General features: G+C 44.8%; 1 protein-coding gene across 4 annotated transcripts; it reads left to right on the forward strand.

Annotated features, from left to right (window-relative positions):
* Nucleotides 1–26,501: 26,501 nt before the first annotated feature.
* Nucleotides 26,502–95,551, forward strand: LOC122932183 (glycoprotein-N-acetylgalactosamine 3-beta-galactosyltransferase 1-like). 4 transcript variants are annotated; one of them, XM_044286456.1, is made up of 5 exons: nucleotides 26,502–26,520; nucleotides 68,683–68,816; nucleotides 89,194–89,388; nucleotides 91,967–92,628; nucleotides 95,154–95,551. In XM_044286456.1, exons 3-5 carry the CDS (start codon nucleotides 89,196–89,198, stop codon nucleotides 95,373–95,375), a joined length of 1,077 nt encoding a protein of 358 aa, XP_044142391.1. In that variant the 5' UTR covers nucleotides 26,502–26,520; nucleotides 68,683–68,816; nucleotides 89,194–89,195; the 3' UTR covers nucleotides 95,376–95,551. The 4 variants fall into 4 exon arrangements, with proteins under 4 accessions (XP_044142391.1, XP_044142388.1, XP_044142390.1 ...); XM_044286453.1 differs by lacking the exon at nucleotides 26,502–26,520 and adding an exon at nucleotides 35,776–35,860; XM_044286455.1 differs by lacking the exon at nucleotides 26,502–26,520 and adding an exon at nucleotides 61,438–61,457.
* The last annotated feature ends 39,049 nt before the right edge of the window (nucleotides 95,552–134,600 follow it).

Here is a 134,600-nt window from a genome sequence, read left to right on the forward strand (position 1 = left end):
GACGTGGCCGTTCTGCCACATCCACACGTCCTAGTGTACCAACTACCTCAGGTCCCAGTAGCCGCCAGAATTTACAGCGATATATGGTGGGGCCCAATGCCGTTCTAAGGATGGTAAGGCCTGAGCAGGTACAGGCATTAGTCAATTGGGTGGCCGACAGTGGATCCAGCACGTTCACATTATCTCCCACCCAGTCTTCTGCAGAAAGCGCACAGATGGCGCCTGAAAACCAACCCCATCAGTCTGTCACATCACCCCCATGCATACCAGGGAAACTGTCTCAGCCTCAAGTTATGCAGCAGTCTCTTATGCTGTTTGAAGACTCCGCTGGCAGGGTTTCCCAAGGGCATCCACCTAGCCCTTCCCCAGCGGTGAAAGACATAGAATGCACTGACGCACAACCACTTATGTTTCCTGATGATGAGGACATGGGAATACCACCTCAGCATGTCTCTGATGATGATGAAACACAGGTGCCAACTGCTGCGTCTTTCTGCAGTGTGCAGACTGAACAGGAGGTCAGGGATCAAGACTGGGTGGAAGACGATGCAGGGGACGATGAGGTCCTAGACCCCACATGGAATGAAGGTCGTGCCACTGACTTTCACAGTTCGGAGGAAGAGGCAGTGGTGAGACCGAGCCAACAGCGTAGCAAAAGAGGGAGCAGTGGGCAAAAGCAGAACACCCGCCGCCAAGAGACTCCGCCTGCTACTGACCGCCGCCATCTGGGACCGAGCACCCCAAAGGCAGCTTCAAGGAGTTCCCTGGCATGGCACTTCTTCAAACAATGTGCTGACGACAAGACCCGAGTGGTTTGCACGCTGTGCCATCAGAGCCTGAAGCGAGGCATTAACGTTCTGAACCTGAGCACAACCTGCATGACCAGGCACCTGCATGCAAAGCATGAACTGCAGTGGAGTAAACACCTTAAAACCAAGGAAGTCACTCAGGCTCCCCCTGCTACCTCTTCTGCTGCTGCCGCCTCGGCCTATTCTGCTGCTGCCGCCTCGGCCTCTTCCTCCGCCTCTGGAGGAACGTTGGCACCTGCCGCCCAGCAAACAGGGGATGTACCACCAACACCACCACCACCACCTCCGTCACCAAGCGTCTCAACCATGTCACACGCCAGCGTTCAGCTCTCCATCTCACAAACATTTGATAGAAAGCGTAAATTCCCACCTAGCCACCCTCGATCCCTGGCCCTGAATGCCAGCATTTCTAAACTACTGGCCTATGAAATGCTGTCATTTAGGCTGGTGGACACAGACAGCTTCAAACAGCTCATGTCGCTTGCTGTCCCACAGTATGTTGTTCCCAGCCGGCACTACTTCTCCAAGAGAGCCGTGCCTTCCCTGCACAACCAAGTATCCGATAAAATCAAGTGTGCACTGCGCAACGCCATCTGTAGCAAGGTCCACCTAACCACAGATACGTGGACCAGTAAGCACGGCCAGGGACGCTATATCTCCCTAACTGCACACTGGGTAAATGTAGTGGCAGCTGGGCCCCAGGCGGAGAGCTGTTTGGCGCACGTCCTTCCGCCGCCAAGGATCGCAGGGCAACATTCTTTGCCTCCTGTTGCCACCTCCTCCTTCTCGGCTTCCTCCTCCTCTTCTTCCACCTGCTCATCCAGTCAGCCACACACCTTCACCACCAACTTCAGCACAGCCCGGGGTAAACGTCAGCAGGCCATTCTGAAACTCATATGTTTGGGGGACAGGCCCCACACCGCACAGGAGTTGTGGCGGGGTATTGAACAACAGACCGACGAGTGGTTGCTGCCGGTGAGCCTCAAGCCCGGCCTGGTGGTGTGTGATAATGGGCGAAATCTCGTTGCAGCTCTGGGACTAGCCAATTTGACGCACATCCCTTGCTTGGCGCATGTGCTGAATTTGGTGGTGCAGAAGTTCATTCACAACTACCCCGACATGTCAGAGCTGCTGCATAAAGTGCGGGCCGTCTGTTCGCGCTTCCGGCGTTCACATCCTGCTGCTGCTCGCCTGTCTGCGCTACAGCGTAACTTCGGCCTTCCCGCTCACCGCCTCATATGCGACGTGCCCACCAGGTGGAACTCCACCTTGCACATGCTGGACAGACTGTGCGAGCAGCAGCAGGCCATAGTGGAGTTTCAGCTGCAGCACGCACGGGTCAGTCGCACTACAGAACAGCACCACTTCACCACCAATGACTGGGCCTCCATGCGAGACCTGTGTGCCCTGTTGCGCTGTTTCGAGTACTCCACCAACATGGCCAGTGGCGATGACACCGTTATCAGCGTTACAATACCACTTCTATGTCTCCTTGAGAAAACACTTAGGGCGATGATGGAAGAGGAGGTGGCCCAGGAGGAGGAGGAGGAGGAGGAAGAGGGGTCATTTTTAGCACTTTCAGGCCAGTCTCTTCGAAGTGACTCAGAGGGAGGTTTTTGGCAACAGCAGAGGCCAGGTACAAATGTGGCCAGCCAGGGCCCACTACTGGAGGACGAGGAGGACGAGGATGAGGAGGAGGTGGAGGAGGATGAGGATGAAGCATGGTCACAGCGGGGTGGCACCCAACGCAGCTCGGGTCCATCACTGGTGCGTGGCTGGGGGGAAAGGCAGGACGATGACGATACGCCTCCCACAGAGGACAGCTTGTCCTTACCCCTGGGCAGCCTGGCACACATGAGCGACTACATGCTGCAGTGCCTGCGCAACGACAGCAGAGTTGCCCACATTTTAACCTGTGCGGACTACTGGGTTGCCACCCTGCTGGATCCACGCTACAAAGACAATGTGCCCACCTTACTTCCTGCACTGGAGCGTGATAGGAAGATGCGCGAGTACAAGCGCACGTTGGTAGACGCGCTACTGAGAGCATTCCCAAATGTCACAGGGGAACAAGTGGAAGCCCAAGGCCAAGGCAGAGGAGGAGCAAGAGGTCGCCAAGGCAGCTGTGTCACGGCCAGCTCCTCTGAGGGCAGGGTTAGCATGGCAGAGATGTGGAAAACTTTTGTCAACACGCCACAGCTAACTGCACCACCACCTGATACGCAACGTGTTAGCAGGAGGCAACATTTCACTAACATGGTGGAACAGTACGTGTGCACACCCCTCCACGTACTGACTGATGGTTCGGCCCCATTCAACTTCTGGGTCTCTAAATTGTCCACGTGGCCAGAGCTAGCCTTTTATGCCTTGGAGGTGCTGGCCTGCCCGGCAGCCAGCGTTTTGTCTGAACGTGTATTCAGCACGGCAGGGGGCGTCATTACAGACAAACGCAGCCGCCTGTCTACAGCCAATGTGGACAAGCTGACGTTCATAAAAATGAACCAGGCATGGATCCCACAGGACCTGTCCGTCCCTTGTCCAGATTAGACATTAACTACCTCCCCATAACCATATATTATTGGACTCCAGGGCACTTCCTCATTCAATCCTATTTTTATTTTCATTTTACCATTATATTGCGAGGCTACCCAAAGTTGAATGAACCTCTCCTCTGCCTGTGTGCTAGGCCTAAATATATGCCAATGGACTGTTGCAGTGGTGGCTGACATGAAGCCTGATTCTCTGCTATGACATGCAGACTAATTCTCTGCTGACATGAAGCCAGATTGTCTGTTACGGGACCTCTCTCCTCTGCCTGGGTGCTGGGCCTAAATTTATGACAATGGACTGTTGCAGTGGTGGCTGACGTGAAGCCTGATTCTCTGCTATGACATGCAGACTGATTCTCTGCTGACATGAAGCCAGATTGTCTGTTACGGGACCTCTCTGCTCTGCCTGTGTGCTAGGCCTAAATATATGCCAATGGACTGTTGCAGTGGTGGGTGACGTGAAGCCTCATTCTCTGCTATGACATGCAGACTGATTCTCTGCTGACATGAAGCCAGATCGTCTGTTACGGGACCTCTCTGCTCTGCCTGTGTGCTAGGCCTAAATATATGCCAATGGACTGTTGCAGTGGTGGGTGACGTGAAGCCTCATTCTCTGCTATGACATGCAGACTGATTCTCTGCTGACATGAAGCCAGATTGTCTGTTACGGGACCTCTCTCCTCTGCCTGTGTGCTAGGCCTAAATATATGCCAATGGACTGTTGCAGTGGTGGCTGACGTGAAGCCTCATTCTCTGCTATGACATGCAGACTGATTCTCTGCTGACATGAAGCCAGATTGTCTGTTACGGGACCTCTCTGCTCTGCCTGTGTGCTAGGCCTAAATATATGCCAATGGACTGTTGCAGTGGTGGGTGACGTGAAGCCTCATTCTCTGCTATGACATGCAGACTGATTCTCTGCTGTCATGAAGCCAGATTGTCTGTTACGGGACCTCTCTGCTCTGCCTGTGTGCTAGGCCTAAATATATGCCAATGGACTGTTGCAGTGGTGGGTGACGTGAAGCCTGATTCTCTGCTATGACATGCAGACTGATTCTCTGCTGACATGAAGCCAGATCCTCTGTTACGGGACCTCTCTCCTCTGCCTGGGTGCTGGGCCTAAATTTATGACAATGGACTGTTGCAGTGGTGGCTGACGTGAAGCCTGATTCTCTGCTATGACATGCAGACTGATTCTCTGCTGTCATGAAGCCAGATTGTCTGTTACGGGACCTCTCTGCTCTGCCTGTGTGCTAGGCCTAAATATATGCCAATGGACTGTTGCAGTGGTGGGTGACGTGAAGCCTCATTCTCTGCTATGACATGCAGACTGATTCTCTGCTGACATGAAGCCAGATTGTCTGTTACGGGACCTCTCTCCTCTGCCTGTGTGCTAGGCCTAAATATATGCCAATGGACTGTTGCAGTGGTGGCTGACGTGAAGCCTCATTCTCTGCTATGACATGCAGACTAATTCTCTGCTGACATGAAGCCAGATTGTCTGTTACGGGACCTCTCTCCTCTGCCTGGGTGCTGGGCCTAAATTTATGACAATGGACTGTTGCAGTGGTGGCTGACGTGAAGCCTGATTCTCTGCTATGACATGCAGACTGATTCTCTGCTGACATGAAGCCAGATCCTCTGTTACGGGACCTCTCTCCTCTGCCTGTGTGTGTGCTGGGCCTAAATATATGCCAATGGACTGTTGCAGTGGTGGCTGACGTGAAGCCTCATTCTCTGCTATGACATGCAGACTGATTCTCTGCTGACATGAAGCCAGATTCTCTGTTACGGGACCTCTCTCCTCTGCCTGTGTGTGTGCTGGGCCTAAATATATGCCAATGGACTGTTGCAGTGGTGGCTGACGTGAAGCCTCATTCTCTGCTATGACATGCAGACTAATTCTCTGCTGACATGAAGACAGATTCTCTGTTACGGGACCTCCCTCCTCTGCCTGGGTGCTGGGCCTAAATATATGCCAATGGACTGTTGCAGTGGTGGCTGACGTGAAGCCTCATTCTCTGCTATGACATGCAGACTAATTCTCTGCTGACATGAAGACAGATTCTCTGTTACGGGACCTCCCTCCTCTGCCTGGGTGCTGGGCCTAAATATATGCCAATGGACTGTTGCAGTGGTGGCTGACGTGAAGCCTCATTCTCTGCTATGACATGCAGACTGATTCTCTGCTGACATGAAGACAGATTCTCTGTTACGGGACCTCTCTCCTCTGCCTGTGTGTGTGCTGGGCCTAAATATATGCCAATGGACTGTTGCAGTGGTGGCTGACGTGAAGCCTCATTCTCTGCTATGACATGCAGACTGATTCTCTGCTGACATGAAGCCAGATTCTCTGTTACGGGACCTCTCTCCTCTGCCTGTGTGTGTGCTGGGCCTAAATATATGCCAATGGACTGTTGCAGTGGTGGCTGACGTGAAGCCTCATTCTCTGCTATGACATGCAGACTGATTCTCTGCTGACATGAAGCCAGATTCTCTGTTACGGGACCTCTCTCCTCTGCCTGTGTGTGTGCTGGGCCTAAATATATGCCAATGGACTGTTGCAGTGGTGGCTGACGTGAAGCCTCATTCTCTGCTATGACATGCAGACTAATTCTCTGCTGACATGAAGACAGATTCTCTGTTACGGGACCTCTCTCCTCTGCCTGTGTGTGTGCTGGGCCTAAATATATGCCAATGGACTGTTGCAGTGGTGGCTGACGTGAAGCCTCATTCTCTGCTATGACATGCAGACTGATTCTCTGCTGACATGAAGCCAGATTCTCTGTTACGGGACCTCTCTCCTCTGCCTGTGTGTGTGCTGGGCCTAAATATATGCCAATGGACTGTTGCAGTGGTGGCTGACGTGAAGCCTCATTCTCTGCTATGACATGCAGACTGATTCTCTGCTGACATGAAGCCAGATTCTCTGTTACGGGACCTCTCTCCTCTGCCTGTGTGTGTGCTGGGCCTAAATATATGCCAATGGACTGTTGCAGTGGTGGCTGACGTGAAGCCTCATTCTCTGCTATGACATGCAGACTAATTCTCTGCTGACATGAAGACAGATTCTCTGTTACGGGACCTCCCTCCTCTGCCTGTGTGTGTGCTGGGCCTAAATATATGCCAATGGACTGTTGCAGTGGTGGCTGACGTGAAGCCTCATTCTCTGCTATGACATGCAGACTAATTCTCTGCTGACATGAAGACAGATTCTCTGTTACGGGACCTCTCTCCTCTGCCTGGGTGCCGGGGCCTAAATATCTGAGAATGGACTGTTCCAGTGGTGGGTGACGGGAAGCCAGATTCTCTGCTATGGAACCTCTCTCCAATTGATTTTGGTTAATTTTTATTTATTTAATTTTTATTTTAATTCATTTCCCTATCCACATTTGTTTGCAGGGGATTTACCTACATGTTGCTGCCTTTTGCAGCCCTCTAGCTCTTTCCTGGGCTGTTTTACAGCCTTTTTAGTGCCGAAAAGTTCGGGTCCCCATTGACTTCAATGGGGTTCGGGTTCGGGACGAAGTTCGGATCGGGTTCGGGATGTTCGGCCGAACTTCTCGAACCCGAACATCCAGGTGTTCGCTCAACTCTAACCAGGACCTATCAGGATCTGACAAGAATCCACAGCAGAAATTTGACACTGAGCCATGGATTTCTGCCCTGGATTTGAACATAACAATTGCAATGGGGATAATCCATGAGTGGCCACCTGCCGTAGATTCTGAGCTAAGACTCAGATTTCCCATTGACACAAATTATCAACAAAAAATAAGAGACAGATTTTAAAGTAAAGCTGTGTGTAGAATTCATCATGTGAACATGCCCTAACACTTAGGGTACTTTCACACTTGTGGCAGAGGATTCCGGCAGGCAGTACCGTCGCAGGATCCGGCAATCTGGACGCAAACGGATGCGGTTGTCATCCGGAAAAACTGATCCGGTATTTATTTTTTTCACAGATTTAAAGGTCTGCGCATGTGTGGACAAGAACGGATCCGTCAATACGGAAATTTTAATGCCGGCACTAATACATTTCAATGGAAATTAATGCCGGATCCGGCATTCCGTCAAGTGTTAAGGATTTTTGGCCAGAAAACTGCAGCATGCAAAAAACGTAAGAGGGACTGAACTGATGCATCCTGATCGGATTGCTCTCCATTCAGAATTAGGCCTAGGCTACTTTCACACTGGCGTTTCTGGGTCCGCTTGTGAGATCCGTTTCAGGGCTCTCACAAGCGGCCCAAAACGGATCAGTTCAGCCCCAATGCATTCTGAATAGATAATGATCCGTTCAGAATGCATCAGTTGGCTGCGTTTGGTCTCCGTTGCGCTTCTGAGGTGGACACCGTTTTGGTGTCCGTCTGATAATGCGGAGCCAAATGGATCCGTCCTGACTTACAATGTAAGTCAATGGGGACGGATCCATTTTTACTGACACAATATGGTGCAATTGAAAAGGGATTTATCCCCCATTGACTTTCATTGCAAATCAAGATGGATCCGTTTTGACTTAGAATTTTTTTCGAGAGAATAATGCAAACGGATCCGTTTTGAACGGATACAAGCATATGCATTATCGGTGCGCATCCGTCTGTGCAGATACAAGACGGATCCTCACCGAACGCAAGTGTGAAAGTAGCCTTAAACTGATCCGTTTTTTTTTCCGGTATTGAGCCCCTGTGACGGAACTCAATACCAGAAAAGAAAAACGCTAGTGGGAAAGTACCCTTACTGGCATAATACACTGCATAACAAAAGTTTTTCAGTGTATAACTGAAGTGATTAAGTGGTCAATTCCCCTGGTGGAACTAAAAATGTTAAAATAATTAAAATCCAAAGTTAAAGAAAAAGATCCATTTTCCTCTGCACAATAATTTATTGAACAAAATAAAAAAGACTATAAAAAAAATACACATACCATATTTTTCATACGATAAGACACACCTAGGTTTTAGCTAGAAGAAAATAAGAAAAACATATATTTTGATCCAAATGATGTCCAGTCCTGGGAGTCTGAATACTCCACTTTCCCTGACAGCGCTTATGCCCGACAGCCGGCTGTCAGTCACAGGAAAGGGGCAGGGAAGGGGGCGCGGTTACCTTGACTTCAAGCCTGACTGGAAAATAGCGCGGACGGAGGATAAAAGAACGTTTTTTATACTTCTGTCTCATCTGAATGCAGTAAGAAAATCATTATGCGAAGCTCACTGCTGGGTACTTGAAGGTACTGCTGGCGGTTTGGGATGGGTTTTGCCGCTGACGGGTTCCCCTTAAGGCACCTGATTTAAATATAGTAAAATTATATTTACTTGCGACAAAAACTGTGAACTTTTCAGGGGGGGTTTTAAATTTTTTATAAGACTATTAGAGGGTTAAACTATTTAAAGCACTGATGAACTTGGAACAAGTAGAAAGTACGTTTGTAGAACCTTTCATCTAGAGTGACTCATGTTTGCCCGGCCATTGTGTCATTGCACAATATTTATGACATGAAGTGACCTTTCAACTGCAAGATTTTACTATGCAACTGGCCTGTGCAGGCAATCTGTCTACACTACAACTCACGAGAGGTACTTTTGTTTTATAAGCAAAGTCTGTGGTCACGGATCAGAATGACAGTGCTCAAAACCCAATGTCTAGAGATACCAGAATGTGACAAATGCATTTTAAGCATGAGGCCATTAAATTGGTAGCGTTTTGGTGAAAATGTTGTGTTAGATTTCCAAGGTCGGGAATCTCTAAGTAGAGAAAAGGGGGAACCTGGCCCCTAGGAAGTTCACAGTTTAACCAGATACAATGGAAAGTTCCTGCATAGTCACTTTACCTGGACCTGTCATTGAAGGGGAAGGAGGGGCTGGCAGCAGAAGCAGGAGGAGCAAGAGTTTGCTGAGCAGCTTAGCCCCGCCCTCAGTGCACTCAACTGCTCATCTGCATATGGTTTAAAAGTACTTTTTCTCCAGAATGAAGCAACGGATCGATTAAATGAAAGGCCTCATTACATTCTGATGAGCTAGGCCTATCATTCATTGTACCTGGATTATCAGTGAATTTCCTGGTGACAGACTCCCTTTGTAGTGATAGTGCAGAAATAAGAAAACATGGCTGCTAATTCCAAAAACGGTGTCACACCTGTTTACGGGTTGTGTGTGGTATTGCACCTCAGCACCAGTCACATGACATTATTTTCCTGAGATCAACCACCCATTATGGCCAATGGTCATATGATTTTACTGGTAAAGCCGAGGTCTGACTTTCAAACTCATGAGGCCATTGGCCATGGGTGGGCAGTGTTTTGTTTTCATGCAGCAGTCACGCTGTGTAAAACCACCCTCAATAACTCTGTCAAGACTTGATTGGCAAAAGGTCTTTCAGTTGAAAGGGCGGTGCCACCATTGAATGTTATTTCAATATTATTCATCATGAAAAAAAGATTACTTTTGAAATCTACTTAGTTACAAAATGGCTCCATTTTCTTGGTTTTCAATTTACTATAATAATGGTGTTTATTTATAATAGTGTTAATTCTGTAAAGTGATGTGCACGTCCATCTACTGAGGTGGTCACAAAAGCTCAGTTCCATCCTTCAACTCCCACCATCTGGATCTACTGTCAGAAGCTGTGACAGTACAGGGCTGGTTCTGACATTGATAGAAAGGTATTGTCATGTACTATATGATGCCAAATTTTTATTTTCATCAATCATAGGATAACCTTATTAAGAAAATGAGACTGAAGTGTGGGTTTCACAGGTGCTATACCCTTTAAATAGAGGCACACAAAGCCTGATTACTGAGAAATATGTCTGTGAAGGTTCTCATTTATCCAGGCCATGGTATATCTGTAAAGAATAAATCAAGGCAACTGGACGTACTGTAGATTACTGTTTGATAAGGAGGCCAATTGGTACAAACGAGGTGTGAAGGAGGTCATCTATGTAAAAATGGAGAAGCCAAGCTTGAATAGAGGCGGGGGGGGGGGGGGGGGGGGGTTAGACATCTATTGTCTGCCACATACAATGCTGTCTTGACACCTTTTTTGGGGAGGTCATTATCACCTACTGACTCCAATTAGGATAATGGAATCAACACATTTGACCCCATGCTGGGTATAATAACCTCTGACCCCATGCTGGGTATAATTACCAGATGTTGATTCAGTTACATATTTATTCCCAGAGGATTCTTGTACAGTCACTCAGAATTGAGAAAGCTCATTAGAAGAACGAGTGAAACGTTTTCAAGAAATCTACAGTACGTCCAGTTGCCTTGATTTATTCTTTACAGATATACTGAGAAATATGTTCTTCTGAAGAAAGATTAGTTAGGGTGATTTATGCCTTTATGCAGAAGAGCTCAAAAGATGTGTTATATAGATGTAAGAAGGTGGAAAAGTTACAAAAACATTGGTAAAGAAGTGGATGCACTGTTCAATCTATGGTTAGACAAATTACTGTATCTACAAATGCAAAAGAACCAGAACTATTGCCACTCTTCCTAGGAGAGGGCACCCTGTTAGGATCACTCTAAGAGCATGGTGAAAGAGAAGAGAAAGCCAAAGGTAACAGAAAAGGGCCAATAGAAGACTCCACAAACTGCAAAAAAACTACTATTAGAAAAACACTGAACAAGAATGGTGTTCAGGGAAGGAAGCCACTGTTGTTAGTGAAGGAGACTGCAGCATTTACATGCAGCGATCTCCTCCATGGTATGCAAAGGAGTGATCACTAATGCAATTGCTTGTCCCCATACAGAATTATTGTTTGCCGGCAGCAGAGCGAGCTTAGACGGCGCGATCTGCTGCTGGTAAAAGATAATTTAGGTGACCGCACAAACGATCTTTACACTGGCAGATAAGCACTAACAGGTGTTTGTACGAGTGCTTGTTAGTGATGCTCGGCCAGTGTAAAGAGGCCTTAAATGAGCATTGTTTTTGAGTTCTCATAAATGAACTACATAAAAGATAAAATAACTTTGAGTCCATTACACCACCTCTGCCCCAGATAAATGATCACACAAGGTCCACACTTATACGAGGACTGAGTCTTTTGTTCATTGTCTAATGCAGCTCTTAATCAGAAAAGCCATTGTTCCATTAGTGTCATTGTGACCCTTTTGTGTGTGAGAGCGATCACTGCAGCTGCCTGAGTTATTGTGCTTATCCCCAGAAAAAATTGAAATACTGCAAACATGCCCAATGCTTGATGCAGTATTTCTTTGTCCATAGTAAGAATATATCCTGAATTTCTGGGATGCTAATGCAGTTGTGAAGTGTAGGACGCGTTCGGGAAATTGGAAGCGGTTTTTCCTTAAGATAGGATTTTACTGTAAAACTTGCAGTAATTAACAAATAACACTTAGAACAGAGGAAAGTAATATTGGACAAATAACTCTGGATTTACCCTGTCTTCAGCTGCACGCCTGTGTGAGGAGAGTCTCCCTCTCCCTTAGGCCTCATGCACACGGCAGTTATTTTATTCCGTGTCCGTTGCGCTGTTTTTCATGATTTTCTGCGGACCCATTGATTTTCAATGGGTCAGTTGAAAACTCGGCTAATGCGCCGTTTGCAATCCGCGTCCGTGATCCGTGGTTCCAGTCCGTCAAAAAAATATAACCTGTCCTATTTTTTTCGCAGAAAACGTTTTGTGGCCTCATTCAAGTCAATGGGACCGCTAAAAAATGCGGAGGCACACAAGATTGTCATCCGCGTCCGCGCGTCCAGCATCCGTTTTTGTTCCTGTCATTTGCATGGCAAACCTGTCTTTTTTTTACATTCCTTTATTGTCTGGTGGTCCTCCAAAAATAAAGGAAGACACACGGAAACAAAAACAGAAACGGATCACGGAACAACGGAACCCCGTTTTGCGGACTGCTAAAAAATACTGTCGTGTGCATGAGGCCTTACACTTAGTCTCTCAGGATATAGCAATGAACTATGTCTGGTAAACAACTAAGAGACTGGGAGCTGATTCTGAAAGGACAGTGTGCCTAACAAACTTAAAGGGGTTGTCTCATCATGGACAATTGGGGCATATCGCTAGGATATGCCCCCATGGTCCACTGCAGGGACCCGCAAGAAAGGAGCCCTGCAAGGTGGTGGCTGGAGGACTCTGGTCCGGCCACCACCAAGCCGGCTCCCCATAGAAGTGAATGGGAACGTACCACGCATGCGAGGCCCCAGTTCCCATTCATTTCTATGGGGCCTACGGAAATAGCCAAGCCAGCGCTCGGCTATTTTCGCCGGCCCTATACAAAATGAATGAAGGGCGGCCGTGCGCCCTCCTTCACTTGCAAGGCTCCGTTCTCGATATAGATGCGGGACCTGCACCTATAAGACAATGGGGCATATTCTACTAATATGCCCCCATTGTCCATGATGAGACAACCCCTTTAAATAACATATATTCCCTGTCCTGGGGAATGCTGCGCTCACCGTTGCTGCCGACATGTGTGTCTCACTATGGCCGATGGCCCTCACTAGGCCTTCTCAGGACTTCCTGGTAATCTGCTGTGTGCACTGCACGGTTCACCTGCCGGCCTCTGTCCCTGTCGGTAACCCAGCCTCGGAATCTCCTATTCCGGCTTTCAGCCGACAGTTCAGTAGTAAATTACACGGTAGTGCTCTTCCCAATGGCTGTGTATAGGCTGTGACAAAGATGATGGTAATACTCCCTGAGTCTCTCTCTCTAAATATGCTTCTTAATCCTCCTGAATAATCATAGGTGTGCAACACAATTCTCATTAACTTCCTCTACAATGATCAGTCTGAGGGGTGAAGGTGCTAGATCGTCTCTGAAGTATGGATTGTAGTATAATCTCTTATACGTGCAGTTAAGTCTCCATTACATAAACAAGCGGTACCTTTCTGTCTCTCCAAAGCACGACCTTACATTCCTCAACTATCAATTGAATTTGGTGTCTTTTTATCAGGAGTATTATCTCGGTGTTCAGTAGCTTTACTGGCTGTACAGCCTCAGCGATAAATCTTCCCTGGATCAGGCCTAGTTCTGTGTCGCTTTGGATCAGGCCTAGTTCTGTGTAGCTCTGGATCAGGCCTAGTTCTGTGTAGCTCTGGATCAGGCCTAGTTCTGTGTAGCTTTGGATCAGGCCTAGTTCTGTGTAGCTCTGGATCAGGCCTAGTTCTGTGTAGCTCTGGATCAGGCCTAGTTCTGTGTAGCTCTGGATCAGGCCTAGTTCTGTGTAGCTCTCACAGACACGTCCTCTCTCCCGGCTGGAAACTCTGAACTCTGTGCAACTAGATAAGACTGCCAGGCGTAACTCTATGCTCCCCATAATCAACCATCAAGAATACATAGTGCGTAGGTAAATACTGTGTTTTAACAAGTCACAACAATAGCATTACATTAACCCTTTGCAGTGATCCTCTGAGGCACTCCACTTCCAATGTCTTCTTTTACTGCTTTTTGCTACAGTTTGCACGGCCATATGAACTGGTCTTACGTAATGATTTAAAGGGATTGTCTCACATGAATAACCTCTGTCACTCTGAACTGTTAGCTCATGCAGGCCCTTCCCCCGCTTAAGAACCCCCCCATTATTTTGAGCCACTACCTGACTTGCCAACAGCAATTTCTTCACCATAGACAAGACCCCAAATCCTAGCGCAACTCAGTCTCATGTATTGAGATCCAACTTTGTGTATTGAGGTTTAGCTTTCTGTGTTTAGTACCATTTGTAGGATAATACATTTATGATGCTATATGAGTTGTTCGGTCAGATTCCATATCTGCAGAGTTTTTCCCCCCAATGTCTGTAGGGGATAATATCTCCATACTTAACATGACCAAGGAAGTCAGTACAACCTGTAAGGACACTATGCATCCTCTGTACACGGATCATGTTCCTGGTGATACTTTTGTTAGTCAAGGCTTTTATCTATAGATCATACCAGGATATTACGCGGCACAGCTGTTACCAAGGGCACCATGCCAACTGTGCCTCAGGGATTGGAAATAATGTCCTTGAATATCACCTCATTACACTTTTGTTATTTCACAACTCCCAATATTTGATATAGTCAAAGACAGATAAGTACTAACTCAACAAAGCACCAACATCTATCCATATACACACCTTGTTAGGGTTCGGCTACATGGCGACATGTGTGATGCACCAAAAAATATATGTGACTTGCCTGCAACTTGTTATTGCATGTCTATTTTAGAACTGTGATTTTGCTGTCAAAATAGCCAAAGTCAAAGGAGCAAAGGTTGCGCATGATGTGCGACACAAAATCTGACATGTCTGGACTTTTTGCATCTGTGGCATGTCAAGCGTGTTGTGTGTCACATTACGGCACCATTGACAAACATAACATGAAATGTCGTAAGGCTTTCTTGCTGTGTAGCTGAACCCTAAATAGTGATAAAACTCTTCTTAAACTGTACCTAAAGCGGCTCCTATGCCTAAAGCTGGATTCTACTAACCACATTCTGACCAATCACTATCTAATGCTAGATCCACACATTTGTATTCCAGGAGTTCCATATTCTGTATATCTTGGACCAACCATCATCATATATCCATACTGTATGATACTGTGCATCGAGGTTTAGCAGATGGCGGTTGGGACAAATGTGCAGAATGCGTGCGAGTGAATCCAGCTCCAGAATGTGATCAATCAATCATCGTTGGGATCGTTCACATGAAGGATCCCGGTCCGACCATCAACTGCCAGACTCAACTGGTTGAGATCGGAGACAATAGTGTTGTCTTGTGTTGCAAACTCGCCCACATCACAGAAATGTTATATGCCCCACACGGCAACCCCATTGATGGTCATTAGATACAATGTGACACAATATTCATGTTGAGTAATACATTGCTGTGTAATCCCAGCCGTACTGTATTCATGGATTTTTATTTTATTTTTTACTATGGAGGCACAGGTTAGCAGTGAGCACATTTTCTATGTGTCCCCTGCTGTCTCCCTATACAAACCACTGATAACAGTCATCGCCACCACGGCCAGTCATTGGCTGTAGTAGTGCACATGAACCCAACAATACTTCCTGAATGGATAAGACAGGTCAGGACCCACAGGGCTGGAACTCGGCAGTGTGTAGCAGGTATGTATACTTCCCTTCACAGGTTCAGTAAGGTAGGGCGACATTTATTTATTTTTAAAGTCAACGCTCTTTAAATGTTCCAGTTTTCACCCTGGCTACAAGAGCACACCAAAGAGGCTTGCATTTTCTGTTTACTGTGACTGTGTCCACTTTTTGGTATTCATTTTGGGACAGGATAAGCAAAATCGTCTCATCATTAGAATGTGGGGAAGTTAGTGACAGGGCTGTGTACTGCTGGTGGCCTTGGTAAGGCAGGATTGTAAAGGTGCCCATACAGATTAAATACAAATCAGGCTGCTAATCTTATCTAACGTGTATGCTCACCGACGTGTATGCTCACGTGTAGACTTCACCGCTTCCCGGTCCTCCTGTACTAATGAGCGCTTCCATAATGGAAGCGCTAATTAGTATTCGCTTTATAAGAGTCTATTTTTGAGGGCCATTTATAATAGTCCATTTTTCAGGGCCATTTTTCCCCCACTTTTTTTTTTTGGGGGGGGGGGGGTGGGTCTTATAAAGCAAAAAATACGGTAGTTTTTTAATTTATACATAAAAATCTCTTCTTTATTTGAGCTCAGCAGCCAAGTGTTCATTCTTATCAGTCCCCGGCAGCCTTCTCTGTGTCCATACCCCTTAAAGGGGTTTCCCAGGAGTAAAATATTGATGACATAATATTGATAGGTCATCAATATGAGATCAGTGGGGGTCTGACACCTCACTGATCAGCTGTTCGAAGAGGCTGCGGTACTCCGTTGAGCGCTACGGCCTCTTCTCAGCATACCAAGCACAGTGCCGTACATTGTATAGTGGCTGTGCTTGGTATCGCAGCCTGAGGCCCATCGAATTGAATGGGACTAAGCTGCACATAGGTCATGTGACATCATGGGCCTAGGAAGAGGCGGTCACAGGAGAGCTATGGCCTTTTCAAACAGCTGATCAGTGGAAGTGCTGGAAGCTGGACCGACCAGACATTAGTGACCTATCCTGTGGTTAGAAAAAAAAAGGGGGGGGTTAGTCAGAACATCCCAGTGCGCAGGTGCACGTTGCTATGGCTGAAAACACAACAAAAAACAAAACATACAATGCAACAGCACTCTGCAAACCAAATAAAGTACAAAAATGTATTATATTGCTAATGCTATGCTTATAAATTAGAGATGCTTGGCAAATACATTTTGTACAAAATTATTTGAGCCTGTCTGCCACACGTCAAGGTAAGACGGGAACCTAACACTCCTTTGGTTTTTATCATTTTTGGTGCGAAATAGCCTCCATTGAATCCAGGGACTACAAGTACCAACATGCATGCAGAGCAAACTAAGCTTTATACTCATGCTAATTTAAATCAGCCTATGAGGCAAACAGGCTGATCAGGAGTGCACGACCCAATGTAGGCAACCACACCTCCAATACAAACTGAAAATATTTATTGGAGGTGTGGCTGCCTCCATTGTGTCGTGCACTCCTGATCAGCCTGTTTGCCTCATAGGCTGATTTTAATTAGTATGAGTATAAACCTTAGTGTGCTTGGCATGCATGTTGACACTTGTAATCCCTGGATTCAATGGAGGCCATTTGGCACCAAAAATAATAAAAACCAAAGGGGGTCCAGCATGCATGCGGAACCTACACCCCCTGAACTTCATGGTCGCTCTAATGGCACATAACAGGTGAACTTAGTGTTAGGTTCCCGTCTTACAGAGATCGCCTTGACGTGTGGCAGATGGGCTCAAATAATTTTGTACAAAATGTATTTGCCAAGCATCTCTAATTTATAAGCATAGCATTAGCAATATAATACATTTTTGTACTTTATTTGGTTTGCAGAGTGCTGGTGCATTGTATGTTTTGTTTTATCCTGTGGTTAGATCATCAATATTCTACTCCGCAAAAAAATTCCTTCAATTTATTTTATTTTTTACTTTTTAATTATATGTATTTCAAAATCTAAATGGAGATGACAGCAGAAGGGGAAAATTACAAAAACGTTTTGACACCGGTTACTGGGAAAAAAAACTCTGATCTTATACAGTTTCCAGTTACCCTCACAAGCACCTCTCTATCAACAGTATCTGATACACGTAACTTGTAAGTGTGATTGCAACATATTGCAACCTACGTGAGTGGAAAATAAAATAGAAGCTCTGATTATTTTGCAGTGGCCTCAGTGACTCTCTTTATTTAGTGGGTTGGCATTGCTTATGCAACTATGATACACTTTTGTGAGAAAGGCAGATCCTGGATCTTTAAGGTAAACACACATGGCTGATTCATTCATCTCCATCAGAGGACAACTGCAAACTTCTTTATATATGAGCACTTCCAGAAATTTAGTAGTTTAAGCAAGGCAGAAATCTGTGCTATATTCCAAATCAGAATGTCTCTACATTTAAAACTGTGCTGATAGACTAATAAACTGAACCATTTTCCATTTTGTATGCAAAATGTAATATTTTATGGGTACGACCACACTGTCAGCTTTTCTGATGCCGTTCTAGAAGCTAAAATTTGAAATGGATCATAAAAGGAGAGAAAGTATAAAGGACATAAACAACTTTTTAAAATTCACTCGTGGTTTTGGCTTCCAAAACTGCATGCAGAAATCTTACTTTGTGGCCATACCTTTTCATTAAGTAAGATATTAAGATACACTTGTACTCCCTGATAAATTTGGTTCATCTGCTGGCAGTCTGTGCATCAGATTTTGATTTAAATTATAATAAATGATGTAGAATTTGATGTGAATTTTGCACCATACATCCACTGTAATTATGCCACATGAGAACCAAGCCAGTGCACATAAAAGACCTTTACAGACAGGATATGACATAATGTCTAGAAGGTGGGGTTCAACCACTGAGACCGCCAAATATGAGGAGAACAAGGGCTCCTGAGGGCCTCACCAAGCAAGGGTGAAATGAAAAGATGGCTGTGGATGTCGGGATTCTAGTCTACAGTTGTTACAGAACAGCCCAGCCAGCTTTGTTCCATCTTCAGCTGGATTTGGTGGCCAGCTCACTAGGTAGATCAGGGGATCAGAGTACCCACATTCTCCAGATATCTCCCTGGGTGAAATGTTTTTAATTGTCAGATGCACTTCATAGCCATGTGGAAATAGTGAGTTATACATCGATGACTCATAAAATTAAAACCAAAGACCAATAAGGTGAAAAACATTGATTATTTCATTACAATGGATATACACTCACCTAAAGAATTATTAGGAACACCATACTAATACGGTGTTGGACCCCCTTTTGCCTTCAGATCTGCCTTAATTCTACGTGGCATTGATTCAAAAAGGTGCTGATAGCATTCTTTAGAAATGTTGGCCCCCTTGCAGTTGATGGAGATTTGAGGGATGCACATCCAGGGCACGAAGCTCCCGTCCCACCACATCCCAAAGATGCTCTATTGGGTTGAGATCTGGTGACTGTGGGGCCATTTTAGTACAGTGAACTCATTGTCATGTTCAAGAAACCAATTTGAAATGATTCGAGCTTTGTGACATGGTGCATTATCCTGCTGAAAGTAGCCATCAGAGGATGGGTACATGGTGGTCATGAAGGGATGGACATGGTCAGAAACAATGCTCAGGTAGCCCGTGGCATTTAAACGATGGCCAATTGGCACTAAGGGGCCTAAAGTGTGCCCAGAAAACATCCCCCACACCATCACACCAGCCTGCACAGTGGTAACAAGGCATGATGGATACATGTTCTCATTCTGTTTATGCCAAATTCGGACTCTACCATTTGAATGTCTCAACAGAAATCGAGACTCATCAGACCAGGCAACATTTTTCCAGTCTTCAACAGTACAATTTTGGTGAGCTCGTGCAAATTGTAGCCTCTTTTTCCTATTTGTAGTGGAGATATGTGTTATATCTGGTGGGGTCTTCTGCTGTTGTAGCCCACCTTTCATTCCCATTCTGACATTCAGTTTGGAGTTCAGGAGACTGTCTTGACCAGGACCACAACCCTACATGCATTGAAGCAACTGCCATGTGATTGGTTGACTAGATAATCGCATTAATGAGAAATAGAACAGGTGTTCCTAATAATTCTTTAGGTAAGTGTATTAGGAAGCAAGTAAACAGTCAGTTCTTGAAGTTGATGTGTTGGGAACAGAAAAAATGGGCAAGTGTTAGGATCTGATCTTCCTTGACAAAGACCAAATTTACATGGGTAGATGATTGGATCAGAGCATCTCCAATCCAAAGGCTTTGTGTGGTATTCTCGGTATTGAGGGGTTAGTACCTACCAAAAGTGTCTTAAGGAAGGACAACCAGTGAACTGAGACTTGGGTCATGAGCACCAAAACTTACTAAGGTGCATGGGCTGTATAATCTCATTCCACAGAAGAGCTACTGTTACAGGGAATTATGGTTTCCATTCAGACCCTCTGTCCTATGACCACACCAAATATTATACTATAATAATTGGATATAGAAAGTACAATATGATTCATGGATATTCACTCATTGATCTATCTATATTTCTATCTATAAACAATACTTACCTCAAGATTATTACCTCAGGTAAATTACATGTGTGCTTTCTGTGTATTTATACAAGTATAATATCACAGTAGACTTTATATATGTATATGTAGATATTTGTAGCCTGCAGCTGTTCACCATATACATGTTAGTCTCATTTTTCTGTGGCCTGTATGTGTTTATGGATGTATAGATTTTATATATATATATATATATATATATATATATATATATATGGACATTAGACCAGGGGAAATCTGTGCTTTGGTCTGATGAGTCCAAATTTGAAATCTTTGGTTCCAACCACCGTGTCTTTGTGCGACGTAGAAAAGGTGAACGGATGAACTCTACATGCCTGGTTCCCACCGTGAAGCATGGAGGAGGAGGTGTGATGGTGTGGTGGTGCTTTGCTGGTGACACTGTTGGGGATTTATTCAAAATTGAAGGCATACTGAACCAGCATGGCTACCACAGCATCTTGCAGCGGCATGCTATTCCATCCGGTTTGCGTTTAGTTGGACCATCATTTATTTTTCAACAGGACAATGACCCCAAACACACTTCCAGGCTGTGTAAGGGCTATTTGACCATGAAGGAGAGTGATGGGGTGCTGCGCCAGATGACCTGGCCTCCACAGTCACCGAACCTGAACCCAATCGAGATAGTTTGGGGTGAGCTGGACCGCAGAGTGAAGGCAAAAGGGCCAACAAGTCTCTGGGAACTCCTTCAAGACTGTTGGAAGACCATTTCAGGTGACTACCTCTTGAAGCTCATCAAGAGAATGCCAAGAGTGTGCAAAGCGAACCTATGACATATTTTCAGTTGTTTCACACTTTTTTGTTTTGTATATAATTCCACATGTAATTCATAGTTTTGATGCCTTCAGTGTGAATCTACAATTTTCATAGTCGTGAAAATAAAGAAAACTCTTTGAATGAGAAGGTGTGTCCAAACTTTTGGTCTGTACTGTATATATATATATATACAGACGTGGACAAAATTGTTGGTACCCTTTGGTCAATGAAAGAAAAAGTCACAATGGTCACAGAAATAACTTTAATCTGACAAAAGTAATAATAAATTAAAATTCTATAAATGTTAACCAATGAAAGTCAGACATTGTTTTTCAACCATGCTTCAACAGAATTATGTAAAAAAATAAACTCATGAAACAGGCATGGACAAAAATGATGGTACCCCTAACTTAATATTTTGTTGCGCAACCTTTTGAGGCAATCACTGCAATCAAACGCTTCCTGTAACTGTCAATGAGACATCTGCACCTCTCAGCAGGTATTTTGGCCCACTCCTCATGAGCAAACTGCTCCAGTTGTGTCCGGTTTGAAGGGTGCCTTTTCCAGACTGCATGTTTCAGCTCCTTCCAAAGATGCTCAATAGGATTGAGGTCAGGGCTCATAGAAGGCCACTTTAGAATAGTCCAATTTTTTCCTCTTAGCCATTCTTGGGTGTTTTTAGCGGTGTGTTTTGGGTCATTGTCCTGTTGCAAGACCCATGACCTGCGACTGAGACCAAGCTTTCTGACACTGGCTAGTACATTTCTCTCTAGAATTCCTTGATAGTCTTGAGATTTCATTGTACCCTGCACAGATTCAAGACACCCTGTGCCAGACGCAGCAAAGCAGCCCCAGAACATAACAGAGCCTCCTCCATGTTTCACAGTAGGGACAGTGTTCTTTTCTTGATATGCTTCATTTTTTCGTCTGTGAACATACAGCTGATGTGCCTTGGCAAAAACTTCGATTTTTGTCTCATCTGTCCACAGGACATTCTCCCAGAAGCTTTGTGGCTTGTCAACATGTAGTTTGGCATATTCCAGTCTTGCTTTTTTATGATTCGTTTTCAACAATGGTGTCCTCCTTGGTCGTCTCCCATGTAGTCCACTTTGGCTCAAACAACGACGGATGGTGCGATCTGACACTGATGTTCCTTGAGCATGAAGTTCACCTTGAATCTCTTTAGAAGTCTTTCTAGGCTCTTTTGTTACCATTCGGATTATCCGTCTCTTAGATTTGTCATCAATTTTCCTCCTGCGGCCACGTCCAGGGAGGTTGGCTACAGTCCCATGGATCTTAAACTTATGAATAATATGTGCAACTGTACTCACAGGAACATCTAGTTGCTTGGAGATGGTCTTATAGCCTTTACCTTTAACATGCTTGTCTATAATTTTCTTTCTGATCTCTTGAGACAGCTCTTTCCTTTGCTTCCTCTGGTCCATGTCGAGTGTGGTACACACCATATCACCAAACAACACAGTGATTACCTGGAGCCATATATATAGGCCCAATGGCTGATTACAAGGTTGTAGACACCTGTGATGCTAATTAGTGGACACACCTTGAATTAACATGTCCCTTTGGTCACATTATGTTCTGTGTTTTCTAGGGGTACCATCATTTTTGTCCATGCCTGTTTCATGAGTTTATTTTTTTACATAATTCTGTTGAAGCATGGTTGAAAAACAATGTCTGACTTTCATTGGTTAACATTTATAGAATTTTAATTTATTATTACTTTTGTCAGATTAAAGTTATTTCTGTGACCATTGTGACTTTTTCTTTCATTGACCAAAGGGTACCAACAATTTTGTCCACGTCTGTATATATATATATCTTATGAAAATGTACTCATTGAAATTATTATGGGGAGGGAAAGCTGTGCTGCCTATGGACTACAGGAGACAAATTTCGGTGAGTAAATTTCATTTTCCTGGTCGTCCTACAGCAGCACAATACAAATGGGATTGGAAAAGCAGTTAGGGGGGAAGAGGATAATGGTTTTAGAACCACAAGATTGAGGATTCTGACTGCCCTGAAAAAAAATAATGCATGATTGGAGAAGACACCCTGAAGCTGAGCAGTAAAGTGCACTTTTTTAGAGTGTTGAACCTTTGTGAAGACCTTTGTTCAGACCCTCTTGGGGGAACTGGAGGATAGCTGAGACTACATTAAAAAGATGCATTATTTCTTTTGCACCAGGATTTGAATAATGTCCAAATTCTTTTATATGACCTTATCGTAGCTGGTCTTCTGGCAGACCGAATGGTAGATAATACCTTAGAAGAAAGTCCCATATTAGTTAGACTTTGCCACTCAGGCTCCATGCCGCTAGTTGGCGTAGACGGGGATTTGGATGAAGAACCTCGCCCTGTGTTAGGAGATCTGATCTGAGAGGGAGCTTCAAATAGTTCTCCTTGAAGAGGGACCATGCCAGAGAAAAACACGCCCTACGTGGCTAAAATGGGAGAATTGCAATTACTTCCACCTCCTCTTCCACGATTTTCCTTAATACCCTTAGAATCCGCGGGATAAGGGAAAACACATATACTAGACACCCCTTCCAACCGATTGACAGGCGGTCCAAGGCTAGTGCTTGATCCGAGTAGTAAAGGGAGCAGAACTTCACATTCCTGTTTGCCACAGAGGCAATTGCATCCAGGCCTGATTGACCCATTCTCTTCACCACCAACTGAAAAATGTCTTGGTTCAGGCATCATTCTGATGCCTGAATCTAATTTCTGCTGAGAAAATCCGCTTGCTGATTGAAGACTGAAGGGCTGAAATACTGCAAGTGTTTTGCTCTGCCCACTTCATCAGGTGTCTGCATTCCACTTGGTATCCCCTTGCTTGTTGATGTAAAACACCGTAGGCAAATTGTCTGGCTGAACCAGAATGGAGCAATTCTTTAGAAGAGTTTGGAAATGAATTAAGGCCAACCTGACTGCTCTCAATTCCCTCATATTGAAAGATAGCAACCTGTCTTTGCGTGATGATTGCCTTTGCACCCATTGGTTGTCTACATGGGCATCCCAACCCCAAGAGGAGACATCTGTTGTGATGAGCTTCTGGGGACGTGGAAAAAGACTTCACCACCTCTGGAGACAAGAAGGGACTGATCACCACTGGACATCTTGTTATGTTGTTGGAAAGATCCTGAGAGTTTTGTCCAGATGTAGCTGAGACCTGTTCCATGAAAACAGAATGTTCTGCTGGAGAGAACGAATATGAGCTTTCACCCAGGGAACACTGTTTATAGCTGATGTCAGAAGGCCCAGGATTTTCATAGCAAAACGGACTGTTACTTATCTTTGAGAAATTATGAGAGGCCATCCTTTGTGGATTTTTTATCTCCTTTCTTTGGATAAGGTTATTGTCATCTGAACAGAATCTATGATAAAACCCAGGAATTGTAATTTTTGAGTTGCAGTGAGATAGAACTTCTAGTAGTTGATTAGGTGGTGTTGTAATAGAGGAAGAGTTGTCTGAAGATCCTGAGAAAGTTGAAAATAAGACGCTTTTACCAGCCAGTCATCTAAGTATGGGACTACACAGATTCCTTTTAGTCTTAGAGTCACTGCCAGAACTGCTGAACGGGAGACATTTGAACTGTCATTAAAGAATAGCTGATGGAGTTTGGAGGGCTACTCGAAGAAATTTACGGTGTTTAGGAAGAATTGGGATGTGTAGGTAGGCTTCTTTCAGATCTATTTTTGCTATAAAATCTTCCCTGTTCATCAGGCTTATTACTGACTGGATTGTTTCCATTTTGAATTTCCATTTGACGAGAAATCTAATCGGAAAAGCGAGATTTATAATTAATCTCCATTTCCCTCCAGGTTTAGGAAGAAGAAAGACCTTTCAGTACACTCCTTTCCCCTCTTCCAGATGAGGAACAAGTTCTAGTGCTCATTTCTGCACAAATTCTTGAAGAAGTTGAAGAATGACAAAAATTTTGGAACTCCAAGGCGTGCCTGTCATGGTGCGGTCTAGGAGGCGGGCACGTCCAGAGTGCGCACGCATTCTCAGCGCGTCCAGCGTCGTCCCGCGCTCCTGATAATACTATGCGCGGCCCCCGCGTGTCTATGCGCATTCATGAGAATGGTTTTAGGGCTGTGCACCGAGCTGATCACTCGACGCTCGGCTGTGTAGTCTGTGTGGAGTCATGTGACGCTGGCCACGTCACATGACCCCTCTGGCTCCCTATTTAAACAGGCAGTCTGCTGGCCACAGATTGCCTGTTATTTAGGTTCCACCTGCGACTTTGTCTTTCCTGGCGTACTGACCTCCTGCTGAATTCCTGACGATCCTCTGCCTGCTCCTTGTGTACTTCACGACTCTCCTGGTATTTATGACCCTGGCTTCTCCTGACTATTCTCTGCTTGCTCCATTTGTACTTCGTAGCTTTCCTGGTATAGACTCGGTCCGTTCACATTCTGTTGTTTGTCTGGTCTGTCCTCCCTGCACTTATTCCAAGCTAGGGATTGCCGTCTAGTTTTCCCCTGTCATTAGGACTTGCGAGGCAAGTAGGCAGGGCCAGGGGTGAGGGTGGAGCGCAGTAGTCACTTCCCTCCCCCTGTGTGTACGCGACCATTACAGTACTCTTATTTTATTAGGGAGGTTACCCAGGCGTCTGATGATGTTAGAGACCATTGTTCTGAGAATAGAAGTCTGGCTCCCACTCTTTGTTGGCCTGGAGTCATAGGTCCAACTGTTTTCCTTTTTAAAAGGCGTGTTCTCATTCTTGGATTTAAATATTCTTTGATGTTCAGATCTGAAGTCTCGCTTGAACTTGGAGATCATCTTCCTTGAAAACGAAAGGACCAAATATTGTGGCCTTCTCTTAGTTTCTGGGAAAAAAAATTCCCTTTACTTCACTTAGGGATTCCAATTTTTTTTCTAATTGAAGACCAAAAAGGAAATCTGGCTGGAACGGGGGGCTGAAATCCCATAGAACGTCTGAAGAAGTTTTTAGGAGAGGCAAGTTGGAGAGAATTTATTTTCTAGGAACTCAATCTTGTAAATCCTGTGTGAGCTGACTTAACCAGATACGCAGAGCTCTGGCCACTGGAAGAGTAGAACATGCTGCCTTACAGGATGTAGCAGCGGCCACATAGGATATTTTAAGGAGGGTTTCCGCTTTTCTGTCCATTGGATCCTTTAACATGGATAAATCTTCTGTTGGAAAGTCTGGCTACTGCTAGATCAACTTTGGGTGAAGCTTCCCAATCTTGCACAAAGCTTTTGTCTATTTTTATAGGTGGCTTTAAATCTTGCCCCCAGTTATGTCTTTTCTCGGATTTTTCCCAATCATGCTTCGACCAATCTTTACAGCAGTGGATAACCGAGAAAGACCTTTTCCTTTGTATGGGGAAAAAAAAGTTTTAGATTTCTCCTGTGTGTTCTTCTCTGACTCTGTTTTACTGCTTTCTGCAGAGGTTGTAGTTTTTCTTTCTGCAGTAGAAAATAGTCATCTGTTTCATCAGTCAGAATCTTCCGAAATGATTCGCCCCTCAGAAGAAAAGGACTCATCATAGGATGATACCAGCTGTCGAGGTGAGGACGCAGATTCCATTCTAGATTTCTTTGACTTTTGTCTTCAGGCTTCCTTTGCACAGGGTGAGGAGGAGACACACACTGAGAACAGACATCAATATGGCTGCTGACATTGATTACACATTCTGTGCCTAGATTTGTTGTTCCTTTTTGTGGCACGGTCAAGAAGCAGACATCTATGGCCAAAGAACAATAATTAGTATTTATTCACTTAAAGGTAACCCCAGGGATAACGCAGACATAAAGCCATATATAGAGAAAAACATTCAATCAGAAACTAGAGGCAAACACACTGAAAGATCTAGGGCACAGCAGGGACAGTACTGATAAACATGCAGTCAGATAGTCCTTCTTAAATGCATCCTTTAAATACAATAAGCCTGGGAAGAGACCAGTCATGCCCCAGTAGTGTACCTTGCAGGCAGAGGATACGATGCGGGCTGGCAGAGCGCACTCAGCGTTTGAAGCTGGCGGAAGAAATAGCCTGGCTTCTTCTGACGCGCTGGCAAACCCCAGCACATGTGCCGTACGAGCGAAGCTCCCCACAACCTCCTGCGCATGCACCGACCTCCAGCACTCTGAAACCCCGCAAGTGACAGCACATCAATATCGGACATATCAAAGGGGGGAACGATTATCCACAAAAAACAGTCTGCGTGCTCAGCATGTACTATGTAAAATACACACAGGGGAAGGTACCATGATGAGCACCCTCAAGCCCAGGGCCAGAGACCTCTCTCTGTTAATATGGCTAGGCATGCATCCTGAAACTGATAGTGATTACAAACATGTCTCTTCTTACCTACAGAAAAAAAAAAAAATACGATGTGTGACTGGTCGTAAGCTACTTACATAGAAGCAGAGCCTAATTACTTAATTGTTTAATTGTATACTGCTGTCTAATACGTCTCTTCTGATTGTACCTAGAGGATTACATTTTAATGTATTGTGCTGCAGTATGATGACCAGGAAAAGGTATTTATGTGTGTCTCTATATGTACATGTACTAATGGTCAGGTACTGGACATGAGTTAGGGCTCGTTCAAACAAACGTTTTTTGTGCTCTGCATACGGGCTGGTTTTTGAGTTCCGAATATGGTCCGTATACGGAACCATTCATTTCAATGGTTCTGCAAAAAAAACTGGATGTACTCCGTATGCATTTCGTTTCCGTATTTCCGTTCAAAGATAGAACATGTCCTATTATTGCCTGCAAATCACATTCCGTGGTTCCATTTAAGTCAATGGGTCCGCAAAAAAAACGGAACACATACGAAATGTACTCCGTATGTCTTCCATATCTGTTCCGTTTTTGCAAAACCATCTTTCGAAAATGTTATGCCCAGCCCTATTTTTTTAATGTAATTACTGTATACTGTATATGCCATACGGAAAAACGGAATGGAACCGGAAACACTACTGAAACAAAAACTGAAAAATGGATCCTTTAAAAATGGCCCACATAACACTGAAAAAGCCATACGGTCGTGTGAACAAGACCTTAGTTAGATGTGTAGATCCAGTACACTCTATATTGTTGAGATCTGGATATATATTACATATACATGCGCATTACTGGCCTTGCAGCCAGTCTCTGAGGAGCTGGAGAGGAGGATGGGAGTGGGAGTGGATCTGGCTGCAGAAAGTCTACTGCAGTGGCTTTCCTCACACCATTGCAATGAGAGGAAGGCGCAACCTTTCTTCCATCAGGTGAACTCCCTGGTGTTAGGGCTCCTACCTGATGATAGTTTGGGGTGCCCTTGATGTTGTGTTTGTATGAGAGTAAGGCAGGGCATGTAGGTTGTGCAATGGCTGACATATGGTTTAGGAATCAGTAACCGGGCCAGATTTAACAGAATAGAAGTCTTTCTTTTCTTTTAGATGCCACAGAGGGTTGTAGGGACATTCTAAAACATTTAATGTGAAAATGGCTTAATGTAGCTTAATGTACCATAATTTGCCTAAACCTCAATCAATTGCCTTGAAACTTTGCAAAACCTAAGATCTCAGCTTCCCAAACCTATCCTGGAAGTTTCATGGATTTTGGCTACCCACAAGGCAAATGAGTGACATTAAGCTTGTTTTTTAGGGAGTTTAATGTGGCTTAATGTACAAAAAACAACTCGGATGTTAACCAATTTCCCCCAAACTTCCCATCCTACTAGATTCTCAGCATGCCAACACATTCTGAAGATTTTGGGTCATTTGATAAAACATACCAAAAGTTATTCACATTACACATTATTTTATTCCTTTTCGAAAACATTTAGCTTAAAGGGGTTCCACACACCTCTCAGGGCCTTGATTCCTATCCTGGGCCTTGATTCCTATCCTGCTGGGGGCAGTGCTGATAGATTTGATTGAAGCCACAGACGAGTAGGGTAGGGATAATGCAATCCCACCCCCTGCCTGTGCATGCACGCTCCCGTGTTATAGATTCTACAAGCTGCGGGAGAATGTGACCGAGCACAGGCAAGGTGGCTGGGCCTGGGAGTCACTGCGCATGCGCATGAATATGTGCGCGCTCGTTCCTGCAAATCCCGGCCACCAGAGCAGCCGGCCAAAGCTCTTTCCATGTGCCTGCGTGGCCACTGCTGATAGCATTATAGTGGTGGCCGTAACCCCTAGAAACGAGCAGGCAATTTGGGAGTCTTAGCTGGGGAAAAAGAGTTCACAGAGGAAAAATGGAAAACAGAAGTAAATGACAAAATCAAGCTTTTTTTTGGGAGCTTAATATGGCTTAACGTACAAAAAACAACTCAGATGTTAACCGATTCCCCCCAAACTTCCCATACTACAAGACTCTCTCTATGCCAACATATTCTGAAGATTTTGGATCATTTGAGAAAACATACCAAAAGTTATTCACATTAAACTATTTTATTCCCATCCTAAAACATTTAATGTGCACAGCTTAACGTAAAAAGAGCTTAATGTACCATAATGTACATAAACCTCAATTAATTGCCTTCAAAATTTGCACAACCTAAGTTCTCTTATTGAGTGACATTAGGCTCGCATAGCCTCTACTACCTTTTGTGCTGCGGCTATTAGAAATGCAAAGGATTATTCAAAAAGCTAGCCGCAGGATCAGCCATAGCCCAGGCTCAGGTCTTAGTCTATCTTGGATGTGGTGACGCAATGGGGGTCCCAGCATGCATCTGTGGTTGCTGGGCCTCCAATGAGTCGCTGCACCTTGTGAGGAGAGGTAGGCTACCTCAAGGTACACCTGCATTTGATTTATCGACTGAATCAATATGCTCCCATTTGGAGATTTATATAAATAGAGCTAGGACCACACTTTAGAGAGGTGCCTTGATGGTGGCAGTGTGGCTTCTACATATTTTTGGCCAAAGGTTTGTGCAACTAAAACCTCAGCTTTTAATGTATACTAACTTAGACAGGGTAATTTGTTTTGTTGCAGGCCAGCTGGCAGGTGTTCTGGGGATTTGTTGTGTTGTAAGCCTTCCTATGTGCACCCCGCTACCAAGGCTGGTTAAAAAACAAGCTTAATGTCACTCATTTGCCCTGTGGGTAGCCAAAGTTCATGAAACTTCCAGGATAGGTTTGGGAAGCTGGGTGTAACAGTGTAACGGTCACGTCCACACACACACAGGTGGGGAGAATAGTGACCACTGTGCTCCACCCTCACCCCTGGCCCTGCCTACTTGCCTCACGAGTCCTGATGACAGGGGACAACTGGATGGCAGTCCCTAACTTAGAATATATGCAGGGAAGACAGACAAAATACAGAACGTGAACGGACCGGGTCAGAACCAAGAGTGCTGCGCAGTACAGAGGGTTAAGCAAAGAATGGTAAGGAGAAGCCTGGGTCAAATACCAGGAGAGTAGAGAAGTACCAGAGGAGTCCGCAAAGAGTAGTCAGGTGGGAGCCGAGGTCAAAATACCAGGAGGGATGCGCAGTACAGGAGGAGTAGGCAAAGGATCGTAAGGGAACAGGATCAGGCAAGTATTCAGGAGTCAAACAAATCGTTAGGGAACCTAAAATTAACAGGCAACCTGTGGCCAGCAGGCTGCCTGTAAAATACTGGCTATGTGACGTAGGGTCATGTGACGTAGCCTGCGTCACATGACCCGCAGCAGGAAGTACAGCTGAGCACCGAGTGCCCAGCTCGGTGCTCAGATCCTGCCTGGTTGCTGGGGGAACTGGGGACTCTGGACGTGCGGAGGAGACATGCGTGGCCAGTCCGTCCCACCCCTTATCACCAAGGAGACGAGGACGCTGTGCGCATCCTCGCTCCTGCACAGAAACGGGACGCCGGCGGCGCTGAGGAGAGTGAGCTCCCCGGTGTCTCGTGACACTGGGAACTTAGGTTGTGCAAAGTTTCAAGGCACTACTTCTCCTCACAAGGTGCAGCGACTCATTGGAGGCCCAGCAACCAAAGATGCATGCTGGGAGCCCCATTGCGTCACCACATCCAAGATAGACTAAGACCTGAGCCTGGGCTATGGCTGATCCTGTGGCTAGCTTTGTGAATAATCCTTTGCAAAGTTTCAAGGCAATTGATTGAGGTTTAGGCACATTATGGTACATTAACCTCTTTTTACATTAAAAGGGTTGTTTTACCTCATTAATCAATAGTCATTCTGTTCCTTGCAGCGTGATGATTGATTTTCTCATTTACTTCTGTTTTCCATTTTTCCTCTGTGAACTCTTTTTCCCCAGCTAAGACTCCCAAATTGCCTGCTCGTTTCTAGGGTTATGGCCACCACTATAATGCTATCAGCAGTGGCCACGCAGGCGCATGGAAAGAGCTTTGACCGGCTGCTCTGGTGGCCAGGATTTGCAGGAACGAGCGCGCACATATTCATGCGCATGCGCAGTGACTCCCAGACTCAGCCACCTTGCCTGTGCTCGGTCACATTCTCCCGCAGTTTGTAGAATCTATAACGCGGGAGCGTGCATGCACAGGCTGGGGTGGGATTGCATTATCCCTACCCTGCTCGTCTGTGGCTTCAATCAAATCTATCAGCACTGCCCCCAGCAGAATAGGAATCAAGGCCCGGAGAGGCGTGTGGAAGCCAGGAAAGACCGAGGTGAGACAACCCCTTTAAGCTAAATGTTTTCGAAAAGGAATAAAATAGTTTAATGTGAATAACTTTTGGTATGTTTTATCAAATGACCCAAAATCTTCAGAATATGTTGGCATGCAGAGAATCAAGTAGGATGGGAAGTTTGGGGGAAATTGGTTAACATCCGAGTTGTTTTTTGTACGTTAAGCCACATTAAACTCCCCAAAAAACAAGCTTAATGTCACTCATTTGCCTTGTGGGTAGCCAAAATCCATGAAACTTCCAGGATAGGTTTGGGAAGCTGAGATCTTAGGTTGTGCAAAGTTTCAAGGCAATTGATTGAGGTTTAGGCACATTATGGTACATTAAGCTACAGTAAGCCATTTTCACATTAAATTTTTCAGGATGTCCCCAGTAAAGATGCTACTGAGAACTTATTTATCATCCCTGTACGCCAGTTTTCTCATGTAAAAGTCACAAACCCTGAGTTTCGGTCCGTTTAAATGCTATTGTGATTTAATTTGTTCACAGTTGACATTTTTACATCACCTTCACCACTTTCCAAAAAGGGGGCACATGATGAGGGCAGGGTTCCAAATTGTTTACCTGTCAACATCCCAAACAAGAAGGAATAGTAACTCTTTAAGTAGTTCTCTAACCCTTTGGCATCGAGGCCTATTTTCATTTTTGCATTTTGCATTTTTCAAGCTCACGTTCCAATAACCATAACTTTTTTATTTTTCGGTTCACATAGCTATATGAGAGTTTATTTTTTGCATGAAACAATGGATTTCTTTAATGCCACCATTTAATTTTCCATATCTTGTATTGGAAAACAGGAAAAAAATTCTGTTAAAAATTCTGATAAAATGTCTTTATCTATTCTGACAGCCAGTTTTTTTATATTTTGGTCTACAGAGCTGTATTAGGGCTTGTTTTTTGTGTAACAAACTGTATTTTTTATTGGTGCCAGTTAAGTGGTCTGTACGTCTTTTTGATCAATTGTAATGTTTTGGGTGGACAAGATGACCAAAATATGGCAAATCGCGCTTTAATTTTTATTTTTTTCTGTTACAGTGTTTACCATACAGGATTTAAAAAATATATTTTAATAGTTCAGACATTTTCGAATACGCCAATACCTAATGTCTATTTTTTTTATTGTTTTTATATTTTTATATGTAAAAGTGGCAAAGGGTGGTGATTAAAACTTTAAATATATTGGTGTTTTTACTTTTTTTTCTTTCCCTTTTTTTTTAAACTATTAGCCCCTTTAAGGGCCTAGTACATGGGATTTTTTGATCCCCTCTCTTATTCACCCTAATTGAGATCTATTAGGGTGAATAGGATTTTTACACACAAAAAGGTAAAACTGCTTGTTTTGTGCAATGGTCAAGCCATCTTGTGAAGATGGAGCAGATATAAAGCTGCATGAGCCAGTCACCAACCAATATCTGTAGTGCTTATGGGTGCATGGGTGTGGTGGAGGATCTGTCTCAGTGTGGGCATAACTATCGGGAGGGGCCACAATATGGGCATAACTACCGTGAGGGGGCACATATCTGGACAAAACTACTGTGAAGACGTACAATGAGGGCAATACTACTGTTAGGGAGTACAATTTGTTTAAGTATTGGTGGGGGTGCAGGGGGTTACACCAGAGAAAGGACCCGCCCTGGGTGCCAAACACCCTAGGCACGCCACTGTCTCCGGGCAGCATTAACACAAAATGTTTGAACGAATCGACTTTGGATCTATGATCTTTGAGAAGGCACCAGTGCTCCTTTGAGAGCCGCTGCCTCCTCCCAGCTTACCAAGGTTGAGCATCCCTGGTGTAGATACATTTTTGTAGTGATCAGAAGTTACGTTACTTTCACACTAGCGTTTTTGCGGATTCCGGCAGGGTTTATCAAAAGCGCTTCCGTTACTGATAATACAACCGCCTGCATCCGTTATGAACGGATCCGATTATACAGGTCCTTCTAAAAAAATTAGCATATTGTGATAAAGTTCATTATTTTCTGTAATGTACTGATAAACATTAGACTTTCATATATTTTAGATTCATTACACACCAACTGAAGTAGTTCAAGCCTTTTATTGTTTTAATATTGATGATTTTTGCATACAGCTCATGAAAACCCAAAATTCCTATCTAAAAAAATTAGCATATCATGAAAAGGTTCTCTAAACGAGCTAGTAACCTAATCATCTGAATCAACTAATTAACTCTAAACACCTGCAAAAGATTTCTGAGGCTTTTAAAAACTCCCAGCCTGGTTCATTACTCAAAACCGCAATCATGGGTAAGACTGCCGACCTGACTGCTGTCCAGAAGGCCATCATTGACACCCTCAAGCAAGAGGGTAAGACACAGAAAGAAATTTCTGAACGAATAGGCTGTTCCCAGAGTGCTGTATCAAGGCACATCAGTGGGAAGTCTGTGGGAAGGAAAAAGTGTGGCAGAAAACGCGAAGAGGTGACCGGACCCTGAGGAAGATTGTGGAGAAGGACCGATTCCAGACCTTGGGGGACCTGCGGAAGCAGTGGACTGAGTCTGGAGTAGAAACATCCAGAGCCACCGTGTACAGGCGTGTGCAGGAAATGGCCACAGGTGCCGCATTCCCCAGGTCAAGGCACTTTTGAACCAGAAACAGCGGCAGAAGCGCCTAACCTGGGCTACAGAGAAGCAGCACTGGACTGTTGCTCAGTGGTCCAAAGTACTTTTTTCGGATGAAAGCAAATTTTGCATGTCATTCGGAAATCAAGGTGCCAGAGTCTGGAGGAAGACTGGGGAGAGGGAAATGCCAAAATGCCTGAAGTCCAGTGTCAAGTACCCACAGTCAGTGATGGTCTGGGGTGCCATGTCAGCTGCTGGTGTTGGTCCACTGTGTTTTATCAAGGGCAGGGTCAATGCAGCTAGCTATCAGGAGATTTTGGAGCACTTCATGCTTCCATCTGCTGAAAAGCTTTATGGAGATGAAGATTTCATTTTTCAGCATGACCTGGCACCTGCTCACAGTGCCAAAACCACTGGTAAATGGTTTACTGACCATGGTATTACTGTGCTCAATTGGCCTGCCAACTCTCCTGACCTGAACCCCATAGAGAATCTGTGGGATATTGGGAAGAGAAAGTTGAGAGACGCAAGACCCAACACTCTGGATGAGCTTAAGGCCGCTATCGAAGCATCCTGGGCCTCCATAACACCTCAGCCGTGCCACAGGCTGATTGCCTCCATGCCACGCCGCATTGAAGCAGTCATTTCTGGAAAAGGATTCCCGACCAAGTATTGAGTGCATAACTGAACATAATTATTTGAAGGTTGACTGTTTTTGTATTAAAAACACTTTTGTTTTATTGGTCGGATGAAATATGCTAATTTTTTTAGATAGGAAATTTGGGTTTTCATGAGCTGTATGCCAAAATCATTAATATTAAAACAATAAAAGGCTTGAACTACTTCAGTTGGTGTGTAATGAATCTAAAATATATGAAAGTCTAATGTTTATCAGTACATTACAGAAAATAATGAACTTTATCACAATATGCTAATTTTTTTAGAAGGACCTGTATTATCTTTAACATACCCAAGACGGATCAGTCATGAACTCCATTGAAAGTCAATGGGGGATCAATCCATTTTCTATTGTGTGAGAGTTGGGGCTCGTACACACAAACGTTTTTTGCGTTCCGTATACGGGCCATTTATTGCGTTCCGTATACGGAACCATTCCTTTCAATGGGTCCGCAAAAAAAAAAAAAACGGAATGTACTCCGTGAGCATTCCGTTTCCGTATGTCCGCAATTTCGTTCCGCCCAATTTTTTCTATGTAATTACTGTACACTGTTTAGGCCATACAGAAAAACGGAACTAAAACGGAAACACAACGGAAACAAAAAACGAAACAACTGATCCGGAAAAACAGCCCGCAAAACACTGAAAAAGCCATATGGTCGTGTGAACGAGCCCTTAAACAGATCCGTTCCCATTGACTTGCATTGTGGGTCATGAAGGATCCGTCTTGGTCCGCGTCCAATGACGGAAAGAAAACTGCAGCTTGCTGCGGTTTGCTCTACGGTATGAGAACGCAACCAAACGGAACGGAATTCTTTTTGGAGCATTCCGTTCTGTTCAGTTACGTTTTGTCCACCTTGACAATGAATAAGGACAAAACAGAAGTGTTTTTTTTTTCCGGTATTAAAACCCTATGATGGATCTCAATACCGGAAAATAGAAACTCTAGTGTGAAAGTAAAATAACTAATTACATTAGGAAACCAGTGCTTTACTTTTTGGGGGGTTTCTGCTGAGTTAGCTAGCTCAGTTAATGATAAGCCGAAGCACTGTATGATTGTGCAGATGACGTGAGTATTCTAATCTTATAAGATCCTGTTTAGCCTGTTTATGCATATTTCTCACTTCCTGAACTACAATTCTTGACATGTGAGAGGAAGAGTAAAGTTCTACAGGCATACTAACCACATAGCCCGAAGTTACATTAAAAGAGACCCAGGGAAGAGGTCAGTAACACCAAATATAACTATCATATAATACTGTTTCATTTTGTTTGGTTAGAAAAGTAGACCAAAGCATTTTCTGAAAAATATTATAGATACAAGTGAGAAAATCAGTGATAAAATGTGTGTTTACAGATTATGACTGATTTGTAAAAACTCAAGTAATCTTCACTGACATCAATGGCAGAGCAGATAGATTCTTATTATCAGATCTTAAAGAGTAACTAAACATTTACATAAACGTATAATATGTTGTCCCTAATGCCCTAATAATACTATCTCTAATATACTTTATTAATCAATTTTCTATTTTTACTACACTTTTCCCTGCCTAAAGCGCACCATTCACTGTGCACTAAAAACTCTGTTCTCTGTACACCGCTGGACGCTGACTCGACGGACACTGGATGTCACGGTGCGGTTCACTGTGACAGTTGTAGCTGTGTAGGCTGGCTGCATGCCCTCTCACATACTGGCTGCAGGCTGACTCCTTTGTATGCTGATTGCTTGGGGCTGCTTGCTGGCTGCGGTTTTGGGTCCATTCACACGTCTGCAAAACAGGTCCGCATCCATTCCGCAATTTTGCTGACCACAAAACAGTTGCGGATGGATGGACCCTTTGTGTGTAAACTGTGGCCTGTGTTTGTTGCTTCCGTGTCAGTATCTCTGTGGTTCCTGTGACCGGTGCCGTGCAGGCTGGCTGCATGCGCTTTGTGTACTGGCTGTGGGTGTTCCCATGTATGCTGGTTCTGCTATGCGTGCTGGCTGCAGCCTCGTGTGTGAACATGACTTGAGTATGGATGTCTGTATCGCAGTGCCATTCTGTTATTCGTTATTGTGTAGGCTGGCTGCCTGTAACCTCGTACTGGCTACATTTATCCTGTGTATGCTGGCTGTTGTTCGGGTGTGCTGGCTGCAGCATTCTGTGACTGGTGTGAACTGACACTTGTGATTGTATGTTCTATGGTTCTGGTACTCCGGGTTCTGATAGGTTTAACTTTCCCTGATCTGTGCCTGGGTGTGGCTTATCAGGTGCCTTATTATGAATCTATATATATCTGTGAGCTGTGGGGCAGGAAGTCAGTCTATCTTCTGCCTTGCTGGGTGTAGCCCCTTGCTGCTGACCCAGGGTTTTTTGCCATCTGCCCTTGTTTGTGGTGTTGCCTGGTAATGTGTTATTGCTTGTCTTCTGTACCTGTTCTGTGTCTTGATCCACTGGTCCATGTTTAGCCTAGCAGTGCTCTGTGTCTGATAACTTGGCAGTGCCTATTGCTTCTGATCCTGCCTGGTTAAGGTCTTGCCTGCAGTGCCTTACTGTTCCTATCCCGTGTATGTCCTGCCTTCTCGAGAGGGCTCCTGGGTTTTTCCGGAGGGAGGATCTTTAGTCTGTGTGCAGCTCTGCCTATGACCACCATGCTTCCATTCCGCATGGGGTCCAGGCATCTGCTTCTGTGCTGGTTCCAGTTTGTCTTGTTGTCTGATCCATGTCCTGTGTTTGCTTGGGTTCTAGTCCTGTTGTCTGTGGTTTCCTACAGGTTTCGTTGCTGTATCCACAAGCATCGCTGTAAAAGCCGATGCCGGTGGATTAACCCCTTCTATGGAGCAGTAAGCACTTACCCGCGGTTACCCGATGGGTGACAAGGCAGCCTGATGCCATGTACAGGCTGCCCAGTGCCTTGCACGGCATCGGGGCCTGCCTTCTACGTAGGCAACATGTTAGTGTATTACTCTGTGTAATACATTAACAGGCAATGCATTACAATACAGGTGTATTGTAATGCATTGCAGAGGGGATCAGACCCACAAAAGTTGAAGTCTCAGAGTGGGACAGAAATAAAGTAAAAAAATGCAAAAAAATGTTTTTAATTCAAAAAAATACGTTTCAAGTAAAAAAAGAAAAAAACGCCCCTTTCCACTGATTTTATAATAAAAAAAAAAAAAGGAAAAAACACACATATTAGATGTCACCGCCTCCGTAACAACCTGCTCTATAAATATATCACATGATCCACCCCATCCGATAAACAGCATAAAAAAATTTAAACTGTGTCAAAAAAAGCCATTTTTGTCACCTTAAATCAAAAAAAGTGCAACACCAAGCGATCAAAAAGGCGTATGTCCCACAAAATGGTACCAATAAAACAATCACCTCATCCTGCAAAAAATGAGCTCTTACATAATAAAATAACTATAGTTCTCAAAACATGGAGACACTAAAACATCATTTTTTGTTTCAAATATGCTATTATTGTGTTAAAGTGAAATAATTTTTAAAAAGTACACATATTAGGTATCTCCGCGTCCGTAACAACCAGCTCTATAAAAATATCACATGACCTAACCCCTTAGATGAACACTGTAAAAAATAAATAAAACAAAAACAGTGCCAAAAAAGCAATTTTTGTCACCTTACATCACAAAAATTGCAACACCAAGCAATCAAAAAGGCATATGCCCCCCAAATAGTACGAATCCTGTCACCTTATCCCATAAAAAATGAGACCCTAGCTAACACAATTGGTCAAAAAATAAAAAAGCTATGTCTTTCAGACAATGGCGACACTAAAACATTATTTTTGTTTCAAAAATGCTATTAATGTGTAAAACTAAATAAGAAAAAGTATACATATTAGGTAAAAATGTCACATGACCTAACCCCTCAGGTAAAAATAAATAAATAAAAACTGTGCCAAAACAACCAATTTTGTTGGTCACTTTGCCCCATAAAGTGTAATAACGAATGATCAAAAAAATCATATGTACCCAAAAATGGTACCAATAAAAAGTCAACTCTTACTGCAAAAAACAAGCCCCTGCACAAGACAATAGGCAGAATAAATAAAATAAGGCGTTCAGAAAATTTATTTTTAAAAATGCTTTATTATGCAAAATTTAAACAAACATAGAAAGTAGACATATTTGTTATCATTGCGTCCGTAACAACCTGCTCTATAAAAATAGCATATGATCTACCCTGACAGATGAATGTTGTAAAAAATAAAAAAAAAGGCGCCAAATACCTTGCCTCACAAAAAATGTAATATAGAGCAATAAAAAATCATATGTACCCCAAAACAGTACCAATAAAACTGGCACCTTATCCCCTAGCTTCCAAAATGGGGTCACTTTTGGGGAGTTTCTACTGTAAGGGTGCATCAGGGGGGCTTCAAATGGGACATGGCATCTAAAAACCAGTCCAGCAAAATCTGCCTTCCAAAATCCATATGGCGCTCCTTTTTTTCTGCTCCCTGCCCTTACATCAGTTTTCAACCACATGTAGGGTGTTTCTGTAAACTGCAGAATCAGGGTAATAAATATTGAGTTTTGTTTGGCTGTTAACCCTTGATGTGTTAAAGAAAAAAATAGATTAAAATGGAAAATCTGCCCAAAAAGTGAAATTTAGAAATGTAATCTCCATTTTCCTTTAATTCTTGTTCCAAAGGGGTAACAAAGTTAGTAAAATCAGTTTTGAGTTACTTGAGGGGTGTAGTTTCTACAATGGGGTAATTTATGGAGGATTTCTACTATGTAAGCCCTACATAGTGGCTTCAGACCGTAACTGGTCCTTAAAAAGTGATTTTTGGAAATTTTCTTAAAAATTTTAAGAATTGCTTCTAAAATTCTAAGCCTTCTAACATCCCCCCCAAAAAATAAAGACATTTACAAAATGGTCCCAACATAAAGTAGACATATGGGGAATGTTAAGTAATAAATATTTTCTGAGGTATCGATTTCTGTTTTAAAAGCATAGAAATTGAAATTTTTAAAATTGCACATTTTTCAAAATTTTGGGTAAATTTGGGATTTTTTCATAAATAAAGGGGAAATATATTGACTCAAATTATGACTATCATAAAGTACAATGTGTCACGAGAAAACATTCTCAGAATGACTTGGATAAATAAAAGTGTTCCAAAGCTATTACCACATAAAGTGACATGTCAGGTTTGCAAAAAATGGCCTGGGCAGAAGGGCGAAAAATGGCCTGAGGTAGAAGGGGTTAAACATTTATATAAAGGTTTAGTTACTCTTTCAGTATCAGAAATCTCTAAAGGCCCCTTTACACTGGCTGAGCATTGGCCAGATAATCACTAACAAGCGTCCACACCAATGTTCATTAGCAATTATCTGCCATGGTAAAGGTGCCGCCTATTACCCCATGAACAGGCGACTGTCGGGAAGGAATGCTTCTTTCCCAACAGTCGCCTGCTTAATCTGTCAGTGTAAAGAGGCCTTAAAGGGGCTATTCAGTTTTAGAGCTGAACCTGAACATATCCTCTTCTTCACCCAGGCAGCCTCTCTGAGTGAAGCATTGGAGCGTTTCATGCTAATATGCTCACCCTTGCCCTGCGCTTTACAGCGCAGGACAAGGGCTTTTTTGTTTACATTTTTACACTTCTAGGTGGAGGATTCTGCAAAACGGCTAGGTCAGCGCTAAGGCCCGACCATTAGTACCGTGACATCACCGTGAACACTGCTAGGTGGAAGCCTCCGCCTAGCAGTGTAAAAATGTAAACCAAAAAAATCCCTTGTCCTGCGCTATACAGAGCAGGGCAAGAGGGAGCATTGGAGCATTAAACGCTCCAATGCTCCACTCAGAGGGGCTGCCTGGGTGAAGAAGATGACAACCCCTTTAAGTGGCACCAAAGAGGTTTCAAAGGGGAAATCCAATACAAATAGTTTTGTGATATGTCTCAAATATGTGAGATCACATTAGTGTTCTTTGAGCAGGTTTCCAGAATAAATAAAATGGCCTATAACTCTTAGGCACATGGATTTCTACATTTTGAAATTTGGCACAGCATTCTACGTAAACGTTGACCATGTGGTTAGAATGTTGTCTCACTTAGGCCTCATGCACACGACCGTTGTGTGCATCCGTGGCCGTTGTGCCGTTTTCCGTTTTTTTTTCACGGACCCATTGACTTTCAATGGGTCCGTGGAAAAATCGGAAAATGCACCGTTTGGCAGCCGCATCCGTGAGCCGTGTTTTCCTGGCCGTGAAAAAAATATGACCTGTCCTATTTTTTTCACGGCCAACGGTTCACGGGCCCATTCAAGTCAATGGGTCCGTGAAAGAACACGGATGCACACAAGATTGGCATCCGTGTCCGTGATCCGTGGCCGTAGGTTTTAGTTTCATACAGATGGATCCGAAGATCCGTCTGCATAAAAGCTTTTTCAGAGCTGAGTTTTCACTTCGTGAAAACTCAGATCCGACAGTATATTCTAACACAGAGGCGTTCCCATGGTGATGGGACGCTTCTAGTTAGAATATACTACAAACTGTGTACAAGACTGCCCCCTGCTGCCTGGCAGCACCCGATCTCTTACAGGGGGATATGATAGTACAATTAACCCCATCAGGTGCGGCACCTGAAGGGGTTAATTGTACTATCATATCCCCCTGTAAGAGATCAGGGCTGCCAGGCAGCAGGGGGCAGACCCCCCCCCTCCCCAGTTTGAATATCATTGTGCGGCCCCCCCCTCCCCTGTTGTTAACTCGTTGGTGGCCAGTGTGCGCACCCCCCTCCCTCCCTCCCTCTATTGTTTTAATACATTGGGGCCAGTGTGCGCGCGCCCCCCCAACCCCCCCCTCCCTCCCTCTATTGTTTTAATAATACATTGGGGCCAGTGTGCGCACCCCCCCAACCCCCCCCCCCTCCCTCCCTCTATTGTAATAATAGCATTGGGGCCAGTGCGCGTGCACCCCCCCCCCCCCCCCCCGATCATCGGTGGCAGCGGAGTAGAAGATTTTCATACTTACCTGGCTGCTGGCTGCTGCGATGTCTGCGTCCGGCCGGGAGCTCCTCCTACTGGTAAGTGACAGCAATGTGCCGCACAGACCTGTCACTTACCAGTAGGAGGAGCTCCCGGCCGGACACAGAGATCGCAGCAGCCAGCAGCCAGGTAAGTATGAATCTTCTACTCCGCTGCCACCGATGATCGGGGGGGGGGGGCACACTGGCCCCAATGCAGACATCCCAACCTGCAAAAACTCATTTCAGGGAGGTGCACTTCTCATTTCAGGGAGTTTTTTTTTTTTCACGAACTTTTTATTACATTTTCCAAACATATGCAGTATCTGCACACTTTGCTCTATGGTGTGGAGGACCGGGCTCATTACCCTGCCCCAAATTATCATATTTATATATATGATTAAAGCATCCAGGGGGTGTGAATTTAACACTGGGGTAAATAATATAATTAAAATGGAAGGTTAAATGTGTAAATGTATTAAAAAAAAAAAAAAAAAGCATCTCTCTCAATAGTTATATAGCTACTGAATGAGACAGAAGGGATGCCTTTAACATATATAGCTCCTTGAGAAGCCAATTTGACCCTAAAGGGTTAATTCAACCTGTAATCTAAACTCTGTCCTGTCACTTCTCTTATCTCTCTGCTCTGCTATCTGACTGAGATAAACCTTTCCGGGAGATATTGTTTCACATGCGGGTGTCAGGGAGCCGCTATCTAATAGCGGGAGACTCCCTGAACCTCCGGGAGAGTTGAGATCCCTGCCAATGCTATTATTACAATAGAGGGAGGGAGGGGGGGGGGGGGGTTGGGGGGGCGCGCACACTGGCCCCAATGCTATTATTACAATAGAGGGAGGGAGGGGGGGGGCGCGCACACTGGCCCCAATGCTATTATTACAATAGAGGGAGGGAGGGGGGGGGGGGGTTGGGGGGGGGCGCGCACACTGGCCCCAATGCTATTATTACAATAGAGGGAGGGAGGGGGGGGGGAGGTTGGGGGGGCGCGCACACTGGCCCCAATGCTAATATTACAATAGAGAGAGGGAGGGAGGGGGGTGCGCACACTGGCCACCAACGAGTTAACAACAGGGGAGGGGGGGCCCACTGGCCACCAATGAGTTAAAAACAGGGGGGGGGGGGGTCTGCCCCCTGCTGCCTGGCAGCACCTGCCAGGCAGCAGGGGACAGTCATGTACACCGTTTTTTTTGTATATTCTAACTAGAAGCGTCCCCATCACCATGGGAACGCCTCTGTGTTAGAATATACTGTCGGAAATGAGTTTCACGATGTAGCTCATATCCGACAGTATATTCTAACATAGAGGCGTTCCCATGGTGATGGGGACGCTACAAGTTAAAATATACCATCGGATTGGAGAAAACTCCAATCCGATGGTATAACAGAACTCCAGACTTTACATTGAAAGTCAATGGGGACGGATCCGTTTGAAATGGCACCATATTGTGTCAACATCAAACGGATCCGTCCCCATTGATTGCATTGTAATTCAGGACGGATCCGTTTGGCTCCGCACGGCCAGGCGGACACCAAAATGACTTTTTTTTCATGTCCGTGGATCCTCCAAAAATCAAGGAAGACCCACGGACGGAAAAACGGTCACGGATCACGGCCCAACGGAACTAGGCCTCTAGGCCTCTACATAACTTTAGGGCATTGAGTGCCAGTCTAAATGTAAGCCAGCATAGAAAATTAGGAATGAGATGGGCCTCCTAGTCCGTCCCCTATCCCATCTACGCCATTTTTTTAGACCTGGTGTAAGTGGGGAAAAGTCGCAGATTAGGCACAAGTAACATTTGCCCCGCACTAATATAGGCATATTTCTGGATAACAAATGACCCCCTTTGTTTCTGCAAATCGGTGGTGTTGTGGATTAAAGACTTCATTAATGTTGACTCAACGTACTCAGGACATTTTTGATTTAGGATATCTGCTTTTGAATGGGTTCTCCAGGATTTTCATATTGATTGCCTATCCTGAGGGCAGATCATCAATATGAGATTGGTTTTGTTCTGACTCCCAGCACATCTGTTGATCAGCTGTTTGAGAAAGTCATGGCACTAACTGGAGCTCCAATGAGAGCCACAGTCACCCCACAGCTTACCATCCATTGAATAGCGGCTGTGCCTGGTACTGAAGCTGAGCCCCGTTCACTTAAATGGGAGTGCGCTAGGCCCTGAACGCAGCCGTCTGGCCCTAATGCATTCTCAGTGGAGGCGGATCCACTGAGAATGCATCCGCCTGCCAGCGCTCAGCCTACGCTCCGCTCAGTGAGCGGATACCTGAACGCTGCAAGCAGCGTTCGGGTGTCCGCCTGGCCGTGCGGAGGCGAGCGGATCCGTTCCGACTTACAATGTAAGTCAATGGGGACGGATCCGCTTGAAGATGACACCATATGGCTCAATCTTCAAGCGGATCCGTCCCCCATTGACTTTCAATGTAAAGTCTGAACGGATCCGCTCAGGCTACTTTCACACTTAGAAAATTTTTCTAAGTTATAATGCAGACGGATCCATTCTGAACGGAGCCACCGTCTGCATTAATATAAGCGGATCCGTTCAGAACGGATCCGTTCAGAACGGATTCGATCGAACGCAGGTGTTAGCTGAACAAAGGGAAATTATGTGTTTTACATTTGCTTTCCAAAATCAAATAAGTATACGTCATAGAGTCAGAACGTTGCAGCAATTATAAAGTGACAGTATAACAAGTTTCTTAAAGGTGATGACTAGTGTTGGGCGAGCATGCTTGAGTCTCCTTCCTGCACTGTTGTTGGCTCCTGCGCAGCCAATAAACGTGCAGGTAAGTACTACCATTCACTGTAATGCCAGAGCCGTGTTGGCTACTGGCTTTACAGTGATTGGCTGGCCGGAATGCGTCATCGGGTGCTAGTCGTTTAGCACCACTCTGTCTTCTAGAAAGTCCAGTCTCAGTAGCCAAGAGTCTGGTCAACAGAATCCTCACCCTGATACTCCTTACACCAACCATGGAGAGTCTTGGCAAACAAGTGATCCAACACTCGGCTATGCTGAGGAGCTGTTTTCATCGCCATTCTTTCATTTGGGCCTCTCGCTAAACCCACTTGCAGAGGGACATGAGAAGATCTTGTCCCCCTATTCCCAAACTCTGGAGCATCCACTGTCAGAAGAAGATGACGGTGGGGAATGGCAATTAGTATTTCACGAGGTGGATGATGACGATGATGAGACACAGTTGCCAATAAGTCAACCGCAATTAGTGTCTCAAGAGGCTCATGATGAGGTAGAGACACAGTTGTCAATAACTAAGGTTGTTGTTAGGTCAACAGGTCAAGAGGATGACCAGAGTGAGGAAGTGGAAGAGAAGGTGCTGGACGATTAAGTCACTGACCCAATCTGGGAAGGTGGCAAGCTGGACGAAGACAGCAGTACAGAGGGAGAGGAATCCGCAGCACCGCAACAGGCTGGAAGTGGGATGGCAAAAGGGAGAAGGCGGGCCACACAAAACAGGCCCGCACCTATTCCCCAGAGTACCCCCTTGCGGCAATCTCCCTTGCCAATAGGTAGGTGTTCCACAGTCTGGAGCTTTTTTGAGGAAAGTGCGGACGATAAAAGAATTGTCATTTGCAACCTGTGCCGTACCAAAATGAGCAGGGATGTGAACACTAGCAACCTCACCACCACCAGCATGATCCGCCACATGGCATCAAAGCACCCTAATAGGTGGGCCGAATGCCTGGGTCCACAACCAGTGTCTGCGGGTCACACCACTGCCTCCTCTTCCCCTGTGTTACATGCTTGACAATCCCCTGTCCAAGACGCAGGCCCGGATGCCTCCCGCCATGCACCTAGACCTTCACAAGCACCATGAGCTAGCACATCCACTTCTGTGTCCCAGCGCAGCATACAGATGTCTATACCCCAGGCCTTTGAACGAAAGCACAAATTCCCAGCCATAGCACTAAATGCGCACCTATCCAAATTGCTGGCCCTGGAAATGTTGCCACTTAGGCTTGTAGACACTGCGGCTTTCCGCAGCTTGATGGCGGCAGCTGTCCGCGGTACTCTGTCCCCATCCACCAATATTTTTTACGGTGTGCAGTCCCAGCCTTACAACAGCATGTGTCCCGTCACATCACCGTGCCCTGACCAACACAGTTATTGGGAAGGTCCACTTCACGACTCACACATGGACAAGTGTTTTTGGCCAGGGATGCTCCATTTTCCTGACAGCACACTGGGTGAACGATGTGGAGGCTGGGAGCGAGTCGTACCCTGGGATGGCACAGGTGCTACAGATGCCAAGGATTGCGAGCCCTACTTCCATCAGGGTTTCCGCCGCCACCTACATTAGTAGCTGCAACCTCCCCTTCTCCTCCTCCGCCTCTTCCTCCTCCTCCACTTCCACCTCTGAATTCTCATCTTGCAGCACCAGTCAGCCATTAGTCAGTAGCTGGAAGCAGTAACAGGCCGTGCTTCCAGCTACTGACACGGCAACAGGCCGAGCTTAAACTGATCTGTTTAGGTGACAAACAGCACACCGCCGCAGTGCTGTGGAAGGGGATAAGGTACCAGAATGAGCTGTGGCTCTCGCCATTCAACCTACAACCAGGCATGGTAGTGTCTGATAATGTCCGTAACTTTGTGGTGGCTTTGGAGCTCGGCAAGCTCAGACACATCCCATGCCTAGCCCACGTGTTCAACCTAGTGGTTCAACGGTTTCTCAAAACGTACCCCAATTAGCCTGAGCTTCTGGTGAAGGTGCGCCGCGTGTGTACCCATTTCCACAAGTCATCGACCGCTTCCGCCGGTCTGGCAACGCTGCAGCAGCACTTGCAATTGCCAGCTCACTGACTGTTATACGAAGTGAGCATGCGCTGGAACTCGACGTTCCACATGTTGGCCAGGCTTTGTGAGCAGCAGAGGGCAGTAGTGGAATACCAGCTGCAACATGGTCGTCGCCTTTCCAGTCAGCTTCCGCTCTTCATAAGCGATGAGTGGGCATTGATGTCTGACCTCTGTGAGGTTTTATGCAACTTTGAGGAATCAACACAGATGATGAGCGGCGATAACTCTATTATCAGTGTGACCATCCCACTTCTGTGTCTACTCAAAGGCTCGCTGCTCTCAATTAAGGTGAACGCTTTGCATGTGGAAGAGGTGGAAATGGTGGAAGAAAGCACACAGGGTAATAACCAGACCACCCTCAGTTCGTCTTCTCAGAGCGAATTGGATGACACAGATTACTGGTTGTTCACCCTTCTCGACTCCGACTAGAAAGTCATCTCTTATTCCTGTGGTGGAGAAGACGAGCAAGATGGTGCAAAAATTGCTCCAAAAATTTCCAGCTGACAACGCTGGCTGCAGAGTATGTAGTTCCTTGGCTAACCGAGGAGGGGAGACGAGGAGGGGAGACGAGGAGAACACACAGCAGTTCCAACAGAGGCAGGGCAACACTCTCTAAGACCTGGGACAGTTTTATGACACCCCGCCAGTATCCTCAACCTGATGCGTGGCCTAGTGTCACAAGGAGGGAAAAATTTTGGAAGATGGTGAAGGAGTACGTAGCAGACCGTATCAGCGTCCTCAGAGATCCCTGTGTGCCTTACAACTATTTGGTGTCCAAGCTGGACACATGGTACGAACTGGCGCTGTACGCCTTGGAGGTGCTGGCCTGCCCCGCCGCCAGTGTTTTGTCAGAGTGTGTATTTAGTGCTGCTGGGGGCATAATAACTGTCAACTAAAAATGCTGACCGGTTGACTCTTATAAAAATGAACAAGGCCTGGATTGCCCCTGACTTCTCTACTCTACCAAAGGAAAGCGGCTGAACATAAAGGCACTCTAAATGTGGCTTTTATGGTGTATTGAATACACTGTATTCCCATGCACCCCTTCCACCACTAAAAAGGTTACATGGTTCAATATCCCTTTTCTCATCCTCCTCCTTCATCATATCAACATGCTTACTAGGCTGCCCTCGCTCCTAAAGTTTTAGATGGTCAGCTCCAAAGCAGGCCCTCACCCATAATGTTTTTAAGGGTCACCAGCAGGTCCTCAACCATAATGTTTTAGAGGGTCAGCTCGGCAGCAGGCCCTTGCCCACAAAAATTTTTTAGATGGTCTGCTCGGCAGCAGGCCCTCGCTTACAAAATTCTTTAGATGTCAACTCGGCAGCAGGCACTCGCCCACAATTTTTTTTAGATGGTCAGATCAGCAGCAGGCCCTCTCCCCTAATGTTTTAGATGGTCAGATCAGAAGCAGGCTCTCGCCCCTAATGTTTTAGAGGGTCACCAGCAGGCCCTTACTCCTAATGTTTTTGAGGATCACCAGCAGGCTATCAATCATAATTTTTCAAGGGTGTATATGATGCCCTCCTTTATGTGTAATAAAGGGTGTATTGGAGTGCCGGTTCCTTGTAATTTTTGGCAGCCCTTTCCCTTAGTGCATAGGCTTTATGAGTGTAGGAGTCCCACTACCTGAATAATTGTACCACAATGTGAATGAGGCCCTCCTTTATGTGATATACAAGTTGTATCGGAGTGCCTCTTCCTTGTAATTTTTGGCAGCACTTGCACTTTATATACAAGTAAATATACAGGAAAGTATGTTTCCTAACTATTTTTCCTCTAAAATCGATTTCATCTTCGGTTTTGAGCATATTATTGTCAGTCTGTAAAAGTGTCATACTTCTCGGACAACATCGTTCCCAGCAGCAACCTGGTGTTCCAAGATGCATCCAGACATCTTCCCCATGCTATTCCCGAACCATTTCGGTGGTGTTTACATCAATTTCTGACCTTTTACTATTAACCAGATACCCTGCCCTCTTCAAAGCAGGGGTGCCTGGTTTAATGCTCGGGTTCTCCCATTGACTTCCATTGTGCTCGGGTGCTCAGTAGCACTACTCAAGCACATGAGGACCAATATGGTCATTACTACTTGAGCTAGTGATGACCAATATGGATGCATTATCTGTTACCACTTTTGTAAAAATGGCCATGACAACTTCAGTTTAACAACCACCAGATAGTAAAGGTGGTGATTTGTCATGAGGAAATTTTTAAAGTCAGTTTTGTAGGAGTCTGCTCTTCCATATTTTGCACCAAATTTTTTGAAATTATAGAATTTTATAAATAAAAATTTATAGAATGTCATAAGATATATTTGGTGCATTTTCAAAGGGACATTCTGGTTTTAGAGATTACATTTATCTGTAGGATGTTGAAGAATTTTCTAGTTTACATCTATTTTAAATTTTGCTTGCAGAACTTTAATATACAGTATATACACAGTTACCTCTCTCTGAAGAAAAAAATTGTACTGACTTTCTAACAGACCACAAATTAGATCCCAAATTTACACAGACCACAAATTCATACAGACCCCAGGATCAGACCTCAAGTTCAAATAGCCCTCAATCTCCTTCCCTTAAATGCAGTCCTCAGATGAGACCCCAAATTAATGTGGCTCCCTATAACCGCCACACACCACCATCCCTTAAATGAGATCAGACCCCAAATCACCAGATCCCTGCAGATCTGAATACCCCGAAATTCATGTGGCCCCTTAAACCCCCTTCCCTCAGATCACTGCAGACCTCAGATCAGACACCAAAATTCATGTGGCTCACTAAATCATTAGAATTCTGCATACCTAAGATCAGACCCAAATGTGTCCTCCCCCCCCCCCCCCCCACTGCCACAGATCCCTACAGACCTCAGATCATACCCCAAAATTCATGTGCCCCCCACCCTCAGATCCATGAAGACCTCAGATCAGTGCCTAATATTAATTGCGACACCCTTCCCAACTGGTAAGAACCAGCTGGACCTTTATTACTAACTGATGGCAATTCATTCATAACTTCTAAAAGAAATAATAAATGAATGGTACAACATGGAGTCCTAGGGATAGATGCTGAATTGTTATCACAAGGAGATGCAAGTAGTTGCTTAAGCAGACATGTCAGCCATGTAACTAGAGGCAACATAGACAAGTGACAGATCCCCTTAACAAAATGCTGGGTCACTGTTTAATTGACCCAGCCATTTTGCTGAAATCTGGTGCTAAACAGCTCCAGCGCATGCCGGATCTTCATGAGCTCCTGTCTTTCCCCGCCCGCCTGCTGCTGATTCAAATGGAAAGAAACCTGTCAATCAGAGGCAGGTGGGCGGGGAGAGCCGTGAGCTCATGAATATGGGGACTCATTGTCATGTGCTGGAGCTGTTAGGTCGGGGTCACACATAAGCGTACCCAATAAGCGCTGTTTAGAATCGTGCTTATCGGACGTTTACATACGTGCCGAGGAGACAAGCAAACACCCATTGTCGCGCGTTCCCGCTAGGTCCATGTGCGTGAACGTGTGACAATGCGCCCCAAAGAAACTCCTGTACTTCTTGGTGTGTCGGGCGTTTTACAGCGTGATCGTACGCGCTGTAAAACGCTCAGGTGAGAACCATGCCGATAGGGAAGCATTGGTTTTTGCTTGTTGAGCGTTTTACAGCGCTTAGGAACGCACTGTAAAACGCTCAGGTGTGAACCCAGCCTTAGAACCTAGCAGCATAAAACTGCTGACAGATTCCCCTTAAGGTCATGACCACATTCAATTTTCCTTATGTTGCAATTTAGCATCACAAAACTGCATTTTGTCACAGTGTGGCCCTAGCCTTATTCATAAGAGAGAACAAAATTCACCTGTGTTCTGGCAATTAAAACAGATATTTTTTTATGTGAACTGCACAAGAATGGTGTCTGTTTGCTGTACATTTTTATTGCACACCAACTGAATTGAATGGATAAGCCGTGTGTGAAAATCAGGCCAAAATAGTGCATAATGTGATTTTCTTTGCACAGTCTGATTCAGAAAATTGCTCTTATGAATTGGTCCATTGAATACAATGGGTCAGTGTTCAGTCCATGTACAGTCTGTTTTACACTGAGACAGCGCATGGACATGAATATCGCTTGTCTGAATGAGACCTATGGTTGGAAGAACCAGTGACTCAGAAAAGAAAATCATTTCTATTTTTTCCCTAAAAGTAAAAAAATTTCAAGGTAGAAGAATGCTTGAATGCAGGGGCAAGGGGAAGCAGGGAAAGTGGCTGCTTCGGCGCCCGAACTAAGAAGGGGCCCACCCAGGAGGAAGACTTTAAGATTTTATTGTCAGGGTCCCCTCAACAGTATTATAAAATGACATTATATACAGAGACACTGTAGAAAACGGACAGACAGAGGCTGTTGGGCCAAGTCTGAGAGAGCGATTATGACTCGCCACAGGAGTGGGGGTTTGCACGGGAAGAGGGAGGTTGCAAAAAAGTTCATGGCAGGGGCCCAGTCATTTCTAGTTACACCACTGCTTGAATGTGCATCTAACATTTCTACCATTATATATCTGTATATATTACATATAACATTAGAACAAAACAGTACATTTTAATTCCAGAGAAAGAACAAGTAATTGATAATAATTGTACAAAATGAACTGTAGAGCCATTACCACACCTAGGATTAGTACCCATGTCAAGTAACCGACCTGCTAATCAGGTTCTAGTCAATACCTATATTCAAGCAGGATGCGGTACATCTACATATTGTGACATAGCAAGGGGTTTTGTTTGGGAAGGCAGGTATTTCCTGATTTCCAGCCAGGTGAGATCAAATACCGGACCTTTAATTAGGCAGCTGGGCTCAGAATCTGAGTCTCTGTCTTGGGATCTGAAGCATAGTGCTGTGCTGGAGGGTTCAGAGCCGCATGGGGGCTGTATGCTGGGAAACAGACCCCTAAACCTGCTGTGGACTTATAAAACGGCTAGCAAGGTGACGCGTCTGTTCTATGGACTTCTCATTGTGTGAATTAACACCCAGACTGTTATGAGTTGTTTTTCTTTTGCCTTTTGTGAATAAACACCGACATTTAGATTTACGAACTTGTTTTGCCTCTGTTCTGCGTCCGCTTACCCTGCCTACCAGAGCAAATCCTCACAATATATAATTCCACTCCTGCTGTTTTGGATCCTTAAAGTATAGCTGAGTTTTCAAAAAAGTTTGCATAATGGCTGTCCTTCTTTGTACAATCATAACTGTGAAAGGAATAGATCTTTTGTAAGATCACACCTACAGACACCCGGGACGCTCCTGTAATCTTCATAAGCTGTGTAGAAGCAGTTCTTTGATCAGGCTCATATGCTCAGCTAGCTCTGATACTCCCTAGTGGCCATGACTTTACAGATATTTTTTTAGGTGGATGCTGGCAGATTTTTTTAAACAAAGTTATTTAGAAATTTCTATTAAATGGAATGTGTGAAAGTACAGTGACTCTTTAGTACACACCTTAGGTTTCAAACACATTACAAAAACCCAATTATCATATCTTATGGTTTGCCTTCTTATCTGTGGGGATTTGTGATTCATAGTTTTATATCAGAGATTTCCTACCAGCGACTCTATACATGAAAATGATAGCACTAAGACAGCCACGTTACAACGCCCAGCATCAGCGGCATAACTATAATTTATAGTGCCCCATAGCAGAATAAGATGGGGCACCCCACCACCTAATCAGAAAATGTAAACAGTGGCATAAAGTACCAATGATTAAAGGTATAAATATTAGAACCATATGAGAAAACCCACATTATTGCATAAAGCCACCATATTGTTATTCTCCCAAAAAAGGTTCATGAAGTTATGTCCCTGCCCAGCAAGCCCTGATGCCCACAGGAGGGCACTGCACAGCTGGAGATCCACAAGTTGGTTATCTTTGCTAGTTATATCTATATTGGTTGGCTATCTATATTGATATACACGCTAACTTTTCTGGGAACAGGGACCGGTAAACCTTCACATATATACATTCTTGGGACTGGTAGAAGCTCCAGCAGCTGTTCCATCAATGATACTTTATATATAATGTATAGTTGAGGCCATAATGTAATGGGAGAACCCCGTTAAAAGGGCTGTCCAAGTTAGGCTACTTTCACACCTGCGTATTTGCTGAATGCTGAAAAATGCTTCCGTTTCTGACAATACAACAATCTGTATCCGTTATGAACGAATCCGGTTGTATTATCTTTAAAATAGCCAAGACGGATCCGTCTCTAAAACTGATGTAAGTCAATAGGGGACGGATCCATTTTCTATTGTGTCAGAGAAAACGGATCCGTCCCCATTAACTTATATTGTCAGTCATGACGGATCCGTCTTGCTCCGCACCACATTGTGGAAAGAAAAACGCTGCTTGCAACCAAACGCGATGGAATGCATTCTGGTGCACTCCGTTCGGTTCTGTTTTGTCCCCATTGACAATGATTGGGGACAAAGCGGAAGCATTGTCCAGGGCCGGCGTCAGAACCCGGCAAACCCGGGCAAGTGCCGGGGCCCACTGTAAGTTAGGGGGCCCACTCGTCTCCGCGGCGGCCCCTTTAAAATGTTTGCGAGAAATATTTGCGCAGCGCAGCGCCTGCTCGCCGTCCGAGCCATAATTATTCATGTTGCGCAGCGCAGCGCCCGCCCCCTCTCTCACGTGATCCTCTTCTCTTCTGACTCCGAGTCCAGGCACCGCACGCCGCACAGATCAACGAATCCAGCGATGATCCTCATTTGAGTCTGACTCACTGTAAGCCCGCCCCCAGCCAGCAGCAGGCCTGATAGCCGAGCCCAGAGGAAACCTGGCGCCCAGCCCAGAGGAAACCTGGAGGAGCTGAATGCTGCTGCTGGACTCGTTTTAAATTTAGAATTAAGGTGAACTAGTAACAGTCACATACCAAGACCAGTTCATGAATTTTTGCCAATAAACTGTATAATTGATTTCATGTGTTCTGGTATTTTCTTATAGGAGTTTATATTGTGTTTTAGGCCGAATGCACACGTCCGCATTCCACAGCTGTGAGCGGTCCGTGGTATCCCGGCCTGGCATCCTGCTGAGAGCAGGAGCGCACGGCGTCATTGGTTTCTGCTATGACGCAGTGCACTTCATGCCGCCGCTGCACTACAGTAATACACTCGTATAGATCATACGAGTGTATTACTGTAGTGCAGCGACGGCATGAAGCGCACGGCGTCATAGCAGAAACCAATGACGCCGTGCGCTCCTGCTCTTAGCAGGATGCCAGGCCGGGATACCACGGACCGCTCACAGCCGTGGAACGCGGACGTGTGCATTCGGCCTAAAACACAATATAAACTCCTATAAGAAAATACCAGAACACATGAAATCAATTATACAGTTTATTGGCAAAACTTCATAAGAGGAAATTTTCCTCTTATGAATTTTTGACAATAAAGTGTATTATTGATTATCATTTTCTTATAGGAGTTTGTTTTAAGCCTCATTCACACGGCCGTTGTGTGCCCATGGCTGTATTGCGGCCCGCATACGGCAGGTCCGCAACGCAATACACGGGCACCAGCCCATGTGCACTCCGCATCACAGATGCGGACCCATTCACTTGAATGGGTCCGCAATCACAGAGATGCAGAACGAACGCATGGATTGGAACCCCATGGAAGCACTATGGAGTGCTTCCGTGGTATTTCTGGCCATGCCTCCGCACCCCAATAAAATAGAACTTATTCAATTTTTTTGCGGGGGGCGGACGGTTAACGGACCTATTCAAGTTGAATGGGTCCGGATTCGTCCCGGCCACTGCATGGACGTTGCCCGTGCATTGGGGAACGGCAACGGATGCACAACGGCCGTGTGCATGAGGCCTAAGGGCTCTTTCATACGAGCGGATGCCGTGCGGGTAATCCGCTGCGTGAAAGAGTGCCAAGCCCCGTCCAGGACAGCAGAGACACGGAGCAGTAACATGATTGATAATGCTCTTTGCCTCTCTCTGACATTTTTACTACAAAATGACAGTGAGATACAGTTGTCACTGTGATTTTGTAGTAAAATGATCACAGAGAGGCAAAGAGCATTATCAATCATGTTACTGCTCCGTGTCTCTGCTGTCCTGGACGGGGCTTGGCACTCTTTCACGCAGCGGATTACCCGCACGGCATCCGCTCGTATGAAAGAGCCCTTATGCCCCTTGCAGACTAGCGTTCCTCCCGCAGCAAGTCCACATCGCAGCACCCGGCCCAACCTCCCAGCGCTGCCGGAGGTCACATAGCATTATATTGATTGATCTAACCCTTAAAGTTCTGGAATGTATTGGATAACTGGCATAATGCTGTTAGTGTCATCTAATACATTCCAGGACTATAAGGGTTACATAGCATCATAAATCAATATAATGCTATGTGAATCCCATCAGTGCTGGGAGGTCAGGCCGGGTGCTGCGATGCGGACTCGCTGCGGGAGGAACGCTTGTCTGCAAGGGGCCTTAGCACAGGGGGGCCCACTGAGGCTTTATCGCCCAAGGGCCCACATGAACCTGGAGCCGGCCCTGGCATTGTCCCCCGCTATTGAGATCCTATGATGGATTTCAATAGCGGAAAGGGAAAGTGCAAGTGTGAAAGTAGCTTCACATAAAACGCCTGCAGCACAACAGTAAATGCGATAAAATAACAAAAGAAGCCATACTTACCATTTTTCTCCCCTGTGGCTTCCTGTGTCCACACTTTGCTCCTTCCACCAGAATTAGTTTTCCTCAGAATATGAGTGATGTCCTATACCCACCACATCACTGCTGCAGTCAATCACTGACCTTAGCAGTCATGTGCTGTATACTGCTGAGACCAGTAAGATGACATCAGTGCTGAAAAGACTGGGCGGACGAAAACATGGCACATGTGACTACTTTTGTTATTTTATCACCCATAGGGGTTGTTATTCAACTTTGACAAACCCTTTAAGGCTGTTAGCATGGAAAAATGGTTTATGTGTGGATCAGTCTGTCTGATAGTGTGGTGGATGCTGAAGGCAGTTAACCCTTACCACAAGCAGTAAAGTCTTAATGCCATTAACGAGCAGTACCTTACTGTGTAAATCCAGTGCATGGCCTTGGTGGTTTTAGAGCTTCTATAGCTGCCTGGTCTCTTTCCACCAGGGATATCCTCTTGGCAGATTTTCAGTCTCAGGAGTGCGGTTTCCTGGAGGAGGCTACACTTTCTGCCTACTTTGCTGGAGTTAACCCATGTAGGTCTTGTCTTTTACTCTGCTCAACTAAGACTCTCTAACCAGGGGGTGGATGAAATCCATCACCCTGGCAACCAAATCAAGTCTGTCACTTAGTTAACCATTTAAGGCCAAACATTACCATTAGCTATACATAGTGCACAAAGACATACGTGCTTTTAAATGAAATCACATCATTTGTCATTAAATTGGTCCTTTGCAGTGATCCACTGGGGCACTGCCGTTTTTTTTTTTAAAGATCAGTTTCACTTGTAAAAAAACATGCTGGTAATTACTGGATCACAAAACTGCAACAATAGTGGTAGAAATGCATGCGGCTTTTACTATGCGATTATGTGCCTATTTTACTGCAACAAAAACTGCCAATGTGTAAACTCACCCAAATAGTATTCAGATGCTTGTGCTCCAGTTTTAGGGCATGAAGTGTATACAATACATTCCTGCATGTAATTCAGAAGGCATGGGCAGATTTTCGCATTATAATTGCAGCAAATCTCATGTAAAATGCCACCACTCCCCGTCACTTCTTAATATAAGCACAAGCCACAAATTCTGAATTGCACACACGTGAATAATAAATGCCTGTAACCTAGGCACACTGCTATTACTAACGTACATAGAGAAGGGCCCCATAGCAAGGATCCAACCAGGCCCCCCACACAGGACAGAAGGGTTTCTGCCTAAACCCCTTTCAATGACCCTTCGGCCATTTTACCACTGCCTCATCTGATAAAAGTTGTTCCTTTATGATTTATCGTTTTTATTCGTTTCGCATAGCATACGTATACGACAAAGTATATGCAAAGTATCATACAAAGAACAATTGGTGTATCACCAATAACAAAGTGAATCAGTACAGTTGAGGGCGAGGCACAAACCCTCTATTTGCCTCTTGGTATTGCAGAAAATCAGAACATTGCAAGGAGCTAAATTATCACTGATATCAGATCAATTAACAAGGGAACCCAGTGCAATGAGCTCCATATTAGCAAGAAAATAAAATTAAAATAAAAATAAAATTGGGGGTAAAATAAATTCAGAATATACTAATATAAAAGGAAAAAATTATAACAGTGAAGGCCTCCTGAGCAGTGCGGCAGCCGTACAGAATTAACTCTATGAATCAAAGTGAGTAATGGGAGCTCAACCGCCAGGGGGACCAGGTCCTCATCCTTATAGTCTGATTCGTCATCGCTTCTGGGAGAAGACTCTCAAGTCTGCATGTAGTGTTAATTGTTTGAATTACTTCAGATATAGTTGGGGGAGTTACTTCTTTCCAATGCCGAGTAATGACCAATTTGGCACTAAGCACGATATGCCCAATAATACGTCTATTATCAAATGGAAGATCTTCAATGTTAATAAAAAGAAGAGCTAGCGTCGGGGAAGGGGGCAAGCGTATACCTGTGATCTGAGCTATTAGATCAAACGTCGCGTTCCAAAAGGGAGTTAGTTTTGGACATGCCCAAAGGATGTGTAGGAGAGAACCAGTGCTACCACATTCACGCCAGCAGCAAGCCGAAGTACCAAGGTAAATGATGCTTAGACGATGGGGCGTGTAGTACCACCGTAAGAGGGTCTTTATCCCGGCTTCATAATGCGTAACACATTTAAACGTAGAACCAATAAAACGGATAGCCGCGGCCCATTTCTCCCCTGAGAAAGATAACTGCAGTTCTCTTTCCCATTTCAAAATGGGAGGAGACTTACTAAAATTAGTTTTATCGTTTAATATATTATATAAGTGATGAGTGGTATGATATCTAAACAGAGAAGGTGCCTTAAAAATCCTCATCACTTCCGTGTGTGATTTAGGCAGGGAGCGAAGGAAATTGCTAATGCAGTGATCTACTCTCATATAGGAGAGAAATTGGGAGGAAGGTAAGCAATACAATTGGTGTAATTTGTCAAAGGAGATCATGGCAGAGTCCTCCACCAGCTGAGCTGCAGATAGAATGCCAGCTGCGTTCCAGGTTGAAAGATCAATGTTATCTATGCATAAACTTAAGGTTTTCATCGATACTTGTGCTAGGATGCTGAGATTAGGCGAACCTTGCGATAAATGGAACTTGGACCATATTGTAACAGCTTGTTTTACCATAATCAGGGGGTGGTCTATCTGGCCGGGCTTTAATAGAGATAGGTAGAGTAGATCCCTCAACGATGCATTAGGAGCGAGAGATGATTCAATCTCAACCCATGGTTTAGTTGAAAGAGGATTCCACCACTCTCTAGTAAACGAAAGATTAATAGCTAGAAAATAGTCCTTAATAGAGGGTAGACCTAGTCCGCCCGCCTGTCTCCTTCTGAACATAATAGATTGAGCCACTCTGGGACGACTAGACTTCCATATATAACTGTTCACAATCCTTTGGGCATCTTTAAAAAAGGATTCAGGAATTGGAACGGGTAGAGCTCTAAAAATGTAAATAAGTTTGGGTAAAGTCATCATCTGGAAAGACGCAATCCTACCAACCCAAGAAATCTCTTGCATATTGAATGAAGCGAAATCCTTAGACAGTGTGGAAAGTATTGGAGCGTAATTGTGTTGGTATGCAAGCGAACAGGGATATGACAATTTAATTCCAAGATATGGGAGATATGATGTTTGCCAGTCCAACGGAAACATGTTTTTCAGGATTCTCAGTTCCAGTAAAGGAATGTTAATCGGTAGTATCTGGGATTTAGAGTTATTAATTTTATAGTAAGAAAGGCTTCCAAAAAGAGAGATAATGGAAAATGCATGGGTTAGCGATTTGGAGGGGTTCGTCATCGTTAAGATAATATCATCCGCGTTCAGTGATATCACATGGGATTTTAAACCTATTTTCAGACCGTGTATATCGGGCGAGAGGCGAATGTGTTGGGCTAGGGGTTCCAAGGCTAAAATAAATAATAAGGGAGAAAGGGGACAACCCTGACGGGAACCATTAGTGATATGAAAACTTTGCGAGAGAACTCCGTTAACAAAAATCTTTGCTATAGGGTCCGAATATAAACCTCGGATTGCATGGATAATGGGGCCAGTAAAACCCATAGAGTCAAGAACAGAAAAAGCATAATGCCAATGGAGGCGGTCAAACGCCTTTTCTGCGTCCAGGGTGACTGCAACCATTGGCGTCATACGTGATTCTGCGACATTAATGATGTTGAACAAGCGTCTGGTGTTGTCAGATGCCTGTCTGCCTTTTACAAAGCCGGTTTGGTCATCGCCTATAAGGTTAGGAAGAATTGTGGCAAGCCTGGAAGCTATTAGTTTAGCGAAAATTTTTATATCTGAGTTCAGGAGGGATATTGGCCTAAAGTTTTGGGGTGAGTCTGGGGATTTACCAGGTTTAGGTAAAGTAACAATTAATGCCATCAGCATGTCAGCGGGGAAGGGGGAGCCAGACATCGTTTTTTGAAACAATGGTAGAAGGAAAGGGGCTAGAGTAGGGTAAAAATGTTTATAATATTCATTCGATAGCCCGTCTGGGCCCGGAGATTTACCCAGAGGGAGGGAAGAGACCAGCTTGCTTAATTCAAAGTCCGTAATTGGGACGTTTAGTTGTGCAAGGTGAGTTTGGGACAATTTAGGTAATTTGGCTTTCTCTATAAAGTCCTGAAGAAGCAATTCATAGTCAGTAGGAAGGGATAAGGTATCCTTAAGGTTATATAAGTCTTTGTAGTAAAGGCGAAACTGTTCTGCTATGTCTCTAGGGTCAATAAGTTTTGATTTAGTTGTGGGGTGCAACAGGAAGGGGATTCTAGACTTAGTTTGCTGGTGTTTAAGTTTTGAGGCCAGAAGTTTTCCCGCTTTGTTTCCCTGGGCATAGTACCTGGCTTTAGTGCGCGAGAGGGACTTAGTGAAGTCATTATTAAGGAGGCACATTAATCTGTCTCTTTAAAAGTTGTTCCTTTAGACGGTGGAGTCCTGAACAAGTTTTCACCCCCAGTAGAAGAGGGGATAATCCCAACTAAGACTGGGCGCCCTCTTGCCCTGGGCCCTTTAGCAGTCACATGGTCTGCCGTTATGGTAGTTACACCCCTACCACCAGGTCTTCTGCTAGGTGCAAATTATATGATCATTTAGTCATAAAGTTACAACACGAAATAAAAAACCCTTCTGTTGCGCTTCTATTTGTAAACCAAAATGTTGGAACCAATATGGTTGCTTTTTAATTTCATACTGTAATCTTCACCAAATTTGACACCGCTGGAATACAGTGGCATTTTATCTCCTATATGTTATATGTCTTGCTGGACCAAACATGACGCACCACCAGGTCCTGTGGAGATCTTAGTTCAAATCAGTAGACCTGCATCATGGTCTGAGAGTGATGATTGTAATACACCTACTGAAATGCTCTGTTACAGCCTTGTGAAACCTGTTTTATGCAGCAATGGAGCAGATGTCTTCCTGCATAGCTATGAAGATTTTTCATTCAGGAGGCTGGAAAGTGTGTGGGGTGGAGGGGGGGGGGGCACTTTGGGTGTGTTCACGGACAACAGTTATGGTGCTTACAGTTCTTGCAGCTGCTCCATATATATATATATACACATAACATACAATGCAACAGCACTCTGCAAACCAAATAAAGTGCAAAAATTAATTATATTGCCTATGCTATGCTTATAAATTAGGAATGCTCGGCAAAACATTTTGTACAAAATTATTTGAGCTCGTCTGCCTCACGTCAAGGCGATCTCTGTAAGACGGGAACCTGTCAAGTGCCAGCATGCATGTGGAACCTATACCCCCTCAACTTCATGGTCGCTGTCATGGGACTTAACAGGTTGAACTTAGTGTTAGGTTCCCGTCTTACAGAGATCGCCTTGACGTGAGGCAGACGGGCTGAAATAATTTTGTACAAAATGTTTTGCCAAGCATCTCTAATTTATAAGCATAGCATAAGCAATATAATAAATTTTTGTACTTTATTTGGTTTGCAGAGAGCTGTTGAATTGTATGTTGAGTTCTATGTTATGTTTTCAGCCATAGCACTGTGCACCTGTGCACTGGGATGTGCTGACTAACCAAATATATATATATATATATATATATATATATGAATTAATTTGGTAAAAACCCTTGAACATGCCACAAAAACAACCTCATCCTAATGCATACCTCCTTAAAAGAGGGACACTCATGGTTCATTGTGTGAAAGATTCTTTTTTCCTGCATATCTGTACTGCTTCAATAGTTTTCTCTTATGAAATAGCGCAAAAATAACCTGAATGTGGAAATTTCGAAAATCCCAACTGCATCAAATAATGAAATAATATACCAAATCGGCTCAAATATACATAGAGGAACCAGACAAAACACTTTTTGGGTCAATATTGTGAATGCAATAACAAAAATCTATACCTTAAATCAAAAAGAAGGACATTTAAGGAGCAAAGAGGGACAGAGTGACTTGGGTTAAAAAGAGGGATTGTCCCTCCAAAAGAGGGACCCTTGGAAGGTCTGCTGATGTATGGAACAATCTGTCCTTTATGTAGACCTCAGATTAGTGCTCTTACTTATACAGACCCCTACTTTTTACAGACTCCAGACCAGACCCCTGCTTTGTACAGACCCAAGAACAGACCCCTTCCAGAGCAAACCCCTTATTTCTACAGACCCCAAACCAGACCCCCATTCTGCAGACACAAGACCTAGACACAGACCTCCAGATATTAGCCTTTCCTTGGCCTGGCTAATCCTGGGTGTGGCCGCCACACGTCTTCCTGATACTGGAGCCAGTGATGAGTGAAGACGAATGTAAGAATGGAAAGGGTGAGTATAGGGAGCCCAGGAGTTTTGTCTTCCTTTATGGGAGGCCCTCCTATGGTTAGCAGATAGACATGAGCAAATTTTAAAAAATTGTCCTGAGTTTGATTTGGTCTGGATCGAAAGGGTCCTAATTGCTCTGAAAAGTCATGTATGACACCCTGAGGTCTCCGAGGACTGTCTCCCACCCTTTTAATGTTAAAACAGCAAATGTCAAAGAGACAGAGTCCCTTTTTGATGACAGATGTCTTTTTTTCTATGTCTTCTGATTTCTAAAATGCTAGCCAAAATTGTGATTTTTTTTTATTTATTTAGACAGTTTCATTCTCTCTTCTTATTAACCTTTTGAGGGTGGTTTCCTGTAGAGATTTTGGAATAATACCACAGCCGTTTTTTCTGATTGAGCTTTTATACCATAAGTGGATTTCAAAAGGAAAAGGCGAATATGAAGCAAAGACGGATGCTTCGCCTGCATTCTGGCTTTGGCTTAAAAAACTGTAGTGCTGTATTTTTCTAATCACCATTTATTCCATGTCTGAAGCATCCTTAGGGTTGCAATAATGCCCTTATTAGTTGTCACCCAGCTTCCCGGATAAATCTAATAAATGGCTGAATGAAATTTGTAACAATTTGTTTGTTAACGCTATACATGTGCATTATGTGTCTCTGATGTTACTGTATACATCTTCATGTGCTTGTGATGGTACTGTGTACATCTGTATATGCATCTGTGAGAGTACTACTGTATGCAACCATTTATGTATATGTGTCTGTGATGGTACTTCTATATACATCTGCATATGTGATAGTTTGTGATTGTAATTATTCTGTATACATGTGTATGTGTCCATGATGGTGCTGTATACATCCATATGCATCTGTGATGTTACTGTGTGCCTGTGATGGTACTGTGTACATCTGTATATGCATCTGTGAGAGTACTACTGTATGCAACCATTTATGTATATGTGTCTGTGATGGTACTTCTATATACATCTGCATATGTGATAGTTTGTGATTGTAATTATTCTGTATACATGTGTATGTGTCCATGATGGTACTGTATACATCCATATGCATCTGTGATGTTACTGTGTGCCTGTTTGTGCCTATGATGGTACTGTAAACATCTATAATGAGCCTATGATGGTACTGTATACATCTATAATGACCCTATGATAGTTCTGCATACATCTACAAGTGCCTGTGATGGTACTGCATACGTCTATGTGTGTCTGTAATGGTACTGTATACATCTATAAGTGCCTGTGATGGTACTGCATACATCTATAAGTGTCTGTGATGGTACTGCATACATCTATATGTGTTAATGATAGCACTGCATACATCTATAAGTGCCTGTGATGGTACTGTATACATCTACAAGTGCCTGTGATGGTACTGCATACATCTATATGTGTTTGTAATGGTACTGCATACATCTATATGTCCCTGTGATGGTACTGTATACATCTATAAGTGCCTGTGATGGTACTGTATACATCTATATGTCCCTGTGATGGTACTGCATACATCTCTATGAGTTAGTGATGGTACTGCATACATCTATATGTGCCTGTGATGGTACTGCATACATCTATATGTGCCTGTGATCGTACTGCATACATCTATATGTGCCTGTGATGGTACTGCATACATCTACAAGTGCCTGTGATCGTACTGCATACATCTATATTGCCTGTGATGGTACTGCATACATCTATATGTGTTTGTAATGGTACTGCATACATCTATATGTGCCTGTGATGGTACTGTATACATCTATATGTGTCTGTGATGGTACTGCATACATCTATAGGTGCCTGTGATGGCACTGCATACATCTACAAGTGCCTGTGATGGTACTGTATACATCTATATGTGTCTGTGATGGTACTGCATACATCTATAGGTGCCTGTGATGGTACTGCATACATCTACAAGTGCCTGTGATGGTACTGTATACATCTATATGTGTCTGTGATGGTACTGCATACATCTATAGGTGCCTGTGATGGTACTGCATACATCTATATTTGCCTGTGATGGGACTGCATACATCTACAAGTGCCTGTGATGGTACTGCATACATCTCTATGTGTTAGTGATGGTACTGCATACATCTATAGGTGCCTGTGATGGTACTGCATACATCTATATGTGCCTGTGATAGTACTGCATACATCTATATGTGTCTGTGATGGTACTGCATACATCTATATGTGCCTGTGATGGTACTGTATACATCTATATGTGCCTGTGATGGTACTGCATACATCTACAAGTGCGTGTGATGGTACTGCATACATCTCTATGTGTTAGTGATGGTACTGCATACATCTCTATGTGTTAGTGATGGTACTGCATAGATCTATACGTCCCTGTGATGGTACTGCATACATCTACAAGTGCCTGTGATGGTACTGTATACATCTATATGTGCCTGTGATGGTACTGCATACATCTATATGTGCCTGTGATGGTACTGTATACATCTATATGTGCCTGTGGTGGTACTGCATACATCTATATGTGCCTGTGATGGTACTGTATACATCTATATGTGTCTGTGATGGTACTGCATACATCTACAAGTGCCTGTGATGGTACTGCATACATCTCTATGTGTTAGTGATGGTACTGCATACATCTCTATGTGTTAGTGATGGTACTGCATACATCTATACGTCCCTGTGATGGTACTGCATACATCTACAAGTGCCTGTGATGGTACTGTATACATCTATATGTGCCTGTGATGGTACTGCATACATCTACATGTGCCTGTGATGGTACTGCATACATCTACATGTGCCTGTGATGGTACTGTATACATCTATATGTGCCTGTGATGGTACTGCATACATCTATATGTGCCTGTGATGGTACTGCATACATCTATAAGTGCCTGTGATGGTACTGCATACACCAATAAGTGCCTGAGATAGTACTGCATACATATATATGTGCCTGTGATGGCACTGCATACATCTACAAGTGCCTGTGATGGTACTGCATACATCTCTATGTGTTAGTGATGGTACTGCATACATCTCTATGTGTTAGTGATGGTACTGCATACATCTATACGTCCCTGTGATGGTACTGCATGCATCTACAAGTGCCTGTGATGGTACTGTATACATCTATATGTGCCTGTGATGGTACTGCATACATCTATATGTCCCTGTGATGGTACTGTATACATCTATATGTGCCTGTGATGGTACTGCATACATCTATATGTGCCTGTGATGGTACTGCATACATCTATAAGTGCCTGTGATGGTACTGCATACATCTATAAGTGCCTGTGATGGTACTGCATACATCTATATGTCCCTGTGATGGTACTGCATACATCTATAAGTGCCTGTGATAGTACTGCATACATCTATAAGTGCCTGTGATGGTACTGCATACATCTATATGTCCCTGTGATGGTACTGCATACATCTATAAATGTCTGTGATAGTACTGCATACATCTATAAGTGCATGTGATGGTACTGCATACATCTATATGTGCCTGTGATGGTACTGCATACAGCTATACAGGGAGTGCAGAATTATTAGGCAAATGAGTATTTTGACCACATCATCCTCTTTATGCATGTTGTCTTACTCCAAGCTGTATAGGCTGGAAAGCCTACTACCAATTAAGCATATTAGGTGATGTGCATCTCTGTAATGAGAAGGGGTGTGGTCTAATGACATCAACACCCTATATCAGGTGTGCATAATTATTAGGCAACTTCCTTTCCTTTGGCAAAATGGGTCAAAAGAAGGACTTGACAGGCTCAGAAAAGGCGAAAATAGTGAGATATCTTGCAGAGGGATGCAGCACTCTTAAAATTGCAAAGCTTCTGAAGCGTGATCATCGAACAATCAAGCGTTTCATTCAAAATAGTCAACAGGGTCGCAAGAAGCGTGTGGAAAAACCAAGGCGCAAAATAACTGCCCATGAACTGAGAAAAGTCAAGCGTGCAGCTGCCAAGATGCCACTTGCCACCAGTTTGGCCATATTTCAGAGCTGCAACATCACTGGAGTGCCCAAAAGCACAAGGTGTGCAATACTCAGAGACATGGCCAAGGTAAGAAAGGCTGAAAGACGACCACCACTGAACAAGACACACAAGCTGAAACGTCAAGACTGGGCCAAGAAATATCTCAAGACTGATTTTTCAAAGGTTTTATGGACTGATGAAATGAGAGTGAGTCTTGATGGGCCAGATGGATGGGCCCGTGGCTGGATTGGTAAAGGGCAGAGAGCTCCAGTCCGACTCAGACGCCAGCAAGGTGGAGGTGGAGTACTGGTTTGGGCTGGTATCATCAAAGATGAGCTTGTGGGGCCTTTTCGGGTTGAGGATGGAGTCAAGCTCAACTCCCAGTCCTACTGCCAGTTTCTGGAAGACACCTTCTTCAAGCAGTGGTACAGGAAGAAGTCTGCATCCTTCAAGAAAAACTATGATTTTCATGCAGGACAATGCTCCATCACACGCGTCCAAGTACTCCACAGCGTGGCTGGCAAGAAAGGGTATAAAAGAAGAAAATCTAATGACATGGCCTCCTTGTTCACCTGATCTGAACCCCATTGAGAACCTGTGGTCCATCATCAAATGTGAGATTTACAAGGAGGGAAAACAGTACACCTCTCTGAACAGTGTCTGGTAGGCTGTGGTTGCTGCTGCACGCAATGTTGATGGTGAACAGATCAAAACACTGACAGAATCCATGGATGGCAGGCTTTTGAGTGTCCTTGCAAAGAAAGGTGGCTATATTGGTCACTGATTTGTTTTTGTTTTGTTTTTGAATGTCAGAAATGTATATTTGTGAATGTTGAGATGTTATATTGGTTTCACTGGTAAAAATAAATAATTGAAATGGGTATATATTAGTTTTTTGTTAAGTTGCCTAATAATTATGCACAGTAATAGTCACCTGCACACACAGATATCCCCCTAAAATAGCTAAAACTAAAAACAAACTAAAAACTACTTCCAAAAATATTCAGCTTTGATATTAATGAGTTTTTTGGGTTCATTGCGAACATGGTTGTTGTTCAATAATAAAATTAATCCTCAAAAATACAACTTGCCTAATAATTCTGCACTCCCTGTATGTCCATGTGATGGCACTGCATACATCTCTATGAGTTAGTGATGGTACTGCAGACATCTATAAGTGTCTGTGATGGTACTGAATCCATCTATAAGTGTCTGTGATGGTACTGAATCCATCTATAAGTGCCTGTGATGGTACTGCATACATCTATAAGTGTCTGTGATGGTACTGAATCCATCTATAAGTGCCTGTGATGGTACTGCATACATCTATAAGTGCCTGTGATGGTACTGCATACATCTATAAGTGCCTGTGATGGTACTGCATACAGGGGCGTAGCTAAAGGCATCTATATGTGCCTGTGATGGTACTGCATACATCTATATGTGTCTGTGATGGTACTGCATACATCTATATGTCCCTGTGATGGTACTGCATACATCTCTATGAGTTCGTGATGGTACTGCATACATCTATAAGTGCCTGTGATGGTACTGCATACATCTATAAGTGCCTGTGATGGTACTGCATACATCTATAAGTGCCTGTGATGGTACTGCGTACATCTATAAGTGCCTGTGATGGTACTGCATACATCTATAAGTGCCTGTGATGGTACTGCATACATCTATATGTGCCTGTGATGGTACTGCATACATCTATAAGTGTCTGTGAGAGTACTGCATACATCTATAAGTGTCTGTGAGAGTACTGCATATATCTATATGTGCCTGTGATGGTACTGCATACATCTATATGTGCCTGTGATGGTACTGTATACCTCTATAAGTGCCTGTGATGGTACTGCATACATCTATATGTGCCTGTGATAGTACTGCATACATCTATAAGTGTCCGTGAGAGTACTGCATATATGTATATGTGCCTGTGATGGTACTGTATACATCTATAAGTGCCTGTGATGGTACTGCATACATCTATAAGTGTCTGTGAGAGTACTGCATATATCTATATGTGCCTATGATGGATACATCTAGAAGTGCCTGTGATAGTACTGCATACATCTATATGTGCCTGTGATGGTACTGCATACATCTATATGTGCCTGTGATGGTACTGCATACATCTAGAAGTGCCTGTGATAGTACTCCATACATCTATATGTGCCTATGATGGTACTGTATACATCTATATGTCCCTGTGATGGTACTGCATACATCTATAAGTGCCTATGATGGTACTGCATACATCTAGAAGTGCCTGTGATAGTACTGCATACATCTAGAAGTGCCTGTGATAGTACTGCATACATCTATATTGCCTGTGATGGTACTGCATACATCTATAAGTGCATGTGATAGTACTGCATACATCTCTATGTGTTCGTGATGGTACTGCATACATCTATAAGTGCCTGTGATGGTACTGCATACATCTATATGTGTCTGTGATGGTACTGCATACATCTATATGTGTCTGTGATGGTACTGCATACATCTAGAAGTGCCTGTGATGGTACTGCATACATCTATATGTGTCTGTGATGGTACTGCATACATCTATATGTGTCTGTGATGGTACTGCATACATCTATATGTGTCTGTGATGGTACTGCATACATCTATATGTGCCTGTGATGGTACTGCATACATCTATATGTGCCTGTGATCGTACTGCATACATCTATATGTGTCTGTGATGGTACTGCATACATCTATATGTGCCTGTGATCGTACTGCATACATCTATATGTGTCTGTGATGGTACTGCATACATCTATAAGTGCATGTGATAGTACTGCATACATCTCTATGTGTTCGTGATGGTACTGCATACATCTATAAGTGCCTGTGATATTTTGCCTGATGTATGCAGTACTATCTGCCCTACCTGTCACTTCTGTGAATCATCACCATATGAAGAAACAGGTAGGTGTTTGCACTTTGAATATTCTTTAGCTGGGTGTGTTTAATAAGAGCTGGGAACATGAGGTTATAGGATCTGATTGGGCCTTTCCCTGACGTCCTGTAGGAGGCAGCTTTCTCTCTGTGTGGAGCTCATATGCTGTGACAATGACAGTGAGATCACGGTGTGCAAGCATCTCTTGTGTGAGTGCATGCAGCTCTGCAGGAATCAGGGTGGATATACATAGCTCACTGCTGGATAATGCAGCATTCTAAATGCTAATTACAATTTCTCATTGTCAGGTTTATGATGTGTAGCGGCTGTATCGTCAATGTCCATAAGAAAAGCTCGACCGACTGTAATCATCCCTGTACATTTCAAAGATAATTCATATCTGGCTGGATCGTTCTTCAGCACCTGTCACTATAAACCGCAGGTAAGTGCAACAGATGTATACAGGGAACGCTTGTGCAGTTACAGATGTAGCAGGGTTGAATTTGCCATTGAACACATTGAGGGCTGCATTGACATTGTGTATAACTTTAAATAATGTGGTCTACTTCTAAGTGTATCTGCAGTTCCATGTAAAACAGCAGCAAAGAAAGCACAATGACGCTGCCAAATCCCAATCTCAGCTTTGCTGAAAGTTGACTGCATGTCTTTATATCTCACTGGAATGCATGTGAGAGCTAGATTATAGGGGTGTGTTACAGACCCTGCAGTCTCAGTCAGTGGGGATACCCCCCCCCCCCCCCCCCCCCAAGGTAATATCCCAGGGGCCAGTCCAGCCAGGAAGATTTTTTTTTTCTGGCTTCGGTTATTCCCTGTCAGGGAACTTCTAGTCAGAAAGATTTTTTCCTGCTGAAACATAGTACCGTATTCTTCACCCTATAAGACGCACCAGCCCATAAGACGCACGTAGGTTTTAGAGGAGGACAATAAGAAGAAAAAAAATTGTCATTACACCTCAGGTCAGACCACCAATCAGACCACCAATGCAGTGGAGTGCCTAGGGTGTTTGGCACCTGGGGCGGGTGCTTTCTTTGCCTCCCCCCCCCCCCCTTAAAACAAAAATTGTACCCCCTCACAGCAGTATTGCCCTCATTGTACAACCTTCACAGTAGTTTTGTACAGATGTGTGCCCCCTCACAGTAGTTATGCCCTCTGTGCACCTTTCACAGTTGTAATGCCCTCTTTGTGCCCCATCACAGTAATAATCCCCATTGTGTGCCCTTCATAGTAATAATCCCCATTGTGTCCCCTTCATAGTAATAATCCCCATTGTGCCCCCTTTATAGTAATAATGCCCACTGTGCCCCTTTAAAAAAAAAAAAAAAAAACACAGTAACTACTCACCGTGTCCTCTCTTCCCTGCAAGCATAGATCACTCTGCAGAACTGTTTGGGCGGAGCGTATGCAGATTTCTGGGCTGCTGACTCCGCCCACACATGCCAGCAGCGCGATCCGTTTCTGCAGGCTGAATGGTGGAGCAAGGAGAAGTCTTCCTGCTTCACAATTCTGTGCGCCGCCGGCGTGAAGGAGGGGAGGAGCGCTGGGAGCTGAGCGGTGAGTGACAGGACCCAGCTCCCAGCAATGAGCGCTTCCATCTGTATTGATGGAAGCGCTCATTGCTTCTGGCACTCTCCTGAGAGCAGGCACCTGGGGCGGACCACCCCCACGTCCCCACCTTAGTACGCCACTGCCCCAATGTTAATCAGATCTCAGCTCCAATCAGACCCCCAATGTTAATAAGACCCCAATAAGACCTCAGATCAGGCCACCAATCTGACGTCAGCTTAGATCCCAATGTAAATGACCCCCAATCAGCCTCCATGCCTCTCATCAGCCCCTGTGCTTCTCATTAGACCCCATATCAGTCCTTATGACTCTTACCAGTCCCCATTATCATCCCTTAGGCCTCTCATTAGCCCCCATATCAGTCCTTATGCCTCTTATCAGCCCCCATTATCAGCCGTATGCCTCTTATCACCCCCATTGCAGCCCCCTTATATCAGATCAGCCCCAAGCAGCCTCATGTTTTACAAAATAAAAAAACACTTACATCTCCTGCTCATGGACGCTGCCGCTCCTCACCGCCCGCGATCTTCTTCCTACTGCTGTCGGCTGTGCTGTAAACTGGCGCGCACAGAGTGAGGTCACAGAGCGCCCTCACACTGTACGCAGCCACTGCACAGCCGACAGCTGAGGACCAGGAAGCGGAGAGTACAGAGACTTCACCGCTTCCTAGTCCTCCAGTACTAATGAGCGCTTTCATAATAGAAGCACTCATTAGTATTCGCCCCATAATACTCAGGGACATTTTCCCCCCACTTTTGGGGTGAAAAATGCGTCTTATGGGGCGAAAAGTACGGTAATTCCTTGTCTATGGCAGTGTGCAAAGCGTCTTTGGCTTCAGTTTCCTAGTAACATAGAAGTCTCGCTTAGTCACTAAGATTGGAGATCCATTCACAGAACCATATTCGATTTTGCGGACCACAAGTTGCAGATCCACAGGACATGGATACTGCCGTGTGCATTCTGCATTTGCAGTTCAGAACATCCTGCCCTATGATGGTAATGCCCATTCTTGTCCACAATATGGACAAGGGCGGGACATTTTCTATCTCTTTCGAGGCCGCGGAATGGATGTGCGGATGCTCTGTGTTCTGTCCGTGTCTCACAGTCCCATTGTAATAATGGGTCCACATGAGATCTGCAAATTGTGGGTCGAAAACAAAAAATACTTTTGTGTGAATTGGCCCGAATGTGCCTCTGAGTTTATGTTTCCCATAGACACTCTGTGCAGAGAGACTTTCTGTTAGCGCCATTTCGTTCTTTACCAAATTAATTCTATTTAGAATCAATCGTTGTTAAAGAGGGGTCTCCTTTCCACGATATACCTTTAGGTCTAGATTCTTGTCATTTTCATTGCAAAGATCACCTAAGTGGGGCTCAGACGGGACAGATAGAGAAGAGTAAGTTCTAAAGTCCCTTTCACACGAGCGAGTTTTCCGCGCGGGTGCCATGCATGACGTGAACGCATAGCACCCGCACTGAATCCTGACCCATTCATTTCAATGGGTCTGTGTACATGAGCGTTGTTTTTCACGCATCAGTTCTGCGTTGCGTGAAAATTGCAGCATGTTCTATATTCTGCATTTTTTAACGCAGCCCTGGCCCCATAGAAGTGAATGGGGCTGTGTGAAAAATGCATTGCATCCGCAAGCAAGTGCGGGTGCGATGCATTTTTCACTGATGGTTGCTAAGAGATGTTGTTTGTAAACCTTCAGTTTTTTATCACGCGCGTGAAAAACGTATCAAAGCGCATTGCACCCGCGCGGAAAAAACTGAACAACCGAACGTAATCGCAGACAAAAACTGACTGAACTTGCTTGCAAAATAGTGCGAGTTTCACTGAACGCTCCCTGAACGCATCCGGACCTAATCCGTCACGCTCGTGTGAAAGGGGCCTAAATGTTCAGACTCTCCAAGCTTTAGAAAGTAGAAATTTGGAACAGGAAAACCACAAATTTAGGACACCAGGCTTCCAGTGGGAGAAAGAGTACAAAACCTTTTCTCAAATTGTGCAAATATTACGTCAGACACCTGGATAGAATCTTGTACCCAGGTTACTTCCTCAGGTTAAAGAAATTGCCCCCCAAGGCAAATAAGTCAACCCTTTACAGAGGCTCATATGGTGGTTGTTTCAGGACAAATCTTGACCTCTTTCCCAGGAAATTTCTGGGGTCTTATCAAGAGTGAATGCAGTGCTAAAGCCACAGGTAATATGAAGGCTAGATCTGACATGTCTAAGCAAATACCTTCTTGGAAATTAATGATGTGAATTTCTGTTCGGTTATCAACATTCACCAGCAGGACGATTTTATGGGTCATCATGGTTTCTCATCTTCAATTCTCTGGCCTTTGGTTTGTCATCATCACCTGGTGTTTTTACTAAGTTAGTTGTGGAATATATGACAAAATAACATGGTCTTAAGACGCAGGAAATGCTCAACCCCATATGCAGTTGTGCATCTACAGTCATGTGAAAAAATTAGGACACCCTTTGAAAGCATGTGGTTTTTTGTAACATTTTTAATAAAAGGTTATTTCATCTCCGTTTCAACAATACAGAGAGATTAAAGTAATCCAACTAAACAAAGAAAACTGAAGAAAAGTATTTTCAAGATCTTCTGTAAATGTCATTCTACAAAAATGCCTATTCTAACTGAGGAAAAAGATAGGACACCCTTGCCCCTAATAGCGAGTGTTACCTCCTTTGGCTGAAATAACTGCAGTGAGACGGTTCTTGTAGCCATCTACCAGTCTTCGACATCGGTCTGAGGAAATTTTACCCCACTCCTCAATGCAGAACTTTTTCAGCTGTGAGATGTTTGAGGGGTTTCTTGCACGTACAGCCCTTTTCAAGTCACCCCACAGCATCTCAATGGGATTCAAATCTGGACTTTGACTTGGCCATTCCAGGACTCTCCATTTCTTCTTTTTCAGCCAATCTTTGGTTGATTTACTAGTATGTTTTGGGTCATTGTCATGTTGCATGGTCCAGTTCTGCTTCAGCTTTAATTTTCTAACTGATGGTCTCACATGTTCTTCAAGCACCTTCTGATACACAGTAGAATTCATCGTGGATTCTATGATGGTGAGCTGACCAGGTCCTGCTGCAGCAAAGCAGCCCCAAACCATGACACTTCCACCTCCATGCTTCACAGTTGGTATGAGGTTCTTTTCTTGGAATGCTGTGTTTGGTTTACGCCAAACATGTCCTCTGCTGTTGTGTCCAAATAATTCAATTTTGGACTCATCTGTCCAAAGAACATTATTCCAGAAGTCCTGGTCTTTGTCAACTTTATCTCTGGCAAATGTCAGTCTGGCCTCGATGTTTCTCTTGGAAAGCAAAGGTTTCCTCCTTGCACACCTCCCATGCAAGTTAAACTTGTACAGTCTCTTTCTGATTGTAGAGGCATGTACTTCTACATCAACAGTAGCCAGAGCCTGCTGTAGTTCTCGAGATTACACTTTAGGGTTTTTGGATACCTCTTTTAGCATCTTGCGGTCTGCTCTTGGGGTGAACTTGCTGGGGCGACCAGTCCTGGGCATGTTGGCAGTTGTTTTGAAAGCCCTCCACTTGTAGACTATCTTCCGGACAGTGGAATGGCTGATTTCAAAATCTTTTGAGATCTTTTTAAATCCCTTCCCAGACTCATAGGCTGCTACAATCTTTTTTCTGAAGTCCTCTTACAGCTCTTTTGCTCTCACCATGGTGCTCACTCTCACTTCAACAGTCAGGAGCACACCAAACTAAATGTCTGAGGTTTAAATAGGGCAAGCCTCATTCAACATGCAGAGTAACGATCTACTAATTATGTGCACCTGGTGTGATATACCTGTGTGAGATCTGAGCCAATTTAAGAGGGAATACATGTGAGGGTGTCCTATCTTTTTCCTCAGTTAGAATAGGCATTTTTGTAGAATGACATTTACAGAAGATCTTGAAAAGACTTTTCTTCAGTTTTCTTTGTTTAGTTGGATTACTTTAATCTCTCTGTATTGTTGAAACGGAGATGAAATAACCTTTTATTAAAAATGTTACAAAAAAAACACATGCTTTCAAAGGGTGTCCTAATTTTTTCACATGACTGTATACCCCGGGGAGCAAATCCTGCACAAGTGGTCTGTTGCTAATGGCGATCCCCAGCAAAAAATGCATGCAATGGAGGATGCCCGCAGCGGACCACAAGTGTCACAAAGGCATCCTACACCAGATAGAAAAATGTGTGGATATAATTGACAATATGGAATAAACATTTACAAGAATAGGTGCACTACTGTGGTGGATGCAATCAACAAAATCTGACTAAGCGTCCCGCAACCGCTCAGTTATGGCCTTAATACAAGGATATATTGGCTAAAGTCTCATTTTAACACCGGTGTGAGTTTAGTCAGATTTTGTTGATTGCATCAACCACAGTAGTGAACCTATTCTTGTACATTTTTATAAGTTAGTTGTGGCACTAGACTCCAGAAACTGGTTGCTTAAGCTCACAGGAGTGAATCCAGAAATCAAGGTGGATGTGAGATCTAAGGTCCCATCACCAAGTGCCAGTCAGAACCCATTGGAGTAAATTGAAATAACTGGGCCCCACAGCAAATATTTCAACAGGGCTCCCCAAACAACTTCTGTGCAAGTCCTCCCCCCTCCCGTGTAACCGCTGCTCCTGTTGCTAGTCAAGATTGCTATCATATCAGGCGAGGCAGCTGCTCTGTCTATAAATATATACTTTCCTGGCCTCTTCCATAGAAGCAGTAACATGGCATTAGTGTACATTGCAAACCAGCATTGTTTCAGGAAGAAACCAATGTTTATCAAGTCTGGTTCTTCTTGTGGTGATCAAACCAGAAACTCTGGAAGACCTGTCTTCATGGCTTTGTCTGAAAAAATACTGAACAAGGTAGATTTTTCTGGCCATTCCAGTAATTCTGGTCAGGAAGTACACTGCCACATTCTTTGAGTTCAGGGGATATTTTCTCTTCAATAGATGTATCTGTGATCCAATATCAGAGACCTGGGAGCAATATATCTAGCTCTTCATTTAGGGCAGACTCAAGAATCAGTCAGTGGCGGAGCAAACAGGTTATATCTCTATATTAACAATTGGCACAGGACTCGCTCTGATTGACAGAACAGTCAATATAGTAAAATTATGACTTGGGCTGTGGAATGTCAAACCGTAGACAGCTATCCACATTCAAGGTATTCTGAATGTTCAGGCGGATCTGTTAAGTTGGTCACAGGAAAAGTCTCAGCAACTGTATTTTTAACAGATTGTGTGCAGATGGGGCACCCCCATTTAGATGCAATGGGAACAGCCTCCAATACAAACCTCAAGAAGTTCTGCTCCCTGAATTCAGTGGATCCACCCGAAAGAATAGATAGCCTGTCTTTCAATAGGGAAGGAATTTTTCATCCACATTTTCCTCAATTTCCCCTCATATCCTGAGTGCTCAGGAAAATGAGATGAGAGTCTCAGCCATAGCTATAGTGCTCATCTGGCCAGGAAGGCATGATTCCTCACTGGCTACAACTTTCCAGAGGTCCCTAAGCAGATCGGCCAGCACCACTCCTGTCAGTTCAATAATGGCTCAAATCCTACTTATCACAATCAACTACATTATGTGTAACCCCAATTCCTCATAGATTGTAGGCTCTTGCGAGCAGGGCCCTGCGTAAAAGTGTTAAGAGTTATGTAGCAGCTTGTGAGACCTGTGCACACGCGAAGGTGGCGCACACTCAGCCATCAGGATCTCTTCTTCCTTTGGCCATCCCATCTCGTCCTTGGACGCATTTGTCCATGGACTTCATTACTGATTTGCAGAGTTCCCCTGGGAAAACTGTTATTTTGGTGGTAGTGGACCGCTTCAGCAAGATGGCTCACTTTGTACGATTATCAGGTTTGCCCAATGCGAAAACTCTTGCTCAGGTTTTGATTGACAACATTGTGAAATTACATGGAATTCCCTCTGATGTGGTCTCTGACAGGGGGGACGCAATTTGTTTCCAGGTTTTGGAGGGCGTTTTGTTCTGGGTATTCAGTTGTCTTTCTCTTCGGCTTTCCATCCTCAGTTGAATGGTCAAACTGAGCACACTAACCAAAACCTGGAGACCTATTCAAGGTGTTTTGTCGCTGAGAATCAGGAGGAGTGGTCCTCGTTCTTGTCTTTAGCTGAGTTTGCCTTGAACAACCGCAGGCAGGAGTCAACTGATAAGTCACCATTTTTTGGCACATATGGTTTTCATCCTCAGTTTGGTACTTTTTCTGGGACTGAATCTTCTGGGATACCAGAAGAGGAGAGATTCTCTTCCTCTTTGTCATCTATCTGGTGGAAGATTCAAGTTAATTTGAAAAACAATGGGTGAAAGATATAAACGGATGGCTGAAAAGAGACGTATGACTGGTCTGGACCTGTGTGTGGGTGATTTGGTGTGGTTGTCCACTAAAAACATTAAGCTGAAGGTACCCTCTTGGTAATTGGGTCCAAGATTTATTGGCCCTTACAAAATCTCAGCCATTGTCAATCCGGTGGCGTTTCCACAGGCCTGAAAGATCCATAATGTGTTTCACAGGTCCTTGTTGAAGAAATATGTGGAACCTGCGGAACCATCTCCTTAGCCTCCTCCTCCTGTATTGGTTGATGGTAATCTGGAGTTTCAGATCTCTAGAATTCTCAATTCACGTGTTCTTAGGGGTTTCCTTCAGTACCTGGTGCATTGGAGGGGATACGGTCCCGAGGAAAGAATGTGGGTTCCGGCTACCGATGTTAACGCTAGCCGCCTTGTTAATGCCTTTCACAGGTCACACCCAGATAAAGTTGGGCCTGGGTTGGATTCCTGCTGAGAGCACAGTACAGTAATACACTGGTATAGATCATACCAGTGTATTACTGTATTGCGGCGGCAGCAGGGAGCGCACGGCGTCTTAGCAACCAATGACGCTGTGCGCGCCTGCTCTCAGCAGGAATCCAGCCTGTGGTTCCACAGACCGCTCACGGCTGTGTGCATTCGGCCTTATTCACACCTCAGTGTTTGGTCAGTGATTTCCATCAGTGATTGTGAGCCAAATCCAAGATTGGAGACTCCAAGATTGGAGACATAAGGCAAAGATCTGCACCTGTTCTGTGTTAAGAGCCGCACCTGGTTTTGGCTCAAAATCACTGACCGAACACTGACATGTGAAAGAGGCATAATACTGCACTGTGCAGCCTCAGTGCAGGGCTGATCATGGTTTATGGAAGACCCAGCAGCTCCTGCACTCTCCCGGCCCTGGCGGTCACATGACCGCCAGGCCGGGACAGGAAGTGGCACAGCGCTCTTTCACCACTGTGTCTACAGAGATCTAGAAGGCAGGGACATCCAGAAATGGTCCCTGCCTTCTCTCTGGGGTGCCCTGCTGTCACTGACAGCGGGCCCCTGGCACAGCAGCTGCACGATTAGCATGCAGCTGCTATCTCTGAAAGGACGTTTCAAAACGTCCAATCAGAGTTAAACCCGACAGCCCAGGACATTTATAGTCAATGGTTGGTCGGAGAGTAGTTAAGAGAAAAAAAAGCTATCGCAAACAACCAGATCCTATGTGAAAAAATATTTGCCCCTCTTATGAATTAACTGTGATTAACCAAGGTTTTGGAAAGCTGAGTTCAATTTCACTAGCCACACTCAGGCCTGATTACTGCCAGACATGTAGAATCAAGAAATCACTTAACCACTTCACATCCGGGCCATTTGCCCCCTTCCTGACCAGGCCTAATTTTGCAAATCTGACATATGTCACTTTATGTTGTAATAACTTTGGAACGCTTTTACTTATCCGAGCCATTCAGAGATTGTATTCTCGTGACACATTGTACTTCATGATAGTCAATTTGAGTCAATATATTTGACCTTTTATTTATAAAAAAAATCCCAAATTTACCCAAAAATTTTCAAATTTACCAAATTTTCTAATTTCAATTTCTCTGCTTTTAAAACAGAAAGTGATAACTCATAAAATATTTATTACTTAACATTTCCCATATGTCTACTTTATGTTGGCATCATTTTGTGAATGTCATTACATTGTTTTAGGACGTTAAAAGGCTCAGAAGTTTAGAAGCAATTCTTACATTTTTTAAGAAAATTGCAAAAACCCACTTTTTAAGGACCAGTTCAGGTGTGAAGTCACTTTGTGGGGCTTACATAGTGGATACCCCCATAAATGACCCCATTGTAGAAACTACACCCCTCAAGTTACTCAAAACTGATTTTACAAACTTTGTTAACCCTTTAGGTGCTCCACAAGAATTAATGAAAAATAGAGATCAAATTAAATTTCACTTTTCTGGGCAGATTTTCCATTTTAATCCATTTTTTTCTTTAACACATTGAGGGTTAACAGCCAAACAAAACTCAATATTTATTACCCCGATTCTGCAGTTTACAGAAATACACTACATGTGGTCGTAAACTGATGCAAGGGCACACGGCAGAAGAGAAGGAGCGCCATATGGTTTTTGGAAGGCAGATTTTGCTGAACAGGTTTTTAGATACCATGTCCCATTTTAAGCCCCCCTGAAGCACCCTTACAGTAGAAACGGCCAAAAAGTGACCCCATTTTGGAAACTAGGGGATAAGGTGCCAGTTTTATTGGTACTATTTTGGGGTACATATGATTTTTAATTGCTCTATATTACGTTTTTTTGTGAGGCAAGGTAACCAAAAAATGGTGCTGTTTTTATTTTTTACAACATTTATCTGAATTTTTTTTATTTTTCTGCCGATCGTCTTGTGCAGGGGCTCGTTTTTTACAGAAAGAGTTGACGTTTTTATTGGCACCATTTTTGGGTAGATATGATTTTTTGATCATTCATTATAACACTTTATGGGGCAAGGTGACAAAAAAAATTGGTTGTTTTAGCACTGTTTTTATTTATTTATTTTTACAGTGTTCATCTGAGGGGTTAGGTTGTGACATTTTTATAGAGGAGATCGTTACGGATGTAGCGATACCTAATATGTTTACTTTTTTCTTATTTATTTAAGTTTTACACAATAATAGCATTTTTTAAACCAAAAAATTATGTTTTAGTGTCTCCATAGTCTGAGAGCCTGACCTTTTTATTTTTTGACCGATTGTCTTAGTTAGGGTCTCATTTTTTGCAGGATGAGGTGACAGTTTGATTGGTACTATTTTGGAGGCATACGCCTTTTTGATCGCTTGGTGTTGCGCTTTATGTGATGTTAGGTGACAAAAAAATGGCTTTTTTTGGCACAGTCTTTATTTTTTTTGTTTTACAGTGTTCACCCGAGGGGTTAGGTCATGTAATATTTTTATAGATCTGGTTGTTACGGACACAGCGATACCTAATATGTATTTTTTTTATTTTACTTTAACACAATAATAGCATTTTTGAAACATGCGGGATGAGGTGATTGGTACTATTTTGTGGGACATATGCCTTTTTGATCATTTGGTGTTGCACTTTTTGTGATGTAAGGTGACAAAAATAGCTTTTTTGACACTTTTTTTATGGTGTTTATCGGACTGGGTGGAATGGATCATGTGATATATTTATAGAGCCGACCTTCACGGATGCGGCAATACCAAATATGTCTATTTCCCAATTTTTTTTTCTATTTTAAAACATTTTTTTTTAATTTCTTACTTAGGGATTTTTTATTTTTTTTACATGTGAAACCTTTTTATTTTATTTTAACACTTTATTTTAACACTTTTTATTTTATTTTACACTTTGTGTCCCCCATAAGGTCACACAAGACCTCTGGGGGACATTTAACTTCACTTTTTTTTTCCGCTATTGATTTCTCCTGTAACTGGGGCTGACATAGTAGCCCCAGTTATAGGGGAAATACACCCCCCAGAGAGGTTGTACAGCAGAATACAACGCTGTACAGCCTCAGTGCAGGGCTGATCGAGGTCTGTAGAAGACCTGACAGCTCCTGCACTCTCCGGGCCCCGGTGAGCGCTGTGTATGCAGCAATCTAGAAGGCAGCGTGCAGATGCCATCTCTGAATGGACGTTCAGAAACGTCCATTCAGAGATAGATATCCACCTCCCGGACGTTTAAAGCCAACGGGCGGACGGGAGGTGGTTAAACAAAACTGACAACATGTAGTAGAAAGTAGGGTCAAAAAGATCTAAAAAAAAAAAACACATCATGCCCTGATCTGAAGAAATTCAAGAACAGATGAGAAAGAGTCATTGTCATCTATTAGTCTGGAAAAGGTTACAAAGCCATTTGTAAGGCTTTGGAACTCCAGCGCACCACATTGAGAGCTATTATCCACAAATGCAGAAAACATTGAACAATGGTGACTCCAAGAGTACATTAATGGCTCATCCATGAGGTCAGAAAAGAACCACCGAACAACATCTAAAGCACTGCAGGTATCACTTGCCTCAGTTAAGGTCAGTTTTTAATTCAATAATAAGAAACAGACTGCTCAAAAATGGTATCCATGGGAGAGTTCCAATGCGAAAACCATTGCTGACCAAAAAAAAACCACAAAGGCCCATCTCACATTTGCAAAAAAACATCTTGATAATTCCCTAGTCTTGTGGGAAAATATTCTGTGGACTGACCAGACAAAAGTAGAACTTTTTCAGAAAAAGAACATCATACCGACAGTCAAACATGGTAGTGGTAGTGTGGTGGTCTGGGGCTGCTTTGCTGCTTCAGGACCTAGATGACTTGCTGTAATTGATGGAACTATGAATACTGCTCTCTACTAAAAAATCCTAAAGGAATTTTTTGTCACCATTGTCTGACAGCCATATTTTTTAATTTGTTCTTGCGATTTTCTTGTGTGAGGCCTTACATGTTTGCGGGAAGAGGTGACGTTTTCATTGGTACCATTTTGAGGTATATACCACTTTTTTGATTGCTCAATAATATGCTTCTTGTGAGATGAGGTGACAAAAAATGGCTGATAGGTAGATCATGTGATATGCGGATGTGGCAATTAGAGATTCATTTAAAAAAATTCAATTTGACCAGTTAGCCGAAATTCTCAAAAAAATTAGGTTCGATCCGAATCTATTCGTGGCGAATCCCGTTAAAAAATGGCTATTTCCTGGCTGCAGAGAGCCTTTATAGTGGTGTAGAACACTGTGCCTTGTAGTAATGCGCATAGGGAGTCTGCTGTGGTAGTGAAATAATACTGAGTCAGTTTGACATGCAGATGACAGGCATCGCTTTTAGAATCACTGCACACTTCACTTATTTGTGCAGTCACAGGGCCAAAACTGACCAAATAACTCAAGTATGAACTCAGCCTTCTAGGTCGATGTTAACGGCAAGAAGAAGCGCACTCCTTTTACACCGTCGTAAGCTGATTCCACATAGATGTCTACAGAACCTGTTCTATTAAACGCTTATACAAGTAGAGCCCCCCGACAGAGTGGAGAGGGTGTCAGCAGTAAGTTTGTGTTGACGTCACTGATTATTTTGCCCTTCCTCTGATACGTCAGAACAATAACCCCCCAAAAATGGATCCTGTCTGTTGAGCATCCGCCTTCACTCGGTCAGTAATCCATCAGTATTGCTAATGCTAAAAAAAACAGGAGTGGATCTAAAACAGAGATGACAAGTGAATGAAATATTTGCATGTCTTCTGTGTTTTGTACCCACTCCTTCTTTTGGCTACCAAATCACAAGCCAATTCTGATGGGACCATATAGGCCTTACAGCTGCTACACAGACAGGATCTGTTGTGTGTCATTTTTCCTTCCTTCTGACAGATCATAAGAAGGGTCAAATAAATGATGATGTTAGCCAGGCCTAAAGGCAAAATAGTGGCCCAGTCATGAAGTGGGGAGGGTGGGAACAGCATGAGGAGACCACAGAGTGGCCCAATGACAGAGTCTGGAGGTGGCGGCAGCATCAGGAGGAGGCCATAGAGTGGCGCAATGACAGTGTGGAGGTGGCGGCAGCATCAGGAGGCCACAGAGTGGCACAATGACAGTGTGGAGGTGGCGGCAGCAGCAGCATCAGGAGGAGGTCCAGAGTGGCACAATGACAGTGTGAAGGTGGCAGCAGCAGTATGAGAAGACCACAGAGCGGCAAGGTGACATAGTGTGGAGGTGGCAGCAGCATCAGAAGACCACATAGTGGCAAGGTGACATAGTGTGGAGGTGACAGCAGAATCAGGAGACCACAGAGTGACCCGGTGACAGAGTGGGGAGGTGGCAGCAGCATCAGGAGACCACAGAGTGGCAAGGTGACATAGTGAGGAGGTGGCAGCAGCATCAGGAGACCACAGAGTGACCAGGTGACAGAGTGGGGAGGTGGGTGGCAATATGAGTACCAGCTGAAGATAGTGGGTGAAAGAAGGAGCACTTGGCATCAGATGTGTGGCATCAGGTGGTTGGCATGCATCAGAATAGTAGCTGAGGCAGGTAGCCATAAGAAACCGGTCTCTTTTGTCAAAGTGTTGGTGTGGCACCATGGATGATCTAGTCTGATGCATTAGGTGTTGGTGGGTGGAAATCCTGGCTGATCCACGCCTTGGGTGGACAGGCGAGTTCTTCTTGGGGTAACTATGGCCCCCACCGCACTAAACACCCACTCTGATGTCACACTACTGGCAGGGCAGGACAGCTTTTCCAGGGAAAACTCTGCTAGTTGTGGCTACAAATCCAGTTTGTCTGCCCAGTAATCCAGTGGATCTTGAATGTGGGGTGGCAAGGTACTGTCCAAGTATGCCACCACCTGCTGGTTCAGGTCCTGCTCCAGGTCTAGCTGATGCTGCTGGTGAGTAGTTTCTTCACTAGGCGGGCGAAGAAAGCTGCTCATCAGCGACTCTAGACTCAAGTTGTGCTGATTGAGCTGAAACTGCTCCTACAACCCCACCCTTCTACAGCAGCCATGGCAGAGGAACGTGAGATCAGAGGGCCCCCCCGGTCAGACCTTCGAGAGGATGGACGATGGCGCAGATAGGCAGCGGCCAACTTACTACATAGAATGTCTCTATAGTAGTTTAGTTTGTCCTCCCTCTCAGCTGGTGTAAAAAAGGCCCCCATTTTGGACCGGTAGCGCGGGTCCAACAAGGTGGAGAGTCAGAATGAATCCCTCTGCCGAATGGTGACAATTTGTCTGTCACTACACAAGCAAGTGAGAATGAAACAGCCCTTTTGTGCAAGTGACCCAGAGGGATTCCCTGCCTCCATCTCCACTGCATACTGCCACTGTGTGTCTGTGTCCTCTGCCTCGTCTTCCTAATCGCACTGTAGCTCCTCTGGCTGCTCCTGCTCCTCCTCTCCTGTCACCTGTGTGTAAAAACCACCCATTTCCCTACACATTGCTTGTGCTCCAATGTCCTCCTCCTCCTCCACCTCCAGTTCAGCCCCCATAGGGCTGATGTGCCCGTGAGATCTAGGCGCCACGTCTCCAGTCCCCTGACCAGCCAGATTTACCAGCATCTGTTCCAGGACATGAAGCAGTGGAATGACATTTTTCATCCTGTAGTCCTAGCGACTGACAAATAATGTGGCCTCCTCAGAGGGCCTGAGCAAACGGCAGGTGTCACGCATGAGCTGCCACTGGCTGACATCGAAGTTACACAGAGGAGTACTCCTGTCCGCTTGGATCATCAAGAAATCGTTTATGGCTTTTCTCTGTTCTCTAGTCGGTCCAACATATGGAGGGTGGAATTCCAATGGGTGGAACCGTCACATATCATCCTATGTTGGGGGATGCCGTTCTTCCGCTGCAGCTCAAGGAGGTTGTGCTTTGCGGTGTACGAGTGACTGAAGTGCATGCAAAGTTTCCTGCCCATTTTTAGGATGTCTTGCAGATGGGTGGAAGACTTCAGGAACCGCTTGGCAACCAGATTGAACACTTGTGCCATGCAGTGCGCATGGCTAAGCCCTCCTTGACGCAGCCAACACATTATGTTCTTCCCGTTGTCGGTCACCATGGTTCCGATTTTGTGTTGTCACGGAGAAAGCCAGGATTTGATTTCTTGATGAAGGACACGGATCAGTTCCTCCCCTGTGTGACTCCATTCGCCCAGGCAAACTAGGTGCAGAACAGTGTGACACCGCCGTGCCCTGCACATGTGGTATGCTAGAGGGGCACTGTGAATTGTCCCTGCAGTGGAGGCGGAGGATAAGGAGACAGAGGTGGACATTGTTGCAGGACCAACAGTGTGACAACGTGGAGGTGGAAACGGCGACACCTGGCCAAGTTGCTGGTGTGGCTGTGCAGGAACCACATTCACCCAGTGGGCCGTAAAGGAAATGTATTGTCCCTGACCGTAGTTACAGCTCCACACGTCGGCGCTTCCGTGCACTTTGGCAGACACTGACAGGCTCAAGGACTGGCCCACCTTGTCCACTACTTGGAAAGGGAGGGTCCGCAGCACCAGCAACTTGGACAGGAGCGCATTCAGCTTCTGGGCCATTGGATGAGTGCACACATACTGTTGTCTATTGGCAATTGCTTCGGTGACCGATTGCTGACATAATGACTGACAAGGAGTAAGAGGAGCAGGAGCATCAGGACCAGCAGATGATGGTAAGGACAGACAGCTCCCTTCGGCGGAGGTGGTGGAGCCTTGACTATCCTGTAAAATGGAGACTAAAGACTGGGCTTCTCCTTCCCAGAATGCCTTGCACTACCCACAATGCCTAGCACCTCCCAACAATACAATAATATTTATTAACGAGAAAACAAGGTGCAATACATTTTTACCACCGCTAGATGGTACTGTTACCTAACTAATAACTACAGGAATACAGAAATTGCAGCAGAATGAATTAGAAATTAAATAGATGTGAACTGAAATGAATCTCTCTCTGCTGGAGGCAGAACAGGCCCCTTTCAGACAAGCGTGGCTGGATTAGGTCCGGATGCGCTGCGAATGCATTCAGTAAAGAATGCGCGATTTCGCAGGGTCCTTTAGTTTTGCCTGAAATTGTGTTCAGTTGTTCACTTTTTATCGCGCAGGTGCAATGCGTTTTGCACGTGCGTGATAAATAACTGAATGTATAGAAACAACTTCTCTTAGCAACCATCCGTGAAAAACGCATCGCATCCGCACGTGTTTGCGGATGCGATGTGATTTTCACGCATCTCCATTCACTTCTATGGCACCAGCGTTGCGTGAAAATTGCAGCATATAGAAAATGCTGTGATTTTCACGCAACGCACAAGTGATGCGTGAAAACCAACGCACATGTACACAGCCCCATTAAAATGAATGTGTCCGGATTCCTTGTGGGCGCAATGTGCTCGCATCATGCATTGCACCCGCGAGGAATACACGCTCGTCTGCAAGGGGCCTTAGGGTGATAAACCTCAGGGCCCTTACCAAATAAAGACACAGACAGGCCACCTGTTGGAAAACTGCACTTCATTGAGGGTACTTTGGAAACACAGATATATAGAGAAAGGAACGGCACCCCTTGGCCAAGTTGAGAATACTGCAAGTTATCTTTAAAGAGACTCTGTGCATTTATATCCCCTACACACAGCCTTGGCAAAGTTGCCAATGCACTGTATCACCGCTGGTACGTGCACTTGCAAACTGCTGAAGTTGCAATTAAAATGGTTTATCTGTTACCCCTAAAATTGACCTAATCTTTGCAGGCACCAAAACCAGCATTGCTTCCTTATTGTATTGCCTGCCACTATTTGGGAAGCCTGCCTTGCACCCTTAAAACCCACTTACACCAAAGGCATCACACCTAACACCAGGTAGGAGCCCCAAAATCAGGCTGTCCGCAAGGGGGAAAAAGAGTGTGTCCCTCCCATCACTGCATAGCCCAGGGAGTGCAGAGGCAAGGATCAAAATGAAAGAGTGAAAAAAAAAATCTTTGATCATGAAAAGTTAAGCCTCATGCAGACGTCAGTATTTCACAGACGTGTGCTGTACATGTTCTCCACGGACAGCACACATCCCTATTCATTTTAATGTGTGTATTCACACATCAGTGTTTCAGCACGGTCCGTGGGTCCGTTTTTTTTACCATGGATGCATGCTCTATTTTGTCCGTGTTCACGGATCCATCACGCCCAATATAGTCTGTGGGTCAGTGAAAAACAACGGATGCGATCCGTGTTGCATCCGTGTTTCACGAATTATTAACAAGAGATTCTTTGAAAATTATTTTTCAGCTGTTGAGTGTTAGTGAAATACGGATGCAACACGGACAGCAAAAAAACTGACCCACGGACCCAACACGGATCTGTCACGGGAGAAAACACGGATTGAACACAGTTCGTGTTGCCACTGATCCAAAACTGACACGGACGTCTGCATTAAGGCCTCATGCACACGACAGTATTTTTTCACGGTCCGCAAAAACGGGGTCCGTAGGTCCGTGATCCGTGACCATTTTTTCGTCCGTGGGTCTTCCTTGATTTTTGGAGGATCCACGGACATGAAAAAAAAATTGTTTTGGTGTCCGCCTGGCCGTGCGGAGCCAAACGGATCCGTCCTGAATTACAATGCAAGTCAATGGGGACGGATCCGTTTGAGGTTGACACAATATGGTGCAATTTCAAACGGATCCGTCCCCATTCACTTTCAATGAAAAGTCAGGAGTCCCTTTTATACCATCGGATCTGAGTTTTCTCCAATCCGATAGTATATTTTAACTTGAAGCGTCCCCATCACCATGGGAACGCCTCTATGTTAGAATATACTGTCGGATATGAGTTAGATTGTGAAAACTCATATCCGACAGTATATTCTAACACAGAGGCGTTCCCATGGTGATGGGGACGCTTCTAGTTAGAATATACTAAAAGAACTGTGTACATGACTGCCCCCTGCTGCCTGGCAGCACCCGATCTCTTACAGGGGGCCGTGATCAACACAATTAACCCCTCAGGTGCCACACCTGAAGGGGTTAATTGTACTATCATAACTTGCGTATATATATAACTTGCGTATATATTTTATTCACCCGCCTGAATGAGTAATATTTACCCTTTGCTGCTTGCTTGTTTACCTATAACTACTTTGCAAAAGAGGTCACTTACAGGGTGTGACATCTGAAGAACTGATTGACTCAAGGACCCAGCCAATTTTAGTTTTTTTGTTCACATTAGGCTACATGCACACGAACACTGTTTGTTTATGTGTCCGTTCCGTTTTTTTTGTGGATAGGATGCGGACCCATTCATTTCAATGGGTCCGTTCCGTAGCCCTGCAAAAAAAATAGAACATGTCCTATTCTTGTCCGTTTTAGGCATTGTTACAATGGATCCACAAAAAAAAAATAAACGGATGGCTGTCCACATCTGTTGCTCCGTTCCGTGGCCCCACAAAAAAATAGAACATGTTCTTTTCTTGTCCGTTTTGTGGACAAGGATAGGCATTGTTACAATGGATCCGCTAAAAAAAAGGATGCCATACGGACGTCATCCGTTTGCATGTAGGCTTAATGGCGCTATTTGACTGACTATATCATGTATTAGAAAAAAGGGAAAAAAATCTGTTGGGTGAAATAAAAAAAAAGAAGTCATTTTTACGGGGGGTTTGTTTTATGGTGTTCATTGTGCACCAAAAATGACATGACAGCAACATTTTGCACCTTTCTAAGGCTAGTTTCACACTAGCAGCAGTGAACAGCCTGTCGGATCCGTCCTGCCGCTAGTTCACGTGTGGCCCCAGTCTGCCGCTCCATTCCCATTGACATATCTCTGCTGTGGTGGTGTTTTTTTTTTTTTTTGCTTAGTTTTTTTTTCTTTACCAGGAACTTCCTAGGGCTGACTAGGTGGACTCCTGATACGGGAGGGTCCTTAAAGGGGTGTCTATTCTGTTTATTTTAGGCAGAGCTGCAAGAAAGAAGGATAAAATAGGGTGAGTTTGTCCTCTTAAACCACCCCTCTCTGCCTATATCCTTCATTGGGCTTTTCACATCCACGTTATTTTAAAGATATAGTAAAGGTTATATGTTAATGGAGGTCTGTCTGTGATGCTGAAAATAATTTGACATTACATTTCTTATTTACTGAGAGTTGACTCGTCAGAACTGTGACTGCACTTATACCCTAGACTGCAATAGAATACTATTTCAGTCTATGATTTTTACTTGCTGCCTATCAAGCCATGCCACAGGCACAACCTGACAGGCAGCTCGCTATAACAGGCCTGGGAACCTTCACAAGTGGTTTCAGTAGGAGGAGAGAGGGAGCCCCCTGCCTCTGTCTAACAGCTTAGATGCCATGGTCACTATTGACTACAGCATCCGAGGTGTTAAATTACCAGGATTGGGGTCTCCACTCCCAGTCATAATGGCTGGGTGTCAGCTGTATGTCACAGTCTGCACCCACAACATGTGGAGCGGGCTCAGCTTGTGAGCCTACTCTATGAACTCCCTGGATGAAAATGCCATACATGTTTGGAATTTTTGCATTAAGGAGTTAATGAGGTTTTCCAGGATTACAATATTGCTAGCCTGTCCTTAGGATAGGCCACCATAAGAAAGTTAGGGGGTCCGACACTCACCTGAACACAGAAGCCCCCTGAAACAGTTAATTGGTGGGAGTGCCAGGCATCAAACCCTCGTTAGTATGATATTAATGAGCTATTCAAAGGATAGGCCATCAATACTGTAATTCCAGAAAACCCTTCTAAGTAAATAAATGAGAAGAGTAGTAACTAGAGATGAGTGAATTTCAGGTTATAAAATTCGTTCACGCTTTGTTTACTGGTAAAAGGTGAAAGGCCCATAGACTTGTATTGTGACGGAATGAATAACTGAATGCCTCTAAAGGCATACCGTTATACATTCAGTCATAGAATTGCGTTATAATCCGTGGTAACGGAATCCATAACGTAATTCACCTTTTACCAGTAAATGAAGCCTAAACAAATTTCAAAATATGAAATTCGCTCATCTCTAGTAGTAATATGTATTGGTATTTTTTTTCTGCAGTTTTACATTGCTTTGTACATTAGATACGTGTACTTTTGATTTAAAGGTTTTATCCTGGATTACAAAAACATGGTTGACTTCCTTCAAGAGCACTGACACACCTGTGAACAGGTTGTGCATGGTATTGCAGGTTATGACTGATACCAGACATTAAATTGTAGATAGGTGAGGTTCTGTTTCTGGTAGAAAGCAGCATTATTGCTGTGATCCTGTACAACCCCTTTAAATCCTGGTAAGTCTGGTACTGCATATGGTGAAAATCAGCCTGGTCTACTCTAGAGAATTTCATACAAGCAACTGACAATGAGGTGGTTGAAATAATAGTTTTTTAATGCATGTTTTTCTTTATAGTAATGGCAGTCCTTTTTGGCAAAACCTCATGGTTGGCATTCAACCTGGGTGTTCTGGTTGGCTTCTTCACTATATTTCTCCTGTTGAACAACATCACCAACAGTTTCAGAACTGAAGTACCCTTAGCAATACGCTCTTGGGAAAAAAACAAGCACATAGCATTGCTGCAGAAATTTCCTCACAGTCACCAACCAGGTAATTATATAGCATTATCATTAATTCATTTAAGGGGTTGGCCACTATATAAGTACTTTCCAGTATATAGTGGGAGGTAGGGTAAATGAGTTTCCTAATATACTTTATAAAAAAAAATCTGAATGGTAATGTTTTTATAATGAGCCCCGCCCCCTCAGCCGCGCTCTGCGTGCAGCCAGTTCGTCCATGGCTTTATTCTAACTGCACATGCGCTGCTTTTCCTAATAAGAGCAGCGCATGCCCAGTCTGCCCCTGCCACTGGCGCGCTCCCTGCTCCGACTCTATCTCTGCAACTGTCTTATTCCTGTCAGAGTTCGGAGCGGGAAGAAAAGTAAGAGTATGTCTGATCCCCGATGCATTCTTACTTTTCTTCCCGCTCCGAATTCTGACAGGAATAAGCCGGTTGTAGAGACAGAGTCGGAGCAGGGAGCGCGCCAGTGGCAGGGGCAGACTGAGCATGCACTGCTTTTATGAGGAAGATCAGTGCATGTGCAGTTAGAATAAAGCCATGGACGAACTGGCTGCATGCAGAGCGGGGCTGAGGGCGATACCAAGCAAAGCCGCTAAGAGGAGTGCCGATGCCTTCTCTAACAGCGGATCACCATCCCACGTGTCGGACCCCCACCGATAGGTCTTCAGCATTATAATTTCGTAAAACCCTTTTAACTTAAAGGGGTTGTCTCACTTCAGCAAATGGCATTTATAATTTAGGGGAAGTTAATACCAGGCACTTACTAATGTATTGTTATTATACATATCACTTCCTTTGCTGGCTGGATTCATTTTTCCATCACATTATCCACTGTTCATTTCCAGAGGGTACGACCACCCTGCAATCCAGCAGCGCTGGCCGTCCCTGCACACTATAGGAATAAGCACTAGGCTATGTGCCACCGGAGAGTCCGTTTTGTTTCTATAGTTTGCAAGCACGACCACCACTGATGGATTACAGGGTGGTCATAACTATAGATGAGCAAAGTTATCAAAGATTCGATTCAGCTTCTTCGCAGAATTTCACAAAGAAATCCGATTCATTATGAATTACTTTGTCACAAATCTCATTCCATTGAATGTAGTGGGCGCAATGACAGGGAATGGTGATCACGACACCGCCCTATCATTGAGCCCCTCAGATGCCGCGTTTATCAATGATCGTGGCATCTGACATTAAAATTGAGACCTTTAAGGGATTAATCAGGGTTAAAAAAATTGATATATCATTTATATATTGTGGAATATCGCGTGGCTTGAAGTCTCGCGTGGTGATGATATGACCTCATCATGCTCACTGGGTGTGGCGATGGGATCACTGACGTCACTGTGCCCTGCCAGTCAAGATGGGTGTGACAGCCTCTCTGGTGGCAAATGGATAAGGTGAATTTTTTCTTTAACTGCCAATTCAGAAAAAAATGATTCGTTACCATGAAGCTCCACAAAATGTGGCTTTGTGGCAAATAGAATTTTTCCTGAAATTCGGATCAAAGTTAATTTGTTTGATTTTGATTTGTAAACACTAGTCATGACTAAATGCCACTTGCTGAAGTGAGGCAACCCATTTTAATAGCATGACATTACAGCAATTAACCCTCCGCAGTAGTCCATCTGAGGTACTGCATAATCGTATCCTCCATACACTCCAGTGGTGCACATGCATTTAATACACAATGGCTTTCATGAGCACCATTTAGAACCTCAGAGACAGCTGAACACAGAGTTCAGGCAGTCTTGCAGTCTTATAGAGCAGTGTTTCCCAACCAGTATGCCTCCAGCTGTTGCAAAACTACAACTCCCAGCATGCCCGGACAGCCTTTGGTTGTGCGGGCATGCTAGGAGTTGTAGTTTTGCAACAGCTGGAGGCACACTGGTTGGGAAACACTGTTATAGAGAATAAATAGAGTGACAGAGCGCATTCTTGACTTGCTGCTCCATAGGGCAGGGGAGAAGGACCTCTACTCTTGGGATCAATGGAGGTCTCAGTGGTCTGATAACTTGTATTTAAAAATACCTCTAAGTTCAGTGGTGAAAGATTTTCCATTTCCAAGAGCTTTTCTGGAAGGATCCCTGATTTTAGGTTAAACCAATGTACATCGCATGTAAAATGGGTACATGAAATCAATTAAATACTGTAATATTAAATTGCCACCGAAAAGTAAAACCAGATAATGAAACAAAGTACCTTAACAAGTGCCTCATTGTCTAGTCTTTACCTGCTTAGCTACTATTTGTATTGCTTAGAAGGCACCTTCCAGTGTCAATTTGACAATATGTTATTTCCACTGATGTTATCTTCTAGCTTGCCTACAGTACATGGCAGCACACAGAGAAGGTTATGCTGGAAGCTTTGAGCTTCTACATTTGAGACCTCCACTGATGTTATCTTCTAGCTTGCCTACAGTACATGGCAGCACACAGAGAAGGTTATGGTGGAAGCTTTGAGCTTCTACATTTGAGACCTCCACTGATGTTATCTTCTTACATGTCTCCAGGACATGGCATAACATACATTTTGGTGAAATTATATTTGAACTAAGATTAATTGATACATATTTTTGTGTTTTCTTTATCTTGGGTTTTGTAGGTAGCAGCAATGTCAGTAATGATCTTTCACAGAAAATCAGAATACTTTGCTGGATCATGACTGGACCAAATAACTTGAATACCAAAGCCATTCATGTAAAATACTCTTGGACCCGTCACTGCAATGTTGTTCTTTTCATGAGTTCCACCTCCAATGACAGCTTTCCAACCATTGGTTTGGGCACTAAGGAAGGACGGGATCAGCTTTACTGGAAGACCATTCGAGCTTTTCAATATGTACACAAGAACTACATTGATCAGGCTGACTGGTTTTTTAAAGCGGATGATGACACATATGTTGTAGTAGAAAATTTGCGATGGATGCTCTCAAATTATACTTCTGATCAGCCAGTTTATTTTGGCAAGCGCTTTAAACCATTTGCCAAGCAGGGCTACATGAGTGGTGGAGCTGGTTATGTACTTAGTAAGGAAGCTCTGAACAGGTTTGTGGAAGGATTCCGTACCGGAGTCTGCCAACATACCACATCTGTGGAGGACTTAGCATTGGGTCAGTGTATGGAGAAAATGGGCGTTATAGCTGGAGACTCTAGGGACACTGAAAAAAGGGAAACCTTTCATCCATTTCCACCCGAATCCCATCTTACCGGACACTTTGATAAGAGCTTTTGGTATTGGAGCTACTGTTTTTATCCCATTGTGGAGGTAAGTTCATGGAAGTTTTGCTCTTTAATCAAACGAAAAAATAAATAAATTATAAGATTGAAGATTATGTTTAAATATCTATAGTATATTAAATTATTATCTATATACAAAAAAAACACAAATGTCAGAAAGTAGCCAAACCTTTAGTTTTTGGAAGGGATGTTCTTTAGCTCAATAATTCCATGCTGCCCTGACATGTTCCCATATTACAGTCACAGACATTAGGAAAGTGCCATTTACATGGCTTTAGCTTAATAATGGGCCAACTGTGAGATTTCTCTGTCATCTGAGATATTGGTGGTAGTCTTCCCCCTGTAACCTGCAGCTATCTTCAGAACAGGACCCTCAAACTGAGTGGAGAGCAGCCATGCATGCGCAGTCGACATCCATTCATTTCTATGGGACTGTCGAAAATAGTCTAGCATTGGCTTGGCTATCTCCGGCAGTTCCATAGAAGTGAATAGAGAGCTGGTTGCCTTTGCACAGTGAACTCGACATTCATTTCTGTGGGATTTACAAAAATAGCTGATCGTGCTCGCTTGGCTATTTTCAGAACTATAGAAATGAATGGACAGCATGCAGCACATATGCGATGCTCTCAGGGGTGCACCTAGCCTTTCTGCTGCCTGAGGCGAAAATTGAAAAAGCGCCCCATACCTCTTACATCCAGTGATGTTTTCTTTAATGTAGATGTTCTTTCCGTATCTTCTCCTTTCAGACCAGACCGCCATTTTTCAGCCATTTCTTGTCTCTACAGTTTAACGGAAAAAAAATCTTAGTTTGCTACTTTTCCATCATCCTCCTATCTTCTGGACAAATCATCCTACTACCCCAATACTGTGCCCCAATATTATACTGCAGAAACAGATAAACCCTCTGATAACAATGCAGCACCATGCAGATAGTGTCCTTCAATAATTTTTGGCACACAGTGTCCTGACATAACTGCTCCCAGCAAATAGTGCCCCTGACACTAATAGTGCAAATATAACGCCTCCCAAAAATAACTGTACTAAGCTGATACTGTGCCAGAGTGCCCCCACAGTAATAGTGCTTTCAAAAGTCCCACTAATAGTAATAATTCTCTGCTAGAGAACACATGGTAGTAATAGTGCTCCTACAGTGCCCCCAACATGTCCCCACTGTGCATCAGAAGTAATAATGCTCCCATAGTGCCCATACTAGTAATCATGTTCCCCATAGACCCCCAGTAGTAATAATTCTCCTTATAATGTGACAGTACAAAAAATGACCTCTTATAATGTGTGCCAGGGCAAAAACTACCCCCTTTAATGCCCCCAATTGAGCTAATGTTTCTATAGTGCCCCATAATGTCCCAGTATAAAATATCCCTATATAGTGCCCCAGTAAATGCCCCCATAGTGCTCCTCTCCCCCTTCCTCCTAGTGTCCCCCATAATGCACCAGTATAAAATGCCCCTATATAGTGCCCCAGTAGATTCCCTCAGTGTCCCCGAATACCCCTTCTTAGTGCCCCCCTAGATGACCCCATAGTGCTCATCTCCCCCCTTCCCCATAGTACCCACCATAAGGTGTCCCACATATAAAATGCCCCTATACAGAGCCCCCCGTATAAAATACCCCTTCTTTGTGGCCTCAGTGGATGCCCCTATAGTTTTTCTCTTCCTCCATAGTGCCCCCATAAAAAATACCCCTTCTTTGTGGCCTCAGCAGATGCCCCCATAGTGCCCCCCAATAATGTGCAAGTAAGTAACAAGTGCCCTCACAGCACTCCTCTCCTGTATTGTACCATTTAAAAAAAATAAACTCACATACTTACCTCCATCAGGCTGGCAGTGATGCGATGCAGGCCTCTTCTGGCCTGTGTCCTGCGCTGTACGGCTCAAGCGGCGCGATGACCGAGTGCAACCATCTAATGGCCGATTAAAAATGGGTACCCTAGTGCAAAATAGCTGTTTAGGGGTTAAAAAAATTACTCACATCGCTCTTCTCTTGATGCTGAAGGACCTGCCAAAGGCGCAATCATGCTGGGGGTGCATGTTGATGTCATCACGCTTGGGTGCAGGTCCCTCAGCATCAAGAGAGGAGTGACTACCTCTAAAAGTGGATGAAGTGAGTAATGTTTTTTTTCTTACAGCTGAGGACCACATAAGGGTAACTATGCTTTCTGCTGCTATTTTTACTGCCACCTCTATCATTAAATTCTGTAAAGAAAAGCTATATCTATTAAAGTCAATGGGCCTGCTTATTGTCCCCAGCATTCGCCGGCCCCTGCATCTACACTTCTGCCTACACCAAGCAAAACTTACTCAGTCAAAGACATCCCAACTACCACCACCCAAGAGCCCCTATACCAAATGTAAAATCGTCCCACTGATTTTGGTTTTGGGTGAAAATAGTACTGGGAGTTAGGCTCCATATCTGTGGTTCCCAATCTACCGGCTGTACCTTCAGACCACAGTTCTAGCTCTCTAGATAACATTCATGTTGAAAAGTATAATAAAGTGTTTTGATCTAATATGTTTATGACTATTTGGTTTGCAGGGTTCCCAGTGCTGCTCAGACCTGGCCATATCCTTTCATTATGTTGACCCCACATTGATGCACATGCTGGAGTACTACGTGTACCACTTAAGGCCGTATGGATATAACTATCGATACCAGCCAGAATTACCAGAGGCTGCAGGACGACTGCCAGTGCACTATAAGGAGAAGACTACAACTGAAATAACAGCAGTGGATAAAAATAAAACCAGCTCACAATAGATTGGTCACTTCAACTACTAAAAACTGTGGACACTTATTCAAGTCATTTGACTTTTATCTCTCAAAGGCATTTTGTCTTACATCTGAGCCAAGTACATCAGAACCGAGGACAAGCCTGTCTCGGAACTTTGTAAAACATGTTAAATTAACTTATTATTATTAAAGGTTGAACTTGATCGGCTTGTGTCTTTTTAAAGCTACGTAACTATTATGATGTTTTTGCATTTGAAAATTTTACTGTGTACTGTACCAGCCATAACCAGAATCAAGATGGAAAACTTCTAAAGCCAGTATGAAAATTGTATTGTTTGATATAAAAATGTTATACCAATGATATTCCTGGATCAGAAACTTGAAATACTGTAGTTGAGCTTCTGGCACCCCTTTCTTTCTGCTATTTGTGGCCTGATTTTTCTATTACTACAGATGTGTCCACACAACGGATCACTTATCTCAATGTCCTGAGATGTGTGCCACGAAATGACATTATATCTAAATTGGATAAATTACAATACAATGCTCAGACAGCAGGTGGCGCTTTGTGTTACTAGCTATACAACGTTCAGACAGCAGGTGGCGCATTGTGTTACTAGCTAAATACCTGAACTTAAGGTAAAGATCTGGTAATGGAATTACAATTGTGAAATTTGGCCGGGTTCACATCAGGTCTTTTCTTACATTTAACATATATAAAAAATATATTGTATACATTAAACAAATCCCTCCAACTGTTGCTCTTTTTTTTTTACTGTGCAAAGATTACCATATATTTTGACCTGTGCCATTGTTCACTACAATTCTATATGCCGTATACTATGATTTAGATACATTTGGTGTCAGTATACAGTGCTAGTCTAGTATTATATTCAAAATAACACACACCAACCACAGTATTATGCAGAGATTATTATATACTTTTAACAGCCCCATTACATGTTACAAATGTACATATACAATACAATTCAGACATATTGGGTGTCAGTATATACCGCAATTTTTGCATGACATTTAAAAAACTTATTGATTGTCTGCTGAGCTGTGTATCTAATCCTATCATGTGTGATACTGTCTGCAGAGCTGTGTATCTAATCCTATTATGTGTGATACTGCCTGCTAAGCTGTGTATATAATCCTATTATGTGTGATACTGCCTGTTCAGTTGTGTATCTAATCATATCATGTGTGATACTGTCTGCTGAGCCGTGTATCTAATCTAATCCTGTGTGATACTGTCTGCTGAGCTGTGTATCTAATCCGGTCATGTGTGATACTGTCTGCAAAGTCGTGTGTTTAAGCCTATTGTGTTTGATACTGTCTGCTGAGCTGTGTATCTATTTCTACCATGTGTGATACTGCCTGCTGAGCTGCGTAGCGATGCTTACCATGTGTGATACTGTCTGCTGATGTGGGTATCTAATACTACCATGTGTGATACTATCTGCTCAGCTGTGCATCTAATCCTATCATTATTATTATTATTATTATTATTATTATTATTATTTATTATTTAAGCGCCATTCATTCCATAGCGCTGTACATATGATAAGCGGTGCACATACATAACAGACAATTGTACTAATCATAAACAAGATGAGTTACAAACTGGTACAGAAGGAGAGAGGGCCCTGCCCGTGAGGGCTTACAATCTATATGGTATGGGAGAAGGACACAGTAGGTGCGGGTTGAGTTGGTCATGGCGGTATAGAGGCAGCAGGGTCACTGGTTGTAGGCTTGTCTGAAGAGGTGGGTTTTCAGGTTTCTTTTGAAGGATTCCACTGTAGGTGAGAGTCTGATATGTTGGGGTAGCGAGTTCCAGAGTGTGGGGGATGCACGGGAGAAATCTTGGCGTCGATTGTGGGAAGAGGCGATAAGAGGAGAGGAGAGAAGGAGGTCTTGTGAGGATCGGAGAGTGCGTGTGGGGATCTATCATGTGTGATACTGTCTGCTAAGCTGCGTATCTAATCCTATCATGTGTGATACTGTCTGCAGAGTCGTGTATCTAATCCTATTCTGTGTGATACTGTCTGCAGAGCCATGTATCTAATCCTATTCTGTGTGATACTATCTGCTGAGTTATGTATCTAATCCTATCATGTGTGATACTGTCTGCAGAGTCGTGTGTCTAAGCCTATTGTGTTTAATACTGTCTGCTCAGCTGTGTGTCTAATCCTATCATGTGTAATACTGTCTGCAGAGTCGTGTATCTAATCCTATCTTGTGTGATACTGCCTGCTTAGCTGCGTATCTAATCCTACTATGTGTGATACTGTCTGCTGCTCTGGGTATCTAAGCCTCTTTTGTGTATTACTGCCTGCTGAGTTGTGTATCTAATCCTATCTTGTGTGATACTGCCTGCTTAGCTGAGTAGCTAATCCTACTATGTGTGATACTGTCTGCTGATCTGGGTATCTAATACTACCATGGTAGCACCACCTACCCCTGGGGGTGAACTGGTTATGATAGGTTGGATGAGACTGTTGATCTGCGGGACCATCATCTGAACTATGACCTTACCCGATACATGGGGGTGTCTCCCCCCTTTACCCCGGTAATGTTTAACACTAGGGGGGACATGCCTATTAACGTATGCTGCCCCCTCTATACACATTGGGGACTAATGGCCGCAGTGACTTCTTGAGTAGGGTTGACGGTCAACTAAACATTGATCACTCCCCTGTAGGGATCACTGCGTTTGATTTTGGGGACTCATGTGAGGACTAGGAGACTCTTATGTGAAGACTCCAGTCATATTGAGCCCCCTTACATGATAAACCATTGTTCTGCTTAAGTTGTGTTCAAAATTATTCAACCCCCACTGAAATCGAGTGTTTTGGCCAGTTTGACATTGATTTTGATCATTTCAGTCATCTTGCTTACAATTAAATCAAAGAGGCACTTGTAAGTCAGACAAATATAACATAACATTTATAATGAAATAACCACAAATGTCTTTTCTGTGCTCACATCATTATCAGTTTTATTCAACCCCCAAGTGACATTCAATCTTAGTACTTAGTACAACATCCTTTTCCAGTTATAACAGCTTTTAAACGTGAAGCATAGCTTGACACAAGTGTCTTGCAGCGATCTACGGGTATCTTCGCCCATTCTTCATGGGCAAAAGCCTCCAGTTCAGTCACATTCTTAGGCTTGCGCGCTGCAACTGCTTTCTTTAAGTCCCACCAGAGGTTCTCAATCGGATTTAAGTCTGGTGACTGCGATGGCCACTTCAAAATGTTCCAGCCTTTAATCTGCAACCATGCTCTAGTGGACTTGGCGGTATGCTTGGGATCATTGTCCTGTTGAAAGGTCCAACGTCTCCCAAGCCTCAGGTTTGTGACGGACTGCATCACATTTTCATCCAATATCTCCTGGTACTGAAGAGAATTCATGGTACCTTGCACACGCTGAAGCTTCCCTGTACCTGTAGAAGCAAAACAACCCCAAAGCATGATTGACCCCCCCGCCATGCTTCACAGTAGGCAAGGTGTTCTTTTCTTCATAGGCCTCTTCCTCCTCCAAACATAGCGTTGATCCATGGGCCCAAACAGTTCTAATTTTGTTTCATCAGTCCACAGAACACTATCCCAAAACTTTTGTGGTTTGTCCACATGACTTTTGGCATACTGCAGTCGACTCTTCTTATTCTTTGGAGACAGCAAGGGGGTGCGCCTGGGAGTTTTGGCATGGAGGCCTTCATTACGCAGTGTGCACCTTATTGTCTGAGCTGAAACTTCAGTACCCACATCTGACAAATCTTTTTTCAGTTCCTCAGCAGTCACACGGGGACTTTTCTCCACTTTGCGCTTCAGGTAGCGCACAGCAGTCGAAGTCAGCATCTTCTTTCTGCCACGACCAGGTAGCGTTTTAACAGTGCCCTTTGCCTTGAATTTGCGAATGATGCTTCCTATGGTGTCTCTTGGTATGTTTAACATCTTTGCAATCTTCTTATAGCCATTGCCCTTCCTGTGAAGAGAAATCACCTCTTCTCTTGTCTTCCTGGACCATTCTCTTGACTTCACCATGTTTGTAAACACACCAGTAAACGTCTAGAAGGAGCTGAGTATCACAGTCCTTTTAAATCTGCCTAATTGGTGCTTATTATGCTTGATTGCTGCTCCTTGACATCCACAGGTGTTTTCAATACCTGATCGAAAACACTTGAATGAACCTCTGTTCTTAAGAGTGGTAGTCTTTAAGGGGTTGAATAATTGTGTAAATGAAGAAATCACAAAAAAAAACATTTAATACTGTATTACAAAAACAATTGATGTCATTTTAGTTGCATTTGGTTCTTTAAAAAGTCCTTGTAAGATTTCATTCTGAACACAATTACAAATGTACACTCAATTCCCTAAAACCCTTTACAGCATTGGGGGTTGAATAATTTTGAACACAACTGTAGCTCTAACTGTCCTTCCATTCAGGCTCCCCCCTGATAATTGATTAATTTTGTTTTTCTTTTTAACTCATTTTTTTCCAGTAGGAGTATTGAGTTTTCCTGAGTCGCTTCCATGCTCTAGCAAGAACATACATCATCTGACACTCCCCCTTTCCTTCTATTGGCTATAGCGCGATCTTTCTCCTGCATTTAGCAACAGGATACGTCACCAGACTCTTTTTTTCCATTGGCTGCAGCGCAAAACCTTTTTTTAACTCAGCGCATTGACCCAGTCCTATTGACCCACATGTATTTATATGCAAGATTGACACATATGTTGAGATATTTTGATTATTATTGGTGACCCCCCCCCCCCCCCCCACTTCCTAGGAGGTGTCACGCACACCCTTTATAAGGCATATCTTATGTTGTAATCTCACTGCTTGATAAAGACCAGAGATGGTCGAAACGTCACTGTCACTATGCTGCTGATTTACAATAAACAAATTTGGATTTTGCATAAACGGAAGAGTGCTGCGGATTTCTACGTATTATTGGTACATGCCGGGACCCTCAACCAGGATCTATACCCGCGAGCACCACCTCTCCTATTAATGGTAGATACAAATTTTTCCAGTTGCTGGAATCTGTAGTGCTGCTTATCTTTTGTTATTTTTTTTTTTAATACTACCATGTGTGATACTATCTGCTGAACTGTGTATCTAATTCTATCATGTGTGATACTGTCTGCACAGCTGTGTATCTAATCCTATCATGTGCGATACTGTCTGCTAAGCTGCGTATCTAATCCTATCATGTGCGATACTGTCTGCTGATCTGGGTATCTAATACTTTCATGTGTGATACTGTCTGCAGAGTCGTGTGTTTAAGCCTATTGTGTTTGATACTGTCTGCTGAGCTGTGTATCTAATCCTATCATGTGTAATACTGCCTGCTGCATATGTAATCCTGCCATGTGTGATAATATCTGCTGAGCTGTGTATCTAATCCTTTCATGTGTGATACTGTCTCCTGAGCTGTGTATCTAATCCTATTAGGTGTGATACTGTCTATGAAGCTATTATATGTATGTGTATAGAGTGTGATACTGTCTGCTGACCTATGTTTTTAATCCTACCTTTTGTCATATTGTCTGTGAAGCTAATGTATGCATCTGTATAGAGTGTTATACAGAGACAGAGATAAGGAGCTCTGCTCTGTGTACATACTGTACACCCCAGCCACTGCTGAGAAAAGAGAGGTGGGGGAGGTGCTGATGCATTTCAGTCCCTGTATTTCCCTGTCTTGTGGATGAGGCCTGATTACATGTAATAGCAGTGGTCTCCTTCAATAATGAGCAACGCAACGATTCCCAAGTAATAATATCACCATAGTGCCCTCAGTATTATAATGCCGCCCCTGCAGGTCCCCATGTAGTTCTAATGCCCTCTGCAGTTATAACTCCCCTGTACTGTGCCCTGTTTTATAATGCCCATTGAAGTGTCTGTGTGTGTGTGTATATATATATACAGACGTGGACAAAATTGTTGGTACCCTTTGGTCAATGAAAGAAAAAGTCACAATGGTCACAGAAATAACTTTAATCTGACAAAAGTAATAATAAATTAAAATTCTATAAATGTTAACCAATGAAAGTCAGACATTGTTTTTCAACCATGCTTCAACAGAATTATGTAAAAAAATAAACTCATGAAACAGGCATGGACAAAAATGATGGTACCCCTAGAAAACACAGAACATAATGTGACCAAAGGGACATGTTAATTCAAGGTGTGTCCACTAATTAGCATCACAGGTGTCTACAACCTTGTAATCAGCCATTGGGCCTATATATATGGCTCCAGGTAATCACTGTGTTGTTTGGTGATATGGTGTGTACCACACTCGACATGGACCAGAGGAAGCAAAGGAAAGAGCTGTCTCAAGAGATCAGAAAGAAAATTATAGACAAGCATGTTAAAGGTAAAGGCTATAAGACCATCTCCAAGCAACTAGATGTTCCTGTGAGTACAGTTGCACATATTATTCATAAGTTTAAGATCCATGGGACTGTAGCCAACCTCCCTGGACGTGGCCGCAGGAGGAAAATTGATGACAAATCTAAGAGACGGATAATCCGAATGGTAACAAAAGAGCCTAGAAAGACTTCTAAAGAGATTCAAGGTGAACTTCATGCTCAAGGAACATCAGTGTCAGATCGCACCATCCGTCGTTGTTTGAGCCAAAGTGGACTACATGGGAGACGACCAAGGAGGACACCATTGTTGAAAACGAATCATAAAAAAGCAAGACTGGAATATGCCAAACTACATGTTGACAAGCCACAAAGCTTCTGGGAGAATGTCCTGTGGACAGATGAGACAAAAATCGAAGTTTTTGCCAAGGCACATCAGCTGTATGTTCACAGACGAAAAAATGAAGCATATCAAGAAAAGAACACTGTCCCTACTGTGAAACATGGAGGAGGCTCTGTTATGTTCTGGGGCTGCTTTGCTGCGTCTGGCACAGGGTGTCTTGAATCTGTGCAGGGTACAATGAAATCTCAAGACTATCAAGGAATTCTAGAGAGAAATGTACTAGCCAGTGTCAGAAAGCTTGGTCTCAGTCGCAGGTCATGGGTCTTGCAACAGGACAATGACCCAAAACACACCGCTAAAAACACCCAAGAATGGCTAAGAGGAAAAAATTGGACTATTCTAAAGTGGCCTTCTATGAGCCCTGACCTCAATCCTATTGAGCATCTTTGGAAGGAGCTGAAACATGCAGTCTGGAAAAGGCACCCTTCAAACCGGACACAACTGGAGCAGTTTGCTCATGAGGAGTGGGCCAAAATACCTGCTGAGAGGTGCAGATGTCTCATTGACAGTTACAGGAAGCGTTTGATTGCAGTGATTGCCTCAAAAGGTTGCGCAACAAAATATTAAGTTAGGGGTACCATCATTTTTGTCCATGCCTGTTTCATGAGTTTATTTTTTTACATAATTCTGTTGAAGCATGGTTGAAAAACAATGTCTGACTTTCATTGGTTAACATTTATAGAATTTTAATTTATTATTACTTTTGTCAGATTAAAGTTATTTCTGTGACCATTGTGACTTTTTCTTTCATTGACCAAAGGGTACCAACAATTTTGTCCACGTCTGTGTATATATATATATATATATATATATATATACAGTGGGGCAAAAAAGTATTTAGTCAGCCACCAATTGTGCAAGTTCTCCCACTTAAAAAGTTGAGAGAGGCCCGTAATTTCCATCATAGGTACACTTCAACTATGAGAGACAGAATGGGGGGAAAGAATACAGGAAATCACATTGTAGGATTTCTAATGAATTAATTGGTAAATTCCTCGGTAAAATAAGTATTTGGTCACCTACAAACGAGGAAGATTTCTGGCTCTCACAGACCTCTAACTTCTTCTTTAAGAGGCTCCTCTGTCCTCCACTAGAGATGTCGCGAACATAAAATTTTCCATTCACGAACGGCGAACGCGAATTTCTGCAAATATTCGCGAACCATTGACTTCAATAGGCAGGCGAATTTTAAAAACCACAGGGACTCTTTCTAGCCACAGTAGTGATGGAAAAGTTGTTTCAAGGGGACTAACACCTGGACTGTGGCATGCCGGAGGGGGATCCATGGCAAAACTCCCATTAAAAAATTACATAGTTGACGCAGAGTTGGATTTTAATCCATAAAGGGCATAAATCAACTAACAATCCTAAAATATATTGAACAACGTGGTTTAAAACATCCAGTGTGTGTATACGTTTAGGTATGATGTTGTATCGATCAGGTAGTGTAAGGGTTACGCCCGCTTCACAGACATTGACAGACCAAACTCCCCTTTTAATGCACCGCAAACAACCGCAAACTCCCCATTTGCACAAGGTTGGATACCAAGCTAGCCATGTCCCGTTGAGGTCATTGAAGGTTTCTTCCTCCACCCAGCCACGTACAACACCAAGGGTCCCCGGAAGGTGAATTTTATTGATTTTTCGAACGGGGAGATGGTTAAAAGAACACTGGCTCCCTCCCCTTTGTTTGAATCCATGGTCACTGCGTCTGCGCTGTGTAATTTACTGTCACACCCGATATGAGTGGTATTTTCTGTAGTTCTCTTCTCATCAGTTTAATCCCTGTTGCGTCCCCAATCTGGGGTCCATTTATTGAATAGATTTTTCGTACGGGGAGATGGTTAAAAAAACGCTGGCTCCCTCCCCTTTGTTTGAATCCACGGTCACTGCGTCTGCGCCGTGCAATTTACTGTCACACCCGATATGAGTGGTATTTTCTGTAGTTCTCTTCTCATCAGTTTAATCCCTGTTACGTCCCATATCAGGGATTGCCTTTTGTGAAAAAATTTTTAGGCCGGGTACCTTCGACTGCCTGCACAGTGACAGACCAAACTCTGATACACCAAACTGAATTGATTTTAGGAACCGGGAGATGGAAAAAGCAGCTTGGTCGGTCCTCTTACTCCCAAGTTGGGGCACTGCGCGTGCACGGAGCAATGTGCTGTGACACCCTATATGAGTTGTGTCTTAACTAGTACTATTCCTATCAGTTTAATCCCTGTTACGTCCCCTATCAGGGGACGTGTGTTGAATTGATTAACCATTGTCGAATTAATGAACCATTACGACATCCTGCAATAATTTAGTTCTGAGCTTTGTACTTGCTTTGTATTGGAATTGATGGGGATTTTTTAAATTGTCTGCATTATTTCTAATAAACTATTAAGAGACTTTATTATGATTTTTTTATTTTATGTATTAAAAACCCATACAACTTAAAAAAAAATTTTTTATCGCTTTTGGTCTGATCATAATGAAGCAACGGCCTTATCATCTGGGCTGTGGCAACATTGCCAACACACTCATAGAGGTGATGATCGCTTCATTGTGATACGCAAGCCCCTTCGCCACAAAACTGGGATAGCTCAGGCCACAGGTCAAGCCTGCACACCCAGTAGTCAAGGGGTTCATCGCTCCTCAGAGTGTCGATATCTGCAGTTAAGGCGAGGTAGTCTGCTACCTGTCGGTCGAGTCGTTCTCTAAGGCTGGATCCCGAAGGGCTGTGGCGATGCGTAGGACTTAAAAAGCTCTGTATGTCCTCTATCAACAACACATCTGTAAAGCGTCCTGTCCTTGCCGCCGTGGTCGTGGTAGGAGGAGGATTACTTTCACCTCTTCCCCTGTTAGATTCCCGTTGTGCTGTGACATCCCCCCTTATAAGCTGTGTAAAGCATATTTTTTAGTTTAGTTTTGAACTGCTGCATCCTTTCTGACTTCCGGTAATTTGGTAACATTTCCACCACTTTCTGCTTATACCGGGGGTCTAGTAGCGTGGCCACCCAGTACAGGTCGTTCTCCTTCATCCTTTTTATACGAGGGTCCCTCAACAGACATGACAGCATGAAAGACCCCATTTGCACAAGGTTGGATGCCGAGCTACTCATTTCCCGTTCCTTGTCCTCACTGATGTCATTGATGGTCTGTTCTTCCTCCCCAGCCACGTACAACACCACGAGTCCCAGATAGGTGACAACAACGAGCACCCTGGGATGCCTGCTGTGGTTGGTCTTCGTCCTCCTCAAAACCACATTCCTCCTCTGATTCCTCTTCCTCATACTCCTCTTGCAGCGTTGCCGCAGGTCAGGCAAGCAATGATTGATGACAAGGCTGTTTCTGGTGGTGATGGTGACCACAACTCTTCCTCTTCACGCTCATCTACAGCCTGATCCAGCACTCTTCGCAGGGCAGGCTCCAGGAAGAAAACAAATGGGATGAGGTCGCTCATGGTGCTTTCGGTGCGACTGACTAGGTTTGTCACCTCCTCAAAAGGACGCATGAGCCTACAGGCATTGCGCATGAGCGTCCAGTAACGTGGCAAGGCTGTCCTAGCACCCCGGTCATACAAATACTCGTTGACGGATTTTTCTTGTTAGAGCAGGCGGTCGAACATTAGGAGTGTTGAATTCCAACGTGTCGGGCTGTCGCAAATCAAGCGCCTCACTGGCATGTTGTTTCGGCGCTGAATGTCTGAAAAGTGCGCCATGGCCGAGTAGGAACGCCTGAAATGGCCACACACCTTGCTGGCCTGCTTGAGGACGTCCTGTAAGGCTGGTGTCACGACCATGTTTATGGCCGTGACTCCTTGGAAGCCGCATACAGTTGCCCGCGGTTTGGGTTGTTGTGTCAACTGCAGCTGGAGGCATTTTGCTGTTTGCCTCAGGTGCGGTTGCCGCGGACAACAGGTATCTGTGCGGTTTCCTTGGAGTTTTGTGCGTGTAGGTATGCACTTTTGTATGTCTGTGTGGACTCTATTTTAGGTTTGGTGTGCACTGACATCTTTCCTTCACTGTGGTTGCCCGTGGCAACGTTTGGTTGTATGTGTACATGTGGTGGCACTGTCCCGGCCTTCGGGCTGACTCCCAGGACATGGTTGCCACCCATGTCGTTGCCTGCGGCAACAGCCACAGTGTGTTCTTGGGCTGGACACTTTCCCTTTAAGTTTGTGTTTCCCTTCCCTGGTGCTGGAAGGGTTAACTCCCTTCCCAGTGTGTGTGTGTGAGTCACTGGGTGTGTCTGACTGTTGGGTGTGGCCTCTTGGCCCTATAAAGCCTCTGTGTTTGGCATGGCTCGGTGGGTTGCTTCAGCCATGCTTAGCTGGAGCAGCCTCCTGTAAATACCATCTGCCAGTGTTGGGGCCACCCTTGTGGTCATAAAGATTATGTCACAATAAGATTTATGTCACATTAAGTTATGTCATGTTTATGTGTGATGTCCATTTGATGTTCAGTTGGGATTTTCCTTTTGTTGTTTGGTGCAGCTTATGGATCTGGATTCCTGTGTGTTCAGGGATCCAGTCAGCAAGGCTGTGGCAGGTAGGTGGAACTAGTCGGTTCACCTGCCATATCCGTAAGACTGTTTGTGTTTACCCTTTTCCCTGCAGCTTGGCCAGTGAGACCCCTGTTCCTCCGTGTCCAGAAGGAACAGGCCGTCTTACCCTGACTCCTAGTCCAGGGACCGTTCGGAGAGTGAGTTAGGGATCCGAGGTTCCTGAGCATGGGTCCTCCTACCTTAAAGGTCGGCCGATGCAGCTAGGAGTTAGGGTCAGGTTAGGGATGCTTTAGGAGGTGACCTGCTCCCTAATCCTGTCGTCCTGGCCGAGCAGCCTAACATCATGTGGCATCGCACGGCTGAGGGTTTTCCCCATCCTCAGCCGTGACACCTGGGTACTTAGACACAAATCGTTGTACGATGAGATTCAACACATGTGCCATGCACGGCACATGTGACAACTTGCCCAAATTCAATGCCGCCAACAAATTGCTTCCATTGTCACACACCACTTTCCCGATCTCCAGTTGGTGCGGGGTCAGCCACTGATCCACCTGTGCGTTCAGGGCGGACAGGAGTGCTGGTCTGGTGTGGCTCTCTGCTTTCAGGCAAGTCAACCCCAAGACAGCGTGACACTGTCGTATCCAGGATGTGGAATAGCCCCTGGGGAGATGGGGGGATTCAGGAGTAGAGGAGGTGTCAGTAGGCCTGCCTGCAAGTCGTGGCCGTGTCACCAACTCCGCTGCAGAGCCACGCATTCCATGCTTGGCAGCCGTCAGCAGGTTGACCCAATGCGCAGTGTAGGTGATATACCTGCCCTGACCGTGCTTTGCAGACCAGGTAACAGTGGTCAGATGGACCCTTGCCCCAACACTGTATGCCAGAGATGCCATGACTTCCTTTTCAATCACTGAGTAGAGGTTTGGGATTGCCTTTTTTGAAAAAAGAAATTCGTCCGGGTACCTTCCACTGTGGTGTCCCAATAGCGACAAATTTTTTTAAGGCCTCAGACTCCACCAACTAGTATGGTAAAAGCTGGCGGGCTAAGAGTTTCGTCAAACCAGCTGTCAGACGCCAGGCAAGGGGGTGACTCTGTGACATTGGCTTCTTACGCTCAAACATTTCTTTTACAGACACCTGACTGTGGGCAGATGAGATGGAACTGCTGAGGGTGAGAGGCGGAGTGGCGGGTGGTTGAGAGGAGTCGCCGGAACTAGAGTCCCCAGATTGTGCGGAGGATAACAGTCTGGGCGTATTCGTTTCCTCCATACGCATGTCTCAGTTTTTGTTGTCCGCTACCGTTGAGGCGGGCAATAAGACTGAGATCTGTTCCGTCTTTTTGGACAGTGGGGCGGGGGTCAACTTGGTGGATTCACGGTTTGCTCAGGCTCTGGGTTTTACTCCGGAACCGGTACGCAGAACTACTCCTGTTTTTGCCATCGACTCCTCCCCTCTTACTCAGAGAGAGTTAACTCAGATCATCCATAATATCCATCTGCAGGTAGGGGACCTCCATAAAGAGCATATCTCTTGTTATATCCTGGACGGTCTTCCGGCTCCTATGGTATTGGGGCTTCCCTGGCTGGTGACTCACAATCCAGTGGTGGATTGGCAGGCCAGGGAGATTGTGGAGTGGAGTGAACATTGTAAGGACAACTGCTTGAGTAGTAGGTGCTCTACACTCTCTGTAACATCTCTACCTGCCTTTCTGTCAGATTTTATGGATGTGTTCTCTGAGAAGGGTTGTCAGGGGTTACCACCTCATCGTCCATATGATTGCCCGATTAATCTATTACCTGGGGCAAAACTACCTAAAACCCGGTTATACAATCTTTCCGGCCCAGAGAGGAAGGCTATGCAAGATTATATTTTGGAGAGTTTGGCTAAGGGACACATCAGACCCTCTTCTTCACCCGTGGCTGCAGGGTTCTTTTTCGTTAAAAAAAAAGATGGGGGCCTGCGTCCTTGCCTGGATTTCCGGGAATTAAACCGGATAACTATCCGAGATCCCTATCCTCTTCTTCTCATTCCCGACCTCCTTAATCAGGTTGCTGGTGCTAAATGGTTCTCCAAAATGGATCTCAGAGGAGCCTAGAGGAGCCTCAGAGGAGCCTATAACCTGGTTCGCATCAAAGAGGGGGGGATGAGTGGAAGACGGCTTTTAATACTCCGGAAGGGCATTATGAAAATCTGGTCATGCCGTTTGGTCTTACTAATGCCCCTGCGGTGCTCCAACATTTTGTCAACAATATTTTTAGTCACCTTATCGGGAGATTTGTTGTGATATATCTTGATGACATCCTGGTCTATTCTCTGGATCTGGATACACATAAGATCCATGTGAGACAAGTGCTGCAGATATTAAGGGCCAACAAATTGTTTGCTAAATTAGAGAAATGTGTGTTCGCCGTAAAAGAACTGCCATTTCTGGGGTATGTGTTGGCAGATTCAGGTTTCCGCATGGATCCAGAGAAAGTCCGGGCGATTATGGACTGGGATCTGCCTGAGAACCTGAAGGCATTGCAACGCTTCCTGGGGTTTGCCAATTTTTATAGTTTATAAAGAACTATTCCTTGGTGGTCAAACCACTGACGGACATGACCCGAAAGGGATCCGATTTTTCCAAATGGTCACATGCAGCCAAAACTGCCTTTACATCTCTGAAGGAGAGATTCACCTCGGCCCCTATTCTCGTACAGCCAGATGTCTCGCTTCCTTTTATTGTAGAGGTTGACGCATCAGAGGTGGGGGTGGGAGCGGTACTTTCTCAGGGCCCGTCCCCTGGTGAATGGCGTCCGTGTGCTTTCTTTTCGAAGAAATTGTCTACTGCAGAAAGGAACTATGATATTGGCAACAGGGAACTTTTGGCTATTAAGTTGGCCTTTGAGGAGTGGCGTCATTTTTTGGAGGGGGCGGGTCATCCCGTCACGGTGATTACTGATCACAAAAACGTATTATATCTGGAGTCTGCTAAACGTCTCACCCTTAGACAGGCTCGGTGGTCGTAATTTTTTTACTAGGTTTAATTTTGTAATAACCTATCGCCCGGGGGCAAAAAATACTAAGGCGGATGCATTGTCTCGAAGTTTTCCTGGAGGGGGTGATGTTGATGTACCAGAGCCTATTTTGCAAAAGGGGGTGGTGGTCTCTGCATTACACTCAGGTCTAGAGGGGAGGGTGTTGGAAGCTCAGGGGGACGCCCCGGCCTCCTGCCCCTCGGGTAAACTGTTTGTGCCAGAAAATTTACACCTGGAGATGCTAAAAGAACACGATAACTCCACACTGGCAGGACACCCAGGTAGTAAGGCAACCTCTGAATTAGTGTCTCGTCGTTCTGGTGGCCTAAGTGGCGCCAGGAGGTGTTGAATTTTGTGTCTGCATGTGCTACCTGTGCTCGTTCTAAGGTAGATCATACTCGTCCGGCAGGGCCTCTTTTACCTCTGGCCATCCCCAACAGGCCTTGGACGCACCTATCAATGGATTTCATTACGGATCTACCAGTATCAGCGGGGAAGACTGTTATTCTTGTAGTTGTTGACAGATTCAGTAAAATGGTGCACTTTATTGCTCTTACCGCATTGCCTAATGCTAACACACTGGCTCAGGTTTTTATTGACCACATCGTGAAGCTTCACGGGGTCCCTTCCGATATTGTTTCGGATCGTGGTACCCAATTTGTTTCTAAATTTTGGAAAGCTTTTTGTTCTCGTTTAGGGGTTCATCTGTCGTTTTCTTCATCTTTCCATCCACAGTCCAACGGTCAGACTGAACGTACCAATCAAAACCTAGAGACATATTTGAGATGCTTTGTTTCCGAAAATCAGGAGGAGTGGTCATCTTATTTACCGTTAGCCGAGTTTGCCATTAATAATCGTCGTCAAGAATCCACTGATAAGTCACCATTTTTTGGTGCGTATGGTTTCCATCCTCAGTTTTGTATGTTTAGTGAGGGGGGGGCCGTCTGGGATTCCCGAGGAGGAACGATTTGCGTCTTCACTTTCATCAGTGTGGCAGAGTGTGCAAGAAAGTTTGAAGAGAATTGGTGGTAGATACGTGTGGCTGATAAGAAGCGCTCTGAAGGTCCGGACCTTGGGGTGAATGACTTGGTGTGGTCGTCTACCAGAAATATCAAGTTGAAGGTTCCCTCGTGGAAATTAGGTGCGAGATTTATTGGTCCTTATAGGGTAATTAAGATCATTAACCCGGTGGCTTTTCGTCTGGAGCTACCTCAGACTCTAAGGATCCATAATGTCTTCCACAGATCTCTGCTTAAGAGATATGTAGAACCTCCTGAACCATTGCTACTACCGCCTCCACCGGTGGTTGTTGATGGCAGTCTTGAATTTCAGATAGAAAAGATTGTTGATTCACGATATGTTCGCCGCTCTCTTCAGTACCTGGTGCACTGGAGAGGTTATGGTTCCGAAGATAGAATGTGGGTGCCAGCATCAGAGATAAAGGCGGACAGACTCATTCAGGCTTTTCATAGGTCCCATCCGGAGAGGTCTGGTCTTGAGGGTCCAGTGGCCCCTCGTAGAAAGGGGGGTACTGTCACGAATGTGACTGATCCAGACAGGTCTGGGAGGAGAAGGTCGCAGCGACTTGCTACTCGCGATAGCTTGTGAGTTTGCTCCGTGGTTCAGGGTATGTCATCCGGGTTTTGCCTTATGAACCTTTTTGTCCTGACTGGGAGTTTGTAGGCATCCTTCTCAGGTGAGTCCTGTCTGCCACTCCCAGCTACTATATTAGTTTCAGTTTCACTTGCAGTCATTGCCAGATATAGTCCTTACTCCCAGTGCTATTCTGACCTTTGAAGGAGATCGATTGACGGTATTGCTGTGGAGCTCTTGTCTGGCGTGGACTGTCGTTATTGGGATCACCTTCTCTGCTCGTGACTGGATAAGTCTATCTCTGCTATAGATTGTTTGATTGTTGCTGTCTTCCCCTGTTGTTCTCCTAGACATGAGTGATGGTGACTAGTGCTCCCATCTGCCTTTCCCCAGTCTAGTCTTGTAGGGTGACTGAGGGTTTAGGCATCCTGCTCGCTGCACGGGTTCACACCCCGTCTAGGGTATCAGGGCAGACAGGTGCCAGCTTAGGGTTAGTCAGGGGTGGCCGTTCTATTCCACATCCGTAGATAAGGGTCCCCCTTCCCCTCCGTCTGGTGCGACACGACTGCTGTTGGCATGACACAGGACTGATGGTAGCGCTCACCTTTTCTTCTCCAGGCAAGCCTTTTTCCTGATGCCCCAAACAATCGGAAAGAGGCTTCATCAGAGAATATGACTTTGCCCCAGTCCTCAGCAGTCCATTCACCATATTTTCTGCAGAAGATCAATCTGTCCCTGATGCTTTTTTTGGAGAGAAGTGACTTCTTTGCTGCCCTTCTTGACACCAGGCCATCTTCCTCACTGTGCGTGCAGATGCGCTCACACCTGCCTGCTGCCATTCCTGAGCAAGCTCTGCACTGGTGGCACTCCGATCCCGCTGCTGAATACTCTTTAGGAGACGATCCTGGCGCTTGCTGGACTTTCTTGGACGCCCTGAAGCCTTCTTAACAAGAATTTAACCTCTTTCCTTGAAGTTCTTGATGATCCTATAAATTGTTGATTGAGGTGCAATCTTAGTAGCCACAATATCCTTGCCTGTGACGCCCTTTTTTTTGCAACGCAATGATAGCTGCACGCGTTTCTTTGCAGGTCACCATAGTTAACAATGGAAGAACAATGATTTCAAGCATCACCCTCCTTTTAACAGGTCAAGTCTACCATTTTAACCCAATCAGCCTGACATAATGATCTCCAGCCTTGTGCTCGTCAACATTCTCACCTGAGTTAACAAGACGATTACTGAAATGATCTCAGCAGGTCCTTTAATGACAGCAATGAAATGCAGTGGAAAGTTTTTTTTAGGATTAAGTTTATTTTCATGCAATTCTTCTGATGACTCTTCATAACATTCTGGAGTATATGCAAATTGCCATTATAAAAACTTAAACAGCAACTTTTCCAATTTCCAATATTTAGGTAATTCTCTAAAATTTTGGCCACGACTGTACGTTGTATTCATTGTATTGTACATTGTATTCATTGTATTGTACAGTGACAAGGACCCCAGTGAGCGTAGTCGAGATGGGCCCCTGGCTCGACAAGTACCCAAATAAGCCAGCAGCCTCCCAGATGTTCTCAGAGAGAAGCTGAATAAGGAAATTTTCTTAGGCAGAATTATGGGCCAGTTTCCCTCCATCCCTTTCCCCAATCTTAGGATCTCCCCTTTGAGAGTGGTACCCAAGAAGGAACTGGGAAAGTTTTGTTTGATTCATCACCTTTCACACCCAAAGGGTTCGTCGGTGAATGATGCCATCCTCCCCTAGGACGCTTCGGTTTTGTACGTCACCTTCGACCGTGCAGTTGCGTTAGTTAGGGAGGCAGGCATGGTCGCCCTCCTTACAAAGTTGGATATCAAATCGGCTTTTAGACTCCTTCCTGTTCACCCTGATTGTTTTCACCTTTTGGGATGTTACTTCGAGGGCTAATTTTTTTATGACATGCCTTCCCATGGGCTGTTCCATTTCCTGCCCCTATTTTGAAATGTTTAGCTCCTTTTTGGAATGGGTGGTGCGATATGAGGCTGTTTCCTCGTCCGTCATACATTATTTTCTATTTGTTGCCCCAGGTTCAGGGGATAGTTGCGTGATTCTTTTGAACAGATTTTTTGAACGGATAGCACAGTTCGGGGTTCCCATCTCGGCTGAGAAAACGGAGGGCCCTGTTACGCGGCTGTCGTTATTAGGTATCAAAATTGACTCGGGTGACATGGTTTTTCGGCTGCAGCGTGATTTAATTGAAGTTTTTTTTTATCAGCTAGGAAGGTGACCCTTAATCAGCTACAGTCCTTGTTGGGTTTGTTATGTTTCGCGTTGCGAGTTATGCCCATGGGGCGGGTTTTTTCACGGCGCCAAATCCCCCCTGCATCACATCCATCTTACAAGGTCACTGAAAGCCAATTTGGAGGTTTGGAGGATATTCCTGCACTCATATAACGGCCATACGTGTTATATCTCCAGGGAGGTTTCGAACGCATCATTGGCCTTGTGTTATAATGCTTCCGGCTCCTGTGGGTTCAGGGACAATCCTGGGGATAAATGATGTTCCTCTCGTTGGCCTGAATCATGGCAGTCATCGGTTTTATGTAAGAACCTAATGTTACTGGAGCTGTTCCTGATTGTTGTTGCGGTGGAGATATGGGGAGACAGGTTAGCGAACTGGCACATATGCTTCTAGTCGGACAATCTAGGGTTGGTTCACTGTATTAATAGTTTGTCCTCCTCTTCTCTTCGTGTCATTGCATCCTGCGGCACTTAGTGTTGCACTGCTTGGAGCGTAATATTTATTTCAGGGCTCGCCATGTCCCGGGGGTAGATAACAGAATTGCTGATGCCCTTTCCCGTTTCCATTGGCAGGATTTTCGGGCTCTTCTTACGGAGGCGGAGCAGGATGGCAAGGAATGCCCGCAGCACCTCTGGCGGCTAGTGGACAGCAGCTGATGTCGCTGATCAGCTCGTCGGTATCTCCAGCTACTTGGCAAGCACATGGTAAGGCCTGGACCAACTGTTTGTAGGGGGTGGTCTCGAGAGATGTTGCTTCTCGAGATGATCTTCGGTTGGAGGCCACAGTTGACTGGTTGATTAAACTGCGCTCTCTGGGCGTTTTCGCGCCGGTTGTAGCTTTTTATTTCCAGTTATGCGGCTGGCCCGATGTGACAAAACACTTTATAGTACAGCAGGCAATGCAGAGATAGCGTAAGGAGTAGAGATGAGCGGCATAGGCAATATTCATTTTCGCAATATTTTGTGAATTTTTTGCATAATAATCGCAATAAATTTGCAATTTCTAGAATTTGTGATCTCCAGTCATTAATTTTGTGATTGTGCAATACATGCAACTGCAAATTGCGGTCCCCAATGCATGGAACAGATGCACAATGTTCGTGTGCAAGAGGCCTGATTGTGTGAATGTACCCTAAGGCCTCTTGCCCACGAACGTAAGGCTTCCGTGCCTACGCTGTGGACCGCAAATTGCGATCCGCAATGCACAGGCACCGGCGGTGGGGTAGCCCCATGCTGAATGGGGTCCGCGATCCATCCGTTCCGCAAAAAGATAGAACAAGTTCCATCTTTTTGCGGAACGGAAGCACGGAACAGAACACCACAGAAGCTTCCTGTAGTGCTTCCGTGCGGTTCCATTCTTCTGCTGCGCATCTCCGGATTTGCGGACCCATTGACCATTCAGTGATGCGGAATGCACACGGCTGGTGACCCGTGTATTTCGGAACCGCCGCATGCGTTCCGCAGCACAGACACGGAGCCCTTACATTCGTGTGAAAGAGGCCTAAGGGAGATTTTTAGTTTTGTCCCTGCTGACGTAGTTTCACTGAACTGATTGAACCCTGCGGTGAGCAAAGTTTACTTTTGTAGAACAAACAGGGTTTCGTTGTCATGTTCCTCTTACAAACTGTAACATGCCACTATATAATATACACCTATTCATACCATATAATAAATACAAAATGATCTTTATTTGGCTACTTTCACACTAGCGTTCGGGGCTCCGCTTGTGAGTTCCGTTTGAAGGCTCTCACATGCGGCCCCGAACGCATCCGTACTGCCCAAATGCATTCTGAGTGGATGCGGATTTGCTCAGAATGCATCAGTCTGGCACCGTTTGTCCTCCGCTCCGCTCAGCCTGGCTGTGCAGAGCCAAACGGATCCGTCCAGACTTACAATGTAAGTCAATGGGGACGGATCCGTTTGAAGTTGACACAATATGGCTCAATTTCAAACGGATCTGTCCCCCATTGACTTTAAATGTAAAGTCTGGACGGATCCGTCTGACTAACTTTCACTTTTTTCTGAAATATAATGCAGACACCAGACGGATCCGCATCCGAACGCAAGTGTGAAAGTAGCCTTAGTTGTACCAAATGCACATATTGGTGAGGATATGCCAGAGTGGTATAGTAATAAATAGCATGTGGCAAATACAATAAATACGTAACATAATAATCAGTATTAGGGGTGGGACCACAGAGCAAGCTAATATAGCGCTCACTGAATGAGGCAAAGCAGTAGGACATAGTGTCAAAAAGTGTATATATACAGGTGAAACTCGAAAAATTTGAATATCGTGCAAAGTTCATTTATTTCAGTAATGCAAGTAATTTTTCAAGTTTCACCTGTATACCAAGCCCCTGCCCTAATTAAATGGCAGCAAGAAAAAAAAGTACATACGGTAATAATCCCCGGGGGGGATGTTTGTGAATTCCAGTCCATGAATGCGCACTGACTGTTCTCTTTTTTATAGGTCTGTAAGAAGGAACAAGGAGCCGTCTTTGACGGAAGATACGTGTCACCGAGGTTCCTGGCCTCGGTGAGGTAAGAACAGGGTTTTTTCCTGAAGTGTCAGGTCTGTAGTGCAATCTGACACTTCAACTGTTAGAATGGCTGTAAAGCCAATCCGGGCCGGTTCTTATTGGGAGCAGCCAAAGAGCAGGGTGGGTGGCTGTTCCCCACGGTTCCAGGCCGGGTTTTGGCTGGAATATAAAAAACCCAGCCAGCATGCTCAGGTGGTAAATTATCCTCCATGACAGAGGAGCTGAGGAGTCTGTGGTTTGAGACACTGAGGGATCTGTTTGTGTGAGCCATAGGCTGGGGAAACAGGCCACTAAAGACTGCTGCGGACTCTGGGTGAAAATCATCTGCTGACCAGGTGACGTCTTTTTGCACTGTGAACTTTGTGTGGTGTGAACAGGCACCAAAACTGAACACTTTCTTTTGGCTTGTTTTCTGGCTATGTGTGAATAAACACTGAACTTTGATTTAAACCTTGTTTTTTGCCTCTGTACTGCGTCCGCTTACCCTGCCTACCAAAGCGAATCCCCACATTTGGTGTCGGATGCGGGCAAACGCAGTGAGGCAGGCCTGCAGGCCGAAAAAGTTTTTGTTTATCCGGGCACAAGTGCATGTCCTACATTAAGCCGGCAAGGTTACGACCCGTATCCCCTGACAAAATGGAGGTGGTCGTGAAGGCCCTCGTGGAGGCTAACTTGCAGCAGCGGGAGGCTAACAAGCAGCAACAAGAAACGAACCAGCTGCTATTGCAACATGTGATGGCGTTGCAGGCGTCAGGAGCGTCCCAGAATGTCCACGATGCCCGGAAAGCTGTCCGCGTGGCGATTCCAAAGATGACCCCCTCGGATGACGTCGAGACCTATCTGGCGGTCTTCGAAAAAGTGGCCGTGAGGGAAAAGTTACCCCGAGACCAGTGGGCTGAGGTCGTTGCTCCGTTCCTAGCGTCCGGTCCCCAGCAAGTATTGTTTGATCTCCCCGATGATCAGGCGGCCGACTACCCGACAGTAAAAGGTGAGATCCTGGCGAGACTCGGGGTGAATGTATTGGTCCGGGCCCAGAGGGTGCATCGGTGGGAATTTAACCCGGCTGAACCCGCTAGACCACAATATTATGATCTGCTGCACCGTTTGCAAAAATGGCTGCAGCCGGACATGTTGACTCCCACTGCTATGTTGGATCGGCTGTTGGCGGATGTGTTTTGGAGGGCTTTGCCGTACCCTCTCCAGCACTGGATCGGCCAGGTGTCTCCGAATAATGCCCTGGAGATGGTCGACCTGGTGGAGCGCTATGAGGCCACCAGAAATCTACAGGGGGGTTCTTTTGGGAGGGGCCAGTCAAACCCCAGAAAACTCCACCCCAGACCCGGCGGCCGGTGCCAGCTAGACCCGCCCGGGATGTACCCCCTGCCGACCTAAACCCGGTGGTCTGCTGGCGTTGTCAGGAGCCTGGACACATAAGGGCGGACTGTCCCCATCGGGGGGAACCCATGGACACCAACTATGGCTTCCGCCACTCATTATATGCCAGGATGTTGTGTGCCACAGGAACTTCAGAGACTATGGACAATAGCCACCTGTGCCAGGTGGAAGTGGGGGGCACTCTGGCGGTGGCTCTGCTGGATTCAGGGAGCCTGGTGTCCCTGGTAAGAGCTGCCCTGGTGCGGCCGGCTGAGTATACTGGCCGAAAAGTCGGTGTTGTTTGCATACATGGGGACTTAAAGGAGTATCCCACCGCCCGGGTCTCTCTGTCAATGGTGGCCGGCAGGTGGATGCATGAGGTGGCCGTCGCCACAAAGCTACCATATGAATTGATCATTGGGAGAGACTTCCCCGGGTTCCCGGCACTCTGGCCGGATACGAAAGTTACCCGGGAGACAGATGTAACCCTAGCTGAGTGGCCTGACTCAGGGGGGAGGCCAGAACCTTGGGAACCTGAGTCAGAAGGACCAGCAGTAGGGGTGACCGCCACTTCGGTGGAAGAGGGGGAGACAACCCCGTTAAGTGTGATGGTGGGAGACGTAGAGGATTTGCCGCCGGGTCCTGAGCTGGCAGACCTCAATGTCTCTAGGGATAATTTCGGTACAGCACAACACCAGGATCCGACTCTATCTCGAGCCTGGGAAAATGTGGTAGTAGTTGAGGGTGAGCCGCAACAACCGGGGGCCGAATCTATGTTCCCCCGTTTTGTGGTTCAACAGGAGATGCTGTACCGGGTAAATAAACTACGGGGTGAACATATTGAACAGCTAGTGGTGCCCCAGGCATATCGCAAGCGCGTGTTGAAATTAGCCCACCAACATGTTCTTGGGGGACACCTGGGCCAGCAGAAAACGCAGGACCGGATTTTACAGCGGTTTTACTGGCCCAAGTCTTGCCCAACCTGCCAGATAACCAGCCCCCAGCCACATTTCCGTAGTCCTCTGGTCCCTCTCCCGATTATTGAGGTTCCCTTCGAGCGGATCGCTATGGATCTGGTAGGCCCAGTACCGAAGTCAGCTAGAGGGCACCAGCACATCCTGGTCATCCTCGACTACGCCACACGGTATCTGGAGGCGGTGCCACTGCGTCATACGTCAGCCAAACTCATAGCTAAGGAGTTAATGGAAATGTTTTCTAGAGTGGGTCTGCCTAAGGAGGTTCTAACTGACCAAGGGACCCCATTTATGTCCAAGGTCATGAGGGAACTCTGTAAGTTGCTCCAAATAAAACAGTTACGGACATCCGTGTATCATCCGCAAACGGATGGCCTGGTAGAGAGGTTTAACCAGACGTTAAAAAATATGCTGAAAAGAGTGGTGTCTAAGGATGGGAGGGACTGGGACCTTCTTCTGCCCTATCTCATGTTCGCAGTGCGAGAAGTGCCCCAGGCCTCTACTGGGTTCTCGCCCTTCGAACTACTATACGGCAGACACCCTCGTGGTTTATTAGACGTCGCCAAAGAGGCGTGGGAACAACAAACCACACCGCACAAAAGTGTAGTTGAGTATGTCACCCAGATGCAGGGACGGATGGAAACAGTGTTACCTCTGGTTAGGGAGCATATGGAGGCAGCGCAGCGAGCCCAGAGTAGGGTCTATAATCGGCAGGCTCGGGTCCGAAACTTTAACCCGGGTGATCGGGTGTTGGTTCTGGTACCAACGGTAGATAGTAAGTTCCTAGCTAGGTGGCAGGGGCCCTACGAGGTACTAGAAAAAATTGGACCAGTAGATTACAAAGTACACCAGCCAGGGAGGCGAAAGCCGGAGCAGGTGTACCATGTGAATCTGCTCAAGCCGTGGAAGGAAAGGGAAACCTGTACGGAAGACAGCCCACGACCAGGGTTCCTAGGGGAAGCGATTTTGGCCCCTCAGTCTGAAGCAGGGGAAGCGGCTGTCACAGTGAAAATTGCTGACAGCCTCTCCTCTAAACAGGCTCAGGAAGCCAGGGAGTTCATTAGTCGGAATACGGATGTGTTCTCAGACCTCCCTGGACGCACGTCCGTAATCCGGCATGACATTGTCACTGAGCCTCAGGCGAAAGTCCGGTTAAAACCGTACCGGGTACCCGAGGCTAGGCGACAAGCCATCACGGAGGAAGTGCAGCTAATGCTCCAGCTGGGTGTCATCGAGGAGTCAAAAGAGTGGGGCCAGTCCGATAGTATTAATACCCAAGCCAGACGGGACATTGCGGTTTTGTAATGACTTCCGCAAACTTAATGAGGTGTCCAAGTTTGACGCGTATCCCATGCCCCGAGTGGATGAGCTTATTGAAAAGTTGGGCCAAGCCCGGTATTTTTCTGTGTTGGACCTCACCAAAGGGTACTGGCAGGTACCCTTGACTGAGGCTGCCAAAGAAAAAACGGCTTTCGTCACGCCAGAGGGGCTGTATCAGTACAAGGTATTACCCTTTGGTCTACATGGCGCTCCCGCCACGTTTCAAAGGTTAATGGATATTGTACTCCGTCCACATCGTCGATACGCTTCAGCGTACCTGGACGATATCGTTGTCCATAGCACCGACTGGGAAAGTCACTTGCCTAAAGTCCAGGCTGTAGTGGACTCCCTTAGGAAGGCTGGCTTAACTGCTAACCCAAAAAAGTGCTCGATAGGGTTAGAAGAGACCAAGTACCTGGGGTATGTCATTGGGCGCGGAGTGATCAAACCTCAGGTGAACAAAATTGAGGCAATTAGGAATTGGCCCCGACCTGTCTCTACTCGGCAAGTAAAGTCGTTCCTGGGTATGGTGGGGTACTATATGAGGTTTGTCCCCAATTTTGCTACAGTCGCCGCACCATTGACAGGCCTTTTGAAGGGACGCAAGTCAGTGACGGTCCACTGGAATGAGCAGGCGGAAAAGGCTTTCTCCGCTTTGAAGTCGGCTCTGTGTGGGTCCCCGGTTTTGGTGACGCCCGACTTCAAAAGGGAGTTTATAGTGCAGACCGATGCCTCAGAGGTAGGTCTCGGTGCTGTACTATCTCAAGATATTGACGGGGAGGAGCATCCCGTTGTTTTCCTCAGCCGGAAGCTCACCCCAGCCGAGACTAGGTACAGTATAGTGGAGAGAGAGTGCCTGGCCATCAAGTGGGCACTCGAGTCTCTCCACTACTACCTTTTGGGGAGAAGGTTCCGTCTGGTGACCGACCACTCCCCTTTGAAATGGATGAGCCAGGCCAAAGAGAGGAATGCTCGGGTCACCAGGTGGTTCTTATCTTTGCAAAATTTTAAGTTTTCCGTGGAACACAGGGCAGGCAGGTTACAGGGAAACGCGGATGCCCTATCCCGCGTACACTGTCTGGCAAGTGTTCACCCCCTCAGGGTTGAACAAAGGGGGGAGGTATGTAAGAAGGAACAAGGAGCCGTCTTTGACGGAAGATACGTGTCACCGAGGTTCCTGGCCTCGGTGAGGTAAGAACCGGGTTTTTTCCTGAAGTGTCAGGTCTGTAGTGCAATCTGACACTTCAACTGTTAGAATGGCTGTAAAGCCAATCCGGGCCGGTTCTTATTGGGAGCAGCCAAAGAGCAGGGTGGGTGGCTGTTCCCCACGGTTCCAGGCCGGGTTTTGGCTGGAATATAAAAAACCCAGCCAGCATGCTCAGGTGGTAAATTATCCTCCATGACAGAGGAGCTGAGGAGTCTGTGGTTTGAGACACTGAGGGATCTGTTTGTGTGAGCCATAGGCTGGGGAAACAGGCCACTAAAGACTGCTGCGGACTCTGGGTGAAAATCATCTGCTGACCAGGTGACGTCTTTTTGCACTGTGAAATTTGTGTGGTGTGAACAGGCACCAAAACTGAACACTTTCTTTTGGCTTGTTTTCTGGCTATGTGTGAATAAACACTGAACTTTGATTTAAACCTTGTTTTTTGCCTCTGTACTGCGTCCGCTTACCCTGCCTACCAAAGCGAATCCCCACAGGTCTCACCAGACGACTGTTGGCTGTTCACCAATCAGCTTCATCTTCATCTCGAGCCAAGCAGCAGGATTCAGCAGAAAATGTTCACCTATTACGGGTAATATCAATAATATATGTAAGAAAAAACGTGCAAAATATAATGTAGGGAATTATGCCACTGTGCATCCCCTTCATTGCATTTTGCATTAATAGGGTCTTTTCAAGGTGGTGGACCCTCACGTGCAACAGCACTGCCATCGCTGCACCAAGGTGCTAATTAGCAGAAAATTAAAACGCAGATTTCTACACAATGGCGCCACATATTGAAATAGGACAAAGACCATTAGGGCTCATGCACACAAACGTATTATGCTTGTCCGTTTTATTTGTGGACTGTATACGGGCCCATTCACTCAATAGGTCCGCAAAAAAAACTGAAGATATTCCATGTGCATTCCATTTCCGTATTTCCGTTCCGCAAAAAAATAAAAAATGTCCTAATTGGGGCACATTACGGACAAGGATAGGACTGTTCTATTAGGGGCCAGCTGTTCCGTAAAATTCGGAATGCACACGGACGTCATCCGTATTTTTTGCGGAGCGCAAATACATACGGTCATGTGCATGAGCCCTTAAAAGGTACCGACGAGGGTAAATTGGATTGCTAATAATGTATCTGATGACAGATTCTCTTAAGGCCCCTTTCACACGAGCGAGTTTTTTTGAGCGGGTATGATGCGTGACGTGAACACATAGCACCCGCACTGAATCCTGACCCATTCATTTCATTGGGTCCGTGTACATGAGCGTTGTTTTTCACGCATCATTTCTGCGTTGCGTGAGAATCGCAGCATGTTCTATATTCTATAGTTTTCACGCAGCCCTGGCCCCATAGAAGTGAATGGGGCTTCAGTGAAAAACGCATTGTATCCGGATGTAATCTGGATGTAGTCCGGGTGCAATGCATTTTTCACTGATGGTTTCTAGGAGATGTTGTTTGTAATTCTTCATTTATTTATTTTTTATTTATTTTTTACGTGTGTGAAAAACGCATCAAAACTGATTGCATCGGCGTAGAAAAAACTGAAACACTGAACGCAACTGCAGACAAAACTGACTGAACTTTACTGAACGCACCCTGAACCAATCTGTATTGTTCGCGTGAAAGAGGCTTTAAACTGAAACAGTTACATTTTAAGTAGGAATGAAGGAGATTATATATATACACATACATATACACACACACAGTACAGACCAAAAGTTTGGACACACCTCATTTAAAGAGTTTTCTTTATTTTCATGACTATGAAAATTGTAGATTCACACTGAAGGCATCAAAACTATGCATTAACATGTGGAATTATATACATAACAAAAACATGTGAAACAACTGAAAATATGTCATATTCTAGGTTCTTCAAAGTAGCCACCTTTTGCTTTGATTACTGCCTTGCACACTCTTGGCATTCTCTTGATGAGCTTCAAGAGGTAGTCACCTGAAATGGTTTTCACTTCACAGGTGTGCCCTGTCAGGTTTAATAAGTGGGATTTCTTGCCTTATAAATGGGGTTGGGACCATCAGTTGTGTTGTGGAGAAGTCAGGTGGATACACAGCTGATAGTCCTACTGAATAGACTGTTAAAATTTGTATTATGGCAAGAAAAAAGCAGCTAAGTAAAGAAAAACGAGTGGCCATCATTACTTTAAGAAATGAAGGTGAGTCAGTCCAAAAAATTGGGAAAACTTTGAAAGTGTCCCTAAGTTCAGTCACAAAAATCATCAAGCGCTACAAAGAAACTGGCTCACATGCGGACCGCCCCAGGAAAGGAAGACCCAAGAGTCACCTCTGCTGCGGAGGATAAGTTCATCCGAGTCGCCAGCCTCAGAAATCGCAGGTTAACAGCAGCTCCGATTAGAGACCAGGTCAATGCCACACAGAGTTCTAGCAGCAGACACATCTCTAGAACAACTGTTAAGAGGAGACTGTGTGAATCAGGTCTTCATGGTAGAATATCTGCCAGGAAACCACTGCTAAGGACAGGCAACAAGCAGAAGAGACTTGTTTGGGCTAAAGAACACAAGGAATGGACATTAGACCAGTGGAAATCTGTGCTTTGGTCTGAGGAGTCCAAATTTGAGATCTTTGGTTCCAACCACCGTGTCTTTGTGCGACGCAGAAAAGGTGAACGGATGGACTCTACATGCCTGGTTCCCACCGTGAAGCATGGAGGAGGTGTGATGGTGTGGGGGTGCTTTGCTGGTGACACTGTTGGGGATTTATTCAAAATTGAAGGCATACTGAACCAGCATGGCTACCACAGCATTTTGCAGCGGCATGCTATTCCATCCGGTTTGCGTTTAGTTGGACCATCATTATTTTTCAACAGGACAATGACCCCAAACACACCTCCAGGCTGTGTAAGGGCTATTTGACCATGAAGGAGAGTGATGGGGTGCTGCGCCAGATGACCTGGCCTCCACAGTCACCGGACCTGAACCCAATCGAGATGGTTTGGGGTGAGCTGGACCGCAGAGTGAAGGCAAAAGGGCCAACAAGTGCTAAGCATCTCTGGGAACTCCTTCCAGACTGTTGGAAGACCATTTCAGGTGACTACCTCTTGAAGCTCATCAAGAGAATGCCAAGAGTGTGCAAAGCAGTAATCAAAGCAAAAGGTGGCTACTTTGAAGAACCTAGAATTTGACATATTTTCAGTTGTTTCACACTTTTTTGTTATGTATAGAATTCCACATGTGTTAATTCATAGTTTTGATGCCTTTAGTGTGAATCTACAATTTTCATAGTCATGAAAATAAAGAAAACTCTTTGAATGAGAAGGTGTGTTCAAACTTTTGGTCTGTACTATATATATATATATATATATATATATATATATATATATATATATTACACACACAGGTGAAACTCTAAACATTTGAATATTGTGCAAAAGTCCATTTATTTCAGTAATGCAAATTAAAAGGAATTGCATTAATGCAGCTTAAAATTTAAATTTTGTGAAAAGGTTCCATATTCTAGGCTCAAAGTGTCACACTCTAGTCGGCTAATTAATCCATACCCCCTGAGCAAAGGGTACCTAAAATTGTGACTTTGGGGTTTCATAAGCTGTAAGGGTACTTTTACACTAGCTTTTATTTTTTTCCGGCATAGAGTTCCATCATAGGGGCTCAATAACTGATCAGTTTCATCCCCATGCTTTCTGAATGGAGAGAAATCCGTTCAGGATGCCTTCAGTTCAGTCACTGAGCGTTTTTCTGACAGAGCATGCTGCGGTTTTATCTCCGTCCAGAATTCCGGAACACTAAAAAAATACTGCAATGCCGGATTCGTCCTTCAGGTCTGCGCATGGGCAGACTGGTAAAAATGTGGAAAAAAAAAATATTTATATATAACGGATCAGTTTCTCCTGATGACATCCGGAGAGACAGATCCGTTCTTGCAATGCATTTGTAAGAAGGATTCGTCTACAAATGCTGTCTGTTTCCGGCGACGGAACTGCTTGCTGGATCACTCTGCCGCAAGTGTGAAAGTACCCTAAGCCATAGGCCTCTTTCACACGAGCGATATTTCCGTGCAGGTGCAATGCGTGAGGTGAACGCATTCCATCCGCACTGAATCCAGACCCATTCACTTCTATGGGGATTTGCACATGAGCGGTGATTTTCACGCATCACTTGTGCGTTGCGTGAAAATCGCAGCATGCTCTACTTTGTGCATTTTTCACGCAACGCAGGCCCCTAGAAATTAATGGGGCTGCGTGAAAATCGCAAGCAAGTGCGGATGCGGTGCGATTTTCACTCATAGTTGCTAGGAGATGATCGGGATGGGGACCAGATTATTATATTATTTTCCCTTATAACATGGTTATAAGGGAAAATAATAGCATTCTTAATACAGAATGCTTACTAAAATAGGGCTGGAGGGGTTAAAAATAAAATAAAAAATAATTTAACTCACCTTAATCCACTTGTTCGCGCAGCCCGGCTTCTCTTTTTTTCTGGACCTGGGTAAAGGACCTTTGATGACATCACTGTGCTCATCACATGGTCCATCACATAATGGTGATGGATCATGTGATGGACCATGTGATGAGCGCAGTGACGTCACCACAGGTCCTTTACCCAGGTCCTGATGAAAGAAGAGAAGCCGGGAAAATAATTAAATCTACACAACCTTGAAGTTCATTTTAGAAGTCCAGGTTCGGGTCTAGGTACCACATTCAGTTTTTTATCACGCGCGTGCAAAACACATTGCACCTGGGACGCATCCGGAGCCAAAACATGAGAAAGAGGCCATAGTCATCCAAATTATAACAACTAAATGCTTGAAATATCTCGCTTTGCATGTAATGAGTCCATCTCATATATTAGTTTCACCTTTCAAGTTACATTACTGAAATAAATGAACTTTGCCCGATATTCTAATTTTTCAAGTTTCACCTGTATACGTGTGTGTGTATATATATATATATACACACACACACACGTTTCCTGCTTTGCCTCATTCAGTAAACACTGGGAAACATATACTAAAATGTTTGCACCTGTTTTTAGTCAAAAAAATTCTGTTTTAGGGCTCGTGCACACGAACGCATTTTCTTTCCGCTTCTGTTGAGTTTTTTTGCGGACCGTATGCGGAACCATTCACTTCAATGGGTCTGCAAAAACAACGGAACGTACTCCGTGTGCATTCAGTTTCCATATTTCCATTCCGCAAAAAAGTACTGCATGTCCTATTATTGTCCGCAAATCACAGTCCAAGGTCCCTTTCAAGTCAATGGGTCCGCAAAAAATAGGGAATGCACGTGGAACACATCCGTATGTCATCCGGATTTTGCGGATCCATACTGTAGAAATGCTATGCCCAGCCCATATTGCTTACGTGTTTGGTGATTAATAAAGTTACTGCTTCCGTTTCCAATCCACAAAAAGACGGATCGCATACGAAAACCATATGGATATGTTTTGCGGAATAACGGAACGGAAGAGGACTTAAATCAGAGAAAAAAAAAAGCTCAGATACGAAAAAAAGACTGCAAAAAAACAACAAATAAATTAAAAAATCCTGAAATTGCGCCTTTTTTTGTGTGGCTTTTGTGCCTTATTCAACCATTTAGATTTTTTTGACTAATTAAAAAGATTTCTAACTTTTGCAATGTTTTTCTAACCTATTTATGTGGGTGCTCTTTTTTACCACTGAATTTATTGCAAAAACAGTCTAGTTTCTACGCCACCTCAAGGTACCTTTCTTTGTCCGTTTTCAGTGGAGAATTGTGACTTTTTGTGCATTAAAAGTCATAGTTTACAGGAGACATGCAACTTTTCTCCACAATGATGTGACTTTTTTCACGTGCAAATAAATTAGACCAGTCTAAGTGAATATGAACCTGTCTAACCAAAAGCAACCATCAGGGGTCAGACTAATAATACACCTGGTCTAAACTGCGGTGCGACTTTTAATAAAAAAGACAGACAAGTGAAATACTCTGTCTAATTTTGTGGCTAAAACCGACGAGTTTGATAAATGTGCCCCCACCCCTAGTACCGATTAGTGTGCTATTTATGTATTTATTGTGTTTGCCACATTATTACATTTATTGTAATATACCACAATGGCATGTCCTCGCCAGTGATGCCACCTTTTCCTGCATGCTCATTTATTATTGTGTGTTTCTGGTACAATAAAGATCATTTTGTGTTTATTATATGGTTTGAATTGGCTTAGTTTTTTGTAGGTGTATACCAATGTAGTGTCAGACACACACTCTTGCATTCCCTGGCTAAACATTGGTACACTGGTAGCTATTGGTACTATACATGGAGGAGACATTATGTGTGTGTACTTTTAACTCTTTGGCTTTTAGGTATCATCATCGTCGTGTATTGGCTGTGTGAATACCAACTCACTGTAGGGGAGATTTATCAGAATTGGTGCCAAGGAACACTGGCTTAGTTGACAATAACCAGTTTCCACCTTTCATTTTTTAGAGCTTCGGGCAACTAAACCAGTTTTCCTTTGCACCAGTTTTAATAAATCTCACCCACACACTTTTGACTTGAAGGACTACCTTCATAATAGGGCTGACAAGTAGAAGTTTATTTTCAGTAGCACAAACAGATAAGCATTTAAAAAAGAGTCCAGGATAAAAAAAAAACATGGCCCAACTCTTGTCTGTGGATTGTCTGGTATCTTCACTAAGCTCCATTGAAGTTTAATACCCCATTCAACCTGTGGACAGATATGGCACGGCTTTTCTAACCCTAGTCCAGCAAAACCATCAGAGTGCAAGCAGTCAAATATGAAAACCTAACTATTCATTACAAAAATTCCAATCAAACTATATTACTATGAACATTTCTATTTTTTTTTTACATTTCTGAAATTAAGAGGCAAATAAATTGTATGTTTGATTATGTTTGTGCTTTGAGTGGTGAAGCGTGACTATTTTTGCATTAAATGTTCCATGTCCTGGTAGACGTGAGGCTTTTCACAGCACATTGGCGTCTTTTTTAATGCGCATACTAATTAGACCTGGGAAATATGGCCCGCTCATCAGTCGTGTGCAAGGGCCCTAAAGGCTACATGCACATGACTATGTATTTTGCAGTCCGCAAAAAAAAAAAAGATTACGGATGACGTCCTTGTGACATCATTTTTTTTTGCAGATCCATTGTAACAATGCCTATACTTGTCCACAAAACGAACAAGAATAGGACATGTTCTATATTTTTTGCGGGGCTAAGGAACAGACATAGGGATGCAGGCATTTTTTGCGGACCCATTAAAATGAATGGGTCCACATCCTATCCACAAAAAAACACAGCAGACACTGAAACGAAGTACGTTTGTGTGCATGAGGCATAACTGAAATTTTAACCAGAGACCTGATACAAAGACACCTTGCCTCATTCTCCAACTGCTGTGTGACTTTTAATAAGTAGTCTGCAAAATGTGCCTCAAGGGGTCCAGATTACAAATTATTATTTACTACTCCAGCCCATTCCCCTGCAGTCTGCTGTAGACATGAATGGAAGCCAATGTATTTCAGTACAGCACTAAATTTGTTGGGGGAAGGGGGGGTTTGAGGGGATCAGTAGAAAAATAAAAAAATAAAGTCAATCTGGACTCCTTATCTGAAGTGTTACTCATTTATTACTGCAAATAAAGGTGGATTTAAAAGGTGGATCATACTGTCTAAACAGTGATCTGCCGCCTAGAAACCAACCAGCCGTATGAAGATGATGGATCATTATAGCGACCGCTCATCCTCATACTGTGGTGGTGATCGCTGCATATACAGGTGAAACTCGAAAAATTTGAATATCGGGCAAAGTTAATTTATTTCAGTAATGCAACTTAAAAGGTGAAGCTAACATATGAGAGAGACTCATTACATGCAAAGCGAGATATTTCAAGCCTTTATTTGTTATAACTTGGATGATTATGGCTTACAGCTTATGAAACCCCAAAGTCACGATCTCAGGTACCCTTTGCTCAGGGGATACGGATTCATTAGCTGACTAGAGTGTGACACTTTGAGCCTTGAATATGGAACCTTTTCACAATAAGTACATTTTTTGTGAAACTCGCCTGTAAAACTTTTTCTCGTCTTTTCCATTGGGGGACACAGACCATGGGTATAGCTTAGAGGTATTAGTAGGAGGGACACTATGCAAATACAAAAGAGAGCTCCTCCTCCCCGGGCTATACCCCCAGGCTCCACCAGGAGGAAGTCAGGTGTTGCAAAAACAATGGAAGCCATCGGACCAAAGGCTCAACCACAAACAGAACTGAACCCCTCCTGCAACAGGCAGAATGGGTGGGAGCTGTGTCCCCCAATGGAAAAGACGAGCGAAAAAGATTTTTACCAAAAATCTCATTTTCTCGTACATTCCATTGGGGGACACAGACCATGGGACGTCCTAAAGCAGTCCATGGGGTGGGAAAAAACCTCAGCACCGCCAGGAGAAACGTCCAACGGTCAAACAGGACCACAGCCTGCAAAACCCTGCGGCCAAAGACAGCATCAGCCGAAGTCAGCGAATGCAACTGATAAAACTTCGTAAAAGTATGTAAGGACGACCAGGTGGCCGCCTTACACAGCTGAGACGCAGAGTCACGATTGCGCCTAGCCCAGGAAGCTTCCACCGCCCTAGGGGAGTGAGCGGTAATCCGAGCCAGGGGAACCCTACCACGAGCGCGCTAAGCCGCGGAGATAGTCGAGCGGATCCATCACACCAGTGACCTTGGGAGGCCGCCAGACCCCTACGAGGTCCCTCGGGAATTACAAAGAGGGAGTCTGCACGGCGGACGGATGCGGTAGCCGTTAGATACACCTTCAGGGCCTGGACGACATCCAGGGAATGGAAAGCGCGTTCCTTGGGGTTTGCCGGAGAAGGACAAAAGGAGGGCAGGACAAGATCCTCGTTAAGGTGGAAGGGGGAAACCACCTTGGGCAAAAAGGAGGGAACCGGACGGAGCACCACCATATCCTGGTGAAAAACCAGAAAAGGCTCCTGGCAGGAGAGTGCGGCCAGCTCCGATACCCGCCTGATGGAAGTTATGGCCACAAGGAAGACCACCTTCCAGGTGATAAAGGTCAGGGAGACCTCCCTCAGAGGCTCGAAGGGGGCCGTCTGGAGGGTGCGCAGGACCAAGTTGAGATCCCAGGGAGGTAAAGGGGGGACCATGGAGGGACCGAATGCGCCACCCCCTGAAGAAAAGTCCTCACAGGACCCAGGAGAGCAAGGGACCTCTGAAAAAAGACAGCCAGAGACGAAACTTGACCCTTTAGGGAGCTCAGCAACAGTCCCATCTCGAGTCCGGACTGAAGAAACGGGAGCACCATCGGGATGGAAAAACGGAGGGGAGGGAAACCCGATTTCCCACAAAGGCAAGGGAGGCCTTCCAGGTACAATAGTGAATCTGGGAGGAAGCCGGCTTCCTCGCTCTGATCATGGTTCTAACCACCGAATCCGAGAACCCCCTCTTCTTCAGGATGGCGGTTTCAACAGCCACGCCGTTAAACAAAGTGACAGTAAATTCAGGTGGAAGAGCGGGCCCTGAGACAGTAGATCTTCTGTCGGGAAGAGGCCATGGGGTGTCCGCCAGTATCCGAGCCACGTCCGAGAACCATGCGCGGCGAGGCCAATCCGGGGCGATGAGAACGGTCGGAATCCCTTCCGCCTCGATCCTGCGTAGAACCTTCGGCAGCAGAGGAAGTGGAGGGAATACATAGAGGAGGCTAAAGTCCTGCCACGGAGACACCAGCGCTTCCACCCCGTACGCCCTCGGATCCAGGGTGCGAGCTAGGAACACCGGGAGCTTGTTGTTGAGCATGGACGCCATCAAATCCACATCCGGACTGCCCCACCGGCGGCAGCCGTCTTCGAATACATCCGGATGCTGAGAACACTCGCCTGGATCCACCTTGTTGCGGCTTAGAAAGTCCGCTGTCCAGTTGTCTACTCCTGGAATGTATACCGCTGCCAACACCGGAATGTGAGACTCCGCCCACAGCAGAATTCTCCTCACCTCCTGCATCACCACCCAGCTGCGGGTCCTGCCTTGATGGTTGATGTAAGCCACAGCCGTGGCATTGTCCGACTGAATCCTCACTGGGCGGCCGGCAAGGAGAGGAGTCCAATGGGAGAGGGAGTGGAAAAATCGCCACGACTGTACGTTGTATTCATTGTATTGTACATTGTATTCATTGTATTGTACAGTGACAAGGACCCCAGTGAGCGTAGTCGAGATGGGCCCCTGGCTCGACAAGATGTTCTCAGAGAGAAGCTGAATAAGGAAATTTTCTTAGGCAGAATTATGGGCCCGTTTCCCTCCATCCCTTTCACCAATCTTAGGATCTCCCCTTTGGGAGTGGTACCCAAGAAGGAACTGGGGAAGTTTTGTTTGATTCATCACCTTTCACACCCAAAGGGTTCGTCGGTGAATGATGCCATCCTCCCCTAGGATGCTTCGGTTTTGTACGTCACCTTCGACCGTGCAGTTGCGTTAGTTAGGGAGGCAGGCAAGGGAGCCCTCCTTGCAAAGTTGGATATCAAATCGGCTTTTAGACTCCTTCCTGTTCACCCTGATTATTTTCACCTTTTGGGATGTTACTTCGAGGGCTAATTTTTTTTATGACACATGCTTTCCCATGGGCTGTTCCATATCCTGCCACTATTTTGAAATGTTTAGCTCCTTTTTGGAATGGGTGGTGCGATATGAGGCTGTTTCCTCGTCAGTCATACATTATTTGGACGATTTTCTATTTGTTGCCCCAGGTTCAGGGGATAGCTGCGTGATTCTTTTGAACATATTTTTGGAACGGATTGCACAGTTCTGGGTTCCCATCTCGGCTGAGAAAACGGAGGACCCTGTTACGCGGCTATCGTTCTTGGGTATCGAAATTGACATGGTTTTTCGGCTGCCGCGTGAAAAACTCTGCAAGCTTCTTGATTTAATAACCCTTAATCCGCTACAGTCCTTGTTGGGTTTGCTATGTTTCGCGTTCCGAGTTATGCCCATGGGGCGGGTTTATTCACGGCGCCAAATCCCCCCTGCATCACATCCGTCTTACAAGGTCACTGAAAGCCAATTTGGAGGTTTGGCGGACATTCCTGCACTCATAACGTCCATACGTGTTATATCTCCAGGGAGGTTTCGAACGCATCCTTGGCCTTGTGTTATAATGCTTCCGGCTCCTGTGGGTTCGGGACAATCCTGGGGAGTAAATGGTGTTTCTCTCATTGGCCTGAATCATGGCAGTCATCGGTTTTATGTAAGAGCTTAATGTTACTGGAGCTGTTCCTGATTTTTGTTGCGGTGGAGATATGAGGAGACAGGTTAGCGAACCGGCACATATGCTTCTGGTCGGACAATCTAGGGCTGGTTCACTGTATCAATAGTCTGTCCTCCTCTTCTCTTCGTGTCATTGCATCCTGCGGCACTTAGTGTTGCACTGCTTGGAGCGTAATATTTATTTCAGGGCTCGCCATGTCCCGGGGGTAGATAACAGAATTGCTGATGCCCTTTCCCGTTTCCATTGGCAGGATTTTCGGGCTCTTCTTACGGAGGCGGAGCAGGATGGCAAGGAATGCCCGCAGCACCTCTGGCGGCTAGTGGACAGCAGCTGATGTCCCTGATCAGCTCGTCGGTATCTCCAGCTACTTGGCAAGCGCATGGTAAGGCTTGGGCCAACTATTTGTAGGGGGTGGGCTCGATGATCTTTGGTTGGAGGCCACAGTTGACCGGTTGATTAAACTGCGCTCTCGAAGCGTTTTTGCGCCGGTTGTAGCTTTTTATTTCCAGTTATGCCTCTGGCCCGATGTGACAAAACACTTTATAGTACAGCAGGCAATGCGGGGATAACGTAAGGAGTAGAGATGAGCGGCATAGGCAATATTCGTTTTCGCAATATTTTGTGAATTTTTTTGCATAATAATCGCAATAAATTTGCAATTTCTAGAATTCGTGATCTCCAGTCATTATTTTTGTGATTGCGCAATACATGCAACTGCAAATTGCGGTCCCAAATGCATGGAACAGATGCACAATGTTCGTGTGCAAGAGGCCTGATTGTGTGAATGTACCCTAAGGCCTCTTGCCCACAAACGTAAGGCCTCCGTGCCTACGCTGTGGACCGCAAATTGCGATCCGCAATGCACAGGCACCGGCGGTGGGGCAGCCCCATGCGGATCGCAGAGCCATTCACTTGAATGGGGTCCGCGATCCATCCGTTCCGCAAAAAGATAGAACAAGTTCCATCTTTTTGTGGAACGGAAGCACGGAACAGAACACCACAGAAGCTTCCTGTAGTGCTTCCATTCTTCTGCTCCGCATCTCCGGATTTGCGGACCCATTGACCATTCAGTGATGCGGAATGCACACGGCTGGTGACCCGTGTATTGCGGAACCGCCGCATGCGGTCCGCAGCACAGGCACGGAGCCCTTACATTCTTGTGAAAGAGGCTGTAATGACCGGCGTCACACAAAGGGAGGGAAAAGGGAAGGCCCTGCCCAAGGGAGAGGGAAAGGTGGTGACCCCTGACTCATCTTGCGGCTTGCACCTGACTGCCCTGACGTCCCTAGACGGGTTCCTCACCCGTAAGCCGATCACGTGCCTAAACCCTGGCTTTCCCTAAGATGAGCCCTAGGTAGTGAACGGGGCGGTGGGATCACTAGTCCGCACCACTGACACTAAGAGGAAAACACCAAGGAGAGGACAGACAATACAGACAAACATATAATCCCAGGTGGGCGACAACAGCAGACCACAAAGGCCCAACAGCGATCCGGAGGGTAACGTTCTGGAACAACAACCAGAGAACGCAGCAACACAGCTCCAGTGGGTCAGTATAGAAGTCCAGGCAGGAAGCTCTATATTTGGCAACCAGAGAAGTGGGAGAGGGGAATATAAGGAGGTTGGGAGTGCTGGACAAGGAACAGCTGAGGAGAAGGAGCTACCGATCCCTGAGTGAGCCAAAAAGGGTTGCAAAGCAAACCCAGAAAGCTACCATAAAGAAACAGCCCTATCTTTCTACATAGAGCGCGCAGCAAACCGCTGCGACTTCCTGACCCCGGGTATAACGGAGTCAGGCGTGGTTCTTGACACCCTCGTGACAGAGGCCTAAGGGAGATTTTTAGTTTTGTCCCTGCTGACGTAGTTTAACTGAACTGAATGAACCCTGCGGTGAGCAAAGTTTACTTTTGTAGAACAAACAGGGTTTCGTTGTCATGTTCCTCTTACAAACTGTAACATGCCACCATATAATATACACCTATTCATACCATATAATAAATACAAAATGATCTTTATTAGGCTACTTTCACACTAGCGTTCGGGGCTCCGCTTGCGAGTTCCGTTTGAAGGCTCTCACAAGCGGCCCCGAACGCATCCGTACAGCCCCAATGCATTCTGAGTGGATGCGGATCCGCTCAGAATGCCTCAGTCTGGCACCGTTTGGCCTCTGCTCAGCAGGCGGACACCCGAACGCTGCTTGCACCGTTCTGGTGTCCACCTGGCCGTGCAGAGCCAAACGGATCCGTCCAGACTTACAATGTAAGTCAATGGGGACGGAATCCGTTTGAAGTTGACACAATATGGCTCAATTTCAAACGGATCCGTTCCCCATTGACTTTCAATGGACGGATCCGTCTGACTAACTTTCACACTTAGA

This window comes from Bufo gargarizans, chromosome 3 (genome assembly GCF_014858855.1).
Source record: "Bufo gargarizans isolate SCDJY-AF-19 chromosome 3, ASM1485885v1, whole genome shotgun sequence".
NCBI classification, from domain to species: Eukaryota; Metazoa; Chordata; class Amphibia; order Anura; family Bufonidae; genus Bufo; species Bufo gargarizans.

What these genes read in the sequence shown, in the direction of transcription:
- LOC122932183 (XM_044286456.1), top strand. Translation starts at nt 89,196, where the DNA reads ATGGCAGTCCTTTTTGGCAAAACCTCATGGTTGGCATTCAACCTGGGT. An exon ending in TCCTCACAGTCACCAACCAG is followed by an intron (nt 89,389 to 91,966) that starts GTAATTATATAG and finishes TGGGTTTTGTAG; the next exon opens with GTAGCAGCAATGTCAGTAAT. An exon ending in GTTTTTATCCCATTGTGGAG is followed by an intron (nt 92,629 to 95,153) that starts GTAAGTTCATGG and finishes TTTGGTTTGCAG; the next exon opens with GGTTCCCAGTGCTGCTCAGA.